The 144,179-nt window shown below is 32.8% G+C and overlaps 1 protein-coding gene across 1 annotated transcript; it reads left to right on the top strand.

Moving 5' to 3' along the window:
* Positions 1–37,955: 37,955 nt before the first annotated feature.
* Positions 37,956–137,525, top strand: LOC143244596 (voltage-gated delayed rectifier potassium channel KCNH8-like). Its single transcript, XM_076489572.1, has 14 exons — positions 37,956–38,123; positions 78,752–78,985; positions 79,513–79,647; positions 81,201–81,340; positions 83,358–83,595; positions 86,838–86,998; positions 97,895–98,099; positions 107,101–107,283; positions 116,438–116,637; positions 117,863–118,112; positions 122,492–122,712; positions 125,381–125,529; positions 129,244–129,371; positions 131,368–137,525. The coding sequence occupies exons 1-14, from the start codon at positions 38,048–38,050 to the stop codon at positions 132,093–132,095; spliced, it is 3,048 nt and encodes a 1,015-aa protein (XP_076345687.1). The 5' UTR covers positions 37,956–38,047; the 3' UTR covers positions 132,096–137,525.
* Positions 137,526–144,179: the final 6,654 nt, after the last annotated feature.

Below are 144,179 nucleotides of genomic sequence, written 5' to 3'. Positions count from 1 at the left end.
CTTGTTGGTTATTTAATACTTGTAATCTTACACTACAAACATCAGTAGTGAGAATATCATTTACAGCTTACTTGTTGGTTATTTAATACTTGTAATCTTACACTACAAACATCAGTAGTGAGAATATCATTTACAGCTTACTTGTTGGTTATTTAATACTTGTAATCTTACACTACAAACATCAGTAGTGAGAATATCATTTACAGCTTACTTGTTGGTTATTTAATACTTGTAATCTTACACTACAAACATCAGTAGTGAGAATATCATTTACAGCTTACTTGTTGGTTATTTAATACTTGTAATCTTACACTACAAACATCAGTAGTTGGTTATTTAATACTTGTAATCTTAATATCATTTACAGCTTACTTGTTGGTTATTTAATACTTGTAATCTTACACTACAAACATCAGTAGTGAGAATATCATTTACAGCTTACTTGTTGGTTATTTAATACTTGTAATCTTACACTACAAACATCAGTAGAATATCATTTACAGCTTACTTGTTGGTTATTTAATACTTGTAAATATCATCATTTACAGCTTACTTGTTGGTTATTTAATACTTGTAATCTTACACTACAAACATCAGTAGTGAGAATATCATTTACAGCTTACTTGTTGGTTATTTAATACTTGTAATCTTACACTACAAACATCAGTAGTGAGAATATCATTTACAGCTTACTTGTTGGTTATTTAATACTTGTAATCTTACACTACAAACATCAGTAGTGAGAATATCATTTACAGCTTACTTGTTGGTTATTTAATACTTGTAATCTTACACTACAAACATCAGTAGTGAGAATATCATTTACAGCTTACTTGTTGGTTATTTAATACTTGTAATCTTACACTACAAACATCAGTAGTGAGAATATCATTTACAGCTTACTTGTTGGTTATTTAATACTTGTAATCTTACACTACAAACATCAGTAGTGAGAATATCATTTACAGCTTACTTGTTGGTTATTTAATACTTGTAATCTTACACTACAAACATCAGTAGTGAGAATATCATTTACAGCTTACTTGTTGGTTATTTAATACTTGTAATCTTACACTACAAACATCAGTAGTGAGAATATCATTTACAGCTTACTTGTTGGTTATTTAATACTTGTAATCTTACACTACAAACATCAGTAGTGAGAATATCATTTACAGCTTACTTGTTGGTTATTTAATACTTGTAATCTTACACTACAAACATCAGTAGTGAGAATATCATTTACAGCTTACTTGTTGGTTATTTAATACTTGTAATCTTACACTACAAACATCAGTAGTGAGAATATCATTTACAGCTTACTTGTTGGTTATTTAATACTTGTAATCTTACACTACAAACATCAGTAGTGAGAATATCATTTACAGCTTACTTGTTGGTTATTTAATACTTGTAATCTTACACTACAAACATCAGTAGTGAGAATATCATTTACAGCTTACTTGTTGGTTATTTAATACTTGTAATCTTACACTACAAACATCAGTAGTGAGAATATCATTTACAGCTTACTTGTTGGTTATTTAATACTTGTAATCTTACACTACAAACATCAGTAGTGAGAATATCATTTACAGCTTACTTGTTGGTTATTTAATACTTGTAATCTTACACTACAAACATCAGTAGTGAGAATATCATTTACAGCTTACTTGTTGGTTATTTAATACTTGTAATCTTACACTACAAACATCAGTAGTGAGAATATCATTTACAGCTTACTTGTTGGTTATTTAATACTTGTAATCTTACACTACAAACATCAGTAGTGAGAATATCATTTACAGCTTACTTGTTGGTTATTTAATACTTGTAATCTTACACTACAAACATCAGTAGTGAGAATATCATTTACAGCTTACTTGTTGGTTATTTAATACTTGTAATCTTACACTACAAACATCAGTAGTGAGAATATCATTTACAGCTTACTTGTTGGTTATTTAATACTTGTAATCTTACACTACAAACATCAGTAGTGAGAATATCATTTACAGCTTACTTGTTGGTTATTTAATACTTGTAATCTTACACTACAAACATCAGTAGTGAGAATATCATTTACAGCTTACTTGTTGGTTATTTAATACTTGTAATCTTACACTACAAACATCAGTAGTGAGAATATCATTTACAGCTTACTTGTTGGTTATTTAATACTTGTAATCTTACACTACAAACATCAGTAGTGAGAATATCATTTACAGCTTACTTGTTGGTTATTTAATACTTGTAATCTTACACTACAAACATCAGTAGTGAGAATATCATTTACAGCTTACTTGTTGGTTATTTAATACTTGTAATCTTACACTACAAACATCAGTAGTGAGAATATCATTTACAGCTTACTTGTTGGTTATTTAATACTTGTAATCTTACACTACAAACATCAGTAGTGAGAATATCATTTACAGCTTACTTGTTGGTTATTTAATACTTGTAATCTTACACTACAAACATCAGTAGTGAGAATATCATTTACAGCTTACTTGTTGGTTATTTAATACTTGTAATCTTACACTACAAACATCAGTAGTGAGAATATCATTTACAGCTTACTTGTTGGTTATTTAATACTTGTAATCTTACACTACAAACATCAGTAGTGAGAATATCATTTACAGCTTACTTGTTGGTTATTTAATACTTGTAATCTTACACTACAAACATCAGTAGTGAGAATATCATTTACAGCTTACTTGTTGGTTATTTAATACTTGTAATCTTACACTACAAACATCAGTAGTGAGAATATCATTTACAGCTTACTTGTTGGTTATTTAATACTTGTAATCTTACACTACAAACATCAGTAGTGAGAATATCATTTACAGCTTACTTGTTGGTTATTTAATACTTGTAATCTTACACTACAAACATCAGTAGTGAGAATATCATTTACAGCTTACTTGTTGGTTATTTAATACTTGTAATCTTACACTACAAACATCAGTAGTGAGAATATCATTTACAGCTTACTTGTTGGTTATTTAATACTTGTAATCTTACACTACAAACATCAGTAGTGAGAATATCATTTACAGCTTACTTGTTGGTTATTTAATACTTGTAATCTTACACTACAAACATCAGTAGTGAGAATATCATTTACAGCTTACTTGTTGGTTATTTAATACTTGTAATCTTACACTACAAACATCAGTAGTGAGAATATCATTTACAGCTTACTTGTTGGTTATTTAATACTTGTAATCTTACACTACAAACATCAGTAGTGAGAATATCATTTACAGCTTACTTGTTGGTTATTTAATACTTGTAATCTTACACTACAAACATCAGTAGTGAGAATATCATTTACAGCTTACTTGTTGGTTATTTAATACTTGTAATCTTACACTACAAACATCAGTAGTGAGAATATCATTTACAGCTTACTTGTTGGTTATTTAATACTTGTAATCTTACACTACAAACATCAGTAGTGAGAATATCATTTACAGCTTACTTGTTGGTTATTTAATACTTGTAATCTTACACTACAAACATCAGTAGTGAGAATATCATTTACAGCTTACTTGTTGGTTATTTAATACTTGTAATCTTACACTACAAACATCAGTAGTGAGAATATCATTTACAGCTTACTTGTTGGTTATTTAATACTTGTAATCTTACACTACAAACATCAGTAGTGAGAATATCATTTACAGCTTACTTGTTGGTTATTTAATACTTGTAATCTTACACTACAAACATCAGTAGTGAGAATATCATTTACAGCTTACTTGTTGGTTATTTAATACTTGTAATCTTACACTACAAACATCAGTAGTGAGAATATCATTTACAGCTTACTTGTTGGTTATTTAATACTTGTAATCTTACACTACAAACATCAGTAGTGAGAATATCATTTACAGCTTACTTGTTGGTTATTTAATACTTGTAATCTTACACTACAAACATCAGTAGTGAGAATATCATTTACAGCTTACTTGTTGGTTATTTAATACTTGTAATCTTACACTACAAACATCAGTAGTGAGAATATCATTTACAGCTTACTTGTTGGTTATTTAATACTTGTAATCTTACACTACAAACATCAGTAGTGAGAATATCATTTACAGCTTACTTGTTGGTTATTTAATACTTGTAATCTTACACTACAAACATCAGTAGTGAGAATATCATTTACAGCTTACTTGTTGGTTATTTAATACTTGTAATCTTACACTACAAACATCAGTAGTGAGAATATCATTTACAGCTTACTTGTTGGTTATTTAATACTTGTAATCTTACACTACAAACATCAGTAGTGAGAATATCATTTACAGCTTACTTGTTGGTTATTTAATACTTGTAATCTTACACTACAAACATCAGTAGTGAGAATATCATTTACAGCTTACTTGTTGGTTATTTAATACTTGTAATCTTACACTACAAACATCAGTAGTGAGAATATCATTTACAGCTTACTTGTTGGTTATTTAATACTTGTAATCTTACACTACAAACATCAGTAGTGAGAATATCATTTACAGCTTACTTGTTGGTTATTTAATACTTGTAATCTTACACTACAAACATCAGTAGTGAGAATATCATTTACAGCTTACTTGTTGGTTATTTAATACTTGTAATCTTACACTACAAACATCAGTAGTGAGAATATCATTTACAGCTTACTTGTTGGTTATTTAATACTTGTAATCTTACACTACAAACATCAGTAGTGAGAATATCATTTACAGCTTACTTGTTGGTTATTTAATACTTGTAATCTTACACTACAAACATCAGTAGTGAGAATATCATTTACAGCTTACTTGTTGGTTATTTAATACTTGTAATCTTACACTACAAACATCAGTAGTGAGAATATCATTTACAGCTTACTTGTTGGTTATTTAATACTTGTAATCTTACACTACAAACATCAGTAGTGAGAATATCATTTACAGCTTACTTGTTGGTTATTTAATACTTGTAATCTTACACTACAAACATCAGTAGTGAGAATATCATTTACAGCTTACTTGTTGGTTATTTAATACTTGTAATCTTACACTACAAACATCAGTAGTGAGAATATCATTTACAGCTTACTTGTTGGTTATTTAATACTTGTAATCTTACACTACAAACATCAGTAGTGAGAATATCATTTACAGCTTACTTGTTGGTTATTTAATACTTGTAATCTTACACTACAGTAGTGAGAATAATTTACATCTTGTTGGTTATTTAATACTTGTAAGTGAGAACATCAGTTTACAGCTTACTTGTTGGTTATTTAATACTTGTAATCTTACACTACAAACATCAGTAGTGAGAATATCATTTACAGCTTACTTGTTGGTTATTTAATACTTGTAATCTTACACTACAAACATCAGTAGTGAGAATATCATTTACAGCTTACTTGTTGGTTATTTAATACTTGTAATCTTACACTACAAACATCAGTAGTGAGAATATCATTTACAGCTTACTTGTTGGTTATTTAATACTTGTAATCTTACACTACAAACATCAGTAGTGAGAATATCATTTACAGCTTACTTGTTGGTTATTTAATACTTGTAATCTTACACTACAAACATCAGTAGTGAGAATATCATTTACAGCTTACTTGTTGGTTATTTAATACTTGTAATCTTACACTACAAACATCAGTAGTGAGAATATCATTTACAGCTTACTTGTTGGTTATTTAATACTTGTAATCTTACACTACAAACATCAGTAGTGAGAATATCATTTACAGCTTACTTGTTGGTTATTTAATACTTGTAATCTTACACTACAAACATCAGTAGTGAGAATATCATTTACAGCTTACTTGTTGGTTATTTAATACTTGTAATCTTACACTACAAACATCAGTAGTGAGAATATCATTTACAGCTTACTTGTTGGTTATTTAATACTTGTAATCTTACACTACAAACATCAGTAGTGAGAATATCATTTACAGCTTACTTGTTGGTTATTTAATACTTGTAATCTTACACTACAAACATCAGTAGTGAGAATATCATTTACAGCTTACTTGTTGGTTATTTAATACTTGTAATCTTACACTACAAACATCAGTAGTGAGAATATCATTTACAGCTTACTTGTTGGTTATTTAATACTTGTAATCTTACACTACAAACATCAGTAGTGAGAATATCATTTACAGCTTACTTGTTGGTTATTTAATACTTGTAATCTTACACTACAAACATCAGTAGTGAGAATATCATTTACAGCTTACTTGTTGGTTATTTAATACTTGTAATCTTACACTACAAACATCAGTAGTGAGAATATCATTTACAGCTTACTTGTTGGTTATTTAATACTTGTAATCTTACACTACAAACATCAGTAGTGAGAATATCATTTACAGCTTACTTGTTGGTTATTTAATACTTGTAATCTTACACTACAAACATCAGTAGTGAGAATATCATTTACAGCTTACTTGTTGGTTATTTAATACTTGTAATCTTACACTACAAACATCAGTAGTGAGAATATCATTTACAGCTTACTTGTTGGTTATTTAATACTTGTAATCTTACACTACAAACATCAGTAGTGAGAATATCATTTACAGCTTACTTGTTGGTTATTTAATACTTGTAATCTTACACTACAAACATCAGTAGTGAGAATATCATTTACAGCTTACTTGTTGGTTATTTAATACTTGTAATCTTACACTACAAACATCAGTAGTGAGAATATCATTTACAGCTTACTTGTTGGTTATTTAATACTTGTAATCTTACACTACAAACATCAGTAGTGAGAATATCATTTACAGCTTACTTGTTGGTTATTTAATACTTGTAATCTTACACTACAAACATCAGTAGTGAGAATATCATTTACAGCTTACTTGTTGGTTATTTAATACTTGTAATCTTACACTACAAACATCAGTAGTGAGAATATCATTTACAGCTTACTTGTTGGTTATTTAATACTTGTAATCTTACACTACAAACATCAGTAGTGAGAATATCATTTACAGCTTACTTGTTGGTTATTTAATACTTGTAATCTTACACTACAAACATCAGTAGTGAGAATATCATTTACAGCTTACTTGTTGGTTATTTAATACTTGTAATCTTACACTACAAACATCAGTAGTGAGAATATCATTTACAGCTTACTTGTTGGTTATTTAATACTTGTAATCTTACACTACAAACATCAGTAGTGAGAATATCATTTACAGCTTACTTGTTGGTTATTTAATACTTGTAATCTTACACTACAAACATCAGTAGTGAGAATATCATTTACAGCTTACTTGTTGGTTATTTAATACTTGTAATCTTACACTACAAACATCAGTAGTGAGAATATCATTTACAGCTTACTTGTTGGTTATTTAATACTTGTAATCTTACACTACAAACATCAGTAGTGAGAATATCATTTACAGCTTACTTGTTGGTTATTTAATACTTGTAATCTTACACTACAAACATCAGTAGTGAGAATATCATTTACAGCTTACTTGTTGGTTATTTAATACTTGTAATCTTACACTACAAACATCAGTAGTGAGAATATCATTTACAGCTTACTTGTTGGTTATTTAATACTTGTAATCTTACACTACAAACATCAGTAGTGAGAATATCATTTACAGCTTACTTGTTGGTTATTTAATACTTGTAATCTTACACTACAAACATCAGTAGTGAGAATATCATTTACAGCTTACTTGTTGGTTATTTAATACTTGTAATCTTACACTACAAACATCAGTAGTGAGAATATCATTTACAGCTTACTTGTTGGTTATTTAATACTTGTAATCTTACACTACAAACATCAGTAGTGAGAATATCATTTACAGCTTACTTGTTGGTTATTTAATACTTGTAATCTTACACTACAAACATCAGTAGTGAGAATATCATTTACAGCTTACTTGTTGGTTATTTAATACTTGTAATCTTACACTACAAACATCAGTAGTGAGAATATCATTTACAGCTTACTTGTTGGTTATTTAATACTTGTAATCTTACACTACAAACATCAGTAGTGAGAATATCAGTAGTGAGAATATCATTTACAGCTTACTTGTTGGTTATTTAATACTTGTAATCTTACACTACAAACATCAGTAGTGAGAATATCATTTACAGCTTACTTGTTGGTTATTTAATACTTGTAATCTTACACTACAAACATCAGTAGTGAGAATATCATTTACAGCTTACTTGTTGGTTATTTAATACTTGTAATCTTACACTACAAACATCAGTAGTGAGAATATCATTTACAGCTTACTTGTTGGTTATTTAATACTTGTAATCTTACACTACAAACATCAGTAGTGAGAATATCATTTACAGCTTACTTGTTGGTTATTTAATACTTGTAATCTTACACTACAAACATCAGTAGTGAGAATATCATTTACAGCTTACTTGTTGGTTATTTAATACTTGTAATCTTACACTACAAACATCAGTAGTGAGAATATCATTTACAGCTTACTTGTTGGTTATTTAATACTTGTAATCTTACACTACAAACATCAGTAGTGAGAATATCATTTACAGCTTACTTGTTGGTTATTTAATACTTGTAATCTTACACTACAAACATCAGTAGTGAGAATATCATTTACAGCTTACTTGTTGGTTATTTAATACTTGTAATCTTACACTACAAACATCAGTAGTGAGAATATCATTTACAGCTTACTTGTTGGTTATTTAATACTTGTAATCTTACACTACAAACATCAGTAGTGAGAATATCATTTACAGCTTACTTGTTGGTTATTTAATACTTGTAATCTTACACTACAAACATCAGTAGTGAGAATATCATTTACAGCTTACTTGTTGGTTATTTAATACTTGTAATCTTACACTACAAACATCAGTAGTGAGAATATCATTTACAGCTTACTTGTTGGTTATTTAATACTTGTAATCTTACACTACAAACATCAGTAGTGAGAATATCATTTACAGCTTACTTGTTGGTTATTTAATACTTGTAATCTTACACTACAAACATCAGTAGTGAGAATATCATTTACAGCTTACTTGTTGGTTATTTAATACTTGTAATCTTACACTACAAACATCAGTAGTGAGAATATCATTTACAGCTTACTTGTTGGTTATTTAATACTTGTAATCTTACACTACAAACATCAGTAGTGAGAATATCATTTACAGCTTACTTGTTGGTTATTTAATACTTGTAATCTTACACTACAAACATCAGTAGTGAGAATATCATTTACAGCTTACTTGTTGGTTATTTAATACTTGTAATCTTACACTACAAACATCAGTAGTGAGAATATCATTTACAGCTTACTTGTTGGTTATTTAATACTTGTAATCTTACACTACAAACATCAGTAGTGAGAATATCATTTACAGCTTACTTGTTGGTTATTTAATACTTGTAATCTTACACTACAAACATCAGTAGTGAGAATATCATTTACAGCTTACTTGTTGGTTATTTAATACTTGTAATCTTACACTACAAACATCAGTAGTGAGAATATCATTTACAGCTTACTTGTTGGTTATTTAATACTTGTAATCTTACACTACAAACATCAGTAGTGAGAATATCATTTACAGCTTACTTGTTGGTTATTTAATACTTGTAATCTTACACTACAAACATCAGTAGTGAGAATATCATTTACAGCTTACTTGTTGGTTATTTAATACTTGTAATCTTACACTACAAACATCAGTAGTGAGAATATCATTTACAGCTTACTTGTTGGTTATTTAATACTTGTAATCTTACACTACAAACATCAGTAGTGAGAATATCATTTACAGCTTACTTGTTGGTTATTTAATACTTGTAATCTTACACTACAAACATCAGTAGTGAGAATATCATTTACAGCTTACTTGTTGGTTATTTAATACTTGTAATCTTACACTACAAACATCAGTAGTGAGAATATCATTTACAGCTTACTTGTTGGTTATTTAATACTTGTAATCTTACACTACAAACATCAGTAGTGAGAATATCATTTACAGCTTACTTGTTGGTTATTTAATACTTGTAATCTTACACTACAAACATCAGTAGTGAGAATATCATTTACAGCTTACTTGTTGGTTATTTAATACTTGTAATCTTACACTACAAACATCAGTAGTGAGAATATCATTTACAGCTTACTTGTTGGTTATTTAATACTTGTAATCTTACACTACAAACATCAGTAGTGAGAATATCATTTACAGCTTACTTGTTGGTTATTTAATACTTGTAATCTTACACTACAAACATCAGTAGTGAGAATATCATTTACAGCTTACTTGTTGGTTATTTAATACTTGTAATCTTACACTACAAACATCAGTAGTGAGAATATCATTTACAGCTTACTTGTTGGTTATTTAATACTTGTAATCTTACACTACAAACATCAGTAGTGAGAATATCATTTACAGCTTACTTGTTGGTTATTTAATACTTGTAATCTTACACTACAAACATCAGTAGTGAGAATATCATTTACAGCTTACTTGTTGGTTATTTAATACTTGTAATCTTACACTACAAACATCAGTAGTGAGAATATCATTTACAGCTTACTTGTTGGTTATTTAATACTTGTAATCTTACACTACAAACATCAGTAGTGAGAATATCATTTACAGCTTACTTGTTGGTTATTTAATACTTGTAATCTTACACTACAAACATCAGTAGTGAGAATATCATTTACAGCTTACTTGTTGGTTATTTAATACTTGTAATCTTACACTACAAACATCAGTAGTGAGAATATCATTTACAGCTTACTTGTTGGTTATTTAATACTTGTAATCTTACACTACAAACATCAGTAGTGAGAATATCATTTACAGCTTACTTGTTGGTTATTTAATACTTGTAATCTTACACTACAAACATCAGTAGTGAGAATATCATTTACAGCTTACTTGTTGGTTATTTAATACTTGTAATCTTACACTACAAACATCAGTAGTGAGAATATCATTTACAGCTTACTTGTTGGTTATTTAATACTTGTAATCTTACACTACAAACATCAGTAGTGAGAATATCATTTACAGCTTACTTGTTGGTTATTTAATACTTGTAATCTTACACTACAAACATCAGTAGTGAGAATATCATTTACAGCTTACTTGTTGGTTATTTAATACTTGTAATCTTACACTACAAACATCAGTAGTGAGAATATCATTTACAGCTTACTTGTTGGTTATTTAATACTTGTAATCTTACACTACAAACATCAGTAGTGAGAATATCATTTACAGCTTACTTGTTGGTTATTTAATACTTGTAATCTTACACTACAAACATCAGTAGTGAGAATATCATTTACAGCTTACTTGTTGGTTATTTAATACTTGTAATCTTACACTACAAACATCAGTAGTGAGAATATCATTTACAGCTTACTTGTTGGTTATTTAATACTTGTAATCTTACACTACAAACATCAGTAGTGAGAATATCATTTACAGCTTACTTGTTGGTTATTTAATACTTGTAATCTTACACTACAAACAAGTAGTGAGAATATCATTTACAGCTTACTTGTTGGTTATTTAATACTTGTAATCTTACACTACAAACATCAGTAGTGAGAATATCATTTACAGCTTACTTGTTGGTTATTTAATACTTGTAATCTTACACTACAAACATCAGTAGTGAGAATATCATTTACAGCTTACTTGTTGGTTATTTAATACTTGTAATCTTACACTACAAACATCAGTAGTGAGAATATCATTTACAGCTTACTTGTTGGTTATTTAATACTTGTAATCTTACACTACAAACATCAAAGTAGTAGTGAGAATATCATTTACAGCTTACTTGTTGGTTATTTAATACTTGTAATCTTACACTACAAACATCAGTAGTGAGAATATCATTTACAGCTTACTTGTTGGTTATTTAATACTTGTAATCTTACACTACAAACATCAGTAGTGAGAATATCATTTACAGCTTACTTGTTGGTTATTTAATACTTGTAATCTTACACTACAAACATCAGTAGTGAGAATATCATTTACAGCTTACTTGTTGGTTATTTAATACTTGTAATCTTACACTACAAACATCAGTAGTGAGAATATCATTTACAGCTTACTTGTTGGTTATTTAATACTTGTAATCTTACACTACAAACATCAGTAGTGAGAATATCATTTACAGCTTACTTGTTGGTTATTTAATACTTGTAATCTTACACTACAAACATCAGTAGTGAGAATATCATTTACAGCTTACTTGTTGGTTATTTAATACTTGTAATCTTACACTACAAACATCAGTAGTGAGAATATCATTTACAGCTTACTTGTTGGTTATTTAATACTTGTAATCTTACACTACAAACATCAGTAGTGAGAATATCATTTACAGCTTACTTGTTGGTTATTTAATACTTGTAATCTTACACTACAAACATCAGTAGTGAGAATATCATTTACAGCTTACTTGTTGGTTATTTAATACTTGTAATCTTACACTACAAACATCAGTAGTGAGAATATCATTTACAGCTTACTTGTTGGTTATTTAATACTTGTAATCTTACACTACAAACATCAGTAGTGAGAATATCATTTACAGCTTACTTGTTGGTTATTTAATACTTGTAATCTTACACTACAAACATCAGTAGTGAGAATATCATTTACAGCTTACTTGTTGGTTATTTAATACTTGTAATCTTACACTACAAACATCAGTAGTGAGAATATCATTTACAGCTTACTTGTTGGTTATTTAATACTTGTAATCTTACACTACAAACATCAGTAGTGAGAAATATCATTTTACAGCTTACTTGTTGGTTATTTAATACTTGTAATCTTACACTACAAACATCAGTAGTGAGAATATCATTTACAGCTTACTTGTTGGTTATTTAATACTTGTAATCTTACACTACAAACATCAGTAGTGAGAATATCATTTACAGCTTACTTGTTGGTTATTTAATACTTGTAATCTTACACTACAAACATCAGTAGTGAGAATATCATTTACAGCTTACTTGTTGGTTATTTAATACTTGTAATCTTACACTACAAACATCAGTAGTGAGAATATCATTTACAGCTTACTTGTTGGTTATTTAATACTTGTAATCTTACACTACAAACATCAGTAGTGAGAATATCATTTACAGCTTACTTGTTGGTTATTTAATACTTGTAATCTTACACTACAAACATCAGTAGTGAGAATATCATTTACAGCTTACTTGTTGGTTATTTAATACTTGTAATCTTACACTACAAACATCAGTAGTGAGAATATCATTTACAGCTTACTTGTTGGTTATTTAATACTTGTAATCTTACACTACAAACATCAGTAGTGAGAATATCATTTACAGCTTACTTGTTGGTTATTTAATACTTGTAATCTTACACTACAAACATCAGTAGTGAGAATATCATTTACAGCTTACTTGTTGGTTATTTAATACTTGTAATCTTACACTACAAACAGTAGTAGTGCTTACTTGTTGGTTATTTAATACTTGTAATATAGTGAGAATATTTACAGCTTACTTGTTGGTTATTTAATACTTGTAATCTTACACTACAAACATCAGTAGTGAGAATATCATTTACAGCTTACTTGTTGGTTATTTAATACTTGTAATCTTACACTACAAACATCAGTAGTGAGAATATCATTTACAGCTTACTTGTTGGTTATTTAATACTTGTAATCTTACACTACAAACATCAGTAGTGAGAATATCATTTACAGCTTACTTGTTGGTTATTTAATACTTGTAATCTTACACTACAAACATCAGTAGTGAGAATATCATTTACAGCTTACTTGTTGGTTATTTAATACTTGTAATCTTACACTACAAACATCAGTAGTGAGAATATCATTTACAGCTTACTTGTTGGTTATTTAATACTTGTAATCTTACACTACAAACATCAGTAGTGAGAATATCATTTACAGCTTACTTGTTGGTTATTTAATACTTGTAATCTTACACTACAAACATCAGTAGTGAGAATATCATTTACAGCTTACTTGTTGGTTATTTAATACTTGTAATCTTACACTACAAACATCAGTAGTGAGAATATCATTTACAGCTTACTTGTTGGTTATTTAATACTTGTAATCTTACACTACAAACATCAGTAGTGAGAATATCATTTACAGCTTACTTGTTGGTTATTTAATACTTGTAATCTTACACTACAAACATCAGTAGTGAGAATATCATTTACAGCTTACTTGTTGGTTATTTAATACTTGTAATCTTACACTACAAACATCAGTAGTGAGAATATCATTTACAGCTTACTTGTTGGTTATTTAATACTTGTAATCTTACACTACAAACATCAGTAGTGAGAATATCATTTACAGCTTACTTGTTGGTTATTTAATACTTGTAATCTTACACTACAAACATCAGTAGTGAGAATATCATTTACAGCTTACTTGTTGGTTATTTAATACTTGTAATCTTACACTACAAACATCAGTAGTGAGAATATCATTTACAGCTTACTTGTTGGTTATTTAATACTTGTAATCTTACACTACAAACATCAGTAGTGAGAATATCATTTACAGCTTACTTGTTGGTTATTTAATACTTGTAATCTTACACTACAAACATCAGTAGTGAGAATATCATTTACAGCTTACTTGTTGGTTATTTAATACTTGTAATCTTACACTACAAACATCAGTAGTGAGAATATCATTTACAGCTTACTTGTTGGTTATTTAATACTTGTAATCTTACACTACAAACATCAGTAGTGAGAATATCATTTACAGCTTACTTGTTGGTTATTTAATACTTGTAATCTTACACTACAAACATCAGTAGTGAGAATATCATTTACAGCTTACTTGTTGGTTATTTAATACTTGTAATCTTACACTACAAACATCAGTAGTGAGAATATCATTTACAGCTTACTTGTTGGTTATTTAATACTTGTAATCTTACACTACAAACATCAGTAGTGAGAATATCATTTACAGCTTACTTGTTGGTTATTTAATACTTGTAATCTTACACTACAAACATCAGTAGTGAGAATATCATTTACAGCTTACTTGTTGGTTATTTAATACTTGTAATCTTACACTACAAACATCAGTAGTGAGAATATCATTTACAGCTTACTTGTTGGTTATTTAATACTTGTAATCTTACACTACAAACATCAGTAGTGAGAATATCATTTACAGCTTACTTGTTGGTTATTTAATACTTGTAATCTTACACTACAAACATCAGTAGTGAGAATATCATTTACAGCTTACTTGTTGGTTATTTAATACTTGTAATCTTACACTACAAACATCAGTAGTGAGAATATCATTTACAGCTTACTTGTTGGTTATTTAATACTTGTAATCTTACACTACAAACATCAGTAGTGAGAATATCATTTACAGCTTACTTGTTGGTTATTTAATACTTGTAATCTTACACTACAAACATCAGTAGTGAGAATATCATTTACAGCTTACTTGTTGGTTATTTAATACTTGTAATCTTACACTACAAACATCAGTAGTGAGAATATCATTTACAGCTTACTTGTTGGTTATTTAATACTTGTAATCTTACACTACAAACATCAGTAGTGAGAATATCATTTACAGCTTACTTGTTGGTTATTTTACTTGTTGGTTTATTTAATACTTGTAATCTTACACTACAAACATCAGTAGTGAGAATATCATTTACAGCTTACTTGTTGGTTATTTAATACTTGTAATCTTACACTACAAACATCAGTAGTGAGAATATCATTTACAGCTTACTTGTTGGTTATTTAATACTTGTAATCTTACACTACAAACATCAGTAGTGAGAATATCATTTACAGCTTACTTGTTGGTTATTTAATACTTGTAATCTTACACTACAAACATCAGTAGTGAGAATATCATTTACAGCTTACTTGTTGGTTATTTAATACTTGTAATCTTACACTACAAACATCAGTAGTGAGAATATCATTTACAGCTTACTTGTTGGTTATTTAATACTTGTAATCTTACACTACAAACATCAGTAGTGAGAATATCATTTACAGCTTACTTGTTGGTTATTTAATACTTGTAATCTTACACTACAAACATCAGTAGTGAGAATATCATTTACAGCTTACTTGTTGGTTATTTAATACTTGTAATCTTACACTACAAACATCAGTAGTGAGAATATCATTTACAGCTTACTTGTTGGTTATTTAATACTTGTAATCTTACACTACAAACATCAGTAGTGAGAATATCATTTACAGCTTACTTGTTGGTTATTTAATACTTGTAATCTTACACTACAAACATCAGTAGTGAGAATATCATTTACAGCTTACTTGTTGGTTATTTAATACTTGTAATCTTACACTACAAACATCAGTAGTGAGAATATCATTTACAGCTTACTTGTTGGTTATTTAATACTTGTAATCTTACACTACAAACATCAGTAGTGAGAATATCATTTACAGCTTACTTGTTGGTTATTTAATACTTGTAATCTTACACTACAAACATCAGTAGTGAGAATATCATTTACAGCTTACTTGTTGGTTATTTAATACTTGTAATCTTACACTACAAACATCAGTAGTGAGAATATCATTTACAGCTTACTTGTTGGTTATTTAATACTTGTAATCTTACACTACAAACATCAGTAGTGAGAATATCATTTACAGCTTACTTGTTGGTTATTTAATACTTGTAATCTTACACTACAAACATCAGTAGTGAGAATATCATTTACAGCTTACTTGTTGGTTATTTAATACTTGTAATCTTACACTACAAACATCAGTAGTGAGAATATCATTTACAGCTTACTTGTTGGTTATTTAATACTTGTAATCTTACACTACAAACATCAGTAGTGAGAATATCATTTACAGCTTACTTGTTGGTTATTTAATACTTGTAATCTTACACTACAAACATCAGTAGTGAGAATATCATTTACAGCTTACTTGTTGGTTATTTAATACTTGTAATCTTACACTACAAACATCAGTAGTGAGAATATCATTTACAGCTTACTTGTTGGTTATTTAATACTTGTAATCTTACACTACAAACATCAGTAGTGAGAATATCATTTACAGCTTACTTGTTGGTTATTTAATACTTGTAATCTTACACTACAAACATCAGTAGTGAGAATATCATTTACAGCTTACTTGTTGGTTATTTAATACTTGTAATCTTACACTACAAACATCAGTAGTGAGAATATCATTTACAGCTTACTTGTTGGTTATTTAATACTTGTAATCTTACACTACAAACATCAGTAGTGAGAATATCATTTACAGCTTACTTGTTGGTTATTTAATACTTGTAATCTTACACTACAAACATCAGTAGTGAGAATATCATTTACAGCTTACTTGTTGGTTATTTAATACTTGTAATCTTACACTACAAACATCAGTAGTGAGAATATCATTTACAGCTTACTTGTTGGTTATTTAATACTTGTAATCTTACACTACAAACATCAGTAGTGAGAATATCATTTACAGCTTACTTGTTGGTTATTTAATACTTGTAATCTTACACTACAAACATCAGTAGTGAGAATATCATTTACAGCTTACTTGTTGGTTATTTAATACTTGTAATCTTACACTACAAACATCAGTAGTGAGAATATCATTTACAGCTTACTTGTTGGTTATTTAATACTTGTAATCTTACACTACAAACATCAGTAGTGAGAATATCATTTACAGCTTACTTGTTGGTTATTTAATACTTGTAATCTTACACTACAAACATCAGTAGTGAGAATATCATTTACAGCTTACTTGTTGGTTATTTAATACTTGTAATCTTACACTACAAACATCAGTAGTGAGAATATCATTTACAGCTTACTTGTTGGTTATTTAATACTTGTAATCTTACACTACAAACATCAGTAGTGAGAATATCATTTACAGCTTACTTGTTGGTTATTTAATACTTGTAATCTTACACTACAAACATCAGTAGTGAGAATATCATTTACAGCTTACTTGTTGGTTATTTAATACTTGTAATCTTACACTACAAACATCAGTAGTGAGAATATCATTTACAGCTTACTTGTTGGTTATTTAATACTTGTAATCTTACACTACAAACATCAGTAGTGAGAATATCATTTACAGCTTACTTGTTGGTTATTTAATACTTGTAATCTTACACTACAAACATCAGTAGTGAGAATATCATTTACAGCTTACTTGTTGGTTATTTAATACTTGTAATCTTACACTACAAACATCAGTAGTGAGAATATCATTTACAGCTTACTTGTTGGTTATTTAATACTTGTAATCTTACACTACAAACATCAGTAGTGAGAATATCATTTACAGCTTACTTGTTGGTTATTTAATACTTGTAATCTTACACTACAAACATCAGTAGTGAGAATATCATTTACAGCTTACTTGTTGGTTATTTAATACTTGTAATCTTACACTACAAACATCAGTAGTGAGAATATCATTTACAGCTTACTTGTTGGTTATTTAATACTTGTAATCTTACACTACAAACATCAGTAGTGAGAATATCATTTACAGCTTACTTGTTGGTTATTTAATACTTGTAATCTTACACTACAAACATCAGTAGTGAGAATATCATTTACAGCTTACTTGTTGGTTATTTAATACTTGTAATCTTACACTACAAACATCAGTAGTGAGAATATCATTTACAGCTTACTTGTTGGTTATTTAATACTTGTAATCTTACACTACAAACATCAGTAGTGAGAATATCATTTACAGCTTACTTGTTGGTTATTTAATACTTGTAATCTTACACTACAAACATCAGTAGTGAGAATATCATTTACAGCTTACTTGTTGGTTATTTAATACTTGTAATCTTACACTACAAACATCAGTAGTGAGAATATCATTTACAGCTTACTTGTTGGTTATTTAATACTTGTAATCTTACACTACAAACATCAGTAGTGAGAATATCATTTACAGCTTACTTGTTGGTTATTTAATACTTGTAATCTTACACTACAAACATCAGTAGTGAGAATATCATTTACAGCTTACTTGTTGGTTATTTAATACTTGTAATCTTACACTACAAACATCAGTAGTGAGAATATCATTTACAGCTTACTTGTTGGTTATTTAATACTTGTAATCTTACACTACAAACATCAGTAGTGAGAATATCATTTACAGCTTACTTGTTGGTTATTTAATACTTGTAATCTTACACTACAAACATCAGTAGTGAGAATATCATTTACAGCTTACTTGTTGGTTATTTAATACTTGTAATCTTACACTACAAACATCAGTAGTGAGAATATCATTTACAGCTTACTTGTTGGTTATTTAATACTTGTAATCTTACACTACAAACATCAGTAGTGAGAATATCATTTACAGCTTACTTGTTGGTTATTTAATACTTGTAATCTTACACTACAAACATCAGTAGTGAGAATATCATTTACAGCTTACTTGTTGGTTATTTAATACTTGTAATCTTACACTACAAACATCAGTAGTGAGAATATCATTTACAGCTTACTTGTTGGTTATTTAATACTTGTAATCTTACACTACAAACATCAGTAGTGAGAATATCATTTACAGCTTACTTGTTGGTTATTTAATACTTGTAATCTTACACTACAAACATCAGTAGTGAGAATATCATTTACAGCTTACTTGTTGGTTATTTACACTACAAACACAGTTGTAATCATTTTACTTGTTGGTTATTTAATACTACAAACATCAGTAGTGAGAATATCATTTACAGCTTACTTGTTGGTTATTTAATACTTGTAATCTTACACTACAAACATCAGTAGTGAGAATATCATTTACAGCTTACTTGTTGGTTATTTAATACTTGTAATCTTACACTACAAACATCAGTAGTGAGAATATCATTTACAGCTTACTTGTTGGTTATTTAATACTTGTAATCTTACACTACAAACATCAGTAGTGAGAATATCATTTACAGCTTACTTGTTGGTTATTTAATACTTGTAATCTTACACTACAAACATCAGTAGTGAGAATATCATTTACAGCTTACTTGTTGGTTATTTAATACTTGTAATCTTACACTACAAACATCAGTAGTGAGAATATCATTTACAGCTTACTTGTTGGTTATTTAATACTTGTAATCTTACACTACAAACATCAGTAGTGAGAATATCATTTACAGCTTACTTGTTGGTTATTGAATACTTGTAATCTTGCATTACAAACATCAGTAGTGAGAATATCATTTACAGCTTATTTTTTGGTTATTTAATACTTGTAATCTTACACTATAAACATCAGTAGTGAGTAGTGAGAATATCATTTACAGCTTACTTGTTGGTTATTTAATACTTGTAATCTTACACTACAAACATCAGTAGTGAGAATATCATTTACAGCTTACTTGTTGGTTATTTAATACTTGTAATCTTACACTACAAACATCAGTAGTGAGAATATCATTTACAGCTTACTTGTTGGTTATTTAATACTTGTAATCTTACACTACAAACATCAGTAGTGAGAATATCATTTACAGCTTACTTGTTGGTTATTTAATACTTGTAATCTTACACTACAAACATCAGTAGTGAGAATATCATTTACAGCTTACTTGTTGGTTATTTAATACTTGTAATCTTACACTACAAACATCAGTAGTGAGAATATCATTTACAGCTTACTTGTTGGTTATTTAATACTTGTAATCTTACACTACAAACATCAGTAGTGAGAATATATCATTTACAGCTTACTTGTTGGTTATTTAATACTTGTAATCTTACACTACAAACATCAGTAGTGAGAATATCATTTACAGCTTACTTGTTGGTTATTTAATACTTGTAATCTTACACTACAAACATCAGTAGTGAGAATATCATTTACAGCTTACTTGTTGGTTATTTAATACTTGTAATCTTACACTACAAACATCAGTAGTGAGAATATCATTTACAGCTTACTTGTTGGTTATTTAATACTTGTAATCTTACACTACAAACATCAGTAGTGAGAATATCATTTACAGCTTACTTGTTGGTTATTTAATACTTGTAATCTTACACTACAAACATCAGTAGTGAGAATATCATTTACAGCTTACTTGTTGGTTATTTAATACTTGTAATCTTACACTACAAACATCAGTAGTGAGAATATCATTTACAGCTTACTTGTTGGTTATTTAATACTTGTAATCTTACACTACAAACATCAGTAGTGAGAATATCATTTACAGCTTACTTGTTGGTTATTTAATACTTGTAATCTTACACTACAAACATCAGTAGTGAGAATATCATTTACAGCTTACTTGTTGGTTATTTAATACTTGTAATCTTACACTACAAACATCAGTAGTGAGAATATCATTTACAGCTTACTTGTTGGTTATTTAATACTTGTAATCTTACACTACAAACATCAGTAGTGAGAATATCATTTACAGCTTACTTGTTGGTTATTTAATACTTGTAATCTTACACTACAAACATCAGTAGTGAGAATATCATTTACAGCTTACTTGTTGGTTATTTAATACTTGTAATCTTACACTACAAACATCAGTAGTGAGAATATCATTTACAGCTTACTTGTTGGTTATTTAATACTTGTAATCTTACACTACAAACATCAGTAGTGAGAATATCATTTACAGCTTACTTGTTGGTTATTTAATACTTGTAATCTTACACTACAAACATCAGTAGTGAGAATATCATTTACAGCTTACTTGTTGGTTATTTAATACTTGTAATCTTACACTACAAACATCAGTAGTGAGAATATCATTTACAGCTTACTTGTTGGTTATTTAATACTTGTAATCTTACACTACAAACATCAGTAGTGAGAATATCATTTACAGCTTACTTGTTGGTTATTTAATACTTGTAATCTTACACTACAAACATCAGTAGTGAGAATATCATTTACAGCTTACTTGTTGGTTATTTAATACTTGTAATCTTACACTACAAACATCAGTAGTGAGAATATCATTTACAGCTTACTTGTTGGTTATTTAATACTTGTAATCTTACACTACAAACATCAGTAGTGAGAATATCATTTACAGCTTACTTGTTGGTTATTTAATACTTGTAATCTTACACTACAAACATCAGTAGTGAGAATATCATTTACAGCTTACTTGTTGGTTATTTAATACTTGTAATCTTACACTACAAACATCAGTAGTGAGAATATCATTTACAGCTTACTTGTTGGTTATTTAATACTTGTAATCTTACACTACAAACATCAGTAGTGAGAATATCATTTACAGCTTACTTGTTGGTTATTTAATACTTGTAATCTTACACTACAAACATCAGTAGTGAGAATATCATTTACAGCTTACTTGTTGGTTATTTAATACTTGTAATCTTACACTACAAACATCAGTAGTGAGAATATCATTTACAGCTTACTTGTTGGTTATTTAATACTTGTAATCTTACACTACAAACATCAGTAGTGAGAATATCATTTACAGCTTACTTGTTGGTTATTTAATACTTGTAATCTTACACTACAAACATCAGTAGTGAGAATATCATTTACAGCTTACTTGTTGGTTATTTAATACTTGTAATCTTACACTACAAACATCAGTAGTGAGAATATCATTTACAGCTTACTTGTTGGTTATTTAATACTTGTAATCTTACACTACAAACATCAGTAGTGAGAATATCATTTACAGCTTACTTGTTGGTTATTTAATACTTGTAATCTTACACTACAAACATCAGTAGTGAGAATATCATTTACAGCTTACTTGTTGGTTATTTAATACTTGTAATCTTACACTACAAACATCAGTAGTGAGAATATCATTTACAGCTTACTTGTTGGTTATTTAATACTTGTAATCTTACACTACAAACATCAGTAGTGAGAATATCATTTACAGCTTACTTGTTGGTTATTTAATACTTGTAATCTTACACTACAAACATCAGTAGTGAGAATATCATTTACAGCTTACTTGTTGGTTATTTAATACTTGTAATCTTACACTACAAACATCAGTAGTGAGAATATCATTTACAGCTTACTTGTTGGTTATTTAATACTTGTAATCTTACACTACAAACATCAGTAGTGAGAATATCATTTACAGCTTACTTGTTGGTTATTTAATACTTGTAATCTTACACTACAAACATCAGTAGTGAGAATATCATTTACAGCTTACTTGTTGGTTATTTAATACTTGTAATCTTACACTACAAACATCAGTAGTGAGAATATCATTTACAGCTTACTTGTTGGTTATTTAATACTTGTAATCTTACACTACAAACATCAGTAGTGAGAATATCATTTACAGCTTACTTGTTGGTTATTTAATACTTGTAATCTTACACTACAAACATCAGTAGTGAGAATATCATTTACAGCTTACTTGTTGGTTATTTAATACTTGTAATCTTACACTACAAACATCAGTAGTGAGAATATCATTTACAGCTTACTTGTTGGTTATTTAATACTTGTAATCTTACACTACAAACATCAGTAGTGAGAATATCATTTACAGCTTACTTGTTGGTTATTTAATACTTGTAATCTTACACTACAAACATCAGTAGTGAGAATATCATTTACAGCTTACTTGTTGGTTATTTAATACTTGTAATCTTACACTACAAACATCAGTAGTGAGAATATCATTTACAGCTTACTTGTTGGTTATTTAATACTTGTAATCTTACACTACAAACATCAGTAGTGAGAATATCATTTACAGCTTACTTGTTGGTTATTTAATACTTGTAATCTTACACTACAAACATCAGTAGTGAGAATATCATTTACAGCTTACTTGTTGGTTATTTAATACTTGTAATCTTACACTACAAACATCAGTAGTGAGAATATCATTTACAGCTTACTTGTTGGTTATTTAATACTTGTAATCTTACACTACAAACATCAGTAGTGAGAATATCATTTACAGCTTACTTGTTGGTTATTTAATACTTGTAATCTTACACTACAAACATCAGTAGTGAGAATATCATTTACAGCTTACTTGTTGGTTATTTAATACTTGTAATCTTACACTACAAACATCAGTAGTGAGAATATCATTTACAGCTTACTTGTTGGTTATTTAATACTTGTAATCTTACACTACAAACATCAGTAGTGAGAATATCATTTACAGCTTACTTGTTGGTTATTTAATACTTGTAATCTTACACTACAAACATCAGTAGTGAGAATATCATTTACAGCTTACTTGTTGGTTATTTAATACTTGTAATCTTACACTACAAACATCAGTAGTGAGAATATCATTTACAGCTTACTTGTTGGTTATTTAATACTTGTAATCTTACACTACAAACATCAGTAGTGAGAATATCATTTACAGCTTACTTGTTGGTTATTTAATACTTGTAATCTTACACTACAAACATCAGTAGTGAGAATATCATTTACAGCTTACTTGTTGGTTATTTAATACTTGTAATCTTACACTACAAACATCAGTAGTGAGAATATCATTTACAGCTTACTTGTTGGTTATTTAATACTTGTAATCTTACACTACAAACATCAGTAGTGAGAATATCATTTACAGCTTACTTGTTGGTTATTTAATACTTGTAATCTTACACTACAAACATCAGTAGTGAGAATATCATTTACAGCTTACTTGTTGGTTATTTAATACTTGTAATCTTACACTACAAACATCAGTAGTGAGAATATCATTTACAGCTTACTTGTTGGTTATTTAATACTTGTAATCTTACACTACAAACATCAGTAGTGAGAATATCATTTACAGCTTACTTGTTGGTTATTTAATACTTGTAATCTTACACTACAAACATCAGTAGTGAGAATATCATTTACAGCTTACTTGTTGGTTATTTAATACTTGTAATCTTACACTACAAACATCAGTAGTGAGAATATCATTTACAGCTTACTTGTTGGTTATTTAATACTTGTAATCTTACACTACAAACATCAGTAGTGAGAATATCATTTACAGCTTACTTGTTGGTTATTTAATACTTGTAATCTTACACTACAAACATCAGTAGTGAGAATATCATTTACAGCTTACTTGTTGGTTATTTAATACTTGTAATCTTACACTACAAACATGTAGTGAATATCATTTACAGCTTACTTGTTGGTTATTTAATACTTGTAATCTTACACTACAAACATCAGTAGTGAGAATATCATTTACAGCTTACTTGTTGGTTATTTAATACTTGTAATCTTACACTACAAACATCAGTAGTGAGAATATCATTTACAGCTTACTTGTTGGTTATTTAATACTTGTAATCTTACACTACAAACATCAGTAGTGAGAATATCATTTACAGCTTACTTGTTGGTTATTTAATACTTGTAATCTTACACTACAAACATCAGTAGTGAGAATATCATTTACAGCTTACTTGTTGGTTATTTAATACTTGTAATCTTACACTACAAACATCAGTAGTGAGAATATCATTTACAGCTTACTTGTTGGTTATTTAATACTTGTAATCTTACACTACAAACATCAGTAGTGAGAATATCATTTACAGCTTACTTGTTGGTTATTTAATACTTGTAATCTTACACTACAAACATCAGTAGTGAGAATATCATTTACAGCTTACTTGTTGGTTATTTAATACTTGTAATCTTACACTACAAACATCAGTAGTGAGAATATCATTTACAGCTTACTTGTTGGTTATTTAATACTTGTAATCTTACACTACAAACATCAGTAGTGAGAATATCATTTACAGCTTACTTGTTGGTTATTTAATACTTGTAATCTTACACTACAAACATCAGTAGTAATCTTACACTACAAACAGTGAGAATATCATTTACAGCTTACTTGTTGGTTATTTAATACTTGTAATCTTACACTACAAACATCAGTAGTGAGAATATCATTTACAGCTTACTTGTTGGTTATTTAATACTTGTAATCTTACACTACAAACATCAGTAGTGAGAATATCATTTACAGCTTACTTGTTGGTTATTTAATACTTGTAATCTTACACTACAAACATCAGTAGTGAGAATATCATTTACAGCTTACTTGTTGGTTATTTAATACTTGTAATCTTACACTACAAACATCAGTAGTGAGAATATCATTTACAGCTTACTTGTTGGTTATTTAATACTTGTAATCTTACACTACAAACATCAGTAGTGAGAATATCATTTACAGCTTACTTGTTGGTTATTTAATACTTGTAATCTTACACTACAAACATCAGTAGTGAGAATATCATTTACAGCTTACTTGTTGGTTATTTAATACTTGTAATCTTACACTACAAACATCAGTAGTGAGAATATCATTTACAGCTTACTTGTTGGTTATTTAATACTTGTAATCTTACACTACAAACATCAGTAGTGAGAATATCATTTACAGCTTACTTGTTGGTTATTTAATACTTGTAATCTTACACTACAAACATCAGTAGTGAGAATATCATTTACAGCTTACTTGTTGGTTATTTAATACTTGTAATCTTACACTACAAACATCAGTAGTGAGAATATCATTTACAGCTTACTTGTTGGTTATTTAATACTTGTAATCTTACACTACAAACATCAGTAGTGAGAATATCATTTACAGCTTACTTGTTGGTTATTTAATACTTGTAATCTTACACTACAAACATCAGTAGTGAGAATATCATTTACAGCTTACTTGTTGGTTATTTAATACTTGTAATCTTACACTACAAACATCAGTAGTGAGAATATCATTTACAGCTTACTTGTTGGTTATTTAATACTTGTAATCTTACACTACAAACATCAGTAGTGAGAATATCATTTACAGTAATCTTACACTACAAACATCAGTAGTGAGAATATCATTTACTTACTTGTTGGTTATTTAATACTTGTAATCTTACACTACAAACATCAGTAGTGAGAATATCATTTACAGCTTACTTGTTGGTTATTTAATACTTGTAATCTTACACTACAAACATCAGTAGTGAGAATATCATTTACAGCTTACTTGTTGGTTATTTAATACTTGTAATCTTACACTACAAACATCAGTAGTGAGAATATCATTTACAGCTTACTTGTTGGTTATTTAATACTTGTAATCTTACACTACAAACATCAGTAGTGAGAATATCATTTACAGCTTACTTGTTGGTTATTTAATACTTGTAATCTTACACTACAAACATCAGTAGTGAGAATATCATTTACAGCTTACTTGTTGGTTATTTAATACTTGTAATCTTACACTACAAACATCAGTAGTGAGAATATCATTTACAGCTTACTTGTTGGTTATTTAATACTTGTAATCTTACACTACAAACATCAGTAGTGAGAATATCATTTACAGCTTACTTGTTGGTTATTTAATACTTGTAATCTTACACTACAAACATCAGTAGTGAGAATATCATTTACAGCTTACTTGTTGGTTATTTAATACTTGTAATCTTACACTACAAACATCAGTAGTGAGAATATCATTTACAGCTTACTTGTTGGTTATTTAATACTTGTAATCTTACACTACAAACATCAGTAGTGAGAATATCATTTACAGCTTACTTGTTGGTTATTTAATATTGGTAATCTTACACTACAAACATCAGTAGTGAGAATATTTTTTACAGCTTACTTGTTGGTTATTTAATACTTGTAATCTTACACTACAAACATCAGTAGTGAGAATATCATTTACAGCTTACTTGTTGGTTATTTAATACTTGTAATCTTACACTACAAACATCAGTAGTGAGAATATCATTTACAGCTTACTTGTTGGTTATTTAATACTTGTAATCTTACACTACAAACATCAGTAGTGAGAATATCATTTACAGCTTACTTGTTGGTTATTTAATACTTGTAATCTTACACTACAAACATCAGTAGTGAGAATATCATTTACAGCTTACTTGTTGGTTATTTAATACTTGTAATCTTACACTACAAACATCAGTAGTGAGAATATCATTTACAGCTTACTTGTTGGTTATTTAATACTTGTAATCTTACACTACAAACATCAGTAGTGAGAATATCATTTACAGCTTACTTGTTGGTTATTTAATACTTGTAATCTTACACTACAAACATCAGTAGTGAGAATATCATTTACAGCTTACTTGTTGGTTATTTAATACTTGTAATCTTACACTACAAACATCAGTAGTGAGAATATCATTTACAGCTTACTTGTTGGTTATTTAATACTTGTAATCTTACACTACAAACATCAGTAGTGAGAATATCATTTACAGCTTACTTGTTGGTTATTTAATACTTGTAATCTTACACTACAAACATCAGTAGTGAGAATATCATTTACAGCTTACTTGTTGGTTATTTAATACTTGTAATCTTACACTACAAACATCAGTAGTGAGAATATCATTTACAGCTTACTTGTTGGTTATTTAATACTTGTAATCTTACACTACAAACATCAGTAGTGAGAATATCATTTACAGCTTACTTGTTGGTTATTTAATACTTGTAATCTTACACTACAAACATCAGTAGTGAGAATATCATTTACAGCTTACTTGTTGGTTATTTAATACTTGTAATCTTACACTACAAACATCAGTAGTGAGAATATCATTTACAGCTTACTTGTTGGTTATTTAATACTTGTAATCTTACACTACAAACATCAGTAGTGAGAATATCATTTACAGCTTACTTGTTGGTTATTTAATACTTGTAATCTTACACTACAAACATCAGTAGTGAGAATATCATTTACAGCTTACTTGTTGGTTATTTAATACTTGTAATCTTACACTACAAACATCAGTAGTGAGAATATCATTTACAGCTTACTTGTTGGTTATTTAATACTTGTAATCTTACACTACAAACATCAGTAGTGAGAATATCATTTACAGCTTACTTGTTGGTTATTTAATACTTGTAATCTTACACTACAAACATCAGTAGTGAGAATATCATTTACAGCTTACTTGTTGGTTATTTAATACTTGTAATCTTACACTACAAACATCAGTAGTGAGAATATCATTTACAGCTTACTTGTTGGTTATTTAATACTTGTAATCTTACACTACAAACATCAGTAGTGAGAATATCATTTACAGCTTACTTGTTGGTTATTTAATACTTGTAATCTTACACTACAAACATCAGTAGTGAGAATATCATTTACAGCTTACTTGTTGGTTATTTAATACTTGTAATCTTACACTACAAACATCAGTAGTGAGAATATCATTTACAGCTTACTTGTTGGTTATTTAATACTTGTAATCTTACACTACAAACATCAGTAGTGAGAATATCATTTACAGCTTACTTGTTGGTTATTTAATACTTGTAATCTTACACTACAAACATCAGTAGTGAGAATATCATTTACAGCTTACTTGTTGGTTATTTAATACTTGTAATCTTACACTACAAACATCAGTAGTGAGAATATCATTTACAGCTTACTTGTTGGTTATTTAATACTTGTAATCTTACACTACAAACATCAGTAGTGAGAATATCATTTACAGCTTACTTGTTGGTTATTTAATACTTGTAATCTTACACTACAAACATCAGTAGTGAGAATATCATTTACAGCTTACTTGTTGGTTATTTAATACTTGTAATCTTACACTACAAACATCAGTAGTGAGAATATCATTTACAGCTTACTTGTTGGTTATTTAATACTTGTAATCTTACACTACAAACATCAGTAGTGAGAATATCATTTACAGCTTACTTGTTGGTTATTTAATACTTGTAATCTTACACTACAAACATCAGTAGTGAGAATATCATTTACAGCTTACTTGTTGGTTATTTAATACTTGTAATCTTACACTACAAACATCAGTAGTGAGAATATCATTTACAGCTTACTTGTTGGTTATTTAATACTTGTAATCTTACACTACAAACATCAGTAGTGAGAATATCATTTACAGCTTACTTGTTGGTTATTTAATACTTGTAATCTTACACTACAAACATCAGTAGTGAGAATATCATTTACAGCTTACTTGTTGGTTATTTAATACTTGTAATCTTACACTACAAACATCTGTAGTGAGAATATCATTTACAGCTTACTTGTTGGTTATTTAATACTTGTAATCTTACACTACAAACATCAGTAGTGAGAATATCATTTACAGCTTACTTGTTGGTTATTTAATACTTGTAATCTTACACTACAAACATCAGTAGTGAGAATATCATTTACAGCTTACTTGTTGGTTATTTAATACTTGTAATCTTACACTACAAACATCAGTAGTGAGAATATCATTTACAGCTTACTTGTTGGTTATTTAATACTTGTAATCTTACACTACAAACATCAGTAGTGAGAATATCATTTACAGCTTACTTGTTGGTTATTTAATACTTGTAATCTTACACTACAAACATCAGTAGTGAGAATATCATTTACAGCTTACTTGTTGGTTATTTAATACTTGTAATCTTACACTACAAACATCAGTAGTGAGAATATCATTTACAGCTTACTTGTTGGTTATTTAATACTTGTAATCTTACACTACAAACATCAGTAGTGAGAATATCATTTACAGCTTACTTGTTGGTTATTTAATACTTGTAATCTTACACTACAAACATCAGTAGTGAGAATATCATTTACAGCTTACTTGTTGGTTATTTAATACTTGTAATCTTACACTACAAACATCAGTAGTGAGAATATCATTTACAGCTTACTTGTTGGTTATTTAATACTTGTAATCTTACACTACAAACATCAGTAGTGAGAATATCATTTACAGCTTACTTGTTGGTTATTTAATACTTGTAATCTTACACTACAAACATCAGTAGTGAGAATATCATTTACAGCTTACTTGTTGGTTATTTAATACTTGTAATCTTACACTACAAACATCAGTAGTGAGAATATCATTTACAGCTTACTTGTTGGTTATTTAATACTTGTAATCTTACACTACAAACATCAGTAGTGAGAATATCATTTACAGCTTACTTGTTGGTTATTTAATACTTGTAATCTTACACTACAAACATCAGTAGTGAGAATATCATTTACAGCTTACTTGTTGGTTATTTAATACTTGTAATCTTACACTACAAACATCAGTAGTGAGAATATCATTTACAGCTTACTTGTTGGTTATTTAATACTTGTAATCTTACACTACAAACATCAGTAGTGAGAATATCATTTACAGCTTACTTGTTGGTTATTTAATACTTGTAATCTTACACTACAAACATCAGTAGTGAGAATATCATTTACAGCTTACTTGTTGGTTATTTAATACTTGTAATCTTACACTACAAACATCAGTAGTGAGAATATCATTTACACAGTAATCTTACACTACAAACTGAGAATACATTTACAGTTGGTTATTTAATACTTGTAATCTTACACTACAAACATCAGTAGTGAGAATATCATTTACAGCTTACTTGTTGGTTATTTAATACTTGTAATCTTACACTACAAACATCAGTAGTGAGAATATCATTTACAGCTTACTTGTTGGTTATTTAATACTTGTAATCTTACACTACAAACATCAGTAGTGAGAATATCATTTACAGCTTACTTGTTGGTTATTTAATACTTGTAATCTTACACTACAAACATCAGTAGTGAGAATATCATTTACAGCTTACTTGTTGGTTATTTAATACTTGTAATCTTACACTACAAACATCAGTAGTGAGAATATCATTTACAGCTTACTTGTTGGTTATTTAATACTTGTAATCTTACACTACAAACATCAGTAGTGAGAATATCATTTACAGCTTACTTGTTGGTTATTTAATACTTGTAATCTTACACTACAAACATCAGTAGTGAGAATATCATTTACAGCTTACTTGTTGGTTATTTAATACTTGTAATCTTACACTACAAACATCAGTAGTGAGAATATCATTTACAGCTTACTTGTTGGTTATTTAATACTTGTAATCTTACACTACAAACATCAGTAGTGAGAATATCATTTACAGCTTACTTGTTGGTTATTTAATACTTGTAATCTTACACTACAAACATCAGTAGTGAGAATATCATTTACAGCTTACTTGTTGGTTATTTAATACTTGTTGGTTATTTAATACTTGTAATCTTACACTACAAACATCAGTAGTGAGAATATCATTTACAGCTTACTTGTTGGTTATTTAATACTTGTAATCTTACACTACAAACATCAGTAGTGAGAATATCATTTACAGCTTACTTGTTGGTTATTTAATACTTGTAATCTTACACTACAAACATCAGTAGTGAGAATATCTTGTAATTTACAGCTTACAGCTTGTTGGTTATTTAATACTTGTAATCTTACACTACAAACATCAGTAGTGAGAATATCATTTACAGCTTACTTGTTGGTTATTTAATACTTGTAATCTTACACTACAAACATCAGTAGTGAGAATATCATTTACAGCTTACTTGTTGGTTATTTAATACTTGTAATCTTACACTACAAACATCAGTAGTGAGAATATCATTTACAGCTTACTTGTTGGTTATTTAATACTTGTAATCTTACACTACAAACATCAGTAGTGAGAATATCATTTACAGCTTACTTGTTGGTTATTTAATACTTGTAATCTTACACTACAAACATCAGTAGTGAGAATATCATTTACAGCTTACACTTGTTGGTTATTTAATACTTGTAATCTTACACTACAAACATCAGTAGTGAGAATATCATTTACAGCTTACTTGTTGGTTATTTAATACTTGTAATCTTACACTACAAACATCAGTAGTGAGAATATCATTTACAGCTTACTTGTTGGTTATTTAATACTTGTAATCTTACACTACAAACATCAGTAGTGAGAATATCATTTACAGCTTACTTGTTGGTTATTTAATACTTGTAATCTTACACTACAAACATCAGTAGTGAGAATATCATTTACAGCTTACTTGTTGGTTATTTAATACTTGTAATCTTACACTACAAACATCAGTAGTGAGAATATCATTTACAGCTTACTTGTTGGTTATTTAATACTTGTAATCTTACACTACAAACATCAGTAGTGAGAATATCATTTACAGCTTACTTGTTGGTTATTTAATACTTGTAATCTTACACTACAAACATCAGTAGTGAGAATATCATTTACAGCTTACTTGTTGGTTATTTAATACTTTAATTTAATACATTGTAATCTTACACTACTTGTAATCTTACACTACAAAGTCAGTAGTGAGAATATCATTTACAGCTTACTTGTTGGTTATTTAATACTTGTAATCTTACACTACAAACATCAGTAGTGAGAATATCATTTACAGCTTACTTGTTGGTTATTTAATACTTGTAATCTTACACTACAAACATCAGTAGTGAGAATATCATTTACAGCTTACTTGTTGGTTATTTAATACTTGTAATCTTACACTACAAACATCAGTAGTGAGAATATCATTTACAGCTTACTTGTTGGTTATTTAATACTTGTAATCTTACACTACAAACATCAGTAGTGAGAATATCATTTACAGCTTACTTGTTGGTTATTTAATACTTGTAATCTTACACTACAAACATCAGTAGTGAGAATATCATTTACAGCTTACTTGTTGGTTATTTAATACTTGTAATCTTACACTACAAACATCAGTAGTGAGAATATCATTTACAGCTTACTTGTTGGTTATTTAATACTTGTAATCTTACACTACAAACATCAGTAGTGAGAATATCATTTACAGCTTACTTGTTGGTTATTTAATACTTGTAATCTTACACTACAAACATCAGTAGTGAGAATATCATTTACAGCTTACTTGTTGGTTATTTAATACTTGTAATCTTACACTACAAACATCAGTAGTGAGAATATCATTTACAGCTTACTTGTTGGTTATTTAATACTTGTAATCTTACACTACAAACATCAGTAGTGAGAATATCATTTACAGCTTACTTGTTGGTTATTTAATACTTGTAATCTTACACTACAAACATCAGTAGTGAGAATATCATTTACAGCTTACTTGTTGGTTATTTAATACTTGTAATCTTACACTACAAACATCAGTAGTGAGAATATCATTTACAGCTTACTTGTTGGTTATTTAATACTTGTAATCTTACACTACAAACATCTGTAGTGAGAATATCATTTACAGCTTACTTGTTGGTTATTTAATACTTGTAATCTTACACTACAAACATCAGTAGTGAGAATATCATTTACAGCTTACTTGTTGGTTATTTAATACTTGTAATCTTACACTACAAACATCAGTAGTGAGAATATCATTTACAGCTTACTTGTTGGTTATTTAATACTTGTAATCTTACACTACAAACATCTGTAGTGAGAATATCATTTACAGCTTACTTGTTGGTTATTTAATACTTGTAATCTTACACTACAAACATCAGTAGTGAGAATATCATTTACAGCTTACTTGTTGGTTATTTAATACTTGTAATCTTACACTACAAACATCAGTAGTGAGAATATTATTTACAGCTTACTTGTTGGTTATTTAATACTTGTAATCTTACACTACAAACATCAGTAGTGAGAATATTATTTACAGCTTACTTGTTGGTTATTTAATACTTGTAATCTTACACTACAAACATCTGTAGTGAGAATATCATTTACAGCTTACTTGTTGGTTATTTAATACTTGTAATCTTACACTACAAACATCTGTAGTGAGAATATCATTTACAGCTTAATTGTTGGTTTTTTAATACTTGTAATCTTACACTACAAACATTAGTAATCAGAATATCATTTACAGCTTAGTTGTTGGTTATTTAATACTTGTAATCTTACACTACAAACATCAGTAGTAAGAATATCATTTACAGCTTACTTGTTGGTTATTTAATATTGGTAATCTTACACTACAAACATCAGTAGTGAGAATATCATTTACAGCTTACTTGTTGGTTATTTAATACTTGTAATCTTACACTACAAACATATGTAGTGAGAATATCATTTACAGCTTACTTGTTGGTTAGTTAATACTTGTAATCTACACAAATACCAATATGTACACATATAGCTACACCCAAAAACACGACTATATGTATATGATGTCCCAAAAATAAAACTCTATAGGGAAGATGAGATCTTCACGAAAACGTATCAAACGAACGTGAAGTGTCACATTTTCCAATGGGCATGACTTAACAGCCACTAGATATATATATATTTAGGCCATTAGAATTATTTTTAGGACTTAATTTGCATACAGTTGTCTGTTGTGTACCCTAAATGATAACAAAGTTGTACGTCGTAAATACAGTGCATAGAATTTGAGTTTATTATGAGCTAGCGTACAATACGATGCACCTGACAAACAGTTAAACTATTTCAAACAAGTGGAGAAAGAAATAACTTAGTTTCATTTACGTTTATAGACTTTTCAATAGCGTACAGATAACTCACTGCATAGCTTTGTACTTAATTCCAACTAAACAAACAAAATACAATTTTTGTTTTATTTAGAGCTTCGCGCAAAGATACACGAAGGATATCTGCGTTAGCAGTTCCTAATTTAGCAGTGTAACATTAAAGGGAAGGCAGCTAGTCTTCACCACCCATCTCCAACTCTTGAATTACTCTTTTACCAACGAATATTGGGATTGACCATAACATTATAATGCCCCACGGCTAAAAAAGGTGAGCTAGTGTAGTGTGAAAGAGATTCGAACCCGTGATCCTCGGATTACGAGTCGAGTGCCTTAACTACCTGGCTACGCAGGGCCTAATAGATTTTTCATTGTTTCGTATTTCCAATGAAAATATTGTTTTAATATATAAACTATACGGGAAAGTAATAGGTGTCAGAGTTAGTGAACAACATGCAAACCCTTTTTCATGTGAATACGAGACACGTTTAAACAAATATATAACGTAATCACAATTTATAATTACATTAGATTTAAGAATATTTATTACGCGTTCATTCACACTCATTTTTTTTCTCTATATACCTAAAGATAATCCAGGTGACTATTATTTGAAAACTGTCCTTATAGGCCCGGCATGGCCAAGCGTGTTAAAGCGTTCGACTCGTAGTCTGAGGGTCGCGGGTTCGAATCCCCTTCGCACCAAACATGCTCGCCTTTTTAGCCGTGGGAGCGTTATAATGTGAAGGGCAATCCCACTATTCGTTGGTAAAAGATTAGCCCAAGAGTTGGCGGTGGGTGGTGATGACTAGCTGTCTTCCCTCTAGTCTTACACTGCTAAATTAGGGACGACTAGCACAGACAGCCCTCGAGTAGCTTTGTGCGAAATTCAAAACAGACAATCAATTCTCGTCTCTAATAAATAAAGCAAACAAAGGCACAAATTAACGGACTTTTGGTATGTTCATGTGAGATCCTTTTAAAAAAATGTAAATTTATGATCTATCTCTTACCAACATAAGATGTCATTGTAAGTGTAATTTTAAGTCAAACATATCACTCTTAGTTGTAGTCAGTATATCCCTTTTGAAATTTCTAGTCTTGTGTGATTTAAAATGCCAGACCTTCATAATTATTTTTTGACTCGTACGTAATAATTTCGTTACTTTAAAGTTACATATTTTGTTCAAATATTATTGTGAAAAATAATTTGGTTCTTTCAAGTTACATATTTTGTTCAAATATTATTGTGAAAAATAATTTGGTTCTTTCAAGGTTACAACTTTTATGTAAATACTATATGTAAGAAATAATTTGATTTTTTCAAGGTTACATATTCTATGTGTATATATAAAAAACACCAACCGGTTATGTTACGGTTCGATCCCAAGCTTTTACCATATCCTCTACAGCCTAATAAGGTCATTTATTTCCTTATGTATTTATGTTACTTCAAACTATTTCTCTTTAGTGACTAAGGTTTAAGTTTTCTATTATTCGTTAAAAACGTCAATGAAAGACAACCTTTTATCATCCTAAACTATTAAGAACTATTCGGGTCACCAAGTATCACTTCAAGTTTTATATTTTCCCATCTATACATCTTATTATAACGAGGAGAGCTAGTGGTTACAAATTGGATAGTTAGGACCATTATTAAAACTAATGATTTTGTACAGACCAATAGGGCCCAGCATGGCCAAGCGTCTTAAGGCGTTCGACTCGTAATCCGAGGGTCGCGGGTTCGAATCCCGATCGCTCCAAACATGCTCGCCCTCCCAGCCGTGAGGGCGTTATAATATGACGGTCAATCCCACTATTCATTGGTAAAAGAGCAGCCCAAGAGTTGGCGGTGGGTGGTGATGACTAGCTGCCTTCCCTCTAGTCTTACACTGCTAAATTAGGGACGGCTAGCACAGATAACCCTCGAGTAGCTTTGCGCGAAATTCAAAACAAACAAACAAACCGACCAATAGACGCTTTTCATTGTGGCCAAAAAAAAAATCCTTTCAGCTAAGATTCATGTTAATTTATTTCTCACGTTTAATGTTCATTGTTAAGTTTTAGGTGTTTTTTTAGCAGTCATAACTCCAGCAAAATACGTTTTTATAGTGTTTTCAGAAGGTCGATAATAGTCATTGTAATTGCGCTCCTTACTCGTAGCCAATGTAATCAGTTATGTTTAATTATAAGTAAGACAACAATTGGTATTGAACAGTCAACACCTTACCTTAGTTTCACTTTTACAATGCCAATTTAGTGTTGAATGACGATATATTACAGATTTACTGTAAATTTATTAATTCCTACTTCAATTAAATGGCAACGTATATGCAAGTGTATCAGTTTCTTGGATAAGGTCCTGTTGTAACATTGAAACTTATGTGCTATCTTTCTCATTTTCAGGGAATTTTCCTACAGTTCCAACCGGCACAAGAAATAAACAAAACATAAACGCTTCTAGGAAGTTTCGCGTAATTCGATCCACAACAATTTAACGAGATGCCGCCCAGAAAAGGACTTGTTGCACCGCAAAACACCTTTCTCCATACTATCGCCACTCGGTTTGACGGCACCCGTAAGTAAAGCTTGCATTAAAATATTATGATTGGATCCGCGGTTATGTGCACTTGGCTGTTTTTATCGCTATAGGGATTCGTTGAATTCGAAACGAAATGGTTCCCACAAGAATCGTTTTCGTATCAGGCTCAAGCCATGTTAATCCTTAGTGAAAGTATCCGAAAAAGTTACTACTATTCAGAGAAATTCACGCATCTTTAGTTTGGGCTTAATTTAGTTATTTCAGTATTTTTGTTAAAAACAAAACCGAACTAAAGAAGAAATTAGAATATTTTTTTAACATTTTGTTTACCTGTTTATTAGGCCCGGCATGGCCAAGCGTCTTAAGGCGTTCGACTCGTAATCCGAGGGTCGCGAGTTCGAATCCCGATCGTTCCAAACATGCTCGCCCTCCCAGCCGTGGGGTCGTTATAATATGACGGTCAATCCCACTATTCGTTGGTAAAAAGAGTAGCCCAAGAGTTGGCGGTGGGTGGTGATGACTAGCTGTCTTCCCTCTAGTCTTACACTGCTAAATTAGGGACGGCTAGCACAGATAGCCCTCGAATAGCTTTGTGCGAAATTCAAAAACAAACGAACAAAACCTCTTTATTATACTGTATGGATATTTATTTATGAATAGAAAAAGAGACTGCAGTATAAGCTAATTAAGCTGAACTGATGAAAATGATGTATTTAAGTAAAAATATTAATAATAAATTAATAATAATAATAGCGATTTTTTTTGTTTCATTTACTATTGGGCCCAGCATGGCCACGTAAGTTAAGTCGTTCAACACTTAATCTGAGGGTTGCGGGTTCGAATCCCCGTCACACCAAATATGCTAGCCATTTCAGTCGTGGGGGCGTTATAATGTGACGGTCAATCCCACTATTCTTTGATAAAAGAGTAGCCCAAAAGTTGGCGGTGGGTGGTGATGACTAGCTGTCTTCCCTCTAGTCTTAAACTGATAAACTAGGGACGGCCAGTGCAGATAGGCCTTTAATAGCTTTGCGCGAAATTCGAATAGAAACACGGAAACATACTTCGGGATTTTCATATATATGATATACTTGTTTTAATGTATCAGTAGAACTAGTAGCTAATAATGAAATGACAGAATGTTATAACCAGTACACAAAAAATGAAATTTAACGAAGATAGTGAAAGATACAGTGGAAATCGATATAACGTTACGAAAACATGGTCTTGTACATGTTAAATGAAAAACGTAATACGGGGCTAGGTATATAATAAGGGCAGAAATATGAAATGACATCACAAGGCTATGCAGAGTTGTTGTGGTTAAACAATATTAAATTATTTGTTCCTTGTGATTTTCATTCTTCGAATTCTTCGAAAACTTTTTACGATTTTCTACAGTTACAAAATTTAAAACATTCATATTTTTGTGATATCATCTAGCAATATCCTCTGTTTGACGCTAGATGGTAGTGTAAAACAGAATGTTTAAATTAAAGCACAAACAACATCATGGCTATCTGTGCTCTGCTATTTGTTATTTTGAATTTCGCACAAAGCTACTCGAGGGCTATCTGTGCTAGCCGTCCCTAATTTAGCAGTGTAAGACTAGAGGGAAGGCAGCTAGTCATCACCACCCACTGCCAACTCTTGGGCTACTCTTTTACCAACGAAAAGTGGGATTGACCGTCACAGCTGAAAGGGCGAGCACGTTTGGTGTGACGAGGAGTCGAACCCGTTACCTTCAGATGACAGTCAAGCGCCTTAACCACAGTATATGTATGTGTAGAAGTCTAATATTTTGAAGATGTTATTGAGTTTATTTTAGTCTCATTAATGTTGTGCGTATTAAATTTTGATCTTAAACATGACTGATTTATGTTTTCATGGACAAATTGCTATTCTATACTGTTTAAGTTGTCAGTTTTTATTAATATTATTAAAAAGGTGTTATGTGGAACTTAATAATATTGAAACATTTTTTTTAAGAGACTGGATAATATAGGCTCTTAGTGAACTCAGTCTGAGCAAGTAGAGTTATTTTCTTCATTGACGGTATTTCATGAGCAAATTCAGAAGGAAGTAATAGTAAGTAATCAGTAAGGAGAATATATCAAGAACTGGTACAAACGAATGTCTATTTCAACTTGAATAAAATTTTAACTTGTATTCATTGCTGTCAAAGCAACACCGCGAAGTCACAGAAAGTATATTAACACAAGAAAACTTAACCGTAGTGAATAAAAGACACAACTGAAAACCATAATTGGTCTCTCAACCAAAGGATATATTTTACTAACGTATAAAGACATTACTGTGGTATAAACTGCTGAAATAAAATTTTCTTGTGGGATTACTTTCCTGAAGGACTCTTTCAACTTATTGGAAATACAAAGAAATACAAGACTTCTTTCGCCACCATCAGATTTCTTTTACTATTTCCTAACTTTTTATTATCTGGAGAATTATAAGTATTACTGAAGAACATAAACAGAGTTTTGTTTTCAGAACAAAGTACTTCCAAGCTCCGTAATTTTCCTTTAGAGCAATGATCGTTATTATATATAAAGTATATTAACTTATAACACAAAATTTGTAATTACAGTACCAAAGCGTTGGAGATATTCAATTTGTCAGACATGACTCAAATGTCAACTAATTAGCCGTTATGGAGGATCACATTAAGGGTTAAGTGTTAAGCATTTTGTCTCAGCTCCAACTGCACCTAAATCCTTTTACTATAATTAATTAAACTTACAAGTTAATAAAGTAAGTATTTGTAATTCCAATTATTATAATTTTCTAATAGTTATTTAAAGGGTGAAAGTTGGGAATGACACGGGGGTGGAAACATAGGGTGGTTTATTTCTACTATAATGTTATTGTGACAACTATCTTTCATGTTAAAATATCAGTGGCCTTCTGATAATTTGTAGCAAACAGTTTGTTTGTTTTTGAATTTTGCGCAAAGCTACTCGACGGCTATCTGCGCTGGCCGTCCCTAATTTAGCAGTGTAAGACCAGAGGGAAGACAGCTAGTAATCACCACCCACCGCCAACTCTTGGACTACTCTTTTACCAACGAATAGTGGGAATGACCATCACATTATAACGTTCCCCATGGTTGGTGCGACTGGTATTCGAACCCGCGACCCTCGGATTACGAGTCGAATGCCTTAACACGCTTGGCCATGCCGGACCGTAGAAAACAGTGAAATATAAAACGTGTTAAGACATTATGAGTCAAAACACTCGACCCTTAATCGCTGGTTTGATCTTCCGTAGCTCTACCTAGCTTAATATTTACATAAAGTCATGTCTATTAGATGAAATGTCTTCAAAGCCTTTGTGTGCTGTGTATGACCACAGATATATTTAACTACGACTTAATAACTAATAAGAAGAATTGAAAATGGACGTTTTCTTCTTTCTGTTTTTGAGTGGTTGGAATTTCGTAATGGACATTTCGATTCACACAGACACACACATATATATATACACTGCTGGCCAAAATCTTAAGATCAATGAACATAAAGAAAAAATATGCATTTTGCGTTGTTAGACTCAACTACTTATTTGAGTAGAGCTTTAAAAGATAAAAATAAGAAAAGGGAAAATAAAAAAAAACTTTTTTAGCATTTAATATGGAAAATGTGAACACTATGAAATTAACCTAAATACTAGCTGGTAAAAAGTTTAAGACCACACTAAAACGAAGCGTTAATCGGTAAACACGTAACAAAATTTAGTCATTTGTGTTCAAGCATTAGCGTTGTCAACATCTACCACTGACATCTCCTGTGTTACATTGGGTAAAAACGTGGCAAAGGCTAAAAAGTTGACAGAGTTTAAACGTGGCAGAATTGTCGAGCTGCAAAAGCAAGGTCTCTCTCAACGTGCCATCGCTGGTGAGATTGGGTGAAGTAAAACTGCTGTTGAAAATTTCTTAAAAGACCCTGAAGAATACAGAACGGGAATTTCAAGTGGTCGGCCCCAAAAAAATTTCGCTAGCGTTGAGCAGGAGGATTCGACGGGTTGTCCGACAAGACACCAGCCGATCGTCGAACCAGATTAAGGCCCTTACGGACGCAGAATGCAGCTCAAGAACAATAAGCCGGCATCTATGAGAGAAAGGCTTTAAAAACTGTAAACGTCTTAAATGGCCACCCTTCTTCCACTTTTCTATGCCCCATGTTTGGTGCTTCGCAGCAATGTTTAACCGAGCTGTTTCGTGTTGTGGAAGCCATCTGGCACGATAAGGATATCCCACCGGAGAAATTTTCTACACGATACAGCGGAGGAAGTTTCATCGTGATCTGGGGTGCTTTCTTCTTCCATGGAACAATGGAGTTTCAGGTTATACAGGGGCGTCAAATAGCAGCTGGCTACATTGGCATGTTGAAGAGAGCATCCTTATTGACTGAAGGCCCTCGCTTGTGTGGAAATTACTGGATCTTTCAGCAGGACAATGCTGCAATCCATAATGCCCGAAGGACAAAGGACTTTTTCATGGCGAAAAACGTGATTATTTTGGACCACCCAGCGTGTTCGCCCGAACTAAGCCTCATTAAAAATATCTGGGGTGGATGGCAAGGGAACTCTATAGAAATAGACGACAATTCCAAACAGTGCACGATCTTCGTGAAGCCATCTTCACCACTTGGAATACCATTCCAGCAAGCCTCCTTCAAACGCTTATATGGCCCATGCCAAAGCGAATGTTTGCAGTTATTTGCAATGACGGCCATGCAACTTACTACTAAGACCTCTTGTTGGGCATTTCCTATCATGTTTAGGACGTTTTTTGGTATGGTCTTAAAATTTTGACCAGCTAGTATTTAGGCTAATTTCATGGTGTTCACATTTTTCCCTATTAAGTGCTGAAAAGGTTTTATTTTTATTTTCATCTTTTGAAGCTTTACTCAAATACGTGGTTGAGTGTAACGACGCAAAATGCATATGTTTTCTTTATGTTCACTGGACTTAGGATTTTGGCCAGCAGTGTGTATGATATATATATGATCTATATTTAACACTTCAAAGTTTTGTATAAGTACATGAAAGTATGCTATTATAATATATTGAGATATATTTAAAATTATACACCAGAAACTGTCTGTCTCATGATATATTAAGTTATATTTAAAATTTTAAGTATTATAATTTATCTCGGACGTTATGTCTTGCAATTTCAAATAGCCAGAAATATTAATTTTAATTTAAAAATTCAATGTATGTCAGTATGTATCATACTTACCAGTAACATTGATACGCAAAATTTTCTCTCGTAAATCAAATATATTTTAATATACAAACAAAAAAAATGTTGTAATAACGGTCATTACAAATAATGATTTCGATATGAGAGTTTTACAAACTTACAAACAATGCTCAGTTTTCTATTTGATTTGGAACTGAATCTTTTTATTCACGTTCGTGGAGGGTTGGCCCGGCATGGCCAGGTGGTTAAAGCACTCGACTCGTAATCTGAGGGTCGCGGGTTCGAATCCCCGTCACATCAAACATTTCGTCATTTCAGTTGTAAGGGCGCTATAAGTTACGGTCATTCCCACTATTTGTTGGTAAAAAAGCAGCTCAAGAGTTGACGTGGGTTGTGATGAATAGCTGCTTTACCTCTGGTCTTACAATTCTAAATTAGGGACGGCTAACGCAGATAGCCCTTGAATAGCTTTGCGCGAAATTCAAAACAAACCAAGTAAGGAGAGCTAATTAATTTTATTGGTAATACACAGGTATACTTCTCTTAATAGCTAGGTAGCTTAAAGCACGCCTAAGCACGACAATAACTAACGTCCTCGTATAAGTACTAACGTCCGAAGTTAATTTACGGTAGTTGAGTGGTTCATAATGAATGTTTTAACTCTACCTGGTCAAATATCTGTAGTTTTTTGATTAATAAACGTTTATCACAGTTATAGCTTCCGAGGTTTATAGTATACGGAATGTAGCAGACCAACAATATTAAACTGTCTCCCTGCGTGTTGCACTTCATAAACTTGAAAGCGAAGTTCTAGAAAATTCTCATGGCGCAACAATACTGGTATTTTACATATGCACGTAGTACATTGCTGATTCTTACGCTCGAGGATCTTCTACAAATTTAGAGAACAGGCGAGACTTTCGCAATACTCATTTAACAATATACGTTATGTGCATTTTTAAATATATATTAAACTGAGACAAACATATATATTAAAATAAATGTATAACAGTAAACCCGTTACAAATTGTACATCACTAAATTTGCGTAAAAATTTATAAGTTCTTTCCGAAGTTAATACATATAACAATATCCAGAAGCAATTTAATCAAAGATTTTATATCCCTCAAAATGAAAACAAACAATAACAGCAATGGTGCTTAATAATTATGCTGCATTGGTATAATATTTTACAATAGCAGAAGCCTTATGTGGCATTGCAACTTTGTTAAACACGTTTACTATTTGAAAATATTCCTCTTTGTTAATTAGCCATTTTGTTCAGCGATAGTGGTTTTTCTAAACCTTATTAAAACGAGACTTAATACCACTATCACGAGTTAGGAAACCTGCATTGAGGCATCGTTCTACCCTTCGTATTGTTTACGTAAAACACAGGTAATGATTTGTATTAGAGATCCAAATTCTATAAAAAATAATGACTTTTAATAATAGCTGGAGCTAAGAAACACAAAACTCAAGTTTTAATGGTTTTAATTACGAATTACTAAAATAATGGTAAATTAATGAATACTTTTTCTGAGGTTAATTTTCATAGTTATTATATAGAAAGTATTGTACGTGTTAGTCAAGGTTTAAAGAAAATATTCAAATTGTGAATTTATAAGTTTCACTGTTTCTTCTTAAACTAAACCTTAAATTTACTTAATACACCGTTTTTAATTTCAAGATATTTAATTACAACATTGTTCGAAAATAATTGAAATATATATATATATATACTTCAAAATAAATACCCATCTTTAAGATTTTTTTTTTGTGTATGGTCTCTCAAGTTCGACTTATAATCTGAGGGTCGCGGGTTCAAATCCCTGTCGCGTCAAACATGCGCGCCCTTTCAACCGTGGGGGCGTTATAGTGTGACGGCCAATCCCACTATTCCTTGGTAAAAGAATAGCCCAAGAGATCTCAAAACAGTTTAGTCCGTAATTATATGCATTAAAATACTTTGTGATCATAAATTCTGAATTTGATCACTAGAGGGATTTTGTTTTGAGAGATTTTCTGCTTGTACAACCGGTAACTAAAGCTAAAATATTTTTTAAAAATTATTTTAACTTTAATGCCTATATATTTTATTACCTTTTATGTTTTTAGACGTAATAAATTTAATTTTGTACACCGGAGTCATTATCAACTGTTGATCTCCCTGATGTACAGGTTATGAAAATTTTTCAATAGATTATATTAACTATACGGAACTCATTCATTTCGTGTGTAAGGTTAGTCGATATCACTTTACGATCTATTGATGTTTGTTATTTTTCAACTTATAATACCGCCAGAGGGAACTAAAGAAACGTCTGTGATAGGCTTACTTATCTCATGCAATTATATGGTTGGGCCAGAGCTAAAAAATACAGAGTCGAGAGTAATCAAGATATTAAATATTGATTTTTTTCTTTCTTATGAGCACCCTGATATTAAACTACCAAGTTAATGTAGTAATAGTATTAGGTACATGTACTCAGAATAGTAGGTATTACACCTGGAGGTGAAACATCACTTATTTACTTTCACCACCAAATACCGCTGTAGCTACCTAAGTTTAAATATACTGCTCTTGTGGAATTTTATGGAACTAATTACAGTACACTTTCAAGTCTTATTACCTGATTTTGGTATTTTTAACCTGCACAGCCAGATCAAGACACTATGTGGTTAAGGAGTAACCACCCCAATTTAAAACTGCTAATCAGAGGATAGGTAACCAGTTTACATCATATGTTCTTTTTTCTGATTGGTGGAATTACCGAAACGTCACAAACCATGAAAGCTCAGATCATTTTACTGCATATCAAGATTTAAGAATGGACCCTCTGTTCCACAGTGAGGAATACATAATACAAAAAGCTGTTTAATATTTCTAAAATTATAGAAAACAAAGACAACTATTTTTCACAAATGTTTATCTTATTACGTCTTATAGAACACATCTCGAATTAGCTATTTACAAAATATTAAGGTTATTTTCCAATATAAAATGAAATTATTTTTTTACTTGTCTTCGTTAAAAAGAATCGTTTGTTTGTTTTGGATTTAAGCACAGAGCTACACAATAGGCTATCTGTGACTTGCCCACCACGGATATCGAAACCCAGTTTTTATCGTTAGAAAGGGATCTATATTAGTTCTCCATTTTGTATTTTACAACCTTTTTTACATGTGTTTGACACTAACGTATGTTTCTTCAAAATTAATAAACACTTTTGACGTTTGGCATCTTCGTTACATCACACGTAAACCTAATTTAGTTTCAATTTTCTATAATTAGGAGACACTTTTTCACGTTTAAAGAGCAACTTGTTAGAGTACGCTTCTTTCACAGCTAGACTGATAAATCAGTTTACCACTGAATCAATGAAGCTGTTAAAATAAATGTACACGTATAAGAAGTAAACATTTTGTTCATATTTTATAAAGTGATTTTGATAGTAAACCCACCAAATTATAAGTATGTTTGTTTGTTTTAAATTTCGCACAAAGCTACACGAAGGCTATCAGCTCTAGCCGTCCCTACTTTAGCAGTGTAAGACTAGAGGGAAGGCAGCTAGTAATCACCGTCCACCGTCAACTCATGGGCTACTCTTTTACCAACGAATAGTGGGATTGACTGACACGTTATAAAGCCCCCACGGCTGAAAGGGCGAGCATGTCTAGTGTAATGGGATTTGAACTTGCGACCTTCGGATTACGAGTTGAGTGCCTTAACCATGCTGGGCCAGTTATAAGTAATTACAAATAATAAAAATTCCTTAAAATTGAATCTGTTTGCAAAGATTTGTTTTGAATTTCGCGCAAGCCTATGAGGGCTATCTGCGCTAGCCGTCCCTAATTTAGCAGTGAAAGACTACAGGGAAGGCAGATAGTCATCAACACCCACCGCCAACTTATAGGCTGAAAGGGCGAGCATGTGTGGTGCGATCGGGATTCGAACCCGCGACTCTCGAACTACGAGTCGAACGCCTTAACACGCTTGGCCATGTCGGGCCTCTTTCAAAAGGTCAACTGGACAAAACGTTTGGATTTGACATTTTTTAAGGTTAAATGTTTATAATGATGTTTTTAAAACTTGTTTTTCTTAGGAAGATCTTATGGTGTTTTAGTACGATTTAAAAAATCTAGTAGGAGTTTGTCTGCTATTTTGTCATCAATAGTTATCAAGAAAATACAAAAGCCAGTTATGTTTGATAAAAGAACAATAACCTTCCTAACAGATCTGTTTATTAAAGATTTTTCCATCATGATAGTGTTATTATATATATATACTTCTGAAATAATATGCTTACGGTTTATTTATAGCGTACAGTTTGTTCTCCTGCAGATGTACATTATTTATCCGCAGTAAAAATAATAGAGATAAGCTGAATGAAAGTAAGAAACTCCTATTTCCTACTTGCACTATAAACCTTTTTACAAAAAATATTACTACAATTGTCATATGTCACAAGATAATAAATGTAAAACACACGTTGAATGAACTTAAATTCATCACACGTTATTTAAACGTAAGCCCACATTATTCATGATTAAACACAACGCTATTCCTAAAATTTTGCCGAGTGTTTAAAACCAAAATAACAGTATACCGTATAAACATAACATGTTATTGCTGAAACTTAACCTCTAATCTCTTAAAACGTCCCTCTAGTAGCGTTAGCGATAAGTTTACAGCTTATAAACGCTAAAATCCGGAGTTCATTCCTCGCGGTGTTCATAGTGCAGAAAACCAGTGGTATGGTGTCGCATAACACAAGAAAACACTAAAAATACACGCGGATATTTAATTGAAGTTTATTATGCTGTAAAGTTCTACAATAGTGTCTACTGTAGGAATTAAACCACTAATTTAAATGATTCACTCTCTCAACTTTACTGTTGAACCCTTGGTTGGTTATATGTAATTACATTATATATTCAATTGCAAGTATCTGAATTAAAATTATTTTTGTAATTATGAAAAATTTACAAACAGGATAAGCAGATGGCGTTGACATCATTTATTAAATGCACCTTGTGTAAGTAAAATGTTTCTCTGAAAACAATCAAACATTTGAAGTTATCTAAATGACTAATAGACACTTCCTAAGTATGAGTTGATTGTTTGTTTGTTTTTTAAATTTCGCGCACAGCTATTCAAGAGCTATCTGCGCTAGCCGTCCCTAACTTATCAGAGTAATACTAGAGGGAAGGCTCCTAGTCATCACTACCCACCGCCAACTCTTGGGCTACTATTTTACCAACGAATAGTGGATTGACCGTCACATTATAACGCCCACATGGCTGAAAGGGCGAGCATATTTTGTGCGACATGAATGCGAACCCGCGACCCTCAGATTACGAGTCGCACACCTTAACCCACCTGGCCATGCCGGGCCTATGAGTTTGAATTTCCCTAGGAACGTACATTTGCAAAATTTGTTTTCATGTTGCGACTTTTCAAGTGACTCGCTAGTTTCAAATATCTCAATAAAACAACAATATGGATTCTAGAGTGCGACTTCGAGTCATCATTGACATATAGACAGCAGTGATGTGTACATGAAGCAATATTCGTTGATATGATCTTGTACATCTTCAACCACTTTACAACTAACAATATTATATATAAATGTCATCTTTTGTATTCAATGTTCTGTTTTTAGAAACCTCCTTGGAGAGCATTGTAACAAATGTAATTGATTGGTACCAGATATTTTAGTTGCTTCCAAATTGTAACAAAAGATGTTGGGCCCGGCATGGCCGAGCGCGTTAGGCGTGCGACTCGTAATCTGAGGGTTGCGGGTTTGCATCCCCGTCGCGCCAAACATGCTCGCCCAACCAGCCGTGGGGACGTTATAATGTGACGATCAATCCCACTATTATTTGGTAAAAGAGTAGCCCAAGAGGTGGCGGTGGGTGGTGATGACTAGCTGCCTTCCCTCTAGTCGTACACTGCTAAATTAGGGACGGCTAGCACAGATAGCCCTGGAGTAGCTTTGTGCGAAATTCAAAACCAACCAACCAAACAAAAGATGTTTCTTCTATAAAAGAAAACTAATGTACTTCTGACAAGTAACTCAGACGTTCTCTTGATTTCTCATTATTTCTAGTGCAACGTAAATGCAAGGATGAATTTTTCGTAGTTAAACTCATAACTTTATGAGAGTCTTCATGTTGAGACATGCGTTTTACTAACTTCCAAACGTTTGGCACTAAACGAAATTACACATTTCAAGTTTTTAACATATTTATTTAACACATTTGCTTGAGTGTGTTATTAATTACCTTTGTTGAAGTTGTTTCTAAAAATAAGTTTATAATCCTTTGAAAATTTACAGTCCGTAATAAAAGTTATGACCGTTCACTTTGCGTTATCTCTGGTACTTAAATACTTTGGTTCAGGTGTAATAACTGAGTGTAACAGAGCACCTTGTAAAGTTTGTGTTTTCGCAATGCGTTTATTCACGTCTATACAAGCGAATAAGCTTACTGAGATACGTATGAGTAATGTTTTTCCACTTCTAATGCTCTAAGATTTGTTATCTTATCACTGTTTACACATTTGTTCTTTGCGAATACTTTATCAGTATTTATTGTTTCTTCCAGTTAATTCCAAACAGTTTTTAGCCAGAATTATCACTTAAACGAAACAACAAAAATATCGTTATGTTGTATTAGAAGTTTATAATTACACCTGCCATTTATATATACGTAAAGCATCAATGATATGCAGTCTTTTAACTATCAAATTTCAAATTTTGTTATCACAAAGGCCAAACAGAAGGCAACAATTGCTAGCTCTTTTCGCTTCGAGTGTCCATTGTTAATCAAACAATAGGATTGATTGCCACTCTTATAATGTACCCACAATGTTTGTTTGTTAGTACCACTGCTCAAACCCAAGATCCACGGGTCTCCAGTATGTACGCTAACCACTAGTCCACGATCGGACCGAAACTCTTGGATTAAAAAAAAACAAAAAAAACTTAGGCAGTTTATTCATATAACTTTTTCTCTAAAATTCAACATTTTACACAACAACGCAGGTCGTTGTGTACTGTGGCACCGAGTGGTAGTCAATAAATACAAATATCTATTCTAACTTGCAAAAAACGGTAATTTAGCAAATATATTGTGTACCGATTGATCACTTTTGTAGGAACTTCATCGAAAGCCGAGTTGTACAAAAAACGATAATTTAAACTCGAGGTGGTATAGGTTCCACGAATGAAGGAATATGTCTTGTCCTCATTGTTGGTAGGTTCTGATGACAGATAAGAGATGATCAAATAAACGATCTTTCTTGATAACCGTCTTCCTACAAGACTAGCATGGTAGTTTTTCCCCTTTGGCGATCAAAGAGGTTCTTAAACTAACCAATGAACTTCTGACAATTCATGATCTATGTGAATGTATTTTCAAGTAGATCAAATACGCATTTAATAAATTAACTCCCTAACTTTATTTGAAATATGTTGCCCAGAGGTTAACTGATGCATGAGACCTCCTAATAAAGAGGCTAGTTATTAGTTATTGCTGATACTTAAGGTCATATTATAAATAAAATATTTATTCTGTTTATGAACAAGTATGTGTTTCCTAGTTCTTCACTTTTTTCTGTAAAACACCTTCGTTTTCTTACAAAATATTACATTTAACGTAAGATAAGGAAACAGGGTGTAATTAATTTTTAACAATTTGTTTATTTACTTTTACAAATATAGAACTATAAAGATTAGGTGTGTATGTATGTTTTTCTTATAGCAAAGCCACATCTGGTTAACTGCCGAATCTATCGAGGGGAATCGAACCTCTGATCTTAGTGTTGTAAGTCCGTAGACTTACCGCTATATTAGCGGTAGCGCGGATATGAAGAAAATGAACGAATTATCTTTCCCATTCATTACATGTGAGTAAATTGTGGTCGGCAAATGACTGTGTTAACAATTTGGACCCCATTTGTAGGGTGTGGCTTCCTATTTAACAATTTGGACCCCATTTGTAGGGTGTGGCTTCCTATTTAACAATTTGGACCCCATTTGTAGGGTGTGGCTTCCTATTTAACAATTTGGACCCCATTTGTAGGGTGTGGCTTCCTATTTAACAATTTGGACACCATTTGTAGGGTGTGGCTTCCTATTTAACAATTTGGACACCATTTGTAGGGTGTGGCTTCCTATTTAACAATTTGGACCCCATTTGTAGGGTGTGGCTTCCTATTTAACAATTTGGACCCCATTTGTAGGGTGTGGCTTCCTATTTAACAATTTGGACCTCATTTGTAGGGTGTGGCTTCCTATTTAACAATTTGGACCCCATTTGTAGGGTGTGGCTTCCTATTTAACAATTTGGACCCCATTTGTAGCGTGTGGCTTCCTATTTAACGTCTTTTCATGATACGTGCTGTGAGATACAAAACGGGAACTTCGTGACAACAGTTTGCTTTCTAATGATTAACCATCAACCACCACCAATGTCTAATGGAAAATCTTTGTTGGTAATACTCTCAGGAAACAGTTGTTGAAGCAGTTACCGAAACGACATTCGTAACAACACATATGTGTATTACAGAACTGGTATGGTTAAGCCCGTGGAATAAAGAAGGAAATGCATTGTACTAAATGAAGGGCTATACTGGTTAGAAGTGTACACTTGGTGTTTGTAATCTGAAGTGGTTGGTCTACAGAAAGTAAAATTCCGTTTGTACCGAGCACTTCTCGTACTATGAAGAAGTCGAAACTGTTATTTACCAATTAACCTAATACTTTTGAATTATACAAACCAGGCTTTAATGGATCAGTGATGTCGAGGAAACCCACTTGTAAAGAAATATATATGCAAAAACGGCTCGTTTGGGTTGAGAAAATACTATGTAATATATTTTATTACATCGTTATATGTAATATATTTTCTCAACCCAAACGAGCCATTTTTGCATATATATCAGGCTTTAATGGAGTATTTCTTCTCTTTCATAGAGTGAAACGACGTTTCGTCTTCTATGCTGAGCCTTCTTCAGGTAAAATCAAAGTGTTGGAAAACATTGTATAATATCGTACACAACAATTGTAAAACTGGAAAGTTAAAGTTTTTGGGGATGGACCTGTGACCCGGCATGGCCTGGTGGTCAGGAAGCTTGACGCGCAATCTGCGAGTTGCAGGTTCAAATCTCAGTCACGCCAGACATGCTTGCCCTATCAACCGTGAGGGCATCATAATTTGTCGGTCAATCCCACTATTCGTTGGTAAAACAGTAGCCCAAGAGTTTGCGGTGGGTGGTGATGACTAACTCCCTGTTTTTTAATCTTACACTTAGGGAAACATAGCGCACATAGCCCTCGTGTATATTTGCGCGAAATTCAAACCCAGTTGATGGTTGTACAAATGAGACACTTTTATAACGAAGCGTTGATAAATATATCATCTACCATAGCCTTTCTTAATCACAACTTGTATCAGACAATTAGGTTTCAGTTTACTTCAAGTAAACAAGTTAATTGCGTTATCACGTCATAAATGTAAAAAGAAATACCTACGCACTTTTTGTCATCTTCAAAACATTTCGCGCTAAAAGTTTCGTTTGCATTTCGAAATAACGCTTCTTTTAGCGAGCGTTAATAAAACTATATTCATTTTTTACCTTTTCAACTAATCATCGATTTACGAGTTTTTACAGGAAAAGTCAAGTGAAGAAATAGAAACCATGATTCTGAAAGAACATCCTACCACGTAATCAGTAATACTTTTATATTTGATATGAAAATTAGGAACATAAAATAACTATAGTTTGTTGTTGCTTTCTGCCAGTCTCAAAATATTGTCTTATTCAAGCATTGTTTGTTTTTCTTGTTATCTTGGGAGTCGTATTTCGTGTAGGAAATGAAGGTAATTTTTGAAATATATCATCAAATGTTGTTATATCAGACAGAAAATCATTCACAACCTGAAGGTTCTCGGTCATTTATCTCTCAAACCTTATTCACCTTGACATGAGAAAAGAAGAGATTACATCAAAAGAAGATGTTCTATTGGTATAGAACATATCTCTCTTTATTAGACCTTAATAACAGACGTTTCGCTTCACCTTTTCATTTTTGCTCGGAGAAGCTCGTAAGTAAATATCTTTTTCAAAGATAATTTCTGGTTATATCCTTCAAGTAAATATACTTGGCATTTTCAGTTTGTTTCGTTTGATGATGTTTTGCTAAGTAAGATAATTTTAAATAAAGTCTTTTACTATAGCTTATTTCTTATATCTTTTCAAAAGTTCTTGAATCAATAAGTGTGATAAACCAGAAACATTCCTTATAAATTGAGTTCGTGAAATAATGAGATTGTTGAGGTGTGTTTTTAATAAACAAACTTCATGTTTCTTGTACTCTTCAGGATGAATAAGCTATCAAGTTTCATTAAAGAATGATAGATTGAAGCGTGAGCTTCTGTTGAACGTAGATTTTGACTCAAACTGTTTATGTGCTCAAGAAATATATTTAGACTCAAGTGGTTCATGATGGTGAGCTAAAGGACTAATAAGTGTAAAACTTAGGGTTACATCACTTCGCTAGACTCAGCATATATAACCCATTTTATATTTGGCTTAAAAGTATTGTCAGTAATAAATATAAGTTCGCTGACAATATTACAGTCTTTGCACGTGCTGAGCATGGATCTCCTCTTTAGTAGGACCACGCTATGATCAATTCAACCCCATGTTTCAGCCATTGCAGCTTCAAGCTGTCTTATGTCGAAATATATACTAAGACGTCGAAGAGTACTGCATTTAAAAAAGAGAGTGTTAGAAAAACGTTTATTTTTCAAGGTAGTTAATTACAGTTCTGGCTGGATTAAAACAAGTGTGAATTTACTCCAAGTATTTGTTTATGTATGTGTAAGGATTTGGTTTGTTTTGATTTTCGCGCAAAGCTTCACGAGAGGAGCTATCTGCACTAGTCGTTCTTAATTTAGCAGTGTAAGACAAGAGGAACGGCCGCTAGTCATCACCACCCACCGACAGCTCTTGGGCTATTTCTTTTTTACCAACGATTGGTGGAATTCACCTTCACATAATAACGCCCTCACGGCTGAAAGGCCGAGCATGTTTGATGTGACGGGGATTCGAACCCACGTCTCTTAGACTACGAGTCGAGTGCTTTAACCACCTGGCCATGCTGGGCCGTATGTAAGGGGGGGGGTTGCTTGCAGTCTTTAAAGAGAGTACCTCAATATATCTTCCAGCAGCAATCTGTGAAACAGAATCAGATCTTTTTCACAAATGTTCATACCCCACCTATCTGTTGTCCTTCAATTTGTATCAAGTATGTGAGTATTGTTCTGTTGAATCCTAATGACCATTGTATTGTGGATTAGTGACATTTTGTAGCATCTAAATAACTCCCACAGTTTGTATTATTGTCAGAGTCTCGATGAATAACATAATTATTTGGAAACAACAACAGAAAGAGAAGAAATAAAAAATCAGAATTTGACCAAATCTTAAAATGAAATGGATATAGTGTTTTTCCAGGAAGAACACTGAGAAGAAAATACGTTGGAACAGCTGCGAATTCACGTGACGAAATTTTTAAAATATGTAAGATACGAAACGTCGATATTTTGGAATTTCTTTTAACGGCACCCTTTTTCAAAATGTTTTAACCTGTTGACTGTCAAGTATTTCAGCTGCTACAATACAACTGTAATGCTTCTTCATTTTGTAACTTTTTTCGTGACGCCATTTTGGATCAAAAGTGAAACAATTTGTAAGTGGTCAAATGCATGTATGGTGTTGACATCTAGCGTTGAAGTTAGGCATTATTGAGAACGAATTAACTCGTCCGTGGCACTGTGTTACCGATCGGCTTGGACGAGTTATCTCGTCTACGGCACTGAACAGGTTAAATGCTTGCCTTTTTCACACTTCGACGAAATTTGATCAGATATCCCACAGCTAAAGGAAAATCATGTTTAATTCAAGTAATATAGGTTTGACATCGCTTACTTTTGGTGTATTTATTAAGCGTTCAAGATTATAGTTACGCTTTTCGTTAAGTATTAAGAAATTTCTTATATTTTATCGATCTTAGACATTTATTTATGGGTCAAGCAGTTGCCTAGTGGTTAACTGTCCACACTACAGATTGTAAAGACCATGAGTTAGACCGTGAAGCCATGTCCATATCCCAATATTTCGATTGTAAGTACTCTATCAAAACGACAATTGTTGCCGTTGTTTGAGATAAAGCAGGAAAAAACCTTTGGTGATGCTGACTCACTTCCCCTCGTTTCAATACATGGGACGGTTATACCTGACTAGAAATCTGATCCTACTGCTTAGTCCAAAGGGCCAAAGATGCTTCTATTGTTGAGTGTACCAAGCACGTTACTGTCAATAAACATAGTACTTTTTTTTTTTAAGTTACGTTAATAAAGCGAAAATTTTGAACACTAAAAGTTATTCCATTTTGATGGATATTCAACAATCTTATTAACAGGTTATCAGAATATAACGATCTTTCCAAAATTAAAGTGTAACTCATATGTAAGGTAATATTGTACCACTTTATTAGGGCTACCGCTGTTGCTCTTATCTTCAATAATGTAAGCTCTCATTAACAGTTTATGTAAGCTACATCAGTAGATTATACTTTACGTTATTAAGTCATTACCTTAGATACATTAATTTATATTAATTATTTAATTGCCATATTCCGTTGTTATTTTAATTTTAAACCTGATTATTTGTGGTTTATAAACATACAACGCTACAATCTAAGGCTAGATTCCTTAAGATGGACACAGTAGACAAACAATCAAATCTGGACTTGCTCTAAAATAAACAAATTTATTGTTAAGAGTAAAAACAAGAAAAAAATGGACGTTTTGTGTCACAAAAATAGGTAAAATTTGTATTACTATTTACAAACGACTAGTCTACACAAAATTTACCTTCGTCAGGGCTGGTATCTAATGTTATTTGCAAACCAGCTTTATAAAATTTGGAAATAACTACTTGAAACTGGTGGAAGTTAGAAAATAAACGTACAAACTGGTTCTTACCTGAAATCTGATAATGTCATATATGTTACATATATTATGTGACTAATGTGAAAGCACACAGATACAAATTAATACTGATATGAGGGAGAAAACATTTACCAAATGTACCTGTGGAAGTGAATTGATGAAAATAGTCGGTACGTGCGTACTGTTAAAGGTATTAATGAGAAAAATATTGATAACAGTTGGCAGAATACTAGCACTGTTGGAAACTGGCAACAGAGGGACACTGATGGAAAATAATAAAACAAAACTATGGATAGGATTTATTGTAGGACAATGAAAGCCTAAAGAAGGGCAATGCCCGAGATAGTTTTGAATCAACAAAATAAGTTAGGCTGGTGTTTATATATATACACACACTAAAACTTTAAAGAGTACAATCTAGGATAGTATATACAAAACAGTTATTTTGAATAAAATATTTTTTTCCATTTATTCTTGTTTAAATTCATAACAATAGTACCTGGTTGGAAGCTTATTAAAGCACGTCTTTCATGTCACGACATATAATATTTTTCCTAGAAAAATCCCACATGTTGTAAACAGAATGAAAGTGAAGTTTTACGTGGTAATGCATTACTTACTATAACGTCATCGGGGTTTCCATTTCCTCCTTCATGATTGGATAAGATTATTATGATTTATAACATTACTTGATTAAACTTATGAAGGGCGTATCTTTGCTATTTATCGCTACTTCATGCTTGTGTGTTTCATTTATACCACCGAGACGAGAACACAGAAAATTCAGCTGTCGAAACACTCGATATGTCAGCTGAACGGGAATACTAATAATAGTTCATTTTCTGGAAACGATAAAAAGTTATTTTTATAAGGTAGCAAAAAACACGTTTTGATATTTTTTCGTTTTAAAAAATACTACTGAAATGATAGATGAAAGACTTATAGATGGTAATAAAAAAGTAAAAGAACGTAAGTGAGAATTGTTGTTTTTTATTATATATACTCTTCGAAAAAAGAAACGCAAAAGGGATATTTTTGTTATTTTAAAGAGAAATATATGTAATAACATTACAAGCTCAGAGTATGTGATGTTACACGTGTTAAGGCACTGATTGTCAGACCACAATGACAATAAAAGTTGTGCACTTTGAAAACGGAGGAAAACATCGGATTTTTCGCCAAAACGCATGCGTGTCCAATAAATTTGTTTGAGAGATCTGCATGTTCTGCAAGTGCAGCATGTGCAAAATCCCTATAAAAGCGACGGGTTCTCGGTTTCCATAGCTCAGTGTTAAGCCACCGACACGCAATACAGTTACGCCAAGACTGACTGAAGCATAACGCAACAACGCCATTGTTCGCTTGGAAGCAGGCGAATCTCGATCAGATGTTGCCAGAGCTGTGAATGTCCACCCAGGCACTATCACAAGGCTATGGAATCGTCACCAACAACATGAATCAACTCGTGACCGTTCACGATCTGGCAGACCTTGTGTGATCACGCCCACACAAGGTCGCAACATCCGGTTACGTCACCTTCGGGATAGGACCACCACTGCAACGTCTACTGCCTCAACCATACCAGGGCTACGTAGGATTTCCGATCAGACCATACGCAACCGTCTACGAGATTCTTAGGCCCCATGTGCAACCCATCATGGTGAACGTCAACGACGTTTTTCAACATGACAACGCCCGTCCTCACACAGCCCGACTCACCACTGTCTTCTTGAGACACCACTACATCAACGTTCTTCCCTGGCCCTCCAGATCACCAGATTTAAACCCCATCGAACATCTTTGGGACGAGTTGGACCGACGTCTGCGATGGCGACAACCTCAACCGCAGACTCTACCTCAGCTTGCAGCAGCTTTTCAGGCTGAGTGGACAGCCATTCCACAGGATGTGATTCGTCATCTCATCTCTTTCATGGGCAGGAGATGCCAAGCAGTTATTGATGCTCAACGGGGGGCATACTAGTTATTGACGTTGAGTGACGTTAAACTTCACCTAGTAAGCGTGGACTTCGCCTTTGCAGACTTTGGATGTTCAGCAGTGAATTTGCAAAGTTTCACACATGTCATACAGAACTACCTGGAATAAACTTGTTAACAATTTGTCTCGTATTTTGCCTTTTGCGTTTCTTTTTTTTAAAGAGTATATTTTCAGTCTTATATAAGAGAGACTCTTCCGTATTAATGTACATCAGTTTAGGAAACTGGCGTGATTTTTCTAGTTACTGCCCATTTTAACTTTGATTTTGAAATATATTTCTGCATAAAGGCTCCGCAAAAACGAGGATGTAGCTTCACTATAGGAAAACATACACACATTTATTATAAAAATCTGAACTCTGTTCTGACATCTCGTTCTTTAACGTATAGTGCATTTTCTTACTTGCTATACATATGTGATATGTGATAAACACATACATATATATATATATATACATGAAACATAAACACTGTGTATCTTCAAGATAAATAAACATGAAAAAGTTCATGAATTTAATTTTTAATTATGTTTTGTGCAACTTTTGATTATCATGAAAAACGCCCCGAAGGTACTTCTGTTTGTTTCGTATAGTTCGTATAACGATAATAAACATATTGCCACATAATTATTTATATTCCACAAGCTGTTAAACTTCAGGCAATGTAAACATCTGGTACACAATTCATTAAAAACAATATTTCTGTAGAATGTATGCTCATCTTTTAGATAAAAAGAAAACTAATAAATATGACCATCAAAAGTAATGATTAAAGGATTATTAAAGGCTTGGTTAAGGTGGTTAAAGCACTCAAGGCGTAATCTGAAAGTCGCGGGCTCAAATCCCTCTGACACCAAACATGCTCGACCTTTCAGCCTTCCTGCTGGACGTTATAATATGACGGTCAACCCAACTATTCGTTGGTAAAAGAGTTTGTGGTGATGAGTAGCTGAAATTACTCTAGTTTTACACTTCAAAATTAGGGACAATTAGCACAGATATCCCTCGTGCAGCTTTGTGTGAAATTACAACAAGCATTTATCAAAAAACCATATCTTGGGAAGAATAATAGTGAATAAAAAGCGGTCGAGGATTAGATTCTTTTTGTAAAATCCATTACATCTTTTGTTTACGATCCTAGGTGCTAATTCTTTTAGCAGAATAACAACTAACGTGCATAATAACTCCAAAAATGTTCGATGCAGTTACAATATAGAAATTACAGAATGAGAAAAACAAACAAACAAAAACAAAGACAATTGTACGCTTGACAAGTACATATTAGTGATCATGGTTACGCCAGTAAAGATGTCATGTTAGTTAAAAGGTGAAGTGTTTGTTTTTTTTCTCCCTCATTTCTATATTTATGAAGCTTCACCAAATACTAAAGGTTTCAAATATCAAATATAAATATAAGTTTGTTAATTATATTGTTCAAGTTTAAATTATACTCTTATACGAAATCAACGACTTTGTTCCACATATTGAATTATTTCAAAAATGTTCATTTTTATAACACTTCGATATTATCCCTCTGTTTCTCGGTTAATTCTCTTGAACGTTGATATTATTATGATTACAGTTTGTCTGATATCAGGTTTGAACTACAGGGGGTCCAAAGTTATTTTTCTTGTTTTATAATTTTAGAATTAACTAGCTAAGGAAATACGACTGTGAAATTTTCGATATTTTAACTCAGACAGTTTTTTGATGAACTATTGGCAGGCCTCTACAGGTGTACCGTTATTGGCTTTTGTTGTTTCTAACCGGTATTTAGTTTAAGTCCACAATCACTGCAACATATTCACAGTTACAGTTGCGATGGCGTTCGTCCGTTATCTTGGTCCTCAGCTCCGTAATTTTGCCATAGGTGTGCGATACACGATATCCTTAACATACCCCCATAATTTTTCTTCTATTGGCGTGTGCATTTACGATGCACCGTTGTCATTGACTCAAGCATTAAGACTTTTCGCGGATGGTTGCCGTTTTATAGAGTAAAACTCGAATGAAAAACAACAACATTGTTTAAGTTGAGCCACAAGGTGTTGAAAACTTTAAAGTTGTATTTAATTATTTATGTTTAAAATTAATGAGATAATTTTGAAACACCATGTATATAAATGTAGTTTAACTTATCTCGTTTCTTCTTTTTAAGCCAGTGTCACAGCGGTATGTCTGCGGACTTACAACGCTAGAAACCGGATTTCGATATCCGTGGTGGGCAGAGCACAAATAGCCCATTGTGTAGGTTTGTTTTTAACTATAAACAAACTAATCGTTCAGCATTTCTTGTCTCCTTCTGTCTGGGCATCTTTATGAATTTCCTACAATGCCTTTACAAGTGAAAGTAATCATGATTTGATTCAAGACACTTCCAATATAAGTGCTCTACAAACTTGAGAAGAGGAAACAATCGTATTGAAAAACAATTGCCTTAAATATTGTTAAAGCAATCGTAACTGTTAAAGGCTGCATTGATAAGAAATTCTCTTAGCAGCACTGAAAAAAATGTTGTTGTTTTTCAGTTCGAACTGTTGAAATAGCTGTCTACTTTTTCAAATAAAAATAAATATGTTTTTAACTGCAGATTTTTTCGTCAAATCAAGCGAGATATATTAAAGTTATATTTTAACCATGCGTAATATTTTCTAATTTTTTTATGGGAAACGCGCTTTTAGAGACCAATAGTTTTGATTAGATTTGGTGGACTTTTATCCCTACAGATTACCTATCTCAGTCAGTGAAGGTACTATTCTGTTACAGTGTACGCTTTAGTCCTTGAACAAAAGCGGTTTCAAGGTTGATTTGCTATGATTTATTAAAACTGTACAATATCGTACCGTTTGCCTTTTCAACCTGCATTGAATAAAGACGCTTGCAACAAACCTTTATTAAAAAGTAGTTTCCTTACAAATACGAAACACAATAAACTTAAATATTTCTAAAGGGTTGCGTGCTTTACGAAACAACTACAGTTTAATCAAAGTATAAATACTATGCATTTATTCTGAAATCACAAATTTTATTTTATTAAGTAATTCAAAATCAAATATGTATGCATTCATACTCTCTTACAATTTTATAATTCGGCAAAAGGAATTCGGTTTTATACAAAAACAAGGAAGTGACATACGTTTCAACATATTGATTTTAAAAGAGAACACTAGTAATTTTTTCTTTATATTTTATACAGCACAAATAAATACTGGTTTCCTTTTGTTTGATATTCATGTGAACTGTTAGTACACAGAATGAAATAATCTCCGTATTTCACCATTCTGTTGGTTCCCTATTGACCATACAACAATGACATACGATGTGCAGTTGTAGTTGTATTATTGTTGGATAACAATATACCCGCAACAGATTATTGTTATTGTTGACTCTAACTTGTGAATTAGCTTACCGACGCTTTCTGCTAATAGCTTACTGTTGCTACACAAGTACATAAAGTATAATTTAATCTCATAGATTATACATGGTTATGTAACCTAAGTAAACATTATAAATTAAAAATGAATCGATCTTTCATTTTAAAAACTACTCTATGTCTACTGACACAGTCTGATCGTATGTCGGTATGTTGGGCACAGCAGGCAATAATAGTACACGAACTGAACATCTTTTTTATTTTTTAAACACGATGTATTAATACAACGTAAAATAAAATTTAAATTTTTCTTGTGTTTTATCCTAAGAAGCTTGAAAGATACGAACATTGAATTTCTGGTGTGTTTGTCACTTTTATAGAAACAAACTAACGATTTGTTTTTCTCAATCAAACTATAGGTTAGAACGCAATATTAGCTATTAACGTTACATCATTTATTAAGCTAGGCCCAACATGACCAGGTGTTTAAGGCGCTCGACTCGCAATCTGAAGGTCGCGGGATAGCATTATTAAGTAACGGTCAATCCCACTATTTGTTGTTAAAACAGTAGCTCAAGAGTTGGCAGTGGGTGGTGATGACTAGCTGTCTTCTCTCTAGATTTACGCTACTAAATTACGGAAGGCTAGCGCAGATAGTCCTCGTGTATCTTTGCGCGATACTCAAAAACAAACAAATCTTAGAAAGTTCTTTTGTTCTAAAATATATATATATATATACGTGTGTATATGTAAAATAATAATCAAAATTTGGTAGAGTCATGGCTTACGAGTGTATTCTTTATGGATAATGTTTTCTAAATGTTCAGTCATGTGATCAGCAACTTTGAACAAATTATTTTGGTGAGTGTTCTATTTGTTTTATAGGGATGTATTTTATTTACGTAATCATATGTAATTGAACTTTTAAGTATTCCACAGAGCTATTGGCTTTATCCTAAATAAGCATAAAGTATTTGAGATGAGGATTCGTACAGGAAGACGAATAAGACGATTCTGTTTAAATGTATGAACATTTGAAGGTCATTTTTTAGAACCATTACATTATAAGAAAATAAAAAATATTACTGTTTGTTTTCGAATTTCGCACAAAGCTACTCGAGAGCTATCTGTGCTCGCTGTCCCTAATTTAGCAGTGTAAGACTAGAGGGAAAGCAGCTAGTTATCACCACCCTCCGCCAACTCTTGGGCTACTCTTTTACCAACGAATAGTGGGATTGACCGTAACATTATAACGCCCCCACGGCTGGGAGGGCGAGCATGTTTTGGAACGACTCGGGCGCGAACCCGCTACCCTCAGATTACGAAGTGCACGCCTTAACGCGCTAGGCCATGCCAGGCCCATAAATATTGTTGTACATATATGAAAAGCTTTCTATATTTACGACAAATATCACCATTAATTATTGTCTGGCTTTTTTAAGAATTATATAACGTCCTTAGCGAGATCAACTTTATATATTCTGTCGATGATTTTGAAATACGATAACAGAATATCTGGTTTGTCTGTCATTTTGTAGAATTCAGCTTCCATTTTATTCTAAAGCGGCTGATATACTCTGATCGTTTGCTGCTAAGCTATAACTGATGTTTCGTCATTATCAATTACATCTTATAAACGTACAGTTTAATTAAATATAGAATTTTTACTTCACAGATATGCATCACTACATACGTAGTTTGGTAAAGTGAACCGCCTATTTTAACTATATTTTAAATACATAAATAGCGACTGCGTATTACAATTGACTTATTTTAATAAACGTTTTTCGTATGCTCAAACGGAAGTTTTCTCTGTTATGACTAACACTAAAGGTCACACAATACATCAAGGTTTAACTCTCTCTCTCTTGACCTCAGTTAGACATCATGCGATGAATCGATTTTTCATTCTAATGAACTGAAACACACCGACTGTTTTTTCGGGCATAATGTTTTGTTTGTTTGTTTTGGAATTTCGCACAAAGCAACTCGAGGGCTATCTGTGCTAGCCGTCCCTAATTTAGCAGTGTAAGACTAGAGGGAAGGCAGCTAGTCATCACCACCCACCACCAACTCTTGGGCTACTCTTTCACCAACGAATAGTGGGATTGACCGTCACATTATAACGCCCCCACGGCTGGGAGGGCGAGCATGTTTTGGCGCGACTCGGGCGCGAACCCGCGACCCTCAGATTACGAAGCGCTCGCCTTAACGCGCTAGGCCATGCGAGGCCTGGGCATAATATAAGTTCTATATGTAATCAGAGAATGCTGTTTTTTAATATATCTACAAAGTCAAATAATCAAAGAATATTATTGATGTTTTTTTTTTATTTAAATGTACATAAAGTTTTGAAAGATATAGAAAGGGACATGTAATGTTCTTTCTAATGTTACTAACTAGTACATGTCATGAACTAGTTAAGCTCAAATATCTCACAACCCTACTTTGCGTGTGTGACTATATGACACCTTTCAAACAATCTTGTTGTGCCATCAGTGCCCACACTGTTTGTGTCTCACCTTTACAATTTAGTTTCTTGTTGTTGACACCTTAGTTTATCTAGTTTCATGTTCTGACGGACTTTCTTTTCATGTCGTTCTTACTATTGAGTTGATTGATGTTGTGTTGCATGAGTCCATAAATGTTTGGTTGAATACAGGAAGCACAATAGATTTATACTTCTCGTACGAAATCCGTGGTGAAGTGCTTCATGATGACGGGAAACCCAGTTGAAGTAAAAATGTACTCTTGAGACCGCTAGTATTGATATTAGCACTTTACTTAAAATATAGAATAACGTTTGGACCTTCTTAGGTCATCTTCAGATTATCCGTCATCACGAATATTGTTTGTTTGTTTATTTGTTTTTTTGAAATTCGCACAAAGCTACTCGAGGGCTATCTGCGTTAGCCGTCCCTAATTTAGCAGTGTAAGACTAGAGGGAAGGTAGCTGGTCATCACCACCCACCGCCAACTCTATGGCCACTCTTTTACCAACGAATAGTGGAATTGACCGTCACATTATAACGCCCCCACGGCTGAAAGGGGGAGCGTGTTTGGCGCGACGGCGATTCGAACCTGCGACCCTCAGATTACGAGTCGCACGCCTTAACACGCTTGGCCATGCCGGGCCTCACGAATAATACCAAACTGTTTGAACTGGTCTTTGTTTTCATTAACTGTAAACAATGATCCCTAGAACTGACATCCTGGGTGAGGTAAACAATAGGCCACGCACGGCAAGCAGAATAAGTCGTATTCATTAGTTGACGCCCCCAGCGTGACGAGACGGTTCGGGAGCTCGACTCGTAATAGTGAGGTTCGCGGGTTTAGAATCTCTCTTACACCAAACATGCTTGCCCTTTCAGCTGTGGGGCGTCATAATGTGATGTTGGTAAAAGAGTAGCCCAAGAGTTGGTGGTGGATAGTGATAACTAGCTACCTTCCTTCTAGTCTTACACTGCTAAATTATGAACGGCGAGCGCTGGTAGCCCTCATGTGACTTTGTGCGAAATTGAAAAAAGCAAAAAGCAAACAAGATTAATTACTTTACGCCATACAGGAGAAACAAAATGTGTAAACTAGTGTGTAATTATATTGTTATTTTGAATTAAGCACAAAACTACAAAATTGGCTATTTGTGCTTTTCTCTGCTCAACACGAGTATCTAAACCCGGTTTTTAGAGTTGTAAGTCCGCAGACATACTGCTGAACCCGAGTGTTAATACCCATACCAGTCATTCTGAGATACATATTTTTATTTCAAGTGAGTTTGACATCAACAAGAAAAGACCAATAGTTAATCCACTATCTTAACAAATTTGTATGTCAATAAATGAACAGCTAGTTAAGTACGCTGACAAATTTTAATTGTATATGGTTATAAAATATGGAAATATTTCAAGTAAATTTTATTAATAAATGCCTACCGCTCTCCACGTGACATGAAAAACTTCCTCTGGAGAAACAACAATACAAACATTTAAACAATGAAAAACGTAGTTCAGAATGTAAGATTCAACCAGTTTTTTTGTCTTTGTCTTGCTCTAGAAATTCTAGTCTTATATAACCAATCCTCTGAACTCGTTCTTAAAAATAGATTTTCTTTTCTCTTATATATATTAATCACTGGGACGTACAATTGATATTTCGCTTGAGTTACACTTTAGAATTAGGGTCGGTAAACTTTGGTTTTGACGTCAACGCATGGTAGAGGGAAAATGGAGCTGTCTAGACCAATTTATTTTCAGTAAGTGAACTTTATTGCGTATACCCACGTTGCGATTTGCCATAAAGAACTAAACAGACTTTGGCTGGAACCAAATTATGATCTTAAAGTGCTACAATACTGTTGCCGTACGTGCTCCATTATAGTGAATTGTACTATACAAACCTTAAGGAAGTCTCTTCATTATATGGCATTTGAACTGCCCTAGGGGAGGTTCTACAACCCAGACATCATGACGTTTTTATAGCAAAAAAGGAACCTGGAAGATCGACTATTGTAACATTAAATATACAAAGTCATCTTTTTGTTGCTACGTCCTAAACATCGCAAGTTAAGAAACTGTAAGAAATTACCAGTATCCCACAGCAACAGTTTATTTGTTTATTTTTTTGAATTTCGCGCAAAGCTACTCGAGGGCTATCTGCCTAGCCGTCCCTAATTTAGCAGTAAAAGATTAGGGGGAAGGAAGCAAGTGATCATCACCCACCGCGAACTCTTGGGCTATTCTTTTTACCAACGAATAGTGGGATTGACCGTCACATTATAACGCCCCCAGGGCTGAAAGGGCGAGCATGTTTTGGTGCGATCGGGATTCGAACCCGCAACCCTCAGATTACGAGTCGAACGCCTTAGCACGCTTGGCCATGCCGAGTTCTCCCCCCCCCCACAGCAACAGATCACCATACGTTGTGGAAAAAGTTAACGCCTTAATTAAGTTGATTATAGGTATGATTAAAACAACGTATTTTTTTAATAATGAGATAATATTTCGAATTATTAAAATATATTATATAATCGTTAATTCTTCATAGAAAACATTCACGAACAAAACGTTCAGTTCAAACTGTTTGTTTGGACTGAAATACATGGGAATCGCTTATCAGATCCTTGTTATGAACTGTTATAGTTTCATTTTTTGTTTGTTATATATTTAGTTTTCATGGGCCAAAAATATTTATCATAACAGGGATTTTAAAACTGTAAAACAAAAAATGATGGGTATCTTTGTTCCGTAATATACTGCTGTTTCAACACATTGCGAAAGTTCGCTCAACAATTACAGATGATCAGTGATGACGAGAAACCCACTTGTTGAGAAATTTATATGCAAAAACGGCTCGTTTGGGCTGAGAAAACACTTTACATAGAAGAGCGAACAACGTTTCGACCTTCTTCGGTCATCGTCAGGTTCACAAAGAAAGAGGTAACTGACCGGAAGCTGACCACATGTGAAAGGGTTGTGTAACTGTGTGTCGAAATGTAGAGGGCGGTATTAGATGTTTGAATATATAATTTTATTTATTATATTAATATAGGTATAAAGGCGTTCCTTTATATTGGTTTATTTTGGGTTTAAGTTGTTGTATAAGTAAGGCTTCTTTAATTTTACGTTTGTTTATGTTTGTTTCTTTATTTAGTATTTGAGTGTTTTCTATGGTTATGTTGTGTTTATTTGACTTGCAGTGTTCGAAAACGTGTGAAGGTGACTTTTATGTTCTTTGAATCTGGTTTCCTTTTTCTACTTGTTTCTCAATATAGAAGTCGTGGCAGTTATCACATTGTATTTTATAAATAATGTTGGTGTGGTGTTTGTCAGTGTAGTTTTTTACATAGTATAGACCTCAGTTTTGTGCCGGGTTTTGAATAAATTTGGTATTAATTGGAATGTCATATTTTGTTACTAATTTTTGCCAAATGTTGGTTATTTGTTTGCTGATGTCGGGAATATATGGTATACAGCAGTATATGGTTTCGTGGTTTTTTTGATTCGTGAGCTGTATTTACTTTAGTTGGTTGATTTTGCTTTCTGTCTAGGTGTGTGCGTATAATGTTTTCTACGGTTTGTGGAGGAAACTTATTGATGTTGGTGAAGTATTGTTTTATTTTGTCTAATTCATCGTTAATTTTATCTGGTGAGCATAGTTTTATGGCTGTGTTTATTTGGTTTCTTAGTATGTTGAGTTTTTGTTTTGTTTCATGTGCTGAGTCCCAAGGAATGTATAGTCCAGTATGGGTGATTTTTCAGTTTTCTGTTTTGTGAAATTATGTTGATGGTTTTGTGAGAAAATTTTTCAGAAAACTGAAAAATAACCTTACAAAAATAGACATTAATTGCATAAAAAACCTAAAACAAGACAAAAAATATAAAATTCTAAAAGCAGATAAAGGTAACGCTATAGTCATAATGAACACGAATGAATACATCAAAAAATGAATAACATCCTATCAGACACGAACAAATTTAAACCTATACACACAAATCCAACAAAGACACACGAGACGCAACTGAACAAATTACTACTACAAATGAAAAAAGCCAACACAATTTCACAAACACTTTATTCCTACCTACGTAAAACCGACTCACGCACACCACAAATATACGGCATCCCCAAACCTCATAAACCAGATTGTCCATTACGACCAATAATGTCCACATATGAATCGTTTAATTACAACCTTGGTAAATACATAGCATGGGCATTCTCCAAATATGTAACATCAGCCAGCTCATTTATCAAAGACTCTTTTAATTTCAAGTCTAATCTAAATCAACTTAATCATAAAGCCTTAATGGCCAGTTTCGATGTTATATCCCTCTTTACAGAAGTTCCAACCACTGAAGCCTGCAAGATAGCCTTAGAACTCTATATCCGAGACCCTAACCCAACTATAGAAATTCCCAGTAACCAGTTAGCAACCCTCATAGAATTCACCACGATAAAGACAAACTTCATGTTCAACAACCAAAACTATATACAAACAAACGGCCTAAGCATGGGCAACCCAGTATCACCAGTTCTAGCCAATATTTTTTATGACACAAGTTGAAACACAAGCAATTAACACAGCATTACATCCACCACTATACTGGTATAGATATGTAGATGACACGGTTGTGGATTCAAATCTACAGAACACATACTTAATTTTTCAATCACATTAACTCTATACATCCCAACATCAACTTCACATGTGAACAGGAAGAAAACAATCAAATATCATTTCTTAACCTCAAAATTACAAGAACTGATACACAATTTCAAACAGAAATCCACCGAAAAATCACCCATACTGGACTATACATTCCTTGGGACTCAGCACATGAAACAAAACAAAACTCAACATACTAAGAAACCAAATAAACACAGCCATAAAACTATGCTCACCAGATAAAATTAACGATGAATTAGACAAAATAAAACAATACTTCACCAACATCAATAAGTTTCCTCCACAAACCGTAGAAAACATTATACGCACACACCTAGACAGAAAGCAAAATCAACCAACTAAAGTAAATACAGCTCACGAATCAAAAAACCACGAAACCATATACTGCTGTATACCATATATTCCCGACATCAGCAAACAAATAACCAACATTTGGCAAAAATTAGTAACAAAATATGACATTCCAATTAATACCAAATTTATTCAAAACCCGGCACAAAACTGAGGTCTATACTATGTAAAACTACACTGACAAACACCACACCAACATTATTTATAAAATACAATGTGATAACTGCCACGACTTCTATATTGAGAAACAAGTAGAAAAATGGAAACCAGATTCAAAGAACATAAAAGTCACCTTCACACGTTTTCGAACACTGCAAGTCAAATAAACACAACATAACCATAGAAAACACTCAAATACTAAATAAAGAAACAAACATAAACAAACGTAAAATTAAAGAAGCCTTACTTATACAACAACTTAAACCCAAAATAAACCAATATAAAGAACGCCTTTATACCTATATTAATATAATAAAATTATATATTCAAACATCTAATAGATTTCGACACACAGTTACACAACCCCTTTCAAACATGTGGTCAGCTTCCGGTTTACCTCTTTCTTTGGTATGACCGAAGAAGAAACGTTGGTAGAAAAATAAAACATGGATATTCTTACATTATGTTCACTGTCTTCTGACGTCTAATGTATGTGTTGAAGCAATACATTCTTAGAACATATATCAAAGAGGCCAATGTTTCGTAAAATGTTAAGTTCCTTTGATTTGGAAAATTCTAATGACAAAAAAGATAAAAAAATGTGGTGTAAGTAACTACTTACGAATTGTAAATGTTAATAAGTCCAGTATAATAAATTAAACAATTTAAAAATAATTGTAAGTTAACTTGTTTATTGATTTGTGGACACTTGAAATTAATAGGCTTGTATTCGATAAAATGGAGCAAGACGAAGCCTAGTGATTAACATGTTGGACTGAGGACTCGAAGGTCGAACGTTTGAGCTGGTGATATATTGTTTAACATTCTCCGCACTCTTAGATATAAGCGCGTTATAGATGTGGCAGTCAGAACTCGGGAAAGGTCTCTGATCTAACCGTTACATTAGTTCATGCATGCTACGTAACGCTGTACATGTTGAATTACTCTAATCCATAATAATAGGAGCAACTCATTAATTAAAACAGTTAAACCATTAGAAGTTAGCGAAGATGGATATTGTATTGATATGATATAAAAACTATTTCCGGTCGTGATCACATAAACACATCATGATATTTTTTATGTGATCACGATCGGAAATAATGTTTTCATTTCATAACACTTGTTATAAGTGCGAATTAATGGCGATTTGCCTTTCAAAGCGCTTGCTCGGTTGGGTTATTTCTCTGGTGTGTAATGTTAACATCAAAGTTCAGAATGAAACAGTTACACCAGAAGGCGTCTTGTTGGTTTGTAGCATATCCTTTCGGAAGGCCTGTCACTCGATACAAGGTCACAGTGGTTCAGATGATATTCAGTTTCATTCGATGACTATACTGGTCATGAAAGGTATAGGTGTAGAAAGTCATTGTTATCATTCAGAAGCAAATTTGAAATATTCTAAACAGGTTAATTACCTTACAGTTTCTTGAGAGAACCTGTATCCATAATGAAGAAAATTAGCATATTGGAATGTACGGAATTAGCAACAGGGTTCAGACACATTCTGAAGCTCACTTCTAAATCAATCAAAAAATCCAAATAGCCTGGTAACTTGGTAATATTTCTTACGTTGTTCCATAACAGTAACAGGTTTTATGTTTTATAAGATACAACAGGACCAAGTACCTAATGGATTTTCCTTGCATTTTTACTCTTCCCAAAGTACAAAGACAGTTGTTTTTAATTATTTGCCTACTACAGTCTCTTAAATCATGTTTTTTACAATAAGACATTTATGTACTAGTTATTGATTGTTTTTGGTTTTATTTCGTGCCAAGCTAGACGAGAGTTCTTTACTTTAGCCGTCCCTAATTTAGCAGTAAAAGATTAGGGGGAAGGAAGCAAGTGATCATCACTCACCGTCAACTCTTGGACTACTCCTTTACTAACGGGCCCGGCATGGCCAGGTGGGTTAAGGCGTTCGACTCGTAGTCCGAGGGTCGCGGGTTCGAATTCCGGTCGCACTAAACATCCTCGCCCTTTCAGCCGTCGGGGCGTTATAATGTGACGGTCAATCCCACTATGCGTTAGTAAAAGAGTAGCCCAAGAGTTGGCGGTGGATGGTGATGACTAGTTGCTTTCCCTCTAGTCTTACACTGCTAAATTAGGGAGGGCTAGCGCAGATAGCCCTCGAGTAGCTTTGCGCGAAATTCAAAAAACAAAACAGAGAGAAGGCAGCTAGTCATCACCACCCACCGCCAACTCTTGGACTACTCTTTTACCAACGAATATTGGGATTGACCGTCATGCGAACCCGCGACCCTCAGATTACGAGTCGCACGCCGTAACACACTTGGCCATGCCGGGCCTAATAAGAAGGAATTTTGTCTTTTAAGACATACGTGTATTATTATGCCCTACACTTTCTATATAGAAAATCTTCATTCCAGGTGAATATTTCAGAGTGCTATATCAAGCACTGATACATGTTGTTTTGGTCCGGCATGGCCAAGCGTGTTAAGGTGTGCGACTCGTAATCTGAGGGTCGCGGGTTCGCATACCCGTCGCGCCAAACATGCTCGCCCTTTCAGCCGTTGGAGCGTTATAATGTGACGGTCAATCCCACTATTCGTTGGTAAAAGAGTAGCCCAAGAGTTGGCGGTGGGTGGTGATGACTAGCTGCCTTCCCTCTAGTCTTACACTGCTAAATTAGGGACGGCTTGCACAGAGAGCCCTCGAGTAGCTTTGTGCGAAATTCCTAAAACAAACATGTTGTTTTTTAGAGCACGTGCTCTTTTAACATTTCGATTCATTTCCTCTAACTTTCTGAAAATAGTATTAATGATTTAAAACCTAACAACTTGATTTACCAAGTTACGAACTTATAAAAATGTGTGTGTGTGGATGGGTGGGTGTCTGCTGTGGTAAATAACATAAAATTCTTAATTTCACAATATTTATTTATAACGTAATATTTATTATAGTATTCATTATTACTTCACCAAAAGTTTGTATGAACTTTAAAAATCCAATTTCTATGCAGAATAAAAACAGATTTTTTCACACACTTTCACTTTCGATGTTCACGAAAGCGCATGCTAGGATTCATAAAATTATTTTAACGACCCTAGTGTCAACTGAAATCAATCAGACACTCAGATTAGTCTTAGGTCTCTCGACTAGCTGCTAAAGTCAAGTAATGATTGTTTGTTAGAAGAGAGAGCATTTGTAACTCAGTTTACCCAGCGGTGATTTCCGATAAGAACAAGAGATGTTGAGAGAAAAAAACAATTTGATATCCGGCTCTACCCTTGACGTATCAAAGCCGAAATATTAAGCGAGGACTTACTTAGAAAACTTACTTTAAAGGGTCCCTAAAACGCTTAATCGTGAAGTTTTGTTTATCATCTCACGTACGACGACACGAAGCAGACGATTTGATATTATTTCGTAGTGGTAGTGCTGATGTATTTTAACGTAAATAGATTGTTAAAGATTTCTGCACTGCTTCACAAGGATAGTAGTTTGAACAATGCCAATACATTCCATACCTATTAAGATTACTAATGACTTATTTTATTTTTGTTCATTGTATCTTTGTAATTAAGCACAGAGCTACACAATGAGCTAACTGTGCTCTATCCACCACTGGTATCGAAACCCTGATTCTAGCACTGTAAGTCTGCAGATATACCGCTCTGTCATTAGAAGGTTTTCTTTCTTGTAAACTATTGTTAATTTTACGAGCGCTAAAAACCGGGTTTCGATAACCGTGGCGGGCAGAGCACAGATAGCCCATTGTCTAGCTTTTGCTTAGTTCAAAACGACAAGAACAACAATTTTATGAAAATATTACGTTTTACAAGTTTGTTGGTTTTTTTTTCACCAAAATTACACAAAAATATTATTGTTACTGGTTGTTGTTTTTTTACTTTTTACAAATGTCATATGAATTTTTGAATCTTAGTTTGCGAGTGAATTTTGTAACTTTTATCAGATGTTGCCTATTATTTGCTCAACTTAAAATAAAACAACAACAATAACAAAATTACATAATTTATACAATAGTTTAGAAAGACTGATTATCTTATGATATAATTATTTAAATAAATCTCTTCCTTTATATGTAATGTATTGATTACGACTTATTGCGTTTTACGAGATGTTAGTTACGATACAATGGAACGTGAAGCGGATGGTAAGGCTTCACTGTATTGATCCTTCCATATGGTTACAGTACTTAAGATCTTCCATTACGACAAATGAGAGATTCCCAGAGCTCAAGCCGTTCTTGTCTCGCATCACTAAATGCTGTTAATATACCCGATTCTATAGTTTATTCCCAGAGCTATGGCGCAATATAACTTCAAACCTAAATCTATACGATAACTTCCTCCGTATAAGTTCGAATCCGTAAGAGTACAGTGAATACGTTAGTTCAGGTGAAAAATGTGAATGAAAGTAAAGTTACTTCTAAACATTGAAATATATTTAAAAAAAACTCCAATGTTATCAATTTCATCTCAAAGAATGTACATGTCCAAGGACTAAAGAGCACCTCAATGTTTTAGTCTTCAAAGTAATATCAAACTGTTATATTTGAAAGCGAGTGCCTTTTGGGGACCAATATAAAATGTCTTTATTAAAGTAAATCCCTACAGGTATTCACTTCAATCTTTCCAACTTAATCATCAAAATTATAGATCCATATCTTTTCAGGAGTCAATAACTGTTCCTAATATGATTATGGAATGATGATTGTAATATCACATGGAAACAAACAGTAAAAACTACTGTTTAAAACCCGAATAATCTAAATATTTTTGAAAGACAAAATAAAAGTTTAATACTACTGTTCTTGTGAAACGAAATGTACTTTATTTAAAAGCAAGAGTTGAAAAAAACCTTTGTAAAGTTTCTAAATCATTTCTTTTGGAATATTTCAAACTCTTTGGCCCTGCATGGCAAGAGTGTTAAGGCGTTCGCCTCGTAATATTGAAAATAAATACTTCAAACTCTACATATCCTCCAGTGACACAGCTGTATGTCTGAGGCCTTAAAATGCTAGAATCCGGATTTCGATACCTGTGCTGGGCAGAGCACAGATAGTCCACTGTGTAGCTTTCTGCTTAATTACAAACAAACAAAATCTACACATTCGTATATTTTCTACATAAATTTAATATTTGTTTTTGAATTTCGCGCAAAGCTACTCGAAGGCTATCTGCGCTAGTCGTCCCTAATTTAGCAGTGTAAGACTAGAGGGAAGGCAGCTAGTCATCACCACCCACCGTCAACTCTTGGACTACTATTTTACCAACGCATAGTGGGATTGACCGTCACATTATAACGCCCCCACGGCTGAAAGGACGAGCATGTTTGGTTCGATCGGGATTCGAACCCGTGACCCTCGGATTACGAGTCGAACGCCTTAACGCGCTTGGCCACGCCGGGCCTCATAAATTTAATATTCACTGTAATTTGTCACTTAAAAACTCAATAAACATAGTTTTTACAATTACATAGTTATACAAAACACTAGATGTGTATTGAAGATAGTATATTTCTCAATATTTAACGGGACATTTCACTTAGTATACAATTATTGCACACTTTCTGCTCAACACTGAACCCGACATACAGCAGTTTCAGTCGGAACAATTGAACTTGTTAGATAATCAGTGAATTCAGTTTATAAATCATAGAGTGCAGTTCTAGTATTCCAACAACAATACTTTACAACATAAAACGTTTCATATACTCTTGTCAGTACGATTAAACTGTTCCCAACATCAGTCAAAAGTTTAGACAGGATCAGTTTCAAAATATTGCTATAAATATTTTTCAACATGAAAGATAGTTTGGATCTGATCGATCCAGTTTTACTTTTAATATTCATGATATGAACTTAAACTGAAAAAGACATCAGCAGAGTTTGTTTGATAAACTTGTTCACATCAGTCTACAACAAGGTATTCAAGTTGTATTTAAATACCAACACTAACAAGTTTCCATCCACGTGTTTTATTTGTTCATTAATGTTTCAAATCAAAAAATGTATTTTTTAAAAACTGAATTTTTGAAACAATACTACCTTGTATTCTGCTAAAAATCATTGTGAAACTTAACTTTATGTGCACTATAGTACTTAAAATTATTAGTTTATCAGAGCATCAAATACAGTTTAACATACGAGCAATATTGAAAAAAAAAGTTGACAGTTATAATCGTAAAATAACTTCACGAAATTCTCAACATTTAATTGTACAATATGAAGTTATTTCTACTTTTAAGTTACCTTTAGTTTTTGATCTAGAACTCACATATATATCGTTTAAATATAACTTTACAAATATAACTCACAAATATTTATATATGATGAAGGTGTAATAATTTCGACAGATGATTAAATAAAAGTATCATTCGTCTTAGAATTTGGCCAGTGTTCGTCAACTTTATCTGCGGGACACATTCCTCTTATAGGTTGACAGCATTGATATTTACAAATAACATAAACTAAAATATCTATTAAGTACCAAGATTAAGTTAACCTTCATACAAGTATTGTACAACTAACTTAGTGTACAAATCTGGTTTCATTTCCTACTCTCTTATAATCTAAATTCTGAATGGTTTTTTTTTTCATAGTCGGTCGTTGGTCAACAACTGTTTCTTGAGAAATATTTAGTTATATATCATGTAATGAAATCAAGAGCTGTTACAATTTATCTGGTGTATAACCACAAAGAACAGTGATTGTGGCTCTTGTACAATGCTAAGGACGGAAGACGTGTCAAACATATGCTACATCACTCTATCATTAGACAATAAATATAATGAATATTAAACTGCACATTAAAACTGCACGTTTATTAAAAGTGCTCCTATAAGATCCACGTACAAAACCATGTCACACATTCACCATCGTGATTGGATTCATTTCTAAAGATCATTGTTCGAAGACCATACATATAATAAGTTAATAATATTTTATTGCATAACATAATAATAATAGTATAAATTTTATATCTTAAATATCAATGGAATTGTTATACGATTTACAAAAATTTAGTGAAGTTTACTCTAGAATCAGAAAGAAGTTAAAGTCATGAGACATTATCACTTCATTCTCTTTAACTTACATTTACTTACGTTGAAAAATTGGGAAATGCTATTCATTTTGTAAAGCAGCCTTGTGTTTATTCATAAGAAGTCATTCTTTTGACATTAAATGAGTGTACAAAAACATCAGTTATTTTTGTTGATGAAAATAAAAAGAGGATCCGATATTTGATGACAGCTTGACTCATGCATAGGTTGTCCAAATACAAATGTAGAAAAACATCGATTCCCCTCCTACAGAGCTACAAAAATGTTCAACCTACACTGAATGTATGATGAATTTCTTGATTTAAGAGCATCTGAATGCATGGGTCTGTCACTAGTGCTAGAGCAGCTAGACGATACTTGCCACTCAGTACCCGGGCTAACATTTAATGTTAGATACCTTAATAAATTATGTAATATTACTGGCTGATATAGTGTTTTGACTAATACTCTAATTCCAGCTGTAAATCTCATGTAGGATAAACCTATTAAGTAACATGAGTAAATAAACTACTTTGTCAAGTGATATGGCTGATATAAAGACAAAGTTGTCAAAAATTAGTTTTAAATCATTGTTTGAAGTTTAAAGAATTATCCTTTTTGGAACATTTTACATATAAATGTTCAAGAAATGTAATTAAATGTAGGACTAATGAATTAATGTTTAATACTGACTGTGTTAAGTATAATCATGTTGTGAAAATCATTGTCCACCCGCCACTACAGCCTAGCAATGCATTCTCTAAGGTGACATTATTGCATGACTCCAATGCCCTCTGGTTCAACTTCGTGGAATTATTATGTAATCGTCTTTGACATTCTCTTGTCATGTCCGTCTGTCATGGCGGCCTAGCAACGCGCTTTATCTGATGACGTCATTGCTTGTACTTCTTTTCTCATGAAGTCTGCACATAAGTGGCGTCTTCTAACGAGATGTCTTGCAAGTACCCCGATAATTACTTCTATTGAAAAGTGGGAACGTCCAGCGCAGAAAGACCTCATGTTTATAAGAGTAAGCTTCACAAGTAACAAATACTAATCCAAAAAAAGAATCACAGTTAACTGACCTGCTCAGTAATTAGCAATTCGCGGACTTAGTTTCTGGAAGAACGCGTGAAAGGATTTGTTGTAGATAAGAATAAAGATTCGTTGTGAATTTGACGCTTTATTTTTTTTTTAAGATAAAAGTCGAAATGATGATTATCGTGTTATTCTTTAACAGAAGTGAGGAGTAATATTAATGGATGGATTTGTAAGAAAATGCAAGGAAATTAAACTTCACTTTGTAATAAACTGAAAACTGAGTGATCCATTGAATGAAGAAGGTTCAAACATTACCATATCAGAGAAGACTCAAATAATAAAGAAAATATTGAATGTAGGCTTATTATAAGATAGAAACGAATCTGATTAAAAACCACTCTTATTTTACACATTCGATTTTAGGTATTCTGTAATAACTCTACTCGTAGAGAAACTCTACGCATATTAAACAATTCAATACTAAACAATAGATAAATAGCTCCACTGGTTGAATCACGTTACAAAAATAAGTAACTCTTGTTCAATTTTTATACGGTCTTAACCAAATATAGAGTGTTTCGAATTAAAACTTTATAGAAAATGTAAGAATTATCTATGGTATGAAATAAATGCGGTAGGGAAGGTAATATGCGTATTTATATCATAAGCCCTCCAGTGGCATAGCGGGATGACAATGGACTTACAACATTAGAAACCGGGTTTCAATACCCGTGGTGTGAAGAGCACAGATAGTCCGTTGTGTAACTGTGTGCTTAATTACAAACAAATAAATCTACCACAATAATTAGGTTTGTTTTGAATTTCGCGCAAAGCTACTCGAGAGTTATCTGTGCTAGCCGTTCCTAATTTTTCAGTGTAAGACGAGAGGGAAGGCAGCTAGTCATCACCACCCAGCGCCAATTCTTGGGCTACTCTTTACCAACGAATAGTGGAATTATAACGCCCTCATGGCTGAAAGAGCTAGCATGTTTGGTGCGAAGGGAATTCGAACTCGCGACCCTCAAATTAGGAGTCAAATGCCTTAATCCACTTGGTCATGGCGGGCCCAATAATTAGGTTAAAGGTTATTATTTAAAGAACATATTGGAAGAAATACGTTCTTGGTAATTTCTCAAGTGTATTGTACGTAACACATTTCATAGTAATCAATTTCATAATTACTGTTTGAAGATCATTTACTGTCATCAACTTCCCATTAGAAAGCGACACAATTATCCTTCTTTGTAGTTTGTTATATGTTTATTTACTTATATTTTACAGACAGCAATTTTGTGTTGGGAAATGCACAAGTTCCTTCAGTGTATCCGATTGTGTATTGTTCTGATGGATTCTGTGACCTAACTGGTTTCTCCAGGGCCCAGATCATGCAGAGAGGCTGCGCCTGTGCTTTCCTGTTCGGTCCCGATACAACTAATGAAGACAAAGAACAGATCGAATGGGCACTGAGTAGCAAAACGGAGCTGAAACTAGAAGTGTTGTTCTATAAAAGAAACGGTAGCATTTAAATAACTCAGTTATCTTCGTACAGTTATCTTCGTATGTTTAATTAATTACCAATAAGTATATATAAAAAAACTACTCGATTTTCATCAAACTTTAATATTCTCTGGTGGTTTAGCTATGAGCTAGAGGGACTATCATGTTAATATTCGAGCTTTATACCGTAGTTGGACAAAATGTTGAGAGTTCTTATCTTTTGTTTTAATAGCAAATAAAGAAGTTAAAATTTAACGTTTTGGTAGTTAGGTTTACATAACCGCCTAGATATAATTAACTTTTACTTTCGTTTTGAGTAATGCTAGTAAATAGCTACTAATTTCTTTTTAGCTTAAATTTCGTAATTTCATATTTAATTTTCGCCAAAGCATGATAGCATCAGACAATTTTGTTTTTTTTTGTATTTTCAAAAATGTCTAAGTTAATATTTTTATATGAGTTCACTTTTTAATTCTAATGATAGAACGGTTCAAACATTTTTCTATGCGATGTCTGATTAAAACATACACGTCTCTAATCTGCAGGCAGTCCTTTTTGGTGTCTTTTGGACATCGTTCCCATTAAGAACGAGAAACACGAGGTTGTTTTGTTTCTTGCTTCACATAAGGATATTACGAAAACCAAGATAGCTGAAATGGAAATGGACACAAACGACAATGGTAAACTAGGCTAGGGTTTTAACTGCATTTTTTTCACATGTTCTGTTGGCTCGGTCGTGTTTTACATCTTGTTGTTTTTGTCAAACAAAAGCTCTCGTAACTCAAACAAATTATTAGTTTTCACTACGTGTCGCTGGTAACTATAAATGGTTATTAAACTTGAGGATTTGCCGTCACTAATTTACGCAATGAAACATCGTAATAATTTATTGAATTTGATAAAAACTCACGCATTACAATGAACAATCTTTTGGTTAGTTATTTTTAAAAACATTGTTTTAATTATTTTCTTCATAATTAACTAATCAATAATAAATTTTATATGTAAACATTTAATTGAGAATACGGTTGTTATTTACTCATCATATAACTTGGAGATTGAAATGATTATTTTTGTGAACAGGAAATATGATCTATTGTTATATACAGAAGAACATTTTATTTAGTATAATATTTACCTATTAAGACTCAACCAGGCACAAGATCGTTGTATTTAACTCAGTGTTCCCTTAATTAGCTTTTATCGATTCATTTGATCTAAAGTTCATTTGTTAAGCTTCCATCCGACAAAAGCTATTTTTTATTTAATTTTCTGACCAGTGGCACAACGGTATGTTTGTGGACTTACAACTCTTGAAATCGGGTTTCAATGCCCTTGGTGGGCAGAGCACAGATGACCCATTGTTTAGCATTGTTCTTAATTTCAAACCTAAGCTTACTTAACTTTGTGTTATTCGATAAAGATTTCACTGAGCACCACTATTTCATCAATTTGGCGTTCACCTATTTTATTTAGTCCATGGTTAGTTTATAAAGGTCTCATCAGACATGAGAACATCTTATTAAAGTTAATGTTCATTTAGTGAACCTTTATTCATACAAAAACTGTCGTTTAAAAACTTTTTTACGGTGTATGAAAAAGTAACGGATTTAAAACCAATTTGTTCTACGTTAAGACACAGAAACAAGTTTGTTTGTTTTGAATTTCGCACAAAACTACTCGAGGGTTATCTGTGCTCACAGAAACAAAGCTGTATTTTATTGTTATTGCAGATAAAATTAGTGTCTTTTATTGGAGACAATTCAAGTCACATTCTGTTTGGAGTGTGTGTTTTCTTATAGCAAAGCCACATCGGGCTATCTGCTGAGTCCACCGAGGGAAATCGAACCCCTGATTTTAGGGTTGTAAATCCGGAGACATACCGCTGTACTAGCGGGGGGTTTCTGTTCGGAAATTTTCTATAACATTCAAAAAAGGTTTATGTAATATATATGTATACATAAAAATGAGTTTCGGAATCGAGGGGTATTTTATGATGTTGTTTGAAAATTTCAGAAACTACAACATAGGAATTACTTACCTTTGACATCTATAAAAGTCATGTTTAGGTCGTATACTTTCTTATGTAGCATAGCTAAACTCTCGTGCACATCAGCAAAGTTTCCTTCACGAGGAAGTTAGTAATGAGTAAGTTACGTCATTAGATGGTTTTGTTCACTTATTTTTGCTCCTTTGCTTTGCACAGTTTGTCTTATATCTGTATCTTATATAGAAGATGCAAACAGTAACTTTGACTCTGAGGGATGCTTACCTACTAACAACTATCAACGTCGTCGAAGTCGTGCTGTGCTTTACCAATTGTCTGGCCATTACCGTCAAGACAAGATGAAATCCAAGCTCAAGTTGAACAACGTAATATTTGGTTAATATTCTGTCAAAACACTCTTTACTTAAAAGCCAACAAGCTCATTTGAATATAATACTGCAACTGTAATGAAACCAATCTGCTGTCTGTAGAGATATTCAAAGTTTCAGGTGGATAGCATAACAATGGGATATTGTTTTGTTGAAAAAAATAAAGAAAAAGTTGATTGTTAATATTTCTTTTGTTCGCTAAACATTCTTGTGATATTTGTTTACAATTGCATTTATATTTCTTTTATCGTCTTTAAATAATTTCTGAGAAAAACATGAAACCTGTTTTCTACTTCGTAGTTATGAAGCTGTTATCTGTTAAACGTTTGACCAACGTTTATCCCCTGTTTATCAACGTATCTATATATAAGTTTTTTTAAATATATGTTGACCAAAATATACACTATTCTTCCTTGTGCCTTGTTCTGCCTTTCTGTGGACTTAGATGTTTTCTTTTTCTATTTAAAGCTCTGTTTAATATATCGCGAAAATGTCGATCTTTTAATTTTATTATTTGAAATATTTAAATCGTAATATGAACAACAGTTATGAGTATATGCGTTTACCAGTGGCTTTTACTTGTATATGAATATAATTAACAAATATTTTTTCTTCGAGTAAGATAAATTGAAAATTAACCAAGTTACATTTAAAAATGTCTTTATGTGCCTCAAAGCACATAGATTTACACTACAGTTAGAAATTTAATTACATCGGAAAAAGAAAAACTTAAAATTCATCTTCCTAATGGAATATTCTGTTATAAGAATTGTTATCCAAATGATAAAAAGTATCATCATATTTTATTTAGGTAAAAAGTCCTCTATTTTTCACCAAACTTGATGTATTAAATTTTAAAAATAGGGTTATAATCATACTTTTACAATGCAAGTATTTGAAGCTTCACAAATTTTGGGTTTATTTTTCTAAATATGAAAGCCATAGTTTCACCCAGAACGGATTACATTACAGAGGATATCTTATGTAACATATTTAAAAAAAATGAACATTAGTGATATAGCACGTATATTACAAACCCAGAGTCGTATGCTGTACTACACATTATCATAATATTACATAATCAAAAGCTGACATAAACATTTAAAGTTATGAATATTTGTATTTTAGAAAGTTCCTGAAACACGGTCGTTAAGAAGTTTAGATTGCTTTTTAAACGTAATTCATATTAATTTTGATCATCTAATAGCTTATTTCTAGAACCTCCTTCATTCGACTTCCAGAATACTTAATTTTGATCATCTAAACTATTTTATTCCTAGAACCTCCTTTATTCGACTTCCCTTCCAGAATACTTAATTTTTATCATCTAAACTATCTTATTTCTAGAACCTCCTTCATTCGACTTTCCTTCCAGAATAATTAATTTTGATCATCTAAACTATCTTATTTCTAGAACCTCCTTTATTCGACTTCCCTTCCAGAATACGTAATTTTGATAATCTAAATTATCTTATTTCTAGAACCTCCTTTATTCGATCCCTTCCAGAATACGCAATTTTGATATCTAAATTATCTTATTTCTAGAACCTCCTTTATTCGACTTCCCTTCCAGAATACGTAATTTTGATCATCTAAATTATCTTATTTCTAGAACCTCCTTTATTCGACTTCCCTTCCAGAATACGTAATTTTGATAATCTAAATTATCTTATTTCTAGAACCTCCTTTATTCGACTTCCCTTCCAGAATACTTAATTTTGATCATCTAAACTATCTTATTTCTAGAACCTCCTTCATTCGACTTACCTTTCAGAATACGTAATTTTGATCATCTAAACTATCTTATTTCTAGAACCTCCTTCATTCGACTTCCCTTCCAGAATACGTAATTTTGATCATCTAAATTATCTTATTTCTAGAACCTCCTTTATTCGACTTCCCTTCCAGAATACGTAATTTTGATCATCTAAACTATCTTATTTCTAGAACCTCCTTCATTCGACTTCCCTTCCAGAATAATTAATTTTGATCATCTAAACTATCTTATTTCTAGAACCTCCTTCATTCGACTTCCCTTCCAGAATACAAAACCGCAGCCATAAAAAGTTCTAAATTTATTGTTTCCCATTATGGCGTTTTCAAGACATGCTGGGATTGGCTAGTCCTGGTTGCTACTTTCTATGTTGCTATCGTTGTGCCCTACAATGCTGCGTTTCGAGACAGCAATGAAAATCCATCTAGGAACAAGACAATCATATGCGACGTGATTGTTGAAGCATTTTTCATCATAGGTAGGTACAAGGCCCTTTAGAACCATTTGACGTCCTCAGATTAGAATAAGACACAAAAATACATTAATGTTACTTCTTCCTGATATCTTCTATAAATCAGAAACGTTTTCGATAATTCGCTGGTTCCAAAATGCTGTATTGTTCAAATGCAAGTTATAAAGTTTCATGCTTTGTTCAAATTTATTAGATAGGATTTCATCATGAAGTGTACTGTATACCTATCCAATAGTTTCTTACAGCTTAAGAGTGATTCAAATCCGTGACCCTTATACTGCAAGTCGAGTGTCTTAACCACCAGGTCATGCCGGGCTAAGTGTTAATTGGAGTTCATCGTCAACGACACGCAATCAGTTTTATCGTTCAATAAACTTGTGTTTTAACTTAGTTGTGAGAGATCTGGAACACTGTAAAACAAAGTTTGAATACAACTTTACGAAAATAAAACGTGATTTTAAGATTACAAAAAACAACAGAGGTATTTGATAAGTTTATTAATTTGGGGATATAAGGAAATCCTGTTACAGCGGGTTTCAAAGAGTTTGCGCTAGTTTAAGTAATATTTTTATGTTTATTGTAAAGAACAAATCCAAGATAAATGCCACATGTGCTCTGACTATCTCAAATATCGAAATCTTATTTCAGCATCATAAACCCACAGATTTATCTTTGTGCCACCTGAAGAGGGGGCTTCATGTATTGAAAATAGTGAATCCAACAGTTATTTATTAAACAAATTATTTGTCAGTAAGTTGTAAATTTTAAAGATATATCTCTAATCTATATTGCTATAAAATTAATTTTTGCCTATATTTTAAATATAGTAACAGTTTAAGTTTAAAATAAAATAGAACATTAAACAAATTATCTCAGGTTTAAAAAATTAAAACATGAATCGGTTACATGCATTATAAAATATCAAATCGCTAATAATTTTCATTTAGGACTTTCATGGCTGCTAATTTACCAAACGTATTAGCAATGACAGTGAACAATATATTTCATTTTGTCTCATCGCTTTCGCTTTGATTATTGATATGAGTATTTGGTTTCTATAAAAGAAATGTTAAACCTTTGTCGAATTGTCAGTAAGGATTTGTGATGATTTCTATATAGGCCCGGAATGGCCAGGTGGTTAAGTCGCTCGATTCGTAATTCGCGCGTTCGAATCCCCGTTGTACTAAACATGCTCGCTCTTCCAGCCATTAGGACGTGATAATGTTACTATCAATCCCACCATTCGTTGGTAAAAGTGTAGCCCAAGAGTTGGCGGTGGGTGGTGAAGACAATCTGCCTTCCTCTAGACTTACGTTACTAAATTGAGGACGGCTAGCGCAGATAGCCCCGTGCAGCTTTGCGAGAAATTCAAAAACAAACAATTTCTGTATGAATACTTCGTATTTTTTATGTATTTATACCTTTATTATTCTGGCAAAAAACTTCGTCAAGCTGTTTAGAAATACGAACTGATTCAACATTTTTTATTTACCCCATTTTATTCTATCTGGAAGAAGTTAGGTGAAGTGGTAGTCAGCAGATAACAACTGTGTAGCTTTTCGCTAAAACAACAACAGTAATCCTTCTTTATGTGGTGTTTGTAAACCGTGTTTTACGAGCATAACTTTACAAAGATTTAAATTGGAAGAGTAAAGAATTTAAGAAAAATAGGAAAAACAAACTTTTAAAACTGGTTTTACATAAAAACAGAGAATGTTATTGATTTATCTCATACCTGAAATTCCCTATAAATATGCAAGTCTACTTTATGTCTACGTTTTATATCGCTATGCCTACAAAATATTTTTGAATTCATAAAAGAGGAATTTCAATAATAAAAATGTTTTCCACTATATTACGAGGTATTTTCTTGTTCTAAATATGGAGTTCATGGTAATTAAAATCATCTTGAATCTTCTCCACTTATCACCCCTTCTGACTGATGTAAAACAGTTGAATAACTCACTTGACAATGCTTTTACACCACCTCCTAGCCCATTAGTGTCACAGCAGCATGTCTGCAGACTTACTCTGCTGAAACCGGGATTCGATACCCGCGATGAGCAGAGCACATATAACTCATTATGTGGGTTTGTGCTTAATTAAAAAACCAAAACAACTACAACACATGTATTATATATGTATATCAAACACAAGAGAGCAAAATTTATTGTATCTTATTGTTACTGAAATATACTAAGCGTTCTTTAAAAGTTTTGCGTGTTTTATAAGATTGACAGTGTAACGTCGTATAACGTGTCACAAATGAACACTGCGTTTAGAAAATTACATTATTTAAAGAAGGGATTATGTCAATAGGCTAACTTTGCGCAAGGTTAAACATCGAAGGTTTTGTTTATTGGAGGATAGTATTTAAGTCGACGATTTTTTGTTTGTTTGTTTTCTAATTTCACGCACAGCTATTCACGGACTATCTGCGCTAGCCGTCCCTAATTTAGCAGTGTAAGACTAGAGTAAAGGCACCTAGTCATCACTACCCACCGCCAGCTCTGGGGCTACTTTTTAACAACGAATAGTGAGATTGACAGTAACATTATAACGACCACACGGCTGAAAGGGCGAGCATGTTTGGTGCGAGGGGGATTCGAACCCGCGACTCTCAGATTAGGAGTCGAACGCCTTAATCCACGTGGCCATGCCGGGCATCGACGTTTTTAAGAACAACTACTGTAGATGCTGTTGATTTTATATGTTTATTTTGGATATTATAAATTATCGCGTGACCGTGTTTTCTTATAACAAAGCAACATCGCGCTATCTGCTGAGCCCACCGAAGGGAATCGAACCCTTGATTTTAGCTTTGTAAATCCGTAGACTTACCGCTGTACTAGCGGGGTGCGTAAATCATCGCATCTTAAAAGAACTACTGTTGTTATGAATACGCTTTTCTGAGTAAATAACACTTTTTACACTGAAAGTGCTTTTAAGCAACAATTACGACACTTATGTTTATTTCGTGCCACTTTTATTCTAATTATTTAATTTTCTGAAACTCTTTCTAAGATAATATTTATTACGGGTTTATTCATTTGGTGAGAAACACGTTATGTGTATTTTAAATCTTCCAATGTAAGCGTTCTGGTTAATTCTATTAGCGTAGTAGTTTATGGTTACTTACTATTTATTTTACTGACTGTTGTATGCGTGAACTGATTTCTGTGTAGCTCCACACGTTAAGGAGGTCAAGATGGTTGTTTGTTTTATTTCTCTGTTGTTTGTTTGAACAGATATCGCCATCAACTTTCGTACAACGTTTGTCAGCAGGACAGGAGAAGTTGTAGCAAAACAGAAATCTATTGCTGTACATTACACTCGAAGCTGGTTCATTGTTGACCTCTTGGCTGCTTTACCTTTTGACCTATTATATGCTGCAAATCTCTACAGAAGGGTAAGTACTTAATGAAGTAAAGAAATATCCACCTAAAGGAAAATAATCACGGAAGCCTTTTTTTTTTTTAAATAGAAAAGTAAGGTCTTTAGTTAAGTTAGTTTCGTTCAAAAGGTTTGCTATTAAAAACATATTCACACATGAACTTGTGATCAGAGGAAAACGAACTAAAAATCCTTTTTTTTAGGTGAAAAAAACAAATACAATGAACCCGATAAATTATCATCTCATTTGCCTTTAATAATATATATATATATATATATATATATATATACAGAAAAATAATGTTTATCTTTTTCTAAGTTACATTTAAATATGATAAACTTTCACATAATATATATTATATAAAAGGAAAGTTTTGAACGATGTATACTGGTGACTGAAGTGAAAGACAACGAAGTGAAATATAAAGTATTTTTATAGCATTCTTACATCAGCTATCAAATCTTGATATACGAAATAATTCGAATGTCTTTTTATAAAACTTTACTTCTACAAACTCCAACGTTAAAACAGTTTATGTATTTAACAAGACGTAAAGCCAAACCAGAACCTCGAACATCGTTCGTTTTAATTTAGATGTAATATCAGATCTTCGAGTTTTGAGATATATTTTTATTGGTTAAATTTTCAAAGTATCATGATTTGCTTTATTTAAACTATATCAAATACTGATTTTATTTTTAGTGATACGTTTTCTACGTTTCAACAAACGGGTTCTGTAACACCAATTTCAAATCCTGTTCACAAAAACAATCCATATTTATTGACGTTACTCGGCCTGACATAGCTAGGTAAGTAAGACGCTCGACTCGTAATCCGAGGCGTTATAATGTGATGGTCAATTCTACTATTTGTTGATAAATAAGTAGCCCAAGAGTTGGCGGTTGGTGGTAGTGACTAGTTGCCTTTCCTCTAGTATTACACTGCTAAATTAGGGACAGTTAGTGCAGGTAGCCCTCGTGTAGCTTTGCGCGAAATTAAAAACAAACCAAGCCAAACCACTACCTACTCAATAGAATGTTCCGCTTTGTATAAAATAACAGAGGTAGTAACTACAACATATTGGTACTGATTAATCCAACATAAAATACTGGTTGAGAAGCCACTTGATAGATAAATTTTCCAAGTGCTTTCTTCGTCGTCCCTTTGAATATTTAAGATACTAAACTGAGAAGTGAGAAAAAGTAAAAACAAGTGTCTTGTTAGTCGCTTCAGAACAAGAGCAAACAAAGACATCAGAAATCACTGCACGTGATTGACTGTTGTCACGAATGTGATAAAAAGGTAAACAGTAGTTTTAGGCAGAGTTGCTTGGCAAGATTTATGGTAAAAATGTAAAAATTTTCGGAGATTCTTGTGCCAAAAATGACTGATGGCATAAAATAAACAATTATTGAAACTGTTCATACGATAAGAATCTTTATTTATTGCTTGAATAGTTTTTGAATTGGTTTAAATTAAATCAGTAAGATGTTTCAATAAGCCCTTCACTAATCTGTTCTCCATAAGTGAGAATTAATTGAATCCTATGTTTTTAACAGTAAAAGGTGAAATATGAGATCAATACCATTTCTAATTAAAGAAAGTATTCTAGAACTCTTGAAATATCATTAATTTAGCTTATTTATTTATGCATTTTCTATGTGTACAAAATAACCAAATGATTCTTCAACATAATTAATCTCTATAATATGATTGTATGTAGAACTAATCGTATTAACTACTGTCTTTCATGCACTAGAAACAATTCATTACTGCTTAATGCTATTGTTGTTAAACATATAAAATATTAACATTGCATTTTTTATTATTGTGTATCACTGACCTGTGCAAGATATGTTTCATTGCACATAGAGGCTCAGTGTTACACTACACAAATACAGTCTCGTGGTAATACACTTTTGATCAATTTAAACTGTGTTTTTAACGTGTGTTATGTTCCTTGATATGGAAATATATTCTTTATATTGCTAACACTATACACTGAAAGTTAGAAGAATTATACCTCATTAATTATAATGAGTATATCTTATTGTAATTTCTAATCTTAGTGCTAATATATAGAAATGCACGTGGTTTATAGTATCATCAATATTTGAGAACATGGTCTAGGATTTTGATATATTTGACGAGCTGGGGTAACGTATTCTGTTTCACACACACACACACACATTCACTGCACGACACACTAACTTGTGTGTTGGTGACATGAGTGATAGTTTAACGATTCTCCACTTTTTGTTGCTCGGACTATGGTACTCCAAACTATCAAACATTTTCAGTGGACGTGCTCCATTGGACTCCTATTTCACATTCAACGTTTTAAGGCAATTCATCAAGAAACACCAGATATATAACACTCCCAACTGTTACTCGGTTTTTTTCCTATTTTTTCTCTTCTCACCAAAAATGCGGAAAATTTATATGACACAAAAACATACTCAAGTTTTGTTGGTTTATTTCAAATTTGGTTCACTGATATTTTGTTTACCCAGCATCAAGCCTCAGGTTGAATAAAAACGTGGCCTAGCTAATTATTATAAATGTTACCAGTTTGGCTCTCAGATTGGATTTCATTCCTTTAAGTCAAATACTCAATATTTTTGGTCGCACCTTTTTTCACACCTTAAGATGTTTTTTATTATATAACACTGCTATTAATTAATTCGATTAATTGTTTGTTTGTTTTGAATTTCGCACAAAGCTACTCGAGAGCTATCTGTGCTAGCCGTCCCTAATTTAGCAGTGTAAGACTAGAGGGAAGGCAGCTAGTCATCACCACCCACCGCCAACTCTTGGACTACTCTTTTACCAACGAATAGTGGGATTGTCCGTAACATTGTAACGCCCCCACGGCTGAAAGGACGAGCATGTTTAGCGCGACGGGGATGCGAACCCGCGACCCTCAGATTACGAGTTGCATGCCTTAACACGCTTGGCCATGCCGGGCCAATTCGATTAATCAATTTCAAAAAGTAAGCGTACCCAATTCTAAGAGGTTTAATCTCGTACGAAGGGTAAATTAACGAGACAAACGAAAATCTCAAAGAAACATTTGATGTCTCTATTTATGTTGAGAGTTCTGTATTATATTTATTGAAATATTGTATTCAAGTTTAAGGGTTTGTGAGAACGAAAAGTAACCGGGGTCGATGAATATTGGGAAAATTCGTCACCGTTAACATATAGAGATAGCCTATGATCTGCTTGTCTTCTGATGTTGAGCATTAACATTAGGCCTATTACGTTTGTAAACACTACGTTCTTAATACGTTAGGGACTTTCAAGAATTATAATACTGTAACAATCTTAATACTAGTATCTTAGACAAGCATAATTGTAATTATTCTTCACTTGCTTGTATGATAAAACGCGTACACACCATTACAATTGTTGTTGTATCAAATGGCTTATACAAATGGTGTTCGACCATAACTGTGTTTCGTGATGACAAGAAAACCCACTTGTAGAGAAAAATATATATGTAAAAACTGTTGGTATGGGTACAGAAAGCACTATATAGAGGAGCGAACAACGGTTCGACCTTTTTCGGTCATCGTCAGGTTCATTCACAAAGAAAGAAAGGGTTACTGACCGATAGCTGACCACATGTTTGAAGACGGTTGTGTAATTGAGTGTAGAATGTAGAGGGCGTGTTTAGATATTTGATTATATTTATTAATATAACGTTATCAAATCTTGTTTATGTTCTTCCTTCACATTTCCTGAGACAGAGTCCAACTATATCTCACTTTGTTGTGCCTGTTTCCTAATATTGCTGTCCAACTGCAGCTAATGCTTCTCTACTAGAACCCTTACCTACTACTATATGTTTAGGAAGTATTACTTTTTCTTTAGTTACATTTAACACCTTTATAAGCACTGCGTCTCTCTCGGACACTTTACTAATAGAAGTAGCTATATAAACTCCTATATATGTAAAAACGACTGGTGTGGGTTAAGGAAATTCTATGTAGAGGAGCGAACAACGTTTCGACTTCTTCGGTCATCGTCAGATTCACAAAGTGAGAAAGAGGTAACTGACCGGTAGCTGACCACATGTTTGAAAGGGGTTGTGTAACTGAGTGTCGGAATGTAGAGGGCGTGCTAAGATGTTTGATTATATTTATTAATATAGGTATAAATGTGTTCCTTTGTTTTGGTTTATTTTGGTCTTGAGTTGTATAAGTAAGGCGTCTATAATTTTGCGTTTGTTTATGTTTGTTTCATTATTTAGTATTTGGGTGTTTTCTATGGTTATGTTGTGTTTGTTTGATGTGCAGTGTTTAAAAACGTGTGAAGGTGACTTTTTGTGTTCTTTGAATCTGGTTTCCATTTTTCTACTTGTTTCTCCAATATAGATGGCCAAGCGTGTTAAGGTGTGCGACTCGTAATCTGAGGGTCGCACGTTCGCATCCCGGTCGCACCAAACATGGCCGCCCTTTCAGCCGTGGAGGCGTTATAATGGTACGGTCAATCCCACTATTCGTTGGTAAAAGAGTAGCCCAAGAGTTGACGGTAGGTGGTGATGACTAGCTGTCTTCCCTCTAGTCTTACACTGCTAAAATAGAGACGGCTAGCACAGATAGCCCTCGTGTAGCTTTGTGCGAAATTCAAAAACCAAAACAAACATTCTCCAATATAGACGTCAAACTGTGTTTGTTGCATTTCAACCAGCCTGAAGAGCTCTGAACTGAGCGAAACATGTCGATGGTAATTAATATGACAAATATAATAATGTTGAAATGCTATTCTTATACACTCCTCTAGTTCTTAAAAGAATCCTTAATGGAGTAAACTTAAAATATTTTATTTTAAAACGTAATAGGTCTAACACGAATGTTTATTTACAAGTATATCGTTTTTCACTGGCTTGTTTGTGTAAAGCGTACACGCTATAACAGCCGTTGTTTTACGTCGTGTTTAATGCACAATAGTTATCACGTGATTAATAAACATCGAGTTGAAGTTACAAACATTAGATTTAAGGATTACAAAGATCACTATAGATGACGTTAATATTACTAAATCTCAGTTGTTCAACAGCGACAAAGAATTTTGTTTGGGATTTAGTTTCATGTATGAGACTCCTTTATCATACCTGTATTGTCGTATTGAGTCACCGACAAACCTGTGTGTAACTGGTTCTCATTGTAAGGCCTTATTGTAAAATGTACAAGTAGCGTTTTATCTCACACTAAATGTGAGCTGATTGATGTCATTGGTGACTTTTTCGATCATTTATTTTATTTACTCAAAATAATTTCTCAAACTAATAAAGTGTCCACATTGACTTCTGTTCTCATAACTAGAAATAAACATAAGTCACTCTTGGGTGACTTTCTACTTTTGTTGTTGGAAATGATTAAAATATAACACAAACATAACACCAATATAACACTTGAAGAATACGTGTCACAGTTACACTATGTAACACAAATTTTGTTCCTGGATAGTATGTGTTATTTCTTAATTACTTGTGTTGTAAAAGTACACAAAATGGCCATTGTACCCTTCAAACTTTGCTTTTGTGACCTGGATAATGAAATTTAGAAATTAACCTATTTTCTATGTAAAAACGGGCAAATTTGCACATTTTCATTTACACAAGGTCTGAATAAAACAACATATGAATCAAGATTTATTTGTATTTATACTAAAGTTACAAAAATGTTTAGAAGTGAGTAGTTTTTCAAGATTTGCTACTTTAATGTAAATCACTTTCACCTATCAGCCCCTAAATATAATCTCCCATGATGTTTTCGTCATACGATCCCAGGTCACAAAAGCAAAGTTTGTTTTTTTTATTTACTTTGGGCAAAAGAAATTGGGAAATAACACTTTCTGCCCAGGAACAAGAAAAAGTAAAAAAAAATGTTACACAGTGTAATAATGAAAATAAATTTTAATGATTTTTATAAAGTGAAATACAGATTTTTTTATATAAAATTACTTAGCAAGATGCATCTAAGAAGTTTAGCATTTCATAATCCAGAGTGTTGCGGTTCTAATTTATATTGTACTTGTTAATATTATTCAGTATAGATTTGCAATTATCATGAAAATTTTACGAATAAACTCTTAAACAAGTATCTGGGGCAGAACTTGTTCGTAAGGGTTTTCATTATTTTAAGAAATATTGTCTGTGACCCGGTATCGTTAAATAGTTAGGGCGCTCGACTCGTAACCTGAGGTTAGAATTCACGTCACACAAAATATGCTAACCCTTTCAGCCATGGGACGTTATACTGTGACGGTAAATCTTTCTGTTTGTTGATAAAAGAGTAGCTGAAGAGTTGGCGGTGGGTGATAATGACTAGTTGCCTTCCTTCTACTCTTAAACTGCTAAATTAGGGACGGCTAGAGCAGATAACCCTCGTGTAGCTTTGCACGAAATTCAGAAGAAACAAACAGCTAAAATACATTGTCAAAAAAAAGGTTTTTCAAGTCAGTTTATTTCATCCAATTAAAGTTCATGCAAAAAAAGTATAACAAGTACAAAACCAGATTATCTATAGACACGTGCTTATTGCAACAACACAACACTGATGAACTATTATTGCACGCGATAATAGGTCAGCAAGTTGTAAACATATAAATTCTTGTTTGTGAGTTAATTTCTACAATGTAATTTGATTATAATGGTATCAAACATTCTTGGAGTTCTTCCCCTTTGAGTTGTACCAGATAATTTTGATATGTTGATAATATCAGCACTCCAGATAATTATATCACATACGTCATGATGTTATGTAGTAGAACTCTAAGAAGGAAAAATGTGATTCAGTGGTCATAATATTATGTGTGAAACTACTATCTGGAGAAGCGTGATCTGTAATTATAGTATTTTGGAATAGAATCCAAACTGAAGGTGCGTGATCCGTTGATAATAATATCGTTTAGTACAGTCCCAAACTAAATACCAGAGAATTTCGATGTGTTTATCATAATATTATGAAGGAGAAACCCGAGCTGGATCATTGTTGCTTATTAATCACAATATTGTGGAATAGAATCCAAACTGAAGGTGCGTGATCCGTTGATAATAATATCGTTTAGTACAGTCCCAAACTAAATACCAGAGAATTTCGATGTGTTTATCATAATATTATGAAGGAGAAACCCGAGCTGGATCATTGTTGCTTATTAATCATAATATTGTGGAATAGAATCCCAAACTGGAGTTGTGTGATCCGTTCATAATAATATTGTTGATTACAGCCTCAAACTATAAACTAGAGAATTTTGATCCGTTAATCATTGTATTGTGACATACAAACCCAAGTTGGATCATTATTATTATCCATTGGTTATAATATTGTGCAATTGAACCCCAAACGAAACTGGAGTGTTGGGATCTATTAATAATAACATTGTTGAGTGCAGCCCCAAACTAAAGACTAGAGAATTTCTATCAGTTGATCCTAGTATTTTTATATAGAAACCCAAACTGGATCATTATTATCATCCGATAGTCATAATATTGTAAAGTAGAACTCCAAGCACAAGAAGTGTAATACACTGAATGCAAGACGTTTCTCTAGTTGGCTCAGCAGTAAGCTTGTAAACCACAAATAGTAAGAAGTGAGGCTGTATCCCCTTGGTGAACACAGTTCCACAGCTTTCCATAAATTCAACAAGTTTTGTAACATTGGTTCGTTTTTATTTTCTTTTATAAATTCCTTAAATGTAATTTATTCGATGAAACAACAACAACAAAAACACATCTTGATAAACTTTTCAATTTATTTTTAATGTCTTATCTTATGCCATACTGTAACAACTGTCCCCCGCTGATACAGCGGTAAGTTTTCAAATTTACAACGCTCAAATCAGGCGTTCGATTCCCCTCGGTGGACTCATCAGATAGTTTGTTTGTTTTGAATTTCGCGCAAAGCTACCCGAGGGCTATCTGCGCTAGCCGTCCCTAATTTAGCACTGTAAGACTAGAGGGAAGGCAGCTAGTCATCACCACCCACCGCTAACTCTTTGGCTACTCTTTTACCAACGAATAATGGGATTGACCGTCAAATTATAACGCTCCTACGGCTGAAAGGGCAAGCATGTTTGACGCGACGGGGATGCGAACACGCGACCCTCAGATTACGAGTCGAACGCTTTAACACGCTTGGTCATGAAAGCTACAATAATTCGTTATGATTGGATAGAGCACTTGTAAATTACTTTGATCAAAAATTTTGTTATTACATTAAATTTTGCGATTAATAAATGGCCCATTAATGTTATTCGTACCAAATTTCGCAAGTTTGGCTTTAACAGAGACAGCTGGTGTTGGACACTGAAAACTTTTATTTAATAACGTTTCGACTTGTTACGTCATCATGGGATTATTCCTAACGTGATAATGACATAAACAGGTCATTTCTAGACAAAGATTGTTTAATAGCTATATCAGTCGTTTCATGTTTACCTCTATTTTCGACGTCACGAATCATGTCATAAACGTCGTGAAAACACGAGATTACGGTATCTGATAAATACCAACCTTAAAATAACTCACCTTATTTGTAGTAAACAACCAATGACCAAACTTTGGTGTTGTCGATGGAAACGGAAAACTTTTAATGTATTTCTAGTTATAATACCTTCAGTCTGTATAAATAAGTATTTTATTTTTTCGAAGCAATAATATAGATGTATAATAAACTACAAAAATGTTTCCTCTTTTTTTCCAGAACTTCTTAGAAAGCAAAACTATCAGATCAAACATATTCCTTTCTAGGAACAGATATTCTAAATATATATATTATTTTCCAAACATCAAACACATGATAATGCTTTTAAAACCAATGAAAGGAACTCTATCTTGTCTATACACCAGGTACAGAACTTATTCCAACTTTCCTTCTTAATGCATAAGTAACAGTGAAAAAGATCCTAAAAAATGTTGTAAAACTAGAGTGAAACGTGTTGATGGAAAATCCATGTTCGATGTAAGATAAAATTATAACTGTTCTAGTTCGAGTACTTACTGTCTGAGTTTCAAGAAAGGTTGTTATTCAAAAGTTAAACTAAACATTGGTGCAAGACATTCCATTAAATGGATTTCTTATCACACAGTGGAAACTTGTTCATCGTTTATGAAAGCAATAATGTAATGAAAAAAAGTCTTTGTCCCATAAATTTTTACTGAACTTTTATGATAGAATTAGTTTTACAAATCATGTTTTTCATTGAAGTATTTGTTTTCTTGCTGTTTATTTTGGAATAAGTAAAACAAATTTCAATAAATCTGTTTAAATATACTGTAATTGTATTGTGGTTATAATGTAATATTTAGAGCAGCAAGTTTTAGTTCGTGTACCACTCGACTAAATTGAAACTTTCTAATTACGTATTGTGTGGAAATGATATAGTAATTGAATTACAAGATAGTATTTAGAAAATAAATAATAATTTCATTACAATGTATATAGAAGTTACACAGTAAGTATATTACAACATAGCGGCTCCCTTGTGGCACAGTGGTACGTGTGTGGAACTGACAACACGAGAAATCGGGTTTCAATATTCGTGGTGGGCAGAGTACAGATATGTGTTTGGGGAGTTTTGTGCTAATTTCGAAACAAGCAGACAAACGAAAAGGATCGCATTATATAGAAATTACATAATAATTACATTGAATTGTAGTGTATATAAATTACACTTCAATTACAGACAAAGCCTGTGTTTTCCAAGACTCACTTATCGACAGATTAGAAAATCACATACATTTAATTAGTGGCATTTTTGTAGCCGTTTTCAACATTCTCACGTGGCACCACTAGGGGCATTTATGTAACCGTTTCCAGTATTGTCATGTTGCACCTGTTTCAGATAAAGACTATAATTAACATTCTGTTTGTAAGAAACAGTTGCAACTGAAACATGAAGCTATACCGTAAACTTCGAGTGAAACAAAATCAGATACGTCAGACAAATGTTTCGTGATATACTTTTTGTAGTAAACTAATTAAGAACTCTTCTTATCTTGTTTACCTTCAGAACAACTTTCAAGGGTTTTGCTGCAAAAACGTAACAATTTAAGAATATCTCTAAGTAGTTGCTTTAAGGGATATAATTTCTTAATCCAAACAAAATAAGAGTTCCTAACATCATATCTTATAAATGGTATGTACAAAGCAACCCAGATGAATACAACAACAACATCCTCCGCCGATAGAGCTCTAATTCTGCGGATTTACAACACTAAAATCATGGATTTGATTCCCCTCGGCGAACACAGCCTAATGTGGCTTTAGTATAGCAAGACACACACCCGGATATAACAACATACAATAAAACCACACATAGGATAACAATATAACTTTGAATGTTTCACTGTTATATTAAATACCTTTTATCCCTTTTGTGGCAACCCAACCTACTACATTATGTAACTGAGATCTGCGAATCATGTTCAACTGTTATATCGCTCTGTTTATGCTTTCTTTCTTTTTGTTAACAATTTGATTGTTTGTTTGTTTCTATTTTAATTTCGCACAAAGCTACTCGAGGGCTATCTGCGTTAGCCGTCCATAATTTAGCAGTGTAAGACTAGAGGGAAGGCAGCTAGTCATCACCACCCACCGCTAACTCTTTGGCTACTCTTTTACCAACGAATAGTGGGATTGACCGTCAAATTATAACGCTCCTACGGCTGAAAGGGCGAGCATGTTTGACGCGACGGGGATGCGAACCCGCGACCCTCAGATTACGAGTCGCACGCCTTAACACTCTTGGCCATGCCGGGCCTTAACAATTTGAACTGCGTATTATGCACACATACCATTGTAAACAATGAAAGACACTGTTTCTAAATTTTTTTGCAGTTCATAGAGAAACTTATCTGTTTTGATATATTATCTAACACTATTTTCACAACTCTCCTAGAACACTTTGATGCACTTGCTCAAGCTGACCCGCCTACTTCGCCTGGCTCGACTTCTTCAGAAAATGGACAGATATTCTCAGTACAGTGCCATAATTTTAACTTTGTTGATGTTAATGTTCTCTCTTGTCGCTCATTGGATGGCCTGCGTCTGGTACGTCATTGCATTGGAAGAGATAGATGCCAATCCTGTCCAATGGGATGTAGGTGAGATAAAAAAAAAATTTGTTAATGAGTTTAGTGAGGCCTCTGATTCAATATTTACCTTAAATTAGCATATTCAAGATAGTTTGAATATGACGCACTCAACCATCTATATTTAGTGTCTTTTGTAGCATTCATTCAAGTTGAGAAGTGCATAATGTAGAAAGCGTTCTTACTTATGTCTTAAAAGTCTCCGTACGTAAAAGGTAAAAGTTGGCACATGTTTACCATTTCTACAAATAACCGTACAGTCTTTATCGATTATAACAAACATGCTACTTTGCAATTCCCGATCGAGGTAATTTTTATCCTTTTTTTTTTTTAAACCATACCACTTTTGAAAATCGATGTTCAAATTATTATCCACTCGACAATGGCTTCCAGCGCTCAGCATTTCAATTCATAGATACTGAAGTACAGTGATTAATAATTAAGTTAGTTCTGGTGCACATTGAAAATTAAAAAGCCAACATCCTGTGGTAATAAATATATAGATATTTTGTTATTATCTTCTTCCTATTTTCTTTAGAATTCTGCTGGCTTTTGTTCTGGGAATAATATTAAGATATAAAATCAATTTATCTGTTTGTCAGGACAGTGTCAAGTAAATTGTTTGTGCAAGAGATACAGAGAACACTTGTTTATTAACGAAACACATCGGTTTGTATATTCTCCGCTATCTTATGGTTATAAAACACACCGAGAGTTTTTAATGAATAGCAAAATGATTTATTCTTCATCTTGTTCTGAGCAGGTTGAGAAAAGTTATGGATACTATAAAACTGCTAAAGATGGTAACCCTGGTGGAACTCCCTGATGGTCACACATCTTCGAATTAATGACAGAAAATAAAACGTTACATTTGCTCCGAATTCTGTGAACTTATCACCGTTTATGGCTATAACGTCGGACTGTTAATTTAACACTCTAGTTTACTTGAAGAATACTGGAGCAAATATTGATCTAGAAGATTGTAAGACGTTAAGACATGTCAGGAACAAAGAAATCCATGATCTCGTCTGCTTGCATTCGCACGCTGCTATGTGTGAGAGAACGAGTTGAATATAAATATACAGAATTAATAAAACAAAAGCCAAAAAGACGTCGACCTGAATAAAAGAAAAGTTGTTCCATCCCAGAAAATTAAATGTTTATGATTTGTTCAACAAATAAAGGAGAAATTGTTATTAGGCACCTTAGATATTAAACAGCAGAACCTTTGAAAGAAATTTGTTTTTAAATCAGTCTTCTTGAAATCGGTCGTAAAGAAACGTATCATTTTGTAAATATTTTATTTTAAAATTGATAAGTTTTTATGTTAAGCTAAAATAAGGAATTACTGACAAGAAAACCGTAGCTCTGAGAATACCACTGGATCGTATAACATAACCTGTAAGTACCACTGGATCGTATAACATAACCTGTTAGTACCACTGGATCGTATAACATAACCTGTAAGTACCACTGGATCGTATAACATAATAGTACCACTGGATCGTATAACATAACCTGTTAGTACCACTGGATCGTATAATATAACCTGTAAGTACCACTGGATCGTATAATATAACCTGTAAGTACCACTGGATCGTATAACATAACCTGTAAGTACCACTGGATCGTATAATATAACCTGTAAGTACCACTGGATCGTATAATATAACCTGTAAGTACCACTGGATCGTATAACATAACCTGTAAGTACCACTGGATCGTATAACATAACCTGTAAGTACCACTGGATCATATGGTGTGACTTGAAAACCACTACTGGATCGTATGATATGACACTCAATGTTAAACTCTTTCATAAGTCATAAAACAGTCCGTCAGTGGCACAACGGTATGTCTACGGACTTACAACGCTAGAAACAGGGTTATGATTCCTGTGGTGGGCAGAGCACAGATAGCTCACTGTGTAGCTTTGTGCTGAATTTCAACAAACAGAAAAGCAATTTCAACATTAAATCCTTGTCTAATTAAAGTGGTGGAAAACAAACGTCCTTAAGTAGTCGTTCCTGTTCAACCGATTTGTTTGTTTAGACAAATACTTCTCACTTGTAGTCATTTTAATATTACGTAATAGCTTAATTATATATATTTATATATACAGAGAGAACTGTAATCTTTATATTGTTCTATTTTTAAAAGTTTTTTTCTTGAATATGGACGTCAGAAAATCGTTGGCACAACCTATTAGTAAATGTACATTACGATAAAACACCTAAGTGTACGAATTTCCTCTCTTTGTAAATATAATTAAATCAACAAATTAAGACAACGTAATAATAATTACGAAAATCATCATAGTTTTGTACCTCAAACACTAACGAAAACCCACCGTAAATGTTCCTTTCCGTCACAACATAGATATTACGTTATTGAATAACAAGTTGTGAATGCATATAAATATAGATTAAAATGTTCTCTTTTTACTCTACCCCGCTAGTACAGCGGTAAATCTACGGTTTTACAAGACTACAATCAGCGGTTCGATTCCTACGGTGGGGTCAGCAGTTATCTTTCTGTGGCTGTGCTCTAAGAAAACACACTGATACTCCATTTTTGAAGTAGTAATACGTTTGAGTACTTTATATTAGCAAATTTAATACTTAGTTTCAAAAATTGTCATTTTTACCAACTATTTAACAAAATATATTTTAGGTCGTTTTTGTAAATTCGCCACACCAGAAAGAACCGAAATGTCAGAGATTAACCAGCGATTTCTTATATCAAGTTATTAAACTCGTTATTTTTTATTTCGGTGTATAGCTCTTCAATATTTGATTTTTATATGATATGTGCAATTAGTCGTTCTGTTTCAAATAATGATTTAGTCTTGCTCTTTAAGTGGTTAGCATATTAACTGTCCAGTTTGTCAGAGTACAATTAAAGTATAGGCTAATATTAACCTATTGACTGCCAAATATTTCAGCTGCTACGGCAACTCCGAACCAAGTTCAAATAACAACTCTAATGCTTCTTCATTTTGTAACCTTTTTTCGTGACGCCATTTTGGATCGAAAGTGAAACAGTATGTAAGTAGGTCAAATGCATGTATGGTGCTGACATCTAGTGTTGAAGCTAGGTATTATTGAGAACGAATTAACTCGTCCGTGGCACTGTGTTATCGATCGGCTTGGACGAGTTATCTCGTCTACGGCACTGAACAGGTTAATAGAAAACTGTTGAATATATTTTTTTATTATTATTTTCGAAAAAAACAACAACTGTAGAAACAACATAAGTAGAAGCTTGAACAATAAAAATACACAGTGATAAAATATAAACAATATTGTTTCGTTAACTCTATGCATTTGTTTGTTTAGTGGTCCCCAGTGGGCCAGCGGAGTTGCAACGCTAAAATCCGAAATTCGATTCCACGCGATGGACACAGTACATAACGGAACGTGCTCTTGCTCTGAAACAAACGATACTTTAGTGTAAATAGATACCACTATACACACTCTGAGACAACACACTCATTACGTCAGATCTTGTTGTTACAGTTGTTTGGCAGTGTTTACACAAGCTAAGAACTATGATTCTACACAACCTAGTTTTTCAAGTAATTCCGGATCATTTGTTTATTGGCTAACACTTTTACCAAACCTGACTGGACAAAAAGCAGGCTATTGCAGCTTCTTTTGCGAAAACAGGATCCACGGCTGGACATAAAACAGATATCGATATACTATCAACATTCAGTGAGTAAGTGTATTGATCCTGTATTGGTAAACAACGTTAATACAGGAAGAGAAGAAAATGGCTTGTACGTGTACAGTACGTATGTGTTGCACTTGTGAATGCAACGGTTTAGACCTAGAGGTCAAAATGACACAAAAAATGAGGTTGGAAGCAGCCGAAGAACAAATTAAAGACACGAAGAAGGAAAGTTTGATTTCTGTATTCCATTGGAGAAGAACGAAGATGAAATGTGTAGCGATACTTCTGAGGATCACCTGGATTTCGTGACATCGAAAAATGAACGCGGCTTGCCCAAGAACTCAAGTGTGAAAGCAAGTCGTTGTTGTAGTTCTCCAACAGGAGATGGAAACAATGTCTATTTAATTCAACAGTTCTTCGGTATTGAATCCACAGGAACATCAAACTCTCCAAATGAAGAAGCTTGACAGAAGGTACCAAGTTTCAGAGCTTCAGATAACAACATTGGATTACTTTTGTCTTGCATGACTGTACTAAGGATTCAATATAGCCTAGTACTCCCAGCAGATCTAAATGGTCATACGAACGTGATTGGAAACGACATTTGTGAGAACTGTAATAATACAAAACTATTCTCATATGTCAACGATGTGCAACAATCTCTGCCAGAGAAATGTATTTAGAGAAAAGTTGTACTTACACTGCTATGTTAGTTGATGACATTCAAAGAAGTGAAAGAGAGATTAAAGATTGAAGAACAAGCTTTTGAAACAGCTAGATGGCGCTTTTGTTGATTGAATTCTGGGTTTAAGCTAGAACTCACAGTACGCTTTGTCCAACATTACTGTAATCGTGCTGCACTGAAAGCTGTAGAGTGGCACTGATCAAAGTGATGAGAATTATTCCACTGATGTTAACGTCAAGGCCTTTGTATCCACTCTGAGAACAGAGAACAAGAATTGAAACAAATAGCCAAGAACACAACAAACAACTTTATTTTAGCCAAGAGGCCAAGCAGGTAGGTCAACAATACATCACTACACGTATATCTTCCATGGTGGAAATCCACCAAACAGACTAGGTTTACTATTGTATGTACTATGGAAGCCAAAAACTTACTATAGTGTCACTAAATCTGCGAATTATCTCGTGAAAGTTTGCATGCAATTTTAGTTTAACCTAAATACGCAAAAAAATAAAGTTTTAGCTCATTCCGGTTTGTTTGTGCTACCCTATAGCAAAGCTACATGGGACTATCTGCTGAGTCCACGAAGGGGAGTCGAATTCTTCACGTTAGCGTTGCAAATCCATAGACTTACCATTGTACTAACGGGGGACAGCTCAATATGGAATGACATTTATATTAAGGTCTGTAATACAGTCCAAATCATGGATGCCTGGATCGTTGAAGCACCGTAAAAAATACGAAGTATGCCCCAGGAAAAACAAATAAATCGGATATACTTTGTTCCTGAACTATTCAGAATTAACTACTTCTGTATTCACAAAAGCATTTATCGAATACGTAACGTTAAAAAGAGGTTAAAAGTTTAATCATATCTGTCACATTTCATTTTCTATAATCTCACACAACGTTAAAATAAGCATTTTGTCACTGCATATCAGTAACTGGTAGATGCACTCAGAAACGGATGTTTAGAATGAAACTAAAAAAAAACAACAGTAGTGTTTGGGGTGGAACGCATTAATGAAAGAGTCATTCGTAATTACATACACTCGCTGCACTGCGTTCCAACTGACAAAGATTACTTTGGTAATACAATGTTACTACACAGGCGAATAAAATGCAATTCCATAACGTATTTGTTTGTTTTGTTTTCAATTTCATGCCAAGCTACACGATAGTTATCTGCCCTAGCCGTCCCTAATTTAGACTGGAGGGAAAGCAGTTAGTCATCACCACCTACCGCCAACTCTTGAGCTACTTTTTACCAACGAATAGTGGGATTGACCGAACATTATAACACCCCCACGGCTGAAAGAACGAGCATGTTTGGTGTGACGGGAATCCATAACATAATACGTGGAGTGTACTTGTCTTTTCGGTATAAAAACATTTTATGACTTACGGTGCAGACGAAACGCGAGGAAAATGTTAATATTGTTAGTAAATTTCGTATAAAATGATTTTAAGTGTGCTGGTTTTAAACGTTTGGTTAACAAATTTTCAGACAATAGGTTTTGAATAATACCTTACCATGATCCTCGTGGATGGAGTGTCAGTATATTACTCCAATTGAAATTCTTCTTCCTGTTTTAAGTACATTTAGTTCTGATGTTTTTATGCAAATTTGAGAAATTTCTTTGAATTTAGATAGTGATTTCATGGTTTCCTGACTTATTAAAAAGTATAGTTATAAAGAGTTAACCAGCCTTCAGTTTAGAGTGAAATATCTAGTATAATTTTGAATGAGATAACATGCAAGTCACATTTCTACCCGTATTTAATATAACTATATACTTCTTACAGTGTTGTTATTTTTAACTATTTTTCTTGTGGCATTTATCAACATCTGGTGCCATTGTATGTGTCATTTACCAACAACTACTAAACAGTTTACGTCTGTACATGTTGGAAACTACTGCTGAAAATTCGCAGAAAAGTTCACACATTCATCAGAGTATTACGTAAGGTACAATAAGCATGTTATTATATTTGAATGAGTTGGTTCAGATAATCGACAAAATATATGCTTACAAAAACAACAGATAACTACTCAATGATTTCTATATTTGATAAAGTTTGGTCAGCATTGAGATGGAAAATTATGTACTTTCATGTAATTAGCTTGTAAAGGATATTAATTTACCGTATATAAATTACATTGCTGTCCATCCATCTTGCTGTCCAAGATATTTAGTCTCTATTGAACATATAACATCGGTCGCAATCATTAACATTAGCACTTATTAATATACATTAATATATTTTTAGTAAAATGTTGAGCCTGGAATAGTCAGGTGGACAAGGCACTTGCAATCTGAGAGTCGCGGATCGAATCCCGGTCGCACCAAACATGTTCGCCCTTTCAGCCATGGAGGCGATATAATATGATGGTAAATCCCACTATTCGTTGGTAAAAGGGTCGGCCAAGAGTTGGCGGTGGGTGGTGATGACTAGCTGCTTTTTTTTTACCCTTACACTGTTAAATTAGGGACGGCTAGCGCAGATAGCCCTCGAGTAGCTTTGCGCGAAATTCAAAAACAAAAACAATCAGTAGACGAAATATATGTTAGTTTCAGAAAAGTTTGATTGCTAGAACTTTCTATTAATGATGACAAAGTTTCATTAGTCGCCGTAGTCACTCGTGTAGCTTTGCGCGAAATTCAAGTAAAATATTTTCAAAACTTATGTGACAAATAATAGATAAAAGTGACAAACAGAAAGTTTGTATTTCAGATTTTATCACCTCTAGACAGAATAACTTAATTGTGTTAATTATGTTCTTATGACATCTTAGCTGAAGCTACTTGTGTTTTTTCTTTTCGTCTATAGTGAAAGGCTTAAAATTAATTTCCCTTCTGAAAATACAGCCAACTGTATTTCAACAAAAGTGTTTTAAAATGACAAACACGCTCTTCTCGGTTACATAATTTTAAATTAGTATTTATTACAATGTTAATTAACCATGCACTTGACGGAAAAATACACTTTAAATTGCGAAGGAAAAGCGTATACATTTAAATCAAGTGTACCTGAAAATTTATCTTAAACGTCCTGGTAATTTATACAGCGTTATTCCTCAAGTAATCCTTATTTGAATTCTAAATACGAAAAGAGCGATTAAACTTGATTCTTTATCACATAACCATGTGTCTTTTTTGTTTTTTGTTTTAATTTCGCGCAAAGCTACTCGAGGGCTATCTGCGCTAGCCTTCCCTAATTTAGTAGTGTAAGACTAGAGGAAAGACCGCTAGTCATCACCACCCACCGCCAACTCTTGGGCTACTCTTTTACCTACGAATAGTGGGATTGACCGTCATATTATAACAACCCCACGGCTGGGAGGGCGAGCCCGTTTGGTGCGACCGAGATTCGAACCTGCGACCCTCGGATTACGAGTCGAACGCCTCAACACGCTTGGCCATGCCGGGCCGACCGTGTGTCACTTGACTCCTTATTGCTTATTCTTTTGAAGTAGGTTTTTAAATAGTAAGCTTATGTATATATTTTTAATAATATAAATTATATTGAGCAAAGTGGGTGTATTGGGTCATATTTCAATAAAACATGGTATAAATATTTGTGTAATGATGACTGGTGCCAAAGACTTATTTAAATTAAATACATCAAAATAGTCTGGATTTGAACCTTTATGGTAGTTGTAGAAACTTAAATGGATTGCAATTACCTGTGGAAAGAAAAGCAGATGATGTAACGGTTTCTATACTGAAGAAAGCCAAAATATTTTCTCTTATTATTTCAACAGAAATTGTTTTTTCATTCGTTTGGAATTAAGTGCAAAGCAACACAATGGGCTATTTGTGCTCTGCCCACGACGGGTATCGAAACCCGACTTCTAGCGTTGTAAGTCCGCACACATACCGCTGTACCTCTGAGGTTTGGGGGAGGGGCTCCTTTCAAGAGTGTTTGAAGCTCATTAAAGTTTCCAAACCTACTGTTATACTCTGGCCAATTCGAACTTGCATTATATTCAATTTTAAACAGGATGTCTTACTCTGAGAAGTTGTTTCTGAATTAGCATATTTTAAAACCTTTGTAAATAAAGTTTGATACTTTCTTCCAAAAATGAACGTCTCATGACATTGCTGTTACACGTTCGTTCCACTATATGTAGTCCTTATTACATATTCACTAAAAATACTGCGTTGCTGTCTGAGCTACAAGTATTATCAGTAGTATTATTTTATAGAAGGGCAGTGTATTACCAAACCTTAAGGTGTAGAGAACCACATTTATTAGAAACTCCGTTAAATAAATACAAGTTGATAAATAATGATGTTTTCACACTATATGTATTAGTTTTCAGGGTCTTGAGTTTTAAAGGAAACTTTTGATGTCATTGTTGTTCTTTTCGTTTTTGTCTAAAACTAATATAAACGTTTCAACACAATATAACTTTTCTGACGTGTCGAAAATATGGTGTTACTCATACGGCCGTTACGTGGTTGAACTAATACACAAAAACGTGAAGTTTATAACTAATCAATATACCTTTCTTGTCAAACCCTACTTGCATATTTATTTAGCAAAAGCTCTAGTGATAAAAGTTTGTTAACTCTCTAGTAACGTGAAAAAAAAATTATTCGTTGATTTTAATCAAATTTTAATAAGTAATTTATGGTTCTTTCACAGGATGGCTACATCAGTTATCGAATAAGCTTGGGAACGACTATGTTAACTATACAGATACGGCTTCTGCCTACATCACAGCCCTATATTTCACCACGAGTAGTCTCACTAGTGTAGGATTTGGTAATGTGTCTGCCAACACAAACGCAGAGAAAGTGTTTTCCATACTTACCATGCTTATAGGTGGTAAGTAGACAAATCCTGCTTCCTTTAGAATCATTAGCATAACGTTATCGTTTGTGATTCAAGTGAATTCAGAAACATGGTTAAATATTTTTAAATAAGTACAATCTCAACTTTGGATTTTAAAAGGATGAATGCTTTTTTTTTTACTGTGGATAAAATTTCCAAAGAAATGTCTTCGTCAACAATACGATATATTTTTAAACGATCCCAATAAATTATTGTTGAAATTCACATCAAACGAACTCTTACAGTCGGGGTTTTTATTTTTATTTCACAACAATATTGCACGATTACTTTGAGTACACATAGAATAAATGCAATATATTCATAACTTGAGTCCATAAATTACCAGATTTTATAACTGTTATCACTTGAGTTTTGTATTAATAAATCTCAGTAAGGAAACCCATAGCAACACATTCAACGTCAATGTAATCTTCTGATATATTAACTCCCCCAATTCATTCCCAAAAGAGAAAGCTCCAAAGGCCATTGGGCATTATATGACTAAATGTATATGGCGTACTATACACGTATAACTTCTAAAAACAAAGGCTTTAATAGGTGATGTTATTGTACACAAAAAAGTGCAGGTTTAACACTGATAAACTGATTTGTCCATCAGGGTTAGCTCCAGAAAATGATCTTTCGTTACAAATAATGTTCATTATTTAGACTTAAATTATCAAGGTGTAATGCTGAAGATTTAAAAACAAAGTAAATCTGAGAAATGTTTAATTTCAAAATTATCAAATTTTTAATACAAGTATTTCAGATAAGTTATGACATAACGTCTAAGTCTTCCAGCTCATTATTACAAGGTTTCGAAAATGAAAGGTAACTTATAAAGAAGCCTTACAGTGGCCCTGCAGTAAGAAACCGGATTTTGACACCCCTGATGGGCACAGCACAGATAATCCATTGCATAGCTTTGTGCTTAACTACAAATAAACGAAAGCGAGGTTACTTCTATCATATGTTGAACATCAAATTCAATTAGTACTATAACAAAGTGAACACTATAGACCCTCTCACAAAACAGTCACTTGTGCCAGAAGTCATTTATCTTTGGGACCAACCTAATTAGAGTGACACAGCCAAGGATGAAAAATTGGTTTTCATTTGTTTCATTGGTCCCTTAATGTCGTTTGGGAGAAGCATACAGTGCAACAGAACATCATAATAAATCTTCCTTTAGGTGGCTAGATAATGTAGTTTGAAACTTACACGTGATTTTGCTATTGGATGTGCACTGGTGTTAATATATGTACAGGTATGCTGTGTTTACCTTTTTCCATGTGTTTTGTGAGTAATGTTTTACTTTACTTTCGTTTATAGTTAATTAAGTTTGGAGATAGTTTCAATGAGTAAAGAAATAAATTTTATTACAAGAACCAAATGTATACACAAGGTTTTATCAAGGTTTTCTCGTCATTTTATTACAAGTACCAAGTGTATACAGAATGTTTTATCAAGGTTTTCTCGTCATTTTATTACAAGTACCAAGTGTATTTGTCAAGGTTTTTTAGTCATTTTACTACAAGTACCAAGTGTATATAGAATGTATACACAACGTTTTATCAAGGTTTTTTAGTCATTTTATTAGAAGTACCAAGTGTATACACAATGATTTGTCAAGGTTTTCTCGTCATTTTATTACAAGTATCAAATGTATACACAATGATTTGTCAAGGTTTTCTTGTCATTTTATTACAAGTACCAAATGTATACACAACGTTTTATCAAGGTTTTTTAGTCATTTTATTAGAAGTACCAAGTGTATACACAATATTTTGTCAAGGTTTTCTCGTCATTTTATTACAAGTACCAAATGTATACACAACGTTTTATCAAGGTTTTTTTAGTCATTTTATTAGAAGTACCAAGTGTATACACAATATTTTGTCAAGGTTTTCTCGTCATTTTATTACAAGTATCAAATGTATACACAATGATTTGTCAAGGTTTTCTCGTCATTTTATTACAAGTACCAAATGTATACACAACGTTTTATCAAGGTTTTTAGTCATTTTATTAGAAGTACCAAGTGTATACACAATATTTTGTCAAGGTTTTCTCGTCATTTTATTACAAGTACCAAATGTATACACAATGATTTGTCAAGGTTTTCTCGTCATTTTATTACAAGTACCAAATGTATACACAACGTTTTATCAAGGTTTTTTAGTCATTTTATTAGAAGTACCAAGTGTATACACAATATTTTGTCAAGGTTTTCTCGTCATTTTATTACAAGTACCAAGTGTATACACAATATTTTGTCAAGGTTTTCTCGTCATTTTATTACAAGTATCAAATGTATACACAATGATTTGTCAAGGTTTTCTCGTCATTTTATTACAAGTACCAAATGTATACACAACGTTTTATCAAGGTTTTTTAGTCATTTTATTAGAAGTACCAAGTGTATACACAATATTTTGTCAAGGTTTTCTCGTCATTTTATTACAAGTACCAAGTGTATACACAATGATTTGTCAAGGTTTTCTCGTCATTTTATTACAAGTACCAAATGTATACACAACGTTTTATCAAGGTTTTTTAGTCATTTTATTAGAAGTACCAAGTGTATACACAATATTTTGTCAAGGTTTTCTCGTCATTTTATTACAAGTACCAAATGTATACACAATGATTTGTCAAGGTTTTCTCGTCATTTTATTACAAGTATCAAATGTATACACAATGATTTGTTAAGGTTTTCTCGTCATTTTAATACAAGTATCAAATGTATACACAGTATTTTGTCGACGTTTCCTCGCCGTCTTCCTTAGATACAGAATATTATTGTTGCAGAACGGATAAACGCATTTCAGTGTTGTCATAATACCTTAACAATTGTCTATTTGCACAGTGGAATGCCCTTTATAAAGTAGAACATGCTTCAACAAACTAGTATTTACTTCTTACTTCAGTTACTTAATTTAACATAATTTTAGCTTTCAACAAGTAAAATAATGACAACTGAGCTTCATAGTACCAAAACTAGTTTACCTTTGATGAGAAAGGTTTAATAACTGTCTAATTACAATGAAGACAATAAAGATATGCACTCTGATTTGATATAAAATAATAAAGATAAGTATTCAGAACCAGAGAGAACATCAAAACTTAGTGGTTTCGTTGTTGTGAGTGCAACAAATTTAAATAGTCTGTTTTTTTTTAAAACCTAAGACATTAACTACCTAACTCTACTGTAAAAAGTTGTATTGAATATTGTGATTCCACAGAATAACAATGGAAATAAATATTCAGTTCACAATGAGGTGAATGAAAGTGATAATTGTAATCTGTATGAAAATATATGTTATGTTTACTCTGAAAGTGAGGTAGATAACTTAATGTTGTTAACAAACAGTGAGTAATAGAGTGTATGAAAACTGTGAAACTGGCTAGATTTACAATCAGTTATCTATTATCTATGACAACTGTAAAAGTGATTAGATTTAAATCAGTAATCTATTTTCTATGACAACTGTAAAAATGGTTAGATTTACAATCAGTAATGTATTATCTATGACAACTGTAAAATTGATTATGATGAGTCTAATAAGGATTATTTTGAAGGATATCCTAACTGTTCCACTGAGATATGGTTAGTGTTCTAATCCTACTGGAAACATTGAATCCAATGTCACTATTTCCTTAATAATGATCAGTAGTAATGAATCATGTAGAGTAACTGGAATCAAGATTTGATCAGAAACATTTGTGGAATTATCCTGTCTTAGAACCTTCAGACATCGATTATCTGATTGCAAAGTGAGCAAACAAATAATTATATGCGTAGCCTTATCTCGTGAGACTAAGAGATGACAAAACAGTAACACGAGCTATGTACCTTGACAATGCAGTCAATGTATGTGTGTAGTAATCTGCTAAGAAGTATAAAGAATTAATTGCGAAGCTGTAATGATCGTATGAGAAAACGAAGACATTAAGTCTATTCTATTAAACATTAAAGAGGAACATAATTGAGAAACACGACTCCACTGACAAAATTGGAAGAGATTAAACAGATCTCACAACATAAAAATAAAGAGTTAAATTATAAAATGAGTAACATTATATTTCGTTTAGTAGAAGATAGTAGTTTGAACTCAGTGAATACAATACAGATAACTTATTTAATTAAGATGGAAGTACACTTAAAATGAAATACATGGCTTCATTGAAACCACGAAGCCCTACGAATACCAGTTCACTGGCAGATTATATTTTGTTATGAGCACATAGACAGATGTTTGTATGGAATCTACAATGATAATAAATTAATAAATTACACTTACCTATATTTTCAATATTGATAGATAATTTTCAAAGAACGTCTATTTATTTTATAAGTACTTAACAAAATTCAAGTGGTGTTGTGTTTTTTTAATAGTAAAGCCACATCGGGCTATCTGCTGAGCCCACCGAGGGGAATCGAACGCCTAATTTTAGCGTTATAAATCCGAAGACATACCGCTGTACTAGCAGGGGGTTAAATTCAAGTGGAATGCATTTTATTAGGAATATTTCACTTAGTTAAGAGAAAAGGGAAATAATAATAATTTAAATCTGATTTCAAGGTTCAGGAATTACATGGCTGAGTATTCCTGTTTGACATTTATAGAGTGCTTCTTTGATTAAACTGGACATTCTGTTTGGTCAAGCTTGGAAAGCTAGTACGGGTTTCATCTTCAGAGAATGACAGGAAGACTATTAATATCTAAACAGACTTATAGAATAGGTGGATTATTATCAATATTTTGTTACAACTTATAGATTACATGGATTGTGTTTTTTCGCCTTGAAGTCTGGGTGTGTGTTATAAATAAACATCTGCTCGTGTTTCACATTTTTTACACTGTTTTAGAAAAAGCTTTAACATAACAGGCTTTTCTAGCTCTGAAATGTGGACTGTATCGTGTTTCATTATTTTTATACAGTTTTATAGAAAGTTTTAACAGAACAGGCTTTTCTAGCTTTGAAGCGTGGTCTGTGTCTAACGCTCCAACAGAGATTAAAGTATCGTCCACTCAAACTTTAGGTTCATGAAGTGCATAAAAGAACTTCATAAAGACTGGGTGATTATAATTATTGAAATAATTTGATGGCATTTGTATTTTATAAGAATTAGACTACGTATAAGAGACTAATGAATGATTGTTAAAATAAATGAAAGGAAAACAACAGTTATGAAAACGATATGATTTCTGAAAAGAAAAATTATATCATTACGTTTGTTGAACGTGTATTTATGTTTCAATGATGCACATGGTGTATAATTTAGATATCTATATAAATACACTTACTTGGAGCGAATAAAGGACATTTCGAACTCGCGGAGAGAAATACATCACTGCAACACACAGCTTTCATTGGCTGGCTTTCCTTACGGGGTTCTAGTGATGAGAGGTGGAAATCCACAAAATCGTTGTGACTCAGTGATATGGCAAATTTCAGAATATAATGGGTCACAATCCACAGTTTTAGTGGTGTAAAAATGCATACTTAATGTGTCTTTATGCATTGCAATATGGGTATAAAAATACGAATCTATTTTCTTTTACTTACAGTGTAGAGTTATTTTAAATAAATTTGATGACTATCAAAAGTATGGAATGACAAGAAACTATTCGCATGCTTAGCTGTCTGAAAATACAGGATGTTCGGAAAGTCACTGCGCACTTATATATTTATTAACAGACACGTTTCAATATAGAATACAGGAGGTAAATATGAATGACAATTATAAACAATGTTGAAAGTGACCCCTGTTGGCATCAATACAAGCCTGGATCCTTCTTATTTTGTTTCTAAACACCGCTATCAGTTGCTGGCTTGAAATAGACTGAATAGACATATGATTACAAAACTGCACAGTGACTTTCAGAACACCCTGTACAAAATATATATGCAAAAACGGCTCGTTTGGGTTGAGAAAATATTTTACATTTTCTATATTTCTCTACAAGTGGGTTTTCTCGACATCACTCTATACAAAAGTATTTAGTTCAGTTATTAATCCCTTTTTGTAACGTTTGAATTTTAAAACCAAAATAGGGATTAGTTTTGAAAACCAATATTCTCACTGATTTTAGTTTAATATTTTTTGTTATTCTACTTGTGACTTCTACTTTGTTTATTAACTCATTTTTTGGGTTAATAAGTAAACGACTCAGAGCATCCAAGTGGTTGAGTGAGAGTTAACCTCACAGTAGATAAAGTACTTTAAAGTTTCACGGTTATTGGGTTGTCATTGAACTTTTACGTACCACTGAAATCGTTACAAGTGTATCTGTTTATCGTACATTGCTCGGTTATATCCTGATGTACTTATTTCAAATATGGCTACTATGGACTTAGTAACGCCACGAATCCTGTTTTCTGTTTAGTTTATATTATACATCCACATGTCTTCTGTTCCCTTCAAAATATATAAAACCTCATGAATAAAATTCTGTTGAGTCAAAATACATTTAGATCAAATAGATCTATTTGATTTATTATTTCTTAAAATGTCTTTCCACATTTGATGCTTTGCGACACTCGGTATTGACGTAAGTACAATGATGACGTTTTGTTAACAATAGAAAAAAGAACAGGATGAACTATAAGCAAAATAAACGTTAAAGCTTTAAACACTTCGAAGGGAAACAACCTATTCTGATTCACTGTTTATCGTATTTAATCTCTCACGACGAGGTAATGCTTTTTGGCCCTCAGTAATAATCTGAGCAAGGTTTGTGTCTCAAGTCGTGTGTAACCTGGAAAAACAAGTTAATCCTTTTCATGCGCCACAGTATTTCCTGTAGTTGGACAGCGTGAGATTTAGGCTTCATTCCAGGAACTCTCCACTCTTTCAGAGAGAGAGCAGAAGACAGTTAAAAGGCTTGTTTTAACAAAGAAAGAAACCATACGCCGTAATAGCAGACAAATATGTGAGTTTTATAAATATATTTATAAAAAAAACATGGTTTGTAAATGTTGATTAATAACTAATTAATGTGTCGTTTGTTAAGTTTGTTTTGAATTTCCCATAAAGCTACAAGAGGGCTATCTGCGCTAGCCGTCCCTAATGTAGCAGTGTAAGACTAGAGGGAAGACAGCTATTCATCACCACCCACCGCCAACTCTTGGGCTACTCTTTTACCAACGAATAGTGGGATTGACCGTAACATTATGGCGCTCCCACGGCTAAAAGGGCGAACTTGTTTGGTGAGACCGAGATTCGAACCCGTGACCCTCGGATTACGAGTCGAACGCCTTAACACACTTGGCCATGCCGGGCCTATTAATGTATCGAAATCCCTGTTAAATTCCGACTGATTGTAGGATAGACTCAAACCAGAAAACTCTTAATATAATCTAATAACTATACTAAATGCCAGATTAGGTAGACTATATATTTCGAATATATAACGAAACCAACATTACATAGTAATGCTATTTATCGAGAAAAGCGCAAAAAGTTTATAATTTTATGATGGTATTATCCTGTAATAGGTTGATTCTGTTCCCCTACGGATAGAATATTATTGTATTTAATTAATATTTATGAAGCTTGCAAAATGTATGTTAAAAGCTAAAATGTACAATGAACATGCTTTTCTTGTTGGTAATGTGACAAAATAATTAATCTGATATGAGTTATATTGATGTTCATTGAAACATGATAATTTTTGTAAGTTGTATTTTATATATCATATACTTATTTGAAATTGGAATATTATTAACATTTGCTTAACTGAGAGTAATATATGATAATAACAATACGATTTTGGGTAAATATGTTATATTGACTTGATGTACTAAATATAATAGTTATTGTATATTAAATCTTAATATTCACTTTATCTTTAGGCCCGGCATGGACACGTGGGTTATGGCGTGCGACTCGTAATCTGAGAGTCGCGGGTTCGCATCCCCGTTGCATCAAACATGCTCGCCTTTCCTGCCGTAGGGGCATTATAACCTGGAGGTCAAGCCCACTATTCAATGGTAAAGGAGTAGCCCAAGAGTTGGCGGTGGGTGGTGATGACTAGCTGCCTTCCCTCTAGTCTTACACTGCTAAATTAGAGACGGCTAGCGCAGATAGCCCTCGAGTAGCTTTACGCGAAATTCAAAAAACAAACAAATTTTATATTTTGGGAAATTGTTTTGAATTTCACACAAAGCTACACGAGGGCTATCTGTGCTAGTCTTCCCTAATTTAGCAGTGTAAGACTAGAGGACAGGCAGCTAGTCATCACCACCCACCGCCAACTCTTGGGCTACTCTTTTACCAAAGAATAGTGGGATTGATAGTCACAATATAACGCTTCTACAGCTGAAAGGGTGAGCATGTTTGGTCTCACAGGGACCCGACCTTTAAATTATGAGTCGAGTGTATTAACCACCTGGTCATGCTGCACCTATTTTGATATAAATAAAACAACGTGTTCCATATTCCTCAAACACGAAAACGTAACACTTTATCATTGCGTTGCTACAGCCTGTTAAAACAACAATTGTTAAGCACAAAGCTATACAATGGGTTACCTGTACTCTACCCACCACGGGTATCGAAACCCGGTTTCTAGCTTTTTAAGTCCGTAGATATATCGCTATGTCACCGGGAGGAAGGCTTCATTTTAACAACAATCGTTTCATTTTGACATTTCGTGTAATTTCCCAAAATGTCGAAATGAATGAAATGTCGCTACAGTCTGGTGTTGCTACCCATAAATACCCAAACGTCGTAAGTACGATGTAAGTACTATGTAGCCTAAATCTTCTGTTGAATAATTATTTTACTGATACTCATTGCACTGTTTATTTTATGTCGTTAATCTTGATAGAAATAGCATAAAGAATAATTACAGATGTTTACACATCCATAATACATTGGTTTTCAAATTTCATAAAAATAAAATTCGACTAATTCATTGATAATACACTGCTTTTCGTGGTTGAAGTTATTATACGTTAATGGCTTAATACGATACCCTTAGGATGAAACTGGCTTTTACGAGGCCTTAAAAGGCTTAAGAGTATTGTGTATTTATACATGTAGTATATATTTATAAGCAATTCTATATGAAACAAGACGTGAAACCATGCATCCTAGGTGTAAAAATGTTCTTATATTGTGTTATTTTTTTCACAGCTTTAATGCATGCTGTGGTTTTTGGAAACGTCACAGCTATTATTCAACGCATGTACTCCCGGCGATCTCAATATCAAACAAAACTAAGAGATTTGAAGGACTTTTTCCGTTTACACCAAATATCCAAGCAACTGCGACAGAGGATGCTAGACTACTTCCAGACCACGTGGTCACTAAACCATGGAATTGATGCAAATGAAGTAAAGAACCTTTCTTTAAGCGAATCATACTATAATATTGGGCAATCACTAATGATAGTTTACACATTTAATGTATCCATAATTAAATAATAAGTAAAACAATTTATAATAAGCAGAAATTCATCTATTCCACAGCTGCAAATCGATTTTTTTAAAAACTAATAATTTTGATAGGCTCTAATGACAGATGCCTCTGGATAATCTGTTCAATAAATTACGGCTGGTACTGATGTTAACTTATTAACTTTCCTATATTTATGTATCATAAAAACTGTCACATATAGAGCCTTCGTTCTGTAAATGTACGTACGATTCCTGATAAGATAGTCAGTCAGTGTAAAACGTCTCACTACTTCTAGGTGCAAATAGAGTCTGGTGGATTTAAAGTATATTTTAAGTGAAAATAAACGCTGTGTTTACTTGAAGACGAGTAATAACTCTATCTCTGTGTTGGCAAATGTTTCATATAAAATTAAATCATAATGATTGGCTAGTCATACTTTCAAGCTCACATAATTTTCGAATAATGAACTATATTTTTAATTACATAACAAGCTCTTCTGCGAACGCAAACGAACTTAGCAGGGGCTTAGTTTAGAGAGAGAGAAGTCTCAAGAACTCTCTCCCCAACAGGGGTAATCAGAAACGTTGTGTTTCCTCTTGAAGTGCGATGGGGCGTTATAAAATTGACGGATGAGAAAGGGGGAAGCGAAACAAAGACGACATCTGGATGTGATGTTAATATTTTATGTCAATTTATGTTTTTAACTTTATTACTATTGTGACTCCTCGGTCTTTACGCTTTTCAGTTAATTTTGTTACATGACGGCGTCTCGCAGCTACTTACTAGAAGTTGTCACTAAAATAACTTTCCAAACCAACACTTCATTGCGGGATAATTTACTATATTTAGTTATAAACGTTCATTCGTTTTCTATCGGCACTCATCTAACCAGGGTAAAACCTATAATTATTAGTATAGATATACTTTATGAAGTATGAATCAGGACTATTTTTTTAAGTCATGTACGCCAAAGTTAGGTAAAGTCAAAACTTAAAAAGTCGACAGTAGTTTTGACATATCAGCGTTTCTTGATTTAACCCAGTGATAAAGTCGAAACTCAAAGAGCAGACGATGGCTTTGACATATCAGCACTTCCACTGATTTTTTTTTTTCAGTTTTTAAACTTTTTAACGAAACTTACCTTTGATACATTTTGTGCAGGTTTTACGGGAATTTCCGGATGAACTTCGAGGTGATGTTTCCATGCATTTGAATAAGGAAATTCTTACTTTACCTTTATTTGAGACGGCCCCTCAGGGTTGTTTGAAACAGTTGTCTCGACATATTAAAAGTAATTTCTGTGCACCAGGAGAGTACTTAGTGCACAAAGAAGACGCGTTGGTATACATTTATTTTGTGTGCAACGGTTCCATGGAGGTGTTACAGAATGGCATGGTTGTTGCTATTTTGGGTAAGTTATATTATTATTAATCCTAATGAAGTTGGAAATTACTTAGAGAACTGGATTAAAGGTTTCTCACTGATTTGTGCTTAGCCTTCTTAGCCTATATAAAATTATATATGAAGTCCTGGAACTTATCCTGTGCAGGCTAATCTTAATATATTAATGTAGTATTGAAAATTCACTTCATGCGTTTTATATTATAATTCACAAATAGTTTGTTTGTTTGTTTGTTTTGCATTTCGTGCAAAGCTACTTGAGAGCTATCTGAGCTAGCCATCCCTAATTTAGCAGTGTAAGACTAGAGGGAAGGCAGCTAGTCATCACCACTCACCGCCAACTCTTGGGTTACTCTTTTACCAACGAATAGTGGGATTGACTGTAACATTATAACACCCCACGGCTGAAAGGGCGAGCATGTTTGGTGCGACCGGGATTAGTACCCGCGACCCTCGGATTACGAGTCGAGCGCCTTAACGCTCTTGGCCATGCCGAGCCTAATTCACAAATAAAAAATATGATTCACTTGAATACTGTCACAGTATTAACAGTTTAATTTAACTTTATTTTAAAATATTATGCATACATAATCAAAACAGTATCCATAATACAGCTTTACGAAACTACTAAGTCGGTTTCTGTATTAATTATTAATGAGAAAAAGCAATGATCACTCCGACTTTCAAAGGCGTTTATGATGGTAACTATTTAAAGGGAATATTGTGGTTGAAAGCCTATTTTTACTTATTAAAATTCACATTATAGCTCATCCGTAGTATATCTTTATTACATAACTCTGTGTTTAACTTATGGCTGATTTCATGCATTGATCGTGTTTACATATTACTTAGCGAAAGAATTAGCGAGTGCTTCGAAACATTATCTTTAACCTGTTGACTGCCAAGTATTTCAGCTGCTACGGCAACTCCGAACCAAGTTCAAAATACAACTCTAATGCTTCTTCATTTTGTAACTTTTTCGTGACGCCATTTTGGATCGAAAGTGAAACAATTTGTAAGTAGCTCAAATGCATGTCTTTAAAAACACATTGAGAACATAGTATTGAGAACGAATTAACTCGTCCGTCGCACTGTGTTACCAATCGGCTTGGACGAGTTATCTCGTCTACGGCAGTGAACAGGTTAAAAATTAAAATTGTAAAGACGAAATTTCCTGATTCGAAGTTACCTCTTTCAGGTAATCTAATTCTTCCATTTATAATATTTGAAACTTACATTTAACTTGAACGTAAAGGAATTATTAACAACAGCAATAAAAGTGAAACATTAATATTTATCATTCTTAAATACGAACCTAAAATATGGAAAATCGCTGGGAGATGAATAAACACTTCTTGGTATTTTTATTACTTAATATACTTTTATTATTCATCATAAACTTGTTTTTCAATTTTATTTTCAAGGGATTTCATACAACTAATAGTTTTTTAGCATTGATAAAATCAGCATGTAATTTTAAATGGCTACATTAAACATAGTTTTACTACATAGAAATGCTCCAAGATTTTATGAAGGAAAAATCACTTATAAGGCTATTCATGCGGTTGTATAAATTTTAGCTTAATATTGTTGAACTACGGTGTACGTTTCATTTATAAGGTTTTGAAACCTTACGATGTCTTTACAATTTTTGTCGCCGTGTCTAAGCATGTTATATTTGACGACGATGCATCTTTACGCTAGCTTTGTAAGTTAGTTCCCGTCACCAAAAGCTTGTTTGTAAGAATGTAATGTTCAAAGTACTCCACTGTTCTCTGCAGAATATCCATGATCCATATAGCGCAAAAAACGACAATTTATAGCGCTTGTTCAACAATTTGATCGAATATACTCCATATGCTGAATGTCTGGCAACTTGACTGAGACATATTTTTTGTATGGAACAGCCTGAATCTGTTTCATTTCCTAGCTGCTCGAGGTACGCGACAGTTTGCTGGATATCTCGTGGAAGTACACATGATTTGTGTCGCTTTCTTAAAAGGATATCCTTTTTGATTATGTCGTGATTATTACAGAAGCAAGCGGTTTACGCCAGTGATCTATAAATTTATGAATTATTTCCAGCTAAAGGACGCCTCACATGAATAAATTACGACTTACTTGTAGTTCTATTTTGTGACAGTCACGGTATCTCAAACTGACCCATTCTCCTTTGTATTCTGATTCCATTAAGTGAAATGGATGAATTTGTATTTAGAATATTAAATCCTCAGTCTCAACCTCTCTTTTAAATATGATCTGAATGTACGAATATCTTCCATTGGAAATGGATTTTTACATATTGTTCTCAGAAAACAATAAGCTTCTAGTGACATCGTACTAAATACAGAGCATTAAGCGTTACCAGAATATAGTCGGCCCGGCATGGCCAAGCTTGTTAAAGCGTGCGACTCGTAATCTGAGGGTCGCGGGTTCGTATCCCTCTCGCGCCAAACATACTCGCCCTTTCAGTCGTGGGGGCGTTATAATGTGACGCTGAATCCCACTATTCGTTGGAAAAAGAGTAGCCCAAGAATTGGCGGTGGGCGGTGATGACTAGCTGCCTTCCCTCTAGTCTTACACTGCTAAATTAGGGACGGCTAGCGCAGATAGCCCTCGAGTAGCTTTGCGCGAAATTCAAAATAACAAATAGCATCTGAATTTAGTGCACTAGTAAAAAGTTGGTAGTGATTAGGTTAAATATACGGGTTTACAAGTAAAGTATGAATTTATAGTAAAAACAAATAGTGTTATACAATGTAATGTATGGACATTCTCTTACATAATCGAGGTTTTATTTCAAAGTAACTAGCTGAAGTGTAAAAAGCTTTTTTAACAAAACTGTTTACTTAGTAGAGGTTTCAAAGTATCAATCCTTTCTCCAGTAAAAAAAAACAACATGTTATTTACTTTATTAAATTTGTAATGACAATAATTTCTAAACTGATTTTTAAATATTCTAGTAGCGAGTGAACTAGAAAATACAAACACTCAGACTTAACACGTACACTGTTTAGAACTTTAGAGGGTGAACTAGGCAGTAGAAACACTCAGACTTAACACGTACACTGTTTAGAACTTTAGAGGGTGAACTAGGCAGTAGAAACACTCAGACTTAACACGTACACTGTTTAGAGAGTGAACTAGGCAGTAGAAACACTCAGACTTAACACGTACACTGTTTAGAGAGTGAACTAGGCAGTAGAAACGCTCAGACTTAACACGTACACTGTTTAGAGAGTGAACTAGGCAGTAGAAACACTCAGACTTAACACGTACACTGTTTAGAGAGTGAATTGGGCAGTATAAACACTCAGACTTAACACGTACACTGTTTAGAGAGTGAACTAGGCAGTAGAAACACTCAGACTTAAAACGTACACTGTTTAGAGAGTGAACTAGGCAGTAAAAACACTCAGACTTAACAGTGTACCAAGAACAATACCATCTATTGAAAGTTGAAAATCTTTACTATTTTTACACACCTTAAGAATCAATCTGTTGGTATGTGAATTTTCCACCAAAAACATTCTTCAGTTGTTCTTACTTGCGTTGCTAGCTTACATGTGTAAAAGAAGTTAAAAGTAAACTTATCTCAGGTAATTCATGTTTTATCCAATATTGTTTTGGGAAATAAAATATGATGTTTAGCAGAAACGAATTTAAAACACCCAACAAAACACTTGAAACTACTGAGAATGACGACAGTGTAGTTTGATAAAAACACCCAACAAAAACACTTGAAACTAATGAGAATGACGACAGTGTAGTTTGATAAAAACACCCAACAAAAACACTTGAAACTACTGAGAATGACGACAGTGTAGTTTGACTCACAAAATTAAGTATGAAAATAAAAATATTCCGAACCTGTGTTACACGGATTCATTGGTTAGGATGATATGTTCATGGATCACATTTTATATCATTATTGTGAACAATAAGTTGATTAGTTTGATTTATGATGTCAGAAAAAAAAACATGTAGATCCAAGGTTTTTTTATAACTTTAATTAGTTTCATATCACTAGTACAATAGCGCTCTGTAAAAACTTTAAGTATTACTACTAGAATGTTAACAATTTGTCATAAATACTACTTTTGGTTGGTTAATTTGGATACAAGGAAGAACAAAACGTCACAAACCCTGAAATGCATTTGAAAATCTTTAATTAACATTACTGAAACGTTTATATTATGGCAGATTTGCTAAGACATTGTGAAGCGTATCAAAGGTTAATTGAAACCTTAATTCACAATAACATGAATTACTACCACACTCACAAGTAAGTATATAATTAAAAGTTGTTTTGTGATTATTATTATTATGAGTTGACTTACGTTCTATGTCTTATGAATTTATTTTATATTTCTTTTGGGGGAAACACAGGAAAAGGGGACGTAGTGGGGTGTGATATTACCCCCAATCTAAACGAAACTGTTATCAAATCCAGTAGTGATGTCAAAGCCCTGACCTACTGCGATTTGAAATGTATTTATATCCCTGGTCTGGCGGAAGTTCTCAGATTATATCCTGAATTTGCTGAAAGTTTCTGTCATGAAATTTTACACGACTTGACTTTCAATCTTCGTGAAGGTTACGAAAACGAGGTATGAAACGACTTTCACGTATATAACTTTATCTTTTTAACTGAAACTTATTTAATGACGTGTTTAATACGAACATTTTAACTACTAATAAATGAAGAAGCAATTTACTTTTTATATGTATGTGTGATTCGTGTCTATGTAAATTTCTTTACTTTTTGTATATCAAGATTATATGTTTCTTTAATTTAGAAATGTTAAGATATTTTCATAAAACACACTCACCATTTCACATGAAAAAACTACGTATAAATTTTCATTAGATTTACTAAAAGACTATTATTAAAATGTTATCTATATGATATATGTATAAATTGTATGTGTTTTGCAGGTTGTGTTTTGTGATTGTCTTCTCTTTTCAGGTAATTAATAAAAATAAAAAAGCTACAAAAATCAAGTATGTAATTAATCATTCAATTAGCTTCACTAAATCACACGATGCTAGCAGATTCCGTTGGTTACTACAATACTTCAAAGAACTCGAATTGTATCTTGACTTTCTGTATTTGTTATACTTTAATAGGGCGTGAAAAGGCTGGAAAGTTAACTCTCGTGTATTAACGTTTAACGTCGAACTCTTACTTCAAATAATATTCAAATAATATTTTTGTGTCCTTTTCAAACATTCCAAATAAGAACGATTTCCCTTTGTATTTATGGCGAACATTCTTTTCATCTCTAATTAATTGTTTTGTTAAATGTTCATATCTGCATAAAACCAACAACATAAAATTCTGTTATATCAGTATATTTTGATGGAAAATTAGGACTTTTAAAATGCTTTAACGTGCTGAAAAATTACAGAATCAGTTTCATGACTTAAAACATAATAACATTTGAGTTTCGAGATAAACAGTATTTGAAACAATTATGGATTGTTTCGTAAAATGGGTTTGAAATGAATATATTATGGAATATTTTACTCTGTGTTGTATTAAAATGAACTGTGCCAGAGTAAAGGCCTGTGTTGATGGTTTATACTGTGATTGGTTGACATCCAACCAATCAAATAGTGCCACACTAGTGTAATGCTTATAAAAGTGCAGGAAGTCATACAGCTCTTAATGATATTAAGTAACTCAAGATATGCTACTGACTCGATAACACTACATTATTTTCCATATATGTCTTCCAGAAAGGTAAGATACACCTCAGCATGAAACAGCACTCATGGGTGTTTAAATTTCAAAACCAATGCGTAGGGGAAATAACCATATCAAAACAGAGAATTAGGTTTATAGAATGATTTAAGATGGAGAATGATGCTCTTCATAGATGGATCCAAATTCAAATTATTTGACAACAATCAATGATTCTTTAATTCATAGCAGAAAGGAGTAGTTTATAGCCGTTAACATACAGTTTATTCAGTGAAGTATGCTGGAAGAATAAAGAAAAATTAGGATACATTCTTGCCAGTAGTGTTGGAATTTATACAAAAAATTGATGTCACCATGACTGCTGATAGGTACTGTCAGGTTCTTATAAATCACGCCATTCCTTGGGATTCATTTTCCAAAAAGGCAGTGATCCCAGACATATAGATATTGAAAGAAAACATAAGGTTGGTGAAACACAGCCTAGCTTGGTTTCCACAATGTCCGAGCATTAATATTATTAAGGATGTATGGGTTTATACGGTAACTAAGAAGATCACACGATAAACAAACAATTTAGATGAACAGAGGGAAATTATTAAATTAACATTGAAAACTTTTCTCACCATGAAAACTATGTACTGCTGTACTTAAATCAAATACAAAATACACTTTTATACACCTTTGTTTTCAATTTTGTAAAATTAAAAATTCTATTGTTTAATTGTAATCACTTATTTTTGTGACAACTGTGTTTATATCACAAGTGCGTCCACACACGTATTTTCAATACAGTACAAAAATAAAAATCCGTTATTTTCAGTTATACAGCCATGATAAGTAATAATTAATATCGTAACAGGAAAATGTTTTTTTTCCAATAATCAACTAAAGTAACGAAAAAAATATCATCCTAATTCAGAACTGCATAAATAAAACTAGAAATATTATGTAATTAAACTCAGTAATTATAACTTGAACCAAAACAGCTTGATAGGCTTAGGTTGCTAATGTTATTAATACACTTTAATTAAATTTTCATATACATTTTCTGTAGCTACTTCAGAGACAAGTTTCCCTATTCTGTGACTTAAAATATATATTGTTTTCTCCTTAAATAGTAAAAAGGTTGGGAGGGCATACAAATATCACTCTATTAGTTTAGGCTGTTTTAGTGTCATGTCATTTTTTATTATATTTGTGTGTTTTGTACATTTTTGTGGATTTTTGTTTTCAGTGTAACTTAAACAGATATTTTTAAACATACAAGCTGGATAAATATTAACTAACAAAGCTATAACAATAGAAGTATTATATTGGATATTCCAGCCCTAATCTATAAGTTTTACAGTTTAGTTAAATCATCTAAAATGAATCAGCAAACGGCAGAAAGGTATATTGCATTATTTACGTATATTGAGCGGTTTCAGTTAAATTATGCATAGAACGTTGAACACGTGTAAAAATCCTTCACATTTACTGTGCATCTCCAACTGTCGCGTAATCTATTGCTTTTTAGAAGTATTATGATTTGAAAGATAAGAAATCAAAACTGAAACCTTTTGTTAAAACAGCAAGATGATAACGGAATTCACTCTCTTACACTTCCGTCGATTTCCGAGGACGACGAAGACAATGATAGTGACGGCACGACGCAGGCTTCTCCGTTGATGTCACCTGTTGCATCTTCAAATAAAGGGGCTTGTCGCTTTGTAGGAATAGGGTAAGTTATAATCAGACAAAGACAGCTTTGTTGCATAAATATTGTCACCTTAACTAAACGAAGCACCTCCAAATCACAGAATCACAATGAACACCTGGGAGGGTCAAGAATGTGTGGAGATCATAATCCATTCACATACACCATATAAATGTGTGTTAGAAACTCTATTTTACTCACATACACCATATGAATGTGTGTTAGAAACTCTATTTTACTCACATACACCATATAAATGTGTGTTAGAAACTCTGTTTTACTCACATACACCATATAAATGTGTGTTAGAAACTCTATTTTACTCACATACACCATATAAATGTGTGTTAGAAACTCTATATTACTCACATACACCATATAGATGTGTGTTAGAAAATCTATTTTACTCACATATACCATATAAATGTGTGTTAGAAACTCTATTTTACTCACATACACCATATAAATGTGTGTTAGAAACTCTATTTTACTCACATACACCATATAAATGTGTGTTAGAAACTCTATATTACTCACATACACCATATAGATGTGTGTTAGAAAATCTATTTTACTCACATACACCATATGAATGTGTGTTAGAAACTCTATTTTACTCACATACACCATATGAATGTGTGTTTGAATCTCTATTTTACTCACATACACCATATGAATGTGTGTTAGAAACTCTATTTTACTCACATACACCATATAAATGTGTGTTAGAAACTCTATTTTACTCACATACACCATATAAATGTGTGTTAGAAACTCTATATTACTCACATACACCATATAGATGTGTGTTAGAAAATCTATTTTACTCACATATACCATATAAATGTGTGTTAGAAACTCTATTTTACTCACATACACCATATGAATGTGTGTTTGAATCTCTATTTTACTCACATACACCATATGAATGTGTGTTAGAAACTCTATTTTACTAACACATACCTTACGACTGTTTGTTAGAATCTCTATTTTACTAACACATACCTTACGACTGTTTGTTAGAATCTCCATTTTATTCATATACGCCATATAAAAGTGTGCTTGAATCTCCATTTTACTCACATATACCATAAAAATATTTGTTTAGTTGCCTTGATGAATTATAAAGTACCACACTCCCTCAAACTCCTGGATTGTTTGTTTTCTTAGAGCTGAAAAGAGACAATGGGTGAAGAGTTGCTGGTAGCTAGCATGTCTAGCACGAAAACGCTGCTAGTAATCTCAAACATGTTATCTTTTTCAATGACATCAGCATCATCTATTAAGAATTTATACAGATTGCATTTCGGTCACTTAGAACTCTTTCTATTTAGAGAGACTCGGTCTTAATCGTCTGTGAACAAATGACCCTAAAGGTGTTGTTTGGTAAACATTATTTTCCACTCTGGTGTTTTACTTCAACGCAGACGGTCAGAATTTCATTGTTATTCTGTGACACATTTGCCAAAGTTTCTCCTATTACCTGCAGTTACTATTGTTAATTATAAAGTAAAACAATGTAATTGTGAATACCATATGAATTATGTATGTATATTTATTTAGGTAATTAAATTGTTAACTCAAGGTAAGTTTAACTCCAGTGACTGAGAAAACCATTAATGCTATATCCGTATAATTTGCTTCTAGACTTTAATATAATCATCAACTTATTGGTTATAAATGCTCCAATACTTGCCTTAAACAATTATCAAGGAAACAAATCTATTACTGTTTTTATGCTTATGAGATATAAGGATAATAACTATTGTAAGTAAACATTTCTTGGGCCGTAACAATATGTCGTATAAACGAGCTTTTGACTAAAAATTAAAACTGTAAACAATACAGACAGAATAAAAAATATATTGAACAATAAAACTGTTAGCAGTGTTAAAAACATTAACACAGCCTTTCTTACTTGAGGAAAGATCTTGTCTGCGCTACAGATTTATGAAACGAATTACAAAATTACATAGAGATCGAAATGTCTTGAATTTATGTTGGTTCCGCATAGACTGGAGGTTCAACAATTCGTGTCGTTGTTTACAACATGCACATTAGAGTTTGATAATTCGTTTTGTAGTTTATACATTACAGGTGGAAGTTTGATCAATTTGTTGTTGTGTTTTTTGTTTATGTCTAAAAAGATGGAATTTAAGTAATTCGTGTCTTTGCTTATTTCTTACGGGTTCGAGTTTGATCAACTCATTTCTTTGTTTATGTTTTACTGGCTGGAATTTGGTCAACTCATTTCTTCGTTTATTTCTTACTGGCTGGAGTTTGATCAACTCATTTCTTCGTTTATGTCTTACTGGCTGGAATTTGATCAACTCATTTCTTCGTTTATGTCTTACTGGCTGGAGTTTGAACAACTCATTTCTTCGTTTATATCTTACTGGCTCGAGTTTGACCAACTCATTTCTTTATGTCTTACTGGCTGGAGTTTGATCAACTCATTTCTTCGTTTAAGTCTTACCACCTGGAGTTTGATCAACAAATTTCTTTGTTTATGTCTTACTGGCTGGAGTTAGATAAACTCATTTCTTTATGTCTTACTGGCTGGAGTTTGATCAACTCATTTCTTTGTTTATGTCTTACTGGTTGGAGTTTGATCAACTCATTTCTTCGTTTAAGTCTTACCACCTGGAGTTTGATCAACTCATTTCTTCGTTTATGTCTTACTGGCTGGAGTTTGAACAACTCATTTCTTCGTTTATGTCTTACTGGCTGGAGTTTGAACAACTCATTTCTTCGTTTATGTCTTACTGGCTGGAGTTTGATCAACAAATTTCTTTGTTTATGTCTTACTGGCTGGAGTTAGATAAACTCATTTCTTTATGTCTTACTGGCTGGAGTTTGATCAACTCATTTCTTTGTTTATGTCTTACTGGCTGGAATTTGATCAACTCATTTCTTCGTTTATGTCTTATTGGCTGGAGTTTGATCAACTCATTTCTTCGTTTATGTCTTATTGGCTGGAGTTTGATCAACTCATTTTTTCGTTTATGACTTACTGGTTGGAGTTTGATCACTCATTTCTTTGTTCATGTCTTACTCGTTGGAGTTTGATCAACTCATTTCTTCGTTTATGTCTTACTGGTTGAAATTTGACCAGTTCGTGTTTTTATTTATATACTACAGATTGGAGTCTGATCAGTTCATTCTGTTTTTGATATGTTACATGTTGAAGTTTCATTAATTTGTTTATTGCATTTACTATATATATAAAATTTTCACATTTAGGCTTTGTTCTTAAAGCTTTGTTATTATATTTTTGACAATCTTTGTACATTGTTATTGTTATACATACTCACATGATTCTTTTATTTTAAATTAATTTCAGTTAGTCACAGATCTTGTATCTCACCTGATCATATCAGGTAAACCTGGTGACAGAACGTTGCCTGAACTGTAAAGAAACTGAGTTATTTTCTAATATGTAGTTCGTTTATAGATGTGAGTCTAACTATAGAACAATTTAAGCTATAAGAGAAACACCTCATTCAGGGAAGAAAACATTCGTTATCATGATTTGCTATCATTTTATCTCTAAAGTAGTTTTAGTTACGGTTACTTATTTTGATATTGCAGATTTACCTAAAATATTTTTCTCACTGACAGAGTAATTAAAGTGATAAAATATTAACATTATTTAAGTGCTTAGGTTGAATGACACATGCTCTTGTTTGGATTAAAATTACTCATGATAAAAATATATTTTATTTTTTTATCTTCCAGAGATGAGAATTCTGATAAAAAACCGAAGATTAGTGAGTATTCGACTTCTCACGTTCGTCGACCATTCTTCACGCGCTCAGCCTGTCGGAATGAAAAGCTTCGAGCTGCAGTCACTCATCCAAACCTTGGTACCACATTAACTAGAACATAAGATTAATCATTTGAAACACTTACAAAAATTAACTTTGAAAAGATTAAAAAATTACAAACTGAAAGCAAGTAGCTTTCTGCAACCATTGACAACGTGTATGAAACTATTCGTTTTATTAATTTTCAGGTTTAAGTAACCTAGGTCATGGTAAATGTGCAGGACTGTGAATCTGTAGGTTAAGTAATATTTCTTGTACACGCTTTACGCAATCAGTTGTGCAGGAATTGTGGACATGAAAGTAAGTTTGTTTGTTGTTGTTTTTTAATTTCGCGCAAAGCTACACGAGGGCTATCTCCGCTAGCCGTCCCTACTTTTGCAGTGTAAGACTAAAAGAAAGCCAGCTAGTCATTACCACACACTAACAACTCTTGGACTACTCTTTTACCAACGTATAGTGAGATTGACCGTAACATTATGACGCCCCCACTGCTGAAAGGGCGAGCAAATTTGGTGTGAGCGGGATTCGAACCCGCGAACCTCAGATTACGAGTCGAGCGCCTTAACTCAGCTGGCCATGCCGGGCCGTGAAAGTAAGTCTAGCTATTAAATAACCGCAAATACATCATGTATTTCTGACTAGTTGCTCTCTTTTTATGGCCAGCTAGGTGGTATTGAAGTTTCCGATCTGGTCATTTGGTCAAGATGCTGTCCAGGCTGAAATATGTTTCCATTTCAGTAATGTGTTGGTTGGTCAACAAAGAAACATGGACAACATTTTAGCCTGAGGTAGATTTATCACGATACTGATAAATCAGCTGTTTCTTTTTTCAATTCTACTGTTATTATTAGAAATTCTTAAAATTCTTCAAAGTTATATAGCGAGCATTTATTGGTTTCTATCACGGACAGTTGTGAGCTGACAGTAGCCCTTTGCACAAAAGTTTAAGAACAAACAAACAAATAATATCGTAATGAGCTGACTTGCTGAAAATAAGTGTAATTTTATAACAAAGTACTGCTTTGAATGTAAGAAAGAAAAATTTAAAACAGACGTTTTGATGAATGTGGGAAATGGCATATTATTTACTTACGGCTGAATAGAGCAAATAAAAGTTAATATATATAAAAATGTGTGACAATTGTTACATAAAATCAGGAATGTTTGGAGAAATACCAATCAAAAATACGAAGAAATATTCCTGTGTGTTTTTTATCTGTGGGGTTTGATTTTGTTAATGAGGCTTTTCTGATGGAACTTCTGTCAGTATCGAGCTCATGTTTTAGTATATTACGGTATATTCTTTTCCGAAAAGATGGAGTTTTTTGTTTGTTTATCGACACGGCCAGGTGGTTAAGGCACTTGAGTCGTAATCTGAAGCTCGCGGGTTTGAATCCCCGTCGCAACAAACATGCTAGCCCTTTCAGCCGTGGGGGCGTTATATAGTTACGGTCAATCCCACTATTCGTTGGTAAAAGAGTAGCCCAACAGTTGGTGGTGGTGGTGATGACTGTCTTCCCTCTAGTCTTACGCTGCTACATTAGGGGTGGTTAAGGCACGCGAGTCATAATCTTAGGATCACTGGTTCGAATGCCCATCACACCAAACATGCTCGCCCTTTCAGCCGTGTGGGCGTTTAAACGCATGGTCAATCCCACTATTCGTTGGTAAAAGAGTAGACCAAGAGCTGGCGGTGAGTAGTTATGACTGGCTGCCTTCCTGTTGTCTTACAATGCTAAATTAGGGACAGCTAGCGCAGATAGCCCTCGTGTAGCTTTGCTCGAAATTCAGAAAACAAGCAAACAAATATGACACTTCTTGGAAGTTTTTCAAAATGACACCTAATGATGAATTGTTTGTAACAGTTATATAAATATATATCTACATAGAGATGTAATATTTCTAAAAATAGATTAAAGAAACGTTCCAAGTAATGCTCCTTTTGACCAACCATCTACATTTATTTTACGTTTGATGCCTAATGTTATGACACTTAAATGATGGCTTCTCTCAAATTGATTTCCATTCCCACTAGGGCGGTCTTTGGAATTATTCGAGCTACGAGATGAAGTGGAAACAACCAGAAACAGTGTTGAGAGGCTAGACAACCAGGTGTCTGTACTGACACGTGACGTGACTACTTTAAGTCAAGAAGTAAGAACTACTATCTCGTTGTTGCGACAACTGTGCTCTTTCGATGGAGTGAGACACCTTTCGTCTTATTCTTGTGATATACCTATAAACATGAGCATCGGTGTCGCGCCAGTTCGTAGTTTGAGTCAGCCGGTAGTCAGTCAGTCAGCATCAGTAGACGCTCAACAAACATCCAAAAATTTGAGTAACAGGAAAACGTGTGGGACACAAACTGATCGGTATCTACTCCATTGTTTCTTAGGAAAAGTTGGTGATTACAGTTCGCCACCACCCAATTCCAGTTATTCATCATGTTCTTCCAATGATGATCGAGTCCGTTTCATCGTCGGAAACGTGGCTACTGGAGGAAAGGATGACTGTGAAAGTGTATCAAATGATAGTGTTTTGAGAAACTCGTTCATGCTAGGCGGCGCCACTTCTCCACGAGAGCTTAACTCACCTTACCGGTTGAACGTATCATGGAATACACCACAGAGCGAGACACCCGATTCTTTGTTGTCTCCAAACTCTCCAGGATGTTCAACCAGAAGACAATTCCAAAGTCCAACTAATGAAGAGGCAAATGAAAAGACAGTCTCTATAAAAAGACAGCTTTCCACTGAATGTTAGTAGTAAACCAGAGAGGGAGAGGTCTCTTATTTATAAACACAATATCCTCAGAAAAAAATGAGATGGTGATTCTATAAGGTCTTTATAACTCAAATAATGGTGACGACATTTATTCTTACCATACTTCTTAAAATAATGTTTAATGTTTTAAATCATTTCAACTTAAATAAGTTTGAAGAAGACAGTGGGAGTGAATGCTATCGTTTAGTGCTTGCAACACGTGAGTTAATTAGCTTTATATATCATAACAATGTGCATTTAGCTGTTTTTATAAAATATTTCATAGTATTTTACTTCAGTGCCAATAGAGAATTTTTTGCTCTTCCAGATAACTCCAAATAGGTGTTTTAATAATGTGAAATGACTTCACTTTCATATTTCCTGATAAATCTGAATAACTATTTGTATGTACAATCATGACACGTGTTTGAGATAGCCAATTAGGAGATGAAATATCGGTGTTGTAGTTGTACGTCATGAGTTACCAAGAGCTATCTATTGTTTGTACGAGTCTCAAAGATTCCTTTGAGAATTTCTTTTGTTAATATATAATATACCGAAGTTGTTGTACAAAAATGCCGTTTAACTAACCAAAGACGTATCTATAATATTAGAATAAACTCTAAGAAACTGAGTATCCTTTTACGATTCGCTAATTTATATTCTATTGCGTAACATTCTATGACTTTAATGAAGTCTTATTGACGTAGAAAATAAAATGTTGTATCTTACCTAGCTTAAAATGATTTATTTTCATAATAATAATGTTTATGCCTGCATCACTTTAAAATTGTTATTGAGTAATTTTAATAATGTGACTGGTTATAACTAGTAGACTTTCCCATATTTTCGTTGTCGGAGAATCTACCTTCCGATGTTAGCCAGGTTATTGGATTCCTGTATTTGTTATTCTATATTTATGCACATTGTGTAAATGTATTCATTTGTTGAACGTCGCCTATAGTTTGGGGCAAGTAGGGCTAAACTTGGGGTAGATTTAGAAGTAATTAGGAACAATGATGGAGCTTGATCAGTACATATTTGGACGTCTGTGAATCACGAGGGTGCCTTTGAACCGCCATCGGAGAGAGCTTATCAAATTTAGTTATTTTATATATAAATATATATTTAATACAGAAAATTCGAAACTTTAACATAACAATTTTAAATTTGTATTCGTTTCAAAAATTATTTGCATACGAATAAATTTGAGAATGAAACGATGTTTATTGTAAAAATTACTGATGTCGGTAAACAGCCTTAGAATGTGTAATATAATGTTATCTATTAAAGTTTTTCCTTACTTTATGTTAAAAACAATTTACTAAGGTCGTATTTTTTATAAGGAAATATTCATCTTGGATGATTTTATTATTTTGTTCTTACAAAAATAAATTTAGCTTTATTTGAAAAATTATTTTAAAATGGGCTACACAAGTGTGAGAAACAAAAGAAGCAAGAATATATCACTTTTACTGAAGAATTATTAGATGTTAATAAATGTATTCCAATTTGATGTGGAAAATATTTTGATCCGTTACTCACAAGTGTTATTGTAACAATATAATTATGAGAAATTTTAGATTTCAGTCTCAGTTTCTACGAGGTCTGGCATGGCGGTTAGGATACACGGCTCGTAATTTTCAGGTCGCATGTTCGAATCTCCGTACCACCAAACACTGTCATCCTTTCAGTAGTGGGGATGTTATAAGGTAATGGTTAATCACACTATTCGTTGGTAACGGACTAGCCCAAGAGTTGACGACGGGTGGTGATGACTAGCTGTCTTCCCTCTAGTCTTACATTGCTAAATTTGGGACGGCTAGCGCAGATAGCCCTCGTGTAGCTTTGCAAGAATTTTGAAAGAATATTTTATCTAAGTGGAAATTATTAGTCTTTATAATTAAAACAGGGAAAGTAAACTACGTTATTTTGATGGAGCACATGAGCATTGAGATTTCTTCTTCAATTAACCCAAACCTTTCTTGTCGCTTCTCTCTCTTTCTTTGTCAATTTCTACAGCAACTTCTGGCCATATTTTAACCTTACGATATAAGGTAAATAGCCATGAAAAAACACCCATCTAGTATACATAGATAACCAATTTATAAAATATGTTCGTTTTTATTTCTGTTCTTAACGAAGCACACGACAGTTACTCCGTATAGTTATGAAAGTGGCACTCTCTTGTCATGTACAGTTATAAGATCCACTCTTACATACATATGTGTGTGTCTTTGTCATTATTGAATCATGTGACACTTTATCCTTTATAAAGTATACTATATCAAATCAACCATTATATATATTTTAATTGTTGTATAATGAAAACTACTTAGTTAAAACTAAACTTTATGGTCTTACGTTTCCATCTTACCTTGTCCACGCTGAAGGGAATTGCGAATCATGACAGTTCGGGAAGAAAATACGGAGCTACAAATTTGCAAACTAAATGTTCATAGCAGTATGGTCTGAGATTAAGTTGAGACTTAACTCTTAAATGGCGGTTATCATCAACTGATGACACTTTCTTCAACAATCCCGCTGTTTAACGGTTAAGGAATAATATGAAATAATGGTTATGGTGTAAGGTAGATAAATTAATTTGAACCTAAAATATTAAGTAGCTGGATAATTATTTACTAGTATCTTTATGTGCTGATACTCCATGTATATCAGCTGGATTTTTAAAAATAAGTCGTATAGTTAAATTTTTGTGTTAATTAATTATTTAAATATGAGTGTTTTCATGTTTTTTTTATCAGTAACCGTGGCTTTAATCTTATTTTGGATATTAGTTTTAAGAACCTGTCAATGTTGCGGTGCTACAAGGGCAGAATTAAACACATAATTACAGAAACATAATACACTGAAATATAACTTTAATTGAATATATCATGTTTCGATGTTTGGTGTAGTCAGTTGGTAACGGCGCTTGACTTGTAAGCTGAGGAGCAAAGGTTCGAATCTCTATTACATCAAAATGTGTGTCGCCTTTCAGCTGCAGGGGCGTTATATATTTTTGTAATTTCGCGCAAAGCTACACAAGGGCTATCTGCGCTAGCCGTCCTACACGAGGGCTATCTGCGCTAGCCATCCCTAATTTAGCAGTGTAAGACTAGAGGGAAGGCAGCTAGTCGTCACCGCCTTCCCGCCAACTCTTGGGCTACTCTTTTACCATCGAAGAGTGAGATTGACAGTAACGTTATAACGTCTCCATGGCTAAAAAGGCGAGCATGTTTGGTGTGACGGGGATTCCAACCGGCGACCCTCGGTTTATGAGTCGAACGCCTTAATCCACCTGGCCATGCCGGGCCCGGGGGCGTTATAATGTGGCGGTAAATCTCACCATTCGTTGGTAAAAGAATAACCCAAGAGTTAGTGGTGGGTGATGAGGGCTAGTTGCCTACCTTCTAGTATTACACTGCTAAACTAGGGATGGCTAGCGCACATAGCCCTCGTGTAGCTTTGCGCGAAATTGAAAAATGAAGAAAAATTTTGATATTTAGTGTATAATTTCCAAGACTTTAAGTCTCGTGTTCAAATACCGATGAGGTACATGCAAAGGATCTAAGAAAAGAAAATTACATTTTACCGAACATTTTTTCATTTTTGTAATATTTGTGTTCCAGATTTCTTTACAGGTCAATAATCACATTGGGGTCAAACTGGTGTTAATTTTGAGTTTTCACTGATTTGAAAATCTGGATTTTAGTGTAAAAAAAAACAACGTTAGTGTCGTCTCATATTTTTGTCTCTACGCTTGATATTAGCGTATGTTACTCAGTTGAGCCTGTTTGAAAGGAATCCTGTAACATAAAGTATTTCTATAAGAAACTAGTGTAAAAACTTTTCTATAAGGATTTCGAAAGTCGCTTCTTGTAAGAAATATAAATGTCAAATGCTTTTTAGTAATTATCTGATGTAAGAAAGTGAGAGATTCTTTTATGAGAAATTCGACGGTTGTGGGAATGGGAAACTTAAAGAATATTTCTGTTAAGTTCTTCGAATGTCGGTTCATGTAAATAAATCTCATGGTTGAAAGTTTCGAAATTAATTAATAATCCTCAATGCAAATGACTTGTCAACCATTACATATATATATACATATACATATAGAATAAACATGTGATTTCCAGAGTCTGTACAATATCCTTAGAACGTTACGAGAATGACCAGTCAGAATATTCCTTGTATATCATTAAAAATATATATTTATTCACAAAGTTCATTATATATGAATTGATACTTTCTTTAAAATCCTTATCAAGTCATCAGAAATCTTCTCTGGACTAGCTTATGTTTATAAAGATGAATAAAGTAAACTCGCTTAAGACTTAAATATGTCTGTCACTGTCTCCACAGGAGAAAGGATCTCCTAAGTGGATTTTCCTAGCTAATCCCCGGGTGACTGTTTAAATTTAGGAGATCCTTTCTCCTGTATATTATTCTTGTAACTAGATGGCGTCAGTTATCATTATGTAATACTTAAAGCTCAAACATTTTCCCGTAAATTATATTCTTCATAGGACATACTTCCATACAAACATATATGTATGTATAATAATACCAGAAGCATATCTCTGTCATTAATCATTAGATACACTTTTAATCAGTCTAGGGAGGTTTATGTGATATGAGGTCATTTATGTGTCTTGAATAGTATAAAGACGTCTAATAAATGTAGCTAGTTCAGTGTAGTAATTTTGAGAAAATAAAATATCGTTAAGGAAATCAAAGCCACTCGATGTCTTCTAGCTACGAATTTGTTTTTGGAATATGTAGATAAATAGTACTTTAAAGTTAACCGGATATATGAGGCCTACTTTGGAATATGTAGATAAATAGTACTTTAAAGTTAACCGGATATATGAGGCCTACTTTGGAATATGTAGATAAATAGTACTTTAAAGTTAACCGGATATATGAGGCCTACTTTGGAATATGTAGATACATAGTACTTTAAAGTTAACCAGATATATGAGGCCTACTTTGTTCATTCATTGCACTTTTCAAACGGTAATTATGAGCTGTTATTTCAGCGGAACTATTTACTGTAGCGGAAGTAGCGAAGCAAGGAACGGATTAGGCCTCTACTCACTCTTTCTTCATTAAATTCACGCTTTAGTGAGGATGAGAAATTCATAGATAGAGTATAATACAGCAAATCTTCTAAAAGTTGTACATGTACCCGCGAGGAATTCACTTAAAATGAGACTTGATAGGTGAATTTCGTGCAATTCAATTATTCAAACGTATACCAGACAAAAATATATAGTAAAAAATAAGCAAACGTTTGACACGATGAATTATAAAGTATTAACAAAAAGAATAACGAATTACTTACATTTTTACGTTATTTTTTAATACGATTATTACCATTGTGTGAACAATAAGCGTGGTGACTCAAATAATAGGGTTTGGATAACAAAAAGGATTTATGTGTTTACAAAATATTTTAATACTTTAATGTCTGGTTCAATGTATGAAATATTAGTAACTTAATCACATTATTTAATACACTGTTGTAAACTGTTTTATTGTGTTCAGAATGTTTTACGATTTTATAAGTGATTGAGATTGCAAATAAGAAAGGGTATAAATGTATTAATTGCTTTCAACAATCTTAAAATACATTTTTATTGTACAATGTTCCTGCCATAAGTATGTCAACTTCAGACATAAGACGTTCGATAACAGAAACTTTTAGGCTAATGGAACAGATGAATCAGCACTAGTGTTTCACGTGAATGAAATGATGAATTCTTTTAACAGCAAAAACAACAACCCACCAATCATGCCTAAAATAGCACCTATTTATATATGTTGCTTACAACCAGTTTCGTTTAGCTCCTGATAAATTTGAATCTTGTCAGCTTAAGTTTTTTTAAGAAAATAAAATATAGTTATACAGTTCTTTAGATATTTTCTTACGGTTAGTTCCTTTTGTTTTAAAACCACATTTATTTTACCAAGTGTTTTCTAATGTTTTACCAATAGAACAATGCTCTTCCAATATCCTGTTCAGGGATAATTAGAATCACAGAAGGTGATGAGGTTTTATTATTTTTAACTTTATTTTTATAACTTGTGCATTACCAGGCGTAAACCTTCAATTCTCATAAATTTAGTCTCGTACATATAAAAGTAATTTTTAACCTCTATTTACTACCGCACACATGCAAACAACTTTCTAATCTTTATTTACTCTTGTGCACATCACATAAAAGCAACATTCTTAGCTTAATTTACTTTTGTACACAAGAAGATAGTTTTCTTATCTTTATCTACTCAGGCACACGTGGAACAAACTTTTTAAATCTTTATTTACTCTTGTACATATGCAAGTAACTTTCTAATCTTTATTTACTCTTTTATAAATGGAGTAACTTTCTAATCTTTATTTACTCTTTTATAAATAGAAGTAACTTTCTAATCTTTATTTACTCTTTTATACTCATGGAAGTAACTTTCTAATCTTTATTTACTCTTTTATAAATGGAAGTAACTTTCTAATCTTTATTTACTCTTTTATAAATGGAAGTAACTTTCTAATCTTTATTTACTCTTTTATAAATGGAAGTAACTTTCTAATCTTTATTTACTCTTTTATAAATGGAAGTAACTTTCTAATCTTTATTTACTTTTATACTCATGGAAGTAACTTTCTAATCTTTATTTACTCTTTTATAAATAGAAGTAACTTTCTAATCTTTATTTACTCTTTTATACTCATGGAAGTAACTTTCTAATCTTTATTTACTCTTTTATAAATGGAAGTAACTTTCTAATCTTTATTTACTCTTTTATAAATGGAAGTAACTTTCTAATCTTTATTTACTCTTTTATAAATGGAAGTAACTTTCTAATCTTTATTTACTTTTATACTCATGGAAGTAACTTTCTAATCTTTATTTACTCTTTTATAAATGGAAGTAACTTTCTAATCTTTATTTACTCTTTATTACTCATGGAAGTAACTTTCTAATCTTTATTTACTTTTATACTCATGGAAGTAACTTTCTAATCTTTATTTACTTTTATACTCATGGAAGTAACTTTCTAATCTTTATTTACTCTTTTATAAATGGAAGTAACTTTCTAATCTTTATTTACTCTTTATTACTCATGGAAGTAACTTTCTAATCTTTATTTACTTTTATACTCATGGAAGTAACTTTCTAATCTTTATTTACTTTTATACTCATGGAAGTAACTTTCTAATCTTTATTTACTCTTTTATAAATAGAAGTAACTTTCTAATCTTTATTTACTTTTATACTCATGGAACTAATTTTCTAATCTTTATTTACTCTTATACATATCTTTATTTGCAGTTGTTTTGTTTTTTTAAACTTGGAGCCCAAATGGACTTTCTCGGAAGTTAGATTATTTTGAGAAAATCTTGAGAATACGAAGCTGAAAAAAAAAAAGATTAAATCCTTCAGCTTTTTTACAGTCCTGATTCTGCCAGGATTCGCCAGACTATCTTAAGGTTTTTGCTGGCTCTGAATGAACACTCAAAACACTTTCAAACTGAAGACAACCTGACAGTTTCAGTCAGGGATTCATTCGTTAACGCTGATTTGACGTGAAGCAAGTTAAATATTATTACACTTGAGATCGTTTTTTATAGTTGGGAATAATCATAGTATTATATACTTGTTCTGTAAGTAAAAAAACAGTAAAAAATTGACTGTACTGAATACGACGCTTTATGCAGTTACTATGGTGAACAATAATGCAAGGAACCATGTAATGCCGCTACAACTTAGAAAAGCTGTTTCAAACCCAATTAACTTCAAGGGAATCAAAGGAAACATATGAAGAAAGAAAAATTAATAATATTTTAATAGAAAGCTACAAACATCATAGTTTATGCGACGTGTAAAAGTTCGAGGTCAACTGTTACATCAAGTTTCACTTTTGTTCGCATGATCATTAGTTTTATAATCATATAAGCGAGGAATTAATTATTATATGAGAGATTTTATATCATCCAAGCATCGCTTGGTATAAAATAATAACGAAATTAGCCAGAGTAGTTTATGTTTTCACGTTTAACAGATCCACTTAATCTGATTCCGCATTCTCTTAAAAACAGTCACACCATATTAATAATAAATTAAGTAGTTCTGTATTAAGAACCACACCAATTATCGACTTAGACCATCTTCTGTTAAGATTATGGCGTGAACTTAGTGTGGCTTAAACTCTGCAAGATACTAGAAGGAACATCCAGAAAGTTAGGGTTGGTGGGCTAGCTTAATGTAACAGTGTAAACAGTGAACATATGCTTGTGAAGAAAGAAGACAGGTAGACGGGTAAATATCTTGAATAATGGAACATGTGGCTGTAACTCAGCAAGAACGATACTTATAATTCTTCTCTCGCAAAGGCACGTTTTACTGGCGCCACGATATAAAAATTGTAGCGTTAAGCGTCTCTTATGCCACGTCATTTTAATGTCTACTGAGGTATTTGTAATTAAGCGCAAAGCTACACAATGGGTTACACGTGCTCTGCTCACCACGGGTATCGAAACCCGGTTTTTAGCGGTGTGAGTCCGCAGACATATTGCTGTGCCACTGGTGTTCATGTATACTGGGTTAATGCCAAAACAACACACTACTTGTGAGTTGTTAAAACAGGTGACTTCCTTTCGGGAAAATTAATATTGGCTTTGACTTGGTTGTTTTTAAGTGCAAAACTACAAGGTGTCTACTAAGGGTATCAAAATCAGGGTTTTGGAGTTATTAAATCTGAAAGAATTCATATGTCTGAAGTGGCGATTAAATGTACCGTAACTACATCAATCGTCTGTCCAATAAGTTAACCTCAAATTTTAATTTGATAAGCTCTCAAGCTTGTCCTTGGAGGGCGTTGAAAAAAATAATATCTATAGTTTCTTTAGAATATTTGGGCCGATACCCGTGAAGACAGCGTATAGGGGTCTATAAACAGTGTTATAGTTTTGTAACATGCGAAGCAGAGTAAATGGTGAGGTGAAGACAATTCAGCTTCTTCGTGTCCTTGGCAGCCATAGAAAACATGTCTAAAGGAGAATAGAGTGTGTAAGATATGAAAACGTTGAAGCTAACTTAAAAAAGTATTTCCAGATAAGGAATTTTACAGAAGAGGGTCGTAAAAGCACCATTTATATGTCACTAGCAGGATAGACTGTTAGTTAGAGATAAAACAATGATTTAGAACAATGGTTTGTCAAAGTTTGTAACTGAAACGATTCCATATCAACTTACAAATTGTACTGCAATTTAAAATTTTGTACCAAAATGAATAATGAAGATTTCTTATGTTTATCCATTTTCAAGTACCTGAGCCGAGAAATGTTTAATAGTTATTTGGTTGCGTAAGATATGATTAGATCAAACAACTTTATCATGTTGGAATTATTTCATAATAAAGCCCCCCGTTAGTACAGTGGTAAGTCAACGGATTTACAATGCTAAAATAGGGGTTCGATTCGCCTCGGTGGGCTCAGCAGATAGCCCGATGTGGCTTTGCTATAAGAAAAACACAAAACACAAACTTATAATAAAATTATGTGTTGAAATCAAATATTATTTAAAATATTGATATATCTTCAGAGTGAGCTGTAGAAATGATATTGTAGTTATTAATTATGTTATTGTGGTATATAAATGGGAAATAAGGTGTTGAATAAGAATTTGTAATTGATTGTGTTTTCCATAAAGCGTTTCCATAACTGTTAAGCTTATTGTATTCTTTTATACTCTAAGGTTCGTCACTTTAGGAAGGGAGGTTCTTCCCATAACAATTAAGATTGGTTTCTGTTTTGTATTACTGGCTGGAAGAGGCGTATCCTTAGAGGTTTTATTTGTTGTTAGAACTGCATCGGGATGCCATGTATTACTGGTTAGAAGAGGCGTATCCTTAGAGGTTTTATTTGTTATTAGAACTTCATCGGGATGCCATGTATTACTGGCTGGAAGAGGCGTATCCTTAGAGGTTTTATTTGTTGTTAGAACTGCATCTGGATGCCATGTATTACTGGTTAGAAGAGGCGTATCCTTAGAGGTTTTATTTGTTGTTAGAACTGCATCTGGATGCCATGTATTACTGGTTAGAAGAGGCGTATCCTTAGAGGTTTTATTTGTTGTTAGAACTGCATCGGGATGCCATGTATTACTGGTTAGAAGAGGCGTATCCTTAGAGGTTTTATTTGTTATTAGAACTGCATCGGAATGCCATGTATTACTGGCTGGAAGAGGCGTATCCTTAGAGGTTTTATTTGTTGTTAGAACTGCATCGGGATGCCATGTATCACTAGCTGGAAGAGGTGTATCCTCAGAGGTTTTATTTGTTGTTAGAACTGCATCGGGATGCCATGTATTACTGGTTAGAAGAGGCATATCCTATGAGGTTTTCACTTGTTACTAGAAGTACTTCGGGATGCCACATATTACTGGTTGCAAGATGCATATTTTTTGGGGTTATCATCTGTCAGTAAATGTACTTTGGGATGCCAAACAACACGTTTCGAGAGTGTCAACATAGAGTCGACATTATGTTAAATTACCACACATTAAGAATCTTTAGATTTGATCATTCTAAAGATCACGGGCTCTCAAGTTAGCTTAGAAATTTTAAAGATCATGGTATTTTGTATGACAACAGGATACATGTCAAAGGTCGCTATGTGATTATTATTATCCACAGTACAGTGTTTAACTCTTTAACCAATACAAAGGTTTTGTTCAGTGGAAGTCAGGCTTCAAATTTCAATCTGTAGATCGAGTAAGATGTCGTAAACTAGGCCTAAAGAGGTAATTTTAAGTTGATATGTTCTGTATCAACATTGTACTCCACTATACCCTGACAGTGTATTAATAATAGATACGGTGTATACCGAATCACGGATTATAACTAAAAAGTGGTCATAACTGACTTTTTTAGCTATTCTCTCATACCTGTTCCCATGTGGCACAGCGGTATACTTGTAGACTTACATTGTTAGAAACCAGGTTTCGATAACCGAGTTTGGGAGAGCAAAGATAGCCCTCTGAGCTTAATAACAACCGCATCATCTATACATCATGCAACATAATGGTATAAATTGTTTTTCATAACTATAAAAGTTCGGTTAAAACAGGTTGTATTGGACTTTAACTTTATCAACTTTATTCGCCCGGTGCGTAGATATGGACGAACAAATCAAATTTCTACAGTCCGGGCAAATGTAATCTATGAATAAACCTTGGCATTTATTATCAAAAAAGTACAGTAGAAAGGTATGATGTGTTATACTGTTAAACTAAACTATTCGTTAGAGTATAACATGGCATATATGTTTCGCTTACATCTTTAATAATAACAAAATGTTTACACGACTCTCAGCAAACCGGAGCACACTAGTTCATCAGATCAGGTAAACTGTCGTTTCATAAACGCTACAAAAAATTCAATTTATTCTTGGTTTATAGGAAACTGGGTATTTCTTCTTATCTTCCAAATATAGTAAAAGTAAACTGAGTCATAATGATGTTATTCATCTTTTCTGACATCTCAATAAAGAAGACAATAAAATCTGATGCAGAGAAATGGAAAGGAATTTTTCCCAAGGTACTCAGCAGAATGAAAATTTTAAGAATATAACACCAGTTTATAAAATAAAACGTCTAAAGGGTGCAACACGGAAGTAATATGTTAAATTATACTGTAAAAGACTAGGTACTTCAAGAATTGGCCTGGCATGGTTAGGGTGCACGACTTATATCCTGGAGGTCGCAGGTTCGAGTCCTCGTCAGGCCAAACATGCTCTTGCTCTTTTGGCCGTGGAGCCGTCATAATCAGATGGTCAATCCCACTATTCGTTAGTAAAAGAACAGCCCAAGAGTTGGAAATGGATGATGATGACTAGCTGTCTTTCCTCTAGACTTATACCCATAAATTAGAGATGGCAAACGTAGATAGTTCCCATGTAGCTGTGCGCGAAATCCCGAACAAATCAGACAAAATTTCAATAATTATTTTATATATTTGTGAAAACTTAACGTTTCACCTACATTGAAAATTAGGTTGTGAATTAAAACGTTTGAAGCT

Source organism: Tachypleus tridentatus, chromosome 1 (assembly GCF_004210375.1).
Source record: "Tachypleus tridentatus isolate NWPU-2018 chromosome 1, ASM421037v1, whole genome shotgun sequence".
NCBI lineage: Eukaryota > Metazoa > Arthropoda > Merostomata > Xiphosura > Limulidae > Tachypleus > Tachypleus tridentatus.
Note: the sequence above shows the minus strand (reverse complement) of the source record. Positions and strands in the feature narration are given on the sequence as shown.

What these genes read in the sequence shown, in the direction of transcription:
- LOC143244596 (XM_076489572.1), top strand. Translation starts at nt 38,048, where the DNA reads ATGCCGCCCAGAAAAGGACTTGTTGCACCGCAAAACACCTTTCTCCAT. An exon ending in CACTCGGTTTGACGGCACCC is followed by an intron (nt 38,124 to 78,751) that starts GTAAGTAAAGCT and finishes TATATTTTACAG; the next exon opens with ACAGCAATTTTGTGTTGGGA. An exon ending in CATGGTTGTTGCTATTTTGG is followed by an intron (nt 118,113 to 122,491) that starts GTAAGTTATATT and finishes GGGGAAACACAG; the next exon opens with GAAAAGGGGACGTAGTGGGG.